The sequence below is a fragment of the Carya illinoinensis genome, chromosome 3, assembly GCF_018687715.1.
Source record: "Carya illinoinensis cultivar Pawnee chromosome 3, C.illinoinensisPawnee_v1, whole genome shotgun sequence".
Classification (NCBI taxonomy): Eukaryota; Viridiplantae; Streptophyta; class Magnoliopsida; order Fagales; family Juglandaceae; genus Carya; species Carya illinoinensis.
Genome location: NC_056754.1, coordinates 20,694,976 through 20,839,154, shown reverse-complemented (window position 1 = coordinate 20,839,154; position 144,179 = coordinate 20,694,976). Strand labels below are relative to the sequence as shown.

The 144,179-nt window shown below is 36.1% G+C and overlaps 9 protein-coding genes and 1 pseudogene across 15 annotated transcripts; 7 read left to right on the top strand and 3 right to left on the bottom strand.

Moving 5' to 3' along the window:
* Nucleotides 1–2,510: 2,510 nt before the first annotated feature.
* Nucleotides 2,511–5,179, top strand: LOC122303742 (triacylglycerol lipase 2-like). The gene is made up of 9 exons (XM_043115673.1): nucleotides 2,511–2,705; nucleotides 2,808–2,918; nucleotides 3,191–3,331; nucleotides 3,421–3,531; nucleotides 3,630–3,773; nucleotides 3,858–3,898; nucleotides 4,501–4,580; nucleotides 4,679–4,774; nucleotides 4,860–5,179. Exons 1-9 carry the CDS (start codon nucleotides 2,511–2,513, stop codon nucleotides 5,177–5,179), a joined length of 1,239 nt encoding a protein of 412 aa, XP_042971607.1.
* Nucleotides 5,180–39,871: 34,692 nt separating this feature from the next.
* Nucleotides 39,872–41,028, top strand: LOC122304602 (protein FAR1-RELATED SEQUENCE 5-like). The gene is made up of 2 exons (XM_043116861.1): nucleotides 39,872–40,107; nucleotides 40,212–41,028. Exons 1-2 carry the CDS (start codon nucleotides 39,872–39,874, stop codon nucleotides 41,026–41,028), a joined length of 1,053 nt encoding a protein of 350 aa, XP_042972795.1.
* Nucleotides 41,029–52,975: 11,947 nt separating this feature from the next.
* LOC122304601 lies at nucleotides 52,976–53,831 on the bottom strand. Its single transcript, XM_043116859.1, has 3 exons — nucleotides 53,400–53,831; nucleotides 53,187–53,276; nucleotides 52,976–53,071 (listed from the first exon to the last, which is right to left on the bottom strand). The coding sequence occupies exons 1-3, from the start codon at nucleotides 53,829–53,831 to the stop codon at nucleotides 52,976–52,978; spliced, it is 618 nt and encodes a 205-aa protein (XP_042972793.1).
* Nucleotides 53,832–68,991: 15,160 nt separating this feature from the next.
* On the top strand, nucleotides 68,992–76,160 carry LOC122303738 (protein disulfide isomerase-like 2-3). The gene is made up of 9 exons (XM_043115668.1): nucleotides 68,992–69,219; nucleotides 70,553–70,711; nucleotides 71,131–71,244; nucleotides 73,031–73,188; nucleotides 73,358–73,457; nucleotides 74,359–74,535; nucleotides 74,621–74,766; nucleotides 75,531–75,677; nucleotides 75,762–76,160. Exons 1-9 carry the CDS (start codon nucleotides 69,076–69,078, stop codon nucleotides 75,934–75,936), a joined length of 1,320 nt encoding a protein of 439 aa, XP_042971602.1. The 5' UTR covers nucleotides 68,992–69,075; the 3' UTR covers nucleotides 75,937–76,160.
* Nucleotides 76,161–79,315: 3,155 nt separating this feature from the next.
* LOC122304600 (protein FAR1-RELATED SEQUENCE 9-like) lies at nucleotides 79,316–80,260 on the bottom strand. The gene is made up of 3 exons (XM_043116858.1): nucleotides 79,622–80,260; nucleotides 79,431–79,541; nucleotides 79,316–79,351 (listed from the first exon to the last, which is right to left on the bottom strand). The coding sequence occupies exons 1-3, from the start codon at nucleotides 80,258–80,260 to the stop codon at nucleotides 79,316–79,318; spliced, it is 786 nt and encodes a 261-aa protein (XP_042972792.1).
* A 3-nt stretch (nucleotides 80,261–80,263) lies between these two features.
* LOC122304599 (protein FAR1-RELATED SEQUENCE 5-like) lies at nucleotides 80,264–81,583 on the bottom strand. The gene has a single exon (XM_043116857.1). It carries the CDS (start codon nucleotides 81,581–81,583, stop codon nucleotides 80,264–80,266), a length of 1,320 nt encoding a protein of 439 aa, XP_042972791.1.
* A 12,073-nt stretch (nucleotides 81,584–93,656) lies between these two features.
* On the top strand, nucleotides 93,657–108,106 carry LOC122303736 (CLIP-associated protein-like). 5 transcript variants are annotated; one of them, XM_043115664.1, is made up of 21 exons: nucleotides 93,657–94,250; nucleotides 94,659–94,814; nucleotides 94,904–94,966; nucleotides 96,640–96,708; nucleotides 96,929–97,094; nucleotides 98,226–98,384; nucleotides 98,561–98,658; nucleotides 99,987–100,061; nucleotides 100,143–100,211; nucleotides 100,281–100,366; nucleotides 100,454–100,571; nucleotides 102,150–102,248; nucleotides 102,375–102,732; nucleotides 102,934–104,687; nucleotides 104,787–104,909; nucleotides 105,660–105,764; nucleotides 105,942–106,016; nucleotides 106,095–106,163; nucleotides 106,318–106,386; nucleotides 106,640–106,741; nucleotides 107,677–108,106. In XM_043115664.1, the coding sequence occupies exons 1-21, from the start codon at nucleotides 93,918–93,920 to the stop codon at nucleotides 107,836–107,838; spliced, it is 4,308 nt and encodes a 1,435-aa protein (XP_042971598.1). In that variant the 5' UTR covers nucleotides 93,657–93,917; the 3' UTR covers nucleotides 107,839–108,106. The 5 variants fall into 5 exon arrangements, with proteins under 5 accessions (XP_042971598.1, XP_042971600.1, XP_042971601.1 ...); XM_043115666.1 differs by having other exon boundaries at nucleotides 98,223–98,384; nucleotides 103,018–104,687; XM_043115667.1 differs by having other exon boundaries at nucleotides 98,223–98,384; nucleotides 107,131–107,757.
* Nucleotides 108,107–110,649: 2,543 nt separating this feature from the next.
* On the top strand, nucleotides 110,650–110,805 carry LOC122305938 (annotated as a pseudogene).
* A 1,477-nt stretch (nucleotides 110,806–112,282) lies between these two features.
* Nucleotides 112,283–116,727, top strand: LOC122303735 (two-component response regulator 24-like). Of its 3 annotated transcripts, XM_043115661.1 has the most exons (4): nucleotides 112,283–112,488; nucleotides 112,932–113,200; nucleotides 115,629–115,939; nucleotides 116,278–116,727. In XM_043115661.1, exons 3-4 carry the CDS (start codon nucleotides 115,652–115,654, stop codon nucleotides 116,452–116,454), a joined length of 465 nt encoding a protein of 154 aa, XP_042971595.1. In that variant the 5' UTR covers nucleotides 112,283–112,488; nucleotides 112,932–113,200; nucleotides 115,629–115,651; the 3' UTR covers nucleotides 116,455–116,727. The 3 variants fall into 3 exon arrangements, with proteins under 3 accessions (XP_042971595.1, XP_042971594.1, XP_042971596.1); XM_043115660.1 differs by lacking the exons at nucleotides 112,283–112,488; nucleotides 112,932–113,200 and adding an exon at nucleotides 114,948–114,995; XM_043115662.1 differs by lacking the exons at nucleotides 112,283–112,488; nucleotides 112,932–113,200 and adding an exon at nucleotides 115,273–115,289.
* Nucleotides 116,728–127,368: 10,641 nt separating this feature from the next.
* On the top strand, nucleotides 127,369–133,033 carry LOC122303734 (chaperonin CPN60-2, mitochondrial-like). Its single transcript, XM_043115659.1, has 18 exons — nucleotides 127,369–127,550; nucleotides 127,688–127,712; nucleotides 127,872–128,003; nucleotides 128,167–128,326; nucleotides 128,559–128,734; nucleotides 128,875–128,970; nucleotides 129,890–129,994; nucleotides 130,176–130,262; nucleotides 130,333–130,422; nucleotides 130,533–130,613; nucleotides 130,721–130,789; nucleotides 130,905–130,982; nucleotides 131,150–131,245; nucleotides 131,450–131,549; nucleotides 131,628–131,731; nucleotides 132,246–132,351; nucleotides 132,504–132,582; nucleotides 132,672–133,033. Exons 1-18 carry the CDS (start codon nucleotides 127,513–127,515, stop codon nucleotides 132,790–132,792), a joined length of 1,743 nt encoding a protein of 580 aa, XP_042971593.1. The 5' UTR covers nucleotides 127,369–127,512; the 3' UTR covers nucleotides 132,793–133,033.
* The last annotated feature ends 11,146 nt before the right edge of the window (nucleotides 133,034–144,179 follow it).

Here is a 144,179-nt window from a genome sequence, read left to right as displayed (position 1 = left end):
CATTTAGGCCTTTGCTATTCCAACTACACTCGTTGACTTCATCCCTAGAGTAATTTTCCACACCCTTGGGGGTTTCGACTCCCTCAATGAATACAACCGGTTGTTTCCATCCCTTTGTTACAGAGGTCCACACTCGTTCATCCACAGACTTAAGGAAAGCTCTCATTCGAACCTTCCAATACGCATAGTTACTTCCATCAAAAAATGGTGGAGATGTGAGTGATTGAGACCTATCCATATAAACCACTACAGCAGGATCACACTCAGGAACTAAATCCTAGCGGAGTGAACCCGCTCTGATACCAATTGAAAAAGCAGTGGTTCTACACAACACTACACCTAGAGGGGGGGTGAATAGGTGTAATCTAATTTTTATGGCCTTTTGAAAATTAATCAAACAAGCAGATAATAAATGAAACAAATAACACAAATAATCAACACATGATTTTGTTCACGGAGTGGAAACTCATTTGAAGAACCTCTTCAAAATCTAAAACCACTCCGGGTGTAAGACACCACCTCAAATCCACTATAGAAACTTTAGTTTGTTACAACCAATTTAGAACACTCACAAAACCTTTGTAGTAGCTAAACTTGGCTTGCAACACCACGAGTGACCCACTCGATCTCTACACGCATGTAGTGTCGGAACTCCGACCTTCCTATAGCTTCCCACGAGAACCTCTCGATCTCTGCATCAACGGCAGCTCCGGACTCTTCCGGCCAACAGCAATGTCCACTTCAATGGACTCAAATAAGAGTTGATTTTGAATGTGTTATGATGGAGTAATATTTTTCCAAGAGAGAATCAACCAAATGGGGGAGAGGTTGCTCTAAGAAGTTCTTGGAGGCCCTTAGGGTTTTTGCTCTGATTCTCCACACATAGAACAGAAGCTAACATGTTCTATTTATAGTTCCCATCAAATGAGGCGTTCAAAACCCTACATTGTAAGTGATCTGGAACATTGGCTCGAGCGAAGTGTTGAGCGAAGGTCGAGCGCCGAAATCTGCCTGAGTTCGCTCGAGCGCCATGTCGAGCGAGTATCGAGCGGTCGACTCTGCCTGAGTTCGCTCGAGCTCAGTGTCGAGCGAGGGTCGAGCGACACACTCTGCCTGGGTTCGCTTGAGCTCAGTGTCGAGCGAGGGTCGAGCGGTTGAATCTGCCTGAGTTCGCTCGAGCTGTATGTCGAGCGATGGTCGAGCGGTTGAATCTGCCTGAGTTCGCTCGAGCCGTATGTCGAGCGATGGTCGAGCGGTTGAATCTGCCTGAGTTCGCTCGAGCGCTCTGTCGAGCGAGGGTCGAGCGAAGTCGCTTCTTCTGACCAATAATGAGCACACTTCAAGCCCACTTCAATCCTTCCGCAACAACACTTGTTACAACACTATTTTACACAGGTTTTCACAAGAATATGCCAACACGCTCATTTTTCCCTCAACAATTCTTTTGCAGTATTTTTCTCCAAAAATGATAGGTATTCTAAAGGTGCTAAACACATGAAGCTCAAATACCTAAGTGTCAATAAGGAGGTACAGAAACAAGCAGTGTCTATAGAACATATTAGTACTACGCTTATGATAGCAGACCCATTAACAAAGGGCCTAGTAGCGAAGTAGTTTAGAGAGCATGTTGACAGAATGAGTCTTATGATGTAAACATGTTATTGAGATCGTAGATGTTTTATTTTATTTTGGACACTCAATGATATTTATTATGGTTGATTTGTTTCTGGTTTCTTGTCTTTCCACTTATTTGTACATTGAATGGTTTGAAAAAATGATGACAAGATAATGTCTACAACAGACATAAATTGGAACCTAAGGCATCACAATATTAGCCTTAATTATCCCAATTAAATATCATGTAAAATTGGTTGCTGGTGTTGTGGTACATTGAAGGGAATTTGTTGATTATATAACAGAGGACTGCCATGACTCACATCAATAGTTGATTTGACATTGATATTACAGAACTCATGTAATGTATTTTGAGCTATGAAAGTTTCAGGAAATAAATTTGCGCAATATGATTAATTTCTTGTAGTAAGCCCATGAACGGAAAATATTATTTTATGTGTGTATGGGCCAAGTGGGAAAATGTAAGATTTTTTATTTAAACTCTATATCCCACGCGCCCATCTTAATAGAATTTGAAATAGCTCAAATTTATCAGATAAAAGATGAGTGATAACGGGATAAGAAAACTCCTAAGAGATAAGATTAAAAGTCTGTATCTCTAATTATAGTAAGATATAAACTCTGAGATTTCTTAATGGTCAGAAATCTATAAATAGCAATGAGGGGTTAAAGGGTTCTCACCTACAATATTAGAGTACCTTTTGCCATTGTGAGACACTTGTGAGGCAAAGTTACTAGGGTGATCCTTCCCTCATAGCCAAATCTAATTTTTCATCGAACTGATAGAGAAATATACGTATTTATTATTGTAGATCAAATAAAATTGAAGATCCGTTTATTAACATTCATGTTAAAATATTTAACAATAAAAGCTTATGAAATTGGCCAACACGCTGAATTCAATATTATTTGTAGTTTTGTTTTGTGGGACAGCAGTTGCTAATAGAACAAAATTACTTTCAGCCAAAGGTCTGGATGGTAATGGTATGTCTGCAGTGGCGCCAGCTCCCAGTGATGGTATTTGTGCAACGATGGTGGAGACAAAAGGTTATGTTTGTGAAGAACACAAGGTAGAATGCCAACATTGTTTAGTTTTCAGTTTATCTGCAGGTATCAAAATGTAATGTAACCACTGATTGATATGGTGTAATGGGGATGTTCATCGGTATTAGGTAACAACACAAGATGGTTACATTCTCAGTATGCAGAGAATTCCAGAGGGGCAGTCAGGAAAGACTTCAGGAAACAGGCCGCCAGTTTTGTTACAACATGGCCTTTTGATGGTTTGTAACTGTCCCTTGACTGGTCGGTTTTCCCACAAGATTGATTTGTATGAGAGAAATATCGTTCTTTATCCCGAATTTTGTCGTCTCCAGTCATACTAGATGACTGCCCTATTTTAAATGATTTTTTAATCTAAATAGTTAACCTATGAAACCATTTAAAATACACATCAGACGTTTGACTAAGTATGATAAAATCAAGAACGAAGAGTAGCATTGCTCTTCATACAATATATCCGTGTATATATAACAAAGTTATTGGGTGGTGGCAGGATGGGATAACATGGCTGCTAGTACCACCAGACCAATCTTTGGCTTTCGTCTTGGCTGGTAATGGGTTCGATGTTTGGCTTGCTAGCACCCGAGGAACCAAATATAGCAGTGGGCATACTTCACTCAGTCCCAATGACCCGGTTATTTTTCTTCTCTCTACTAGATTTTGTTATCTTTATAGCCAAGTCATTTCAAATTCTCCATAAAATGACTTTGATATGTTATTCAGGCTTACTGGAATTGGTCATGGGATGAATTGGTAGCTTATGATCTTCCAGCTACATTCCAGTATGTGCATGATCAATCAGGACAGAAACTGCACTATATTGGGCATTCACTTGTGAGTTTCATGCATTCTACTACTTTATTTTCTGATATTCCCTTAGTTAACCTGGTGCCAAAGTATTAAGTCTGAGAGTCTGAGATTATATTTTGCAGGGAACTTTGATTGCTCTGGCTGCCTTTACAAAAGACCAGCTGCTGAACAGGTTGAGATCAGCTGCCTTACTTATCCCTATTGCTATTGTGGGTCAGATGGCCTCGCCGCTTGCGAGATTTGCTGCTGACAACTTCATTGGGGAGGTAAATGCATGCAAATTGTATATTATGTAGATAACCAATTGAATTGATCTAGTCTTTGACAATCTCTTTGTTCTCTTATAACAGGACTTGTACTGGTTGGGTGTTAAAGAATTTAATCCAAGAGGGTAAGTTAATTTTTCTTTTTCCCACTGACGCATTAACCATAGGGACTTTATTTATATTTCAGTTCTTTCATTTATGTTTAAGAAACAATCTAATTTTTAAATATATTACAGACAAATCTTCATTAAATAAATAAGTAGGGATGGGGAGTCCCAACAAAATTTTATTATAATACCACATGAACAGCATATATACTAGCAAAATTAATGGGAAATTGAGCCAAATTAATGGTTAGATTCCAAATTTTCGTGGCTGGTCATGTATCAAAATGAGTCATTGTGAACCCGATTGATGCAAAGTTTTAGAATGTTATGGAACACTTTATTTTTATTAAAAAGAGTTAAACTACGACTTTGTTGTAGAATATTATTGAAAATCATGTGAGATGCTGTTGTGCGTGAAACTCATGTGAGACTTGAGTGACGCATAATGAGAGTCATGCATTACTTGAAAATGAACACAACTGATGGTCAGAGATGGTAGAACGGTGCATATATGGTCGAAGAACATTCCATCTTCATATATGGTTCCATGCATATCTAATATTCGTGAATGAAAAAGAGGAATTGATGCCATATTCTTATTTCTTTCCCTAACTGAACAGGGAAGCTGTAATAAAACTTCTCCAGGATATCTGCAGCAAGCCAGGTGTTGACTGCACCAACTTGTTAACCTCTTTCACTGGTACGTACGTACTATCATACCCATGCATCTTCTTCTTCTTTTTTAGTTCCACTTATGCCTCGAAAACCAGAAAGTATGATGTTATTATATTTGAACAGGCAAGAACTGCTGCTTGAACTCTTCCATAGTAGATGTTTTCCTAGATCACGAGCCTCAGCCTACAGCTACAAAGAACATGATCCATCGGGCTCAGAGTAAGTAGTGCTCAATATAGTTTATAGCCTGATTTTCTTGATAATTGGCTAGGTTATACTGTGCTGAAAGTGGGGTTTTGGACAGTGATTAGGGAAGGAAATATAGCCATGTACGATTACAATAACTCGGATGAGAACAGGAAATATTATGGGCAGCCCACTTCTCCAGTGTACAACATGACAAGCATTCCGAATGACATTCCTCTCTTCCTCGGCTGTGGTGGGAAAGATGCTCTTTCCGATGTCAAAGATGTGAAGCTCTTGCTCAACAGCCTCAAAGATCACGATTTAGATAAACTTGTAGTTCTGTACAGAGATGATTATGCTCATGCAGACTTTGTTATGGGAGAAAATGCTAAGCAAGATGTGTATGAGCCTCTCATGGCTTTCTTCAGGCTTCAATGAGGCTGGTGATTAAAATAATGGAGTAAATATGGTTGTTGTTTCCAGTAACTTTTGCCAAGCAGTTGTACATTCTCGTACTAAAGGTGGTCGCTCAGATGTTATTGAGTAATCAATGGTTTGATAAGATTATGGAAAAATCTAGTTGCAAGCACAATTACGTACTAATATGTGCATTAATCTAATGTGATTGGTCAAAAAGTAAATTTTATTGAAAACAGTACTAATTTAAATTTTAAATATGAAATAATCAGTATTGGTACGCAGATTAGTACGCGGCTTTGCTTGTATGTGGCATAACTCTAAGATAATATTCGAATTTAAATTAAACTATTGGTATTAGTAATTTAGTTGCCTAAATTGATTATTTCAAATCAAACACATGATTAATCATTAAAAGATTATACAAAGGTAAAATACAAATCAATGTGACTTAATGTGACACGTTAGATTATAAAATTACTTTTATTGTAAAGTAGATCTGACAGACACTACAAGGATTTAGCCTTTTTGCAGCGCCTAAAATCCTTGCAAATACTCTCTGAAAATGCTACAATTCCTCCATTGCAGCGTTATCAACTTCCTTGCACATTCGACAGTATAAACCCTTTATTTTTGATCTATTCCAACGAAACAGTAAAAACGCTACAACAGATATCTATTCCAGTGTTTTCATATCGCTGTATTATATTCACTTTCACGCTGCAAAAGTCATCTACAAATTCGATAGTTAGCGCTACAAAACACTACTTACAGCGATAATTATCGTTGCAATTTGTATAAATTTTGCTACAATAGGTTACTCATACAAGCAGCGTGTATATGTTTTTGTTGTTTTTATCATTAATTGCAACACTTTAATTCGCTTCAATTACTCTCTAATCGCTGCAAATGGAATTTGTCAATAGCAACAATTATGTATAGCGCTGCTGTTGAGTATATTTGCAGCGACAATTTACCGCTGTAATAGAGACATTAGCACTGCAAAAGCATGATGTCCAAAACAACAATTTCAAGTTTGATTGCTTTAGACTTTTTTTGCAACAGCATAAAATCGCTACAATAGATAAATAAACGCTGCAATTAGGGTGAATCAAACGCATCAAATATTTTGCTCGTTACTTTTAAAGGTATTTGCAGTGCACAGTTGTCGTTGCTTTAGAGATTTTGCAATGTTAAAAAACGTTGCAATTAACGTGAAACTAAGGCAAAAAATTTTATAAACGTTGCTTTTAAGTGTATTTGCAGCGCGCTATGTCCATTGCTTTAGGAGTTTTGCAATGTTAAAAAAACGTTGCAATTAAGGCTTTGCAGCAATTTGTGTGTTGTTTGTAATGCTTTAGGAATACATTTGGTGGTCATTTGTAGTGAGCAAAAATCGCTGCAAAAAGCCATTGGCCATTTTTTTTTCCCGCTTCGGCTAAAGAGCTGGGCTATCTGAAATATCCCTTTTTCACACTCAACTAAATTATTAGTATTTAAATCACTAAATTATTTATATGTTTAATTTAGTGACTAAATTGAAATACTTATATATTTATATGCCCAAAGACCCTATTGAAATAATATATTAATTTTGTCAAAATACCTCAAAACCAATTTTTAAATATTACCAATACTTTTTCACCTACATGAAACGACCACACCTAGCCCAACTATCCAATATTAAGTACTCCCATAAATTACTAGTATAACATAATACCAAAACCTGGAACTTCCCTTATTTGCACTAATGAATATGATGGATCAAATTAAAAAAGAACGATTTCCTTCTGATATAATAAATCAAACATATTCATTCATCTAATCCCAGTTTAACATGAGACCTTAATGTAGTTATGGGCTATACATTGGGATGGACCACATGGAACCAAGAACCTACAAGTTACAAACTACTAAATATATAGTGCACAATGTCCAGCTCTTTTATATTTAACAATGTTATCTAGACCAAGTGCACCTCGGCATTAGTGGTGCAGGCTAGAACAACTTCATCGTGAACTGCGTCATGTGAGAGAAACTACTTTTGCATTCTTGATAACGTCTCTCTCTCCAACTCAAACCTGGCAAGCGGGATAAAATGACTAGTAAGCCGATTGCAATATACTAATTTGCATGCATGCTTGCTGGAAAACAGAGTATGAAACAAAAATAATTCCACCAAGAGAAGCAAGATACCCAAAAATATAAATATGGTCACACATCTCACATCTTAGATAGAAACCATAAATTCAAGGGAGTGTCTAACTACACAATGACTAGCAGATGATGATGCATATTGATGATGATCTAGACCCTCATGCATCATGGTATGCATACACTGTCATTGGAAGATGTGAAATATTAATATCCTTATGCCCACTTTTCAGAAATTTTGCATTAATGCTATTGTCATTTCTTTTAGGATAAATTACTAACTGCAGCAGAATATATAATAAACATTTATGTACACCACGACATGTGAGAGAGAACATCATTCTGTCTTGCCAACGAGTGAAGTTCTAAAATCAATTTTATGGTTCAACTTCCATTCAAGTAAGATTGATTATAGAATCCCATCAAATTAATATATTGTCTAACTAAACAAGTTCAGATGAGATATAACATACTTTACAGTAAAGATAATAAATTTGATTTTCCAGGTTTGAAGCATGGCCCAACATTGTGAGTTAGATGTATTAAAATTGGAAATTTCAGTTTTAAGTATGGGATATGGTTAATGATATTTACATGGTTTTGCTCTTAAGATGTTAAAGAATCCTATTTGTTATTAGGAGGAAAAACCATGCCTGCACCATAAGTATCGCTGGGATATATGCACATTGATAGTTTGATTGGTTCATGTAACCCAAAACATCTATAAAGACATAGAGAAATACATTCAGAATTGCAGTATCTCTGCCATCTATTTTTTCCTGTCATTTAATGTAACAACCTTACATGCTTTATGGAATTCTTGTGTCTTCAATGTGTAAAAGCCCTTATGGCAGAAAAAAGCATGTAGTGAAGACTCCATAAATCAACAGTTACCCAACATATCAATATTTTACCCGGTATCTTCTTTGCCAAAGTTAGTGATGTGTACCTATTTATTGATCTTCACAATTCCCTCCATGGATTCAACAAGTTTTGTTCAGACCTTCAGCTAGAGTAATGGCTTCTTGGAACTTCACATTTTCTGGCATGTACAAGGAGATGTTAGTGAGATTTAAGCATGTACAAGTAAATTATCAATCCTTCCGCTAATTTATATTGCCTTACAATCTCTCATGACTAGCAAAATGAAATACAAATAACATATTATACCCAAATCATCTAAAATAGAAAATTGGTGTTTGTTTGCAGCATGATGCCTTTATTTATAGTTGTTCTCTGCATCACCGCTTAACAGACCATAACATCTAACTCTTTCTACCTAAATACCATTTAGTAGTTAGAAATATTTCAGTTATCATGAAACAGGTATAAGTCCCAAAATTCACTCTTAGAGATCCTTCTAAAAATACTTTGATAGATATGGTCTTTTTCGTGTAGTGAGAACTACAAAAGAAATTACAGCAGCAAACACTTGTAAATCTGTCCACGTCCTGAATAACATGCACTGGTAATTACCTCATGTGGTTTAGCTAATATCCTTTTAGTTACACAAGTTTTAAGATCAAATCTGTGAACTGGAAAGTTTTGAAGTAGGATTTTCTTATGTTTGGCTAGGGTAGTTGCTGATTATTACTCACTAATTCCTTGTCCAGAAATCCTACCTGTGCTGTTGATGGCTTGCAAAATTTCATATTGCAGATTTTACAAGTTCGCTCGAGCGGAGGCTTTTGGCCGCTCGAGCGAATTCAGGCAGATTCAAACGCTCGACTGCCGCTCGACAGGGAGCTCGAGCGGGTTGCTGAAAAACGAAGATCGCTCGAGCGGAGACATTGGCCGCTCGAGCGAAATCAGGCAGAGTCGAACGCTCGATGTGCGCTCGATAGGACGCTCGAGCGAAATCAGGCAGAGTCGAACGCTCGACGCGCGCTCGACACCCCGCTCGAGCGAACATCGTATTTTGACAGATTTTAGGTTTTCCGCCGTGGGACCATATAAAATGCCATTCTTCACTCTAGAGCCGCGGTTTTTGACTGGAGAACACTCTTTGGGAGAGAAAAACATAGCTAGAGGGATTCAAATCATTTGTTTTGGAGACGGAATTCCAATTTATTGCACGTACGTTGGATTCATACACGAGCACGGACGGGAGAAAGGCGTTGAATCGTTCCCTTGAGCTTTTGACGACCAGTTGAGGCTGCAAGGAGGATTTTTCAGTGTTTATTTTCTTCTTCCCATCTTCTCAGAACAATTATGGTGAATTCGTTTATGTTGAATTCCAATTCTAGTATGAGCTAAATTTTCTTCTTTCTAGGAAAACGATGTAACCTAATTCCGAACTATGCTTGTTTGTCCATGCTAATTTAATGCAATTCTCTCTTTGTTTATCTGATTTATTCTGAGTTTAATGCTTCTAATTAACTGGCCATTGATTAGATGATTATTAATCTTGTGATTTGCTATCGAAAGAGGGAATCATAGGGTAGATCTTGGATATTTCAGCATAGGTAAGTATAGAGATCGAAAGACTTGTATGAACCTGTGTAGTAATTAAATCATTGGTCTTATTGCGTTCTTGATTATTTAATTTGCATACTCTTGTGTGAATTGATAAACTATAATCACTTCCAATTGACTATCGAAAGAGGCTTTTGGATGAATTAGAGATTTGCTAATAGACAAAAGAGGTTTAAGTTAAATTAGCTGGATGAGAAAAGCATAGTGAAGAATTATGGTGAAATCGATTTCCTAGAAGGTTTCTTCCCCATTGAATTTGATCTTTGAAAGTCAGTTTTATTTTCTTTGCTTATTTCTCTTTGAGTTGATCTAAGTTTATTTGCAACTACAAAAACCTTAGCGATTCCTCTAGATAAAATTGAGATTAGTAAAATTTTGGTATTTGGCAAGAGTAAGGTACCAATCCCTGAGGACGATACTCTACTTATTACTTTACTATAAAACTACGATACTGTGCACTTGCAGTTTTGCACCGGTCAGCTGTGATTGCTGGATGGGTCAGTTTGGTGTGGACATCAGTCCAACAGATACATGTTGGGCTGAAATTCTAGTATTGCTTGGAAGGTGTTGGTTCCAGAAGTTTGCACATCAATACAGCAGCAGTAATGGTAAAGGGTGGTTCACCTAGAAACAAAAGAAGACAAATACTAGCAAGATTAGAAATTTCTCTACAATTCATGTACTGGTGAGAGTAAAAATCACAGTTAAGAAATCAGTTCTTGCAACCCTAACCAAGTATTTTCATTTCTTTTCAGTCTTTGCTTTTATTCCTCACAGTTTTGTTTTTACATATTTTTCCCTTTTCTGAATATATATCCCTGCTATGTCATATATGTTGTAAATTTTAGCTTCTTTTCATATTCGAGAAATCATCTTTTCACACGGATCAACTTCATCAACTTATCTTGTACAAAACTTGATCAACTTTATTCTGAAGGTTTACATCATACCTCAGTATATTTAAAACCATCTCCTATACTTGGCTACACATTATTCTGCTATGAGTATCTTTTGCCAAATTTAACAAAATTTGGCAACATGTGTATCTTGAATACATAACTGGTATATAACCAGTCAAAATACATACATAAATCAGAATTTGTGGGTCATAGGTTTTATCAAGTAATGGAATATCCCAAACAAGTGTTTTTAACTATGCAAGTGTATTAAGTGCACGGTGAATACAGTCAAGAATGCTATTGTCTGGTTTTTCCTTTAACAACCAAACATTACCTTATTTGCTTGTATAGATGTCCTGGCTTAGAAGTAATGTGACTGACAAAAACCAAATGTGTAGTTCTGATCCAAATATATCACACCGTAAAGTTTGGACAAAACCAACATAATAAAAGCATCATAAACAAAACCCAATTTACCTTTAAAACATGGCATAATGAAAGTAAGTGCTACCCCAATGTTACATTGTTATCATTTTAGTAATAGTACGCCTTGATGTGTAAGTAGCTTGAGAATCTTTGAGATGGACAGTGCCTTCATATTTACATATAAATAACAGAAACTAGAAAACACAACAAGGCAAAAGATAACTGGGTGTCATGATAATGTGCAGTGTACTTGAGAAGAATACCTTTTCTCCTAAATACTACTTTCATGAACCTCTAGGATAATTTTCACTTGAAATTATCTCCTAACTAATATGTGTGTACATCAGTTATTGCCAGGTTTTTTCATTTACTTGTCATCATGATTGTTTCTCATTAAGTGTATAAACCTCCCCATCAACTGCTCAGATTGCCTCTCAATAAAACAAAGCTCCCTCACCCCATAACTTATTCACACGGTCTATGAAATCAATGCCAGATCCTCAATCTCCCCAACCTTCTCCCAAACTATTTTATACTCCACCTCCAATCCCCTCATTCTCTCTTCCAAACAAATTTCATTACTGAAGAAGCAGCTTCTGGCCAATGGCCAGATTCCAGACCTGTTTGATGATTGTTCAACCAGGATAAAATACCAATATTCATATATGCACTTATAATTGCTGTTTTATTTATCATCCTATTGAACACAACGTATAAACACAATGTCATCGTATATAGCACATGTGAACTCCAAGAATGTAAACACAGGAAATTAAGATATAAATTTTTGCAGTAGATATACAACATTGCAATTTTGTTCAGATTGATAGAGCACATGCCAACTCTAATAACAAACATAGATACAATTAGCATTTGTGTTACACCCAACACAAACATAATCAGAATACAACATTTTTTCTGCATATAGCTTGTTTTCAGGCCACTTATATCAGCATGATCTGATATCTCCAATCTCAAAGCAAACCAGTTCAAACTAATGAGTGGTTTTACCCATACCCATAGAATTAAAAAAATAGAAACTGATTGATTAGGTACCAATCTGTCCAGTATTTATATAAATAAACACTATACATTGTGCATCATTATACTATGCAGAGTATAATGCAAAATCAGCTTCCACTTCCAATTTCTAAAGTTAATCAAAGCTAAACAATAAGTTTCACATTGGCTATAACTAACCAAGGAATAGCCAATGTGTTTTGACAGATTTGCCCTGATACTTTGTTACTTCCAGGGCAAATAATTTCCTCAACTCTAAGACCTATTCTGAAAGTGAAGACATTTTCAGAATCTCTTTGAACAATACTAAAAAAAACCATACTTACAGCTAATTCATTGGTCGTTTTCATGGCTCTAAAGTTTAGTGATACATTAATCATCTTCAAAATGATTTGAAGATGTGGTTCACCTTGAACCAAGAAACCAAATGTTCTTGGTTCTACTAAAATGCCAAATGATGACCACACTGAAATAAAGAAATTGAAAAAAGATTTTGTAAAGATTTGGAGAACATCTTTACCATGTCATGTTCATAGAACATCAACATGACAGTAATTTTCATTAAATTAGCTTCAGGTATACCCCATTTCAGTGATTAAAGTGTTGTTGGAGGCTTTGATTGTGGACAAGCTCCAAAATTTCGAACTACACCACCTGGTCCTAAAGTGGTAAATTTAGAGTAAAACACTTCAACCTCAAATTTTCATGTTACATACCAAAACCAGAGAAATATAAGCAATACCATGGCATGGAATCTATACGTACACACAACATTGGGAGACCATACCATTTCAGAGAAAATATTAGCTTCACCACAAATGAATACCATATCAGCATGCATAAGAAAAAAAAACTGCATAAGGAAAAAAATAATGTATATTTCACATTTACCCAAAAGCTGAATGTATTAAAATACTTTAACAGGAAAAAAAACTGGGTATAATAACTAATATGGCAGTGCATTTACCATACCTCAAGATATATGAAACCCCGGTCACTCCATGTGATATGGATGCAAGATAATATTGAAGTGTTGCCAACCAATTGCCTCATCTTTCCTATAGAGTCAAAATACATTAAAAGATCAGCCACAACCTCTCTACCATAAATATACTGAAAAAATATACACAATGCAGCGTAGTGTTATACATAGTATGGTTTCGAACACAGTATATGGCAGAAATTGAAAACCATAGATCACTTGCAGTACTTATCCATCTAAGGTAGACTTAATGAAATTGTTGTGGTCAAAAGTTAAGGATGGTTTAAGCTAGAATCCTATCACTAAGATTGGATAAACCAGAACAATTAAGGCTGCATATAAGTCCATCACTATAAGTGATATTATAAGGCCTTACTTATCATGAAAAACCATACAGTGTAGTATCAAATGAAAAAGAAAGAATCTTGGGCTTACTTAACTTCCATATAAATTTACATCTACTGCACTGACAATCATCCTTCACATAATACCCAGTGATGTGTGCTGAACATTCTTTTGAGCCCACACCAGTCACATCCTTATCCAACAGCATTGCTTGACTATATGTGAAGCCCAAAAAATCCCAAAAAATCCTTATCCAACAGCATTGCTTGACTATATCTAAAGTTTCATACAGTCAAGCCCAACAAATCCCACCAGTTGCCCTTTGCCTCCGACACATTACAAAAGTAGACAACCTTCCTCTTTGGGTGTATATATATATATGTGTAGAATAATTTATATATATATAGTTTATATCTTGGCCACCCACTATCTCCCAATACCAAAAAGTGCACAAACTACTCAAAAAATATATATATAAAATTCAAGTTGACGCTCACGGAGTCTCGTGGAGACTGGAGAGACTCCGTGTTTCCTTAAAAATTGAGGAAAAATTCTTTCATCAACTTATTAGTTTCATTTTGCCTCTCACAAAGTCTCATTACTTCATCCTGAATTGCATCAAGCTGTGTCTTGTACTTGTCGGCATCTTTCCTGTAATTCTCAACATCTTTCTTGTAATTGTCTGCATCTTGCTTGTGTTTTTCAATCATTGCAAGGTACTCTTTTTCTCTCTCTCTCTGTCCCGTTGTCTTATCGAATCCGGGATGACCATCTCTCCTAGCCCCCTTGAATATCCAGGTCTAGAGCCAAGGACCTCCCTAAATACATTTGATGCTGCCTCATTGGTGCGTTGCTCAGGCTCAAGACCATCCAGCTTCTCAACCATCTCCTTCTACACGTGAAAATTTTATAAATTTATGTATTGTTAAGTCGCGTAGTGACATATGAAAAAATCACATTCAAAAGCAAAAGCTGGTAACTATCCTATATGTATCACAATATATAACCTAAGTTACTGATCATACTCACATAAGTGGCTTCAGTTGCTGAGGTACAAATTTCCCGGTCTTCTTTGACCAATGAGTCTCTTTATAGAACTCCACCAAATCTGCATTTGTAGCCCGCTACAAGTGTGTAAGGATGTCAGATATATGTTCATGTGAGATCAAAACATTTTATTCGGGAAAGATATGCACATATGCTAGCCATCAACCACACAAACACATCAATCCAATACACAATGCACAAAATTCAAGGACACCCTACATTTCTTAACCTTATAGTCACAAATGCAATTATAGGCAATAAAACCCTTACCAACAATATATTATTAGGACTATGCCATTCCCATGCCCTCACCCCATAAACTAATTCGATCATTCTATATAAACCTTATTATTCTAACCAATTTCAATATCGTATGTTAAATAACCAATTGCCTTGCATGATGGAATTCGTAGACTAGTGGGAATGCATCAATAGGTTTGTGATAGAAATGATCAGCAAGACAATGGATTGTGACATCATACTAGGCTAAAATCAGTTGAAATTACATACCTTCTCCTCCAAGATCCTTACAAAGAATTTCCGGCCAGCTGTGTGGTTGATGGTTAACGCCTTTCTATTCTCCCGAATTTGTTGAGCCATTTTCTGCCATTGTATACCCAATGTTAGCTTACCCAAACCACATAATAAACAGACATGAAAAACTTTCCCTTGTTAAATTCCTCCAGTTTTATATTTTCAATAACCAATACATACTTTGAATTCGTCACTTCCCCACCTTCGACACAAGGTAACCCAAACGTTCAAGTCAACCATTGAACATCTAGTGGCCAATGCTTCTTCGTGGCTTTCATAAGATTCATATTTTTTGTGTAATTGGTGATGAAATGCATTGAACCTCTTATGCATCTGCTTCAAGATGGTCAACCTATGATTCTCCCCGATCCCAATCCAACACAAAATCAGCCTACATTGATGAACATCATGTTAACATGTTATTCTCTTTTGTACGCCCACCCCAATCAGTCAATATGAAAAGCACATATCTTACCCTCACACGATCGATGAACTCATCTTTTTATGCCTGTGGCACATCGGTCCATCTTAAATAGCTCATATCGCAGTGTTGTTTTATAATTTGCGTTAGCCGTGCTGTGAACATGGATTAGTTCGTACAACATAGTGCTGTTTCCCCATCATTAATCTTCAAAAAAACTTTTCCTTGCCGTCTCAACATCTCGAACGCAATACACTTAGCTGGCCCACGTTTCTGTTTGGGCTGCTTCTGGTTTGTTTCAGTCATTATGGGGGCAATCGTGTCTGTATTACAAAGATAACAAAAAGAAACTATCAGTCTTAAGAAATCATCTTTCTTGTCTATACCAATAGGGTAAAGAAATGACAACCGTACCGATATTATCTCTGTTTGGTGGGGTGACAACCGTACCCATATTGTCTCCGTTAGGTGCCCATATTGTCTCCGTTAGGTGGGGGGACAACAGTAACAATGTTGTCCCCGGTAGGTAGAGGTTCTCTTACGGGTGAGGGTTCTCTATCCGGCTCGGGTGTGGGCATCGGAATGGGACATGGAGGCTCCCATGGATGACTGTGAGGCTGAGTGAGTCATCCGAGCCGGACCCATTATCTTCATTTGCAGGGCTGTGGTATGAACTAATACGAACTACTCATGGTCGGTGTGCTCTACATGAGTAGGGTACAAATCGACGGCCTCGGGAACGTTGTCCAGCCCCTCTTCCTTGGGAACTTTCTCCAATCGTGTCATCTGCATATATATACAAAACCCCATTCACAAGTTAGAAGCAATTCCAACCAATTTCATAAAGCATGGGATCCACATTAAATGAAAAAGCACTCTAATACCCATTTTTAATGCGAGTAATATCTACTGCAAATAATGTATTACTATATTTTACCGCACAGGTACACGTATATAGCAATCCTTTGGGGTATTTACCTCCGGAGTTGATCCTCATTTCTTGCAGACTGAAGTTGGCAATAGACAAACTTTTTATAGTTTCCCCCATGTGTATTTGTTAAGACCTTGTTACTGGCCATAGAACAACAATAAGCCCACAGTGTCAATTAAAAACATGTTATATATATACAGGATGTCTTAAAATAAAAGTTTATAATTAATTTAGCAATAGGAGTTAGAGTTGGCCCACGTTAGGAGTCAATTAAACATTGGACAACCCCAAATAACCATATGTCATATATATGGTTGTATTCACTAGAGATCAAGGAAATGACAAAGTTGGGAAGTAATCAATGCTACATAGATTTTTCACTACAAAGTTTACATGCATTAATCATGCTAAATAGATTGCGAGTTGCATCAACTTTTTATACCAAAAAGCCAAGCGTGTAAGAAACATCATTACACCTATGATCATAATCTTGCCATTCTGAAGTAAATGATTTTTCAAACTACTGATTATGAAATGTAACATTACTTGACCCAAATGAACGACTCATAACAATGTCGGATCATTCTAGTTGGAGTTGAAAGAAGCATACATATATATCTAGAAACCTTATATTGTCCATATACACATTACATAAAAGGTAAACTCAAATAGCAGAAGTGCAGCAACAATTCTACCCAGTTGCCTAGGCTGATAGAGACTCGTCGTGTGTGGAAAAGTCCTCCTCATCTGAATATTCCCCATCACCAGAAGCATCTCCAGAACCAGAATCGATCATGCCATCGTCAATAAAGTCTGCCGAACCTATGTTCTGACCAACCGAACTTGTCACTTCTTGTGCCTCAATCAAGATAGGTTCCATATCATCCCTATTCAGTGGAGTTGTCACTGGACATGCATCGCATTGCAGGGGTGCATAATCATATGACTCCTCAGTTTCTTGATATGCATCATCATCACTTGTTGAGCCATCAATATCTTCTAACACTCTTGGCACCGATGGAATGTCATATACATTCATGTTCGTGTACTTCTGCACCACAAACCATCTCCCTTTAACCCTTATATCTTTGATGTAAAAACACTGGGAAGCCTGGCATGCCAACACAAATGGTTCATCCTTATACCAAGTCCTATCCATGTTGATACTGGTCATATGGTTATCAACTTGTACCCCTCGTCTTGGATCACCAATGTCAAACCAATCACACATGAATAAGTACACCCGACGCCAACCCATGTAGTGTAACTCCACAATCTCATTAATAACATTGTAGAAGTCTACATTATTAGTATTTTTATCCCCAGTTACCAACACCCCGCTGTTCTGTGCACGGCACCAAAGTTCACGTTGTTTAGTATGGAACCTTTTGCCATTTATTATGCATGCAGTATAGGATGCAACCCATCATTCAGGACTATAAACTAATGCAAATAGATCATCGGCCACATCAAGTGGGTTGGTGATACGCTGGTCTTGAACCTACATCAATATTTTGTTGGAAGCTCATCAGTTATAGATTTTTCAAGGCCAATCCTAAAGGGTCTGGTTCATCTAAATAGATAGGGAGGAAGCTAACTTATACGTTTCTTCAACCAAGTTGGAAATTCAGTATGATGTGTTCGATCGATAAAATTTGGGTTGTGCACCCTACATTTCTCGTAATGCTCCCTGCATTTGGAAAACACAAATGATTATCATCATTTTCAAAAAGATATGTAGGATTGTTTCCAAAAAGCTGAAAAAATTATTTAGTAAACTTGAGGGATTATTAATGCTTACTCTAGGTAAGGTCCAATCTCAGCGCAGTTGTTGAGGACGTACCAGGTTGCTTCCGTTAGGAGTTTATCTAATAATTGCTTGTTGGAAGCGGTACCAATTGGACGAACTTTCTGGTTGAAAATTTTGAATCCATCTATACTCTCGGCTTCACCATCAATGTTGAGGTCAATTCAAATAAACTTCGTCTCAACATCTTGGAGATACAATGAGCAAAATGTTAGGCATTCAATGTGAATGTAGGCTTCGGTTATTGAGCCTTCTGATCGGGCTTTATTCTTAACATACCGCTTGAACTTGTCGAGATATATCTCAAATGGATACATCCACCAATATTGTACTGGACCACCAAGTATAGCCTCACGGGGTAAATGCACAACTAGGTGGACCATGACATCAAAAAAAGATGGGAGAAATATCATCTCCAATTTGCATAGAATTGTGGCAATATCAGTTTGAAACTGTGATATTTGGTTAACATCCAAGGTTCGGGGCACACAACCCCTTGAAGAAAGTGCATAGTTCAGTCAAGGCCAATCCAATATCAGGTCGTAAAAACCCCCCAACAACAAAAGGAAGTAGTCTTTGCATGAAAATATGACAGTCATGGCTTTTCAACCCTGAGATTTAGGCAATCTCGTACAGAAACACAATGCGAGATGTTCGAAGCGAATCCATTTGAAAATTTCACATCGGCCAGCCATTCACAAAACTTCTTCCTTTTGTCACCGTGTAATGTATACATTGAGTGTGGCATTGTAACACGTTCACTGTCATACTTCAAATGTAATTCTTTTCTGAATCCAAAAATCTCCATGTCACATCGAGAATTGATATTATCTTTAGTTTTACTAGGAATGTTTATTAAAGTGCTCAATATGCTATCGAATATATTCTTTTCAATATGCATGACATCTAGATTATGTCGAAAATGCAGGGTTACCCAATACGGTAGCCTGAAGAAAATGCTATATTTTTTCCAGTTCAACTCTTCAACAGTGTGTTTTCTCTTTCGATGAGATTTACCAAATTGCACATCCCCAAGCATCAACAGTTGAGCTTCAATATCTGATCCTTCTAAAACCCTTGGTGGCATGTGATGATCTTCTTTACCATTGAATAAAATTTTCTCTTTCACCACATGTGATCGGGCGGCAAGAAACGACGATGTTCCATATAACAATGTTTTTTGCCATACTTCAACCAATTGGCGTCTGTGCCCTCATTACAAGCAGGACAAGCCAATCTTCCTTTTGTTGACCACCCAGAAAGAATTCCATAGGCTGGAAAGTCATTGATTGTCCACATTAAAGCAGCGTGCAACATGAAGGTTTCCTTTGTGGAGGCATCATATGTAGGAACCCCTTGTTCCCAAAATTCAAGCAGTTCGTAGACTAACGGTTGCAAGTAAACATCAATGTCATTATCAGCATATTTTGGCCCAGGAATAATGAGGGATGTCATGAAGAATTGGTCCTTCATGCATAACCACGGCGGCAAGTTATACGGTACCAGGATAACCGGCCAAATGCTATACGGTTTAGCCATATTGTTGAAAGGATTGAAACTGTCACTTGCTAGACCAAGCCGAACGTTGCGAGCATCCTGTGCGAACCAACTATAGTCATCATCAAATCTCTTCTAGGACTTTGTGTCTGCAGGATGTCTCATACTGTCCCCATCATCGGTTGGCCGTTGCTCTTTATGCCATCTCATATCACATGCTATATTTGCAGTCATGAAAAGACGTTGCAATCTTGACTTCAAAGGAAAATGCGTCAACACTTTTTGAGGGATAGGACGAGCCTTGTGTGTATTAGGCACCCACCTTGAAGCCTTACAGGTAGGACATTCATTAAGATCAGCATTTTCTTTATAGAATAAGATGCAGCCATTGGGACATGCATGAATTTTGTGATAATTCATACCCAAACGCCACTCCAATGACCTTGACTCCTCATATGAATGTGGCAATTCAGCATCAGGAAAAGCAGTCCGCAACAAGTTAAGTAGCATATCAAATGACTTTATTGACCACCCGCCGAGTGTCTTAATGTGTAAAAACTTCACAATGAATGACAGTTTTGAGAATTTTATACAGCCAGGAAAAAGTGGACGTCGGGCATTCTCTAGTAGCTGCTCAAAAGATGAACTTGGGAAAGGATCTGGTATTGACGTAGCAGTTGGCAATGGATTACTATGATCTTGGGCTTGGTCAACAAATGTGCCTACCCGAATGTCATCTAACATATGATCCATGTCATCAATGTAGTCATTGGAATAATCGGCAACACTATCGTTGTCATCGTCATTGAAACTTCGTGTTTCCTCCTCCCCATGAAAGATCCACTGGGTATAATTTGGATTGATCCCTTTCATGAACAAGTGAGTCTCCACATCAAATATAGGCAAGAAGAGAGTATTACAGCATGCACGGCATGGACATCGAATGCAATCACTTCCTCGAGAATGGTTTCGTTCTAGGTTGAGGAAAGTGTTAACCTCCTCGGCGTATGCAGGCGATCGAAGTCTATTGGGCAAGTTCATCCAGCTCTTGTCCATCTAAAATGGTTGAAATCAGCATATTAGTTACTTGGATAGTATTTAGGGTTCAATTTAGCTATACAAAAGATCTCAATGATTTTGAGAAAGTGCAATGGTGTGCAAAAATAAGCATCCAACTCGAAGCAACATGTAGTGGATGACAAGAGAAGATGGATGTGATGATGCTAACCGGGGTTGTCATACTAATCATTGTGGAATGATACAAGTTGTGTTGAACAGTTTGGTTTTAACATGCCAGGAGTATGGAAGTGCTGTAGGATAGGTCATCATGTTAAATATGGTACTATCTGGGTAGTTGTTGGTATAGGGCGTCAAAATGCATATAAAGATGCTAACAAGAATTAGAACTAGTTTGGAGGGAAGCATGTAGTTGGTATACTTAAGTAATTTTATTCTTTATTTGCAACATAATGATTTCATGAATCATTTGCAAAATGAAAATATGAACTACAATTGTAAACGAAGGTACTTGGATTAAAGTATGGAGGTTGTGAAAAAGGAAGGATGTGTGATAGTGAAAGGATTCATGTTTAATGAATCCATTCACAAATGACTTGTAGATCAGTGTATGATGAACGTGTATATCATGGACGCCTTTTCTCCAAATTGATCCTCCAATAGGTAGAAGGCTCCCTCACCCCATAAAGTGAAACAAGGTTTTAATTTTGGAGTAGACGAAGCGTGTTGTGATAGTAGGGAAAACGGTTTTATCTAAATATCATATGTATTCAGAATTTATATTACACTAGCAGGACACAATACTGTGCAAGGAATGATCATCAGGTTATGTCATGATATTTTTATGTCATGATATTTTTATGTACGAAATCATCCTCAATGAATCCAAAAGGGATAAACTAAAAAAATGACATGCACGTTTAGATATCAATGGTAACACAAACTTTATAAAAGGGTGTATTATATTTAGACATTTATAATACACCTCATTCCTGATACATCAGCCACCATCCAACTTCAATAATTTAGCGAAATGGTAAAAATGGTGCAATTTCCAAATGTAAAAATAGGAGTAACAAACAGGCTCGAGAAGGATAATATTGACCCTCCTGAAATTGCCTTGACGCACAACCTTACATGTACATATACTCATAATAAGGCTGGACTTAAAATATTAGTGTCACAAAACCAATTTCAGGAAAACCAGCTGGAAGGTAGCTGTTTTAAATTTCACATCTAAAGAATTATGCTGAAAAGCATGAGGGAAAACCATAAAAACTGAAACTACCATATTGCTACCTATAAAACATATCTAAATAGCATGGTTTGTTCCTCAAGTATAAGTTAATACAGTCAAGGCATATAATAGTGGTTACTTAAAAACATATATAGTAATTACCTCGAAAAGGGCCCCTGTGAGCAAGATAATAAGAAGATTCGATCAAATAAAGCTCCAAAAGTTGCAGTTCACCTCATCCTTGGAATTTTCCTAGGGTACAAAACAATGATGGCATTTGTTTAGGAAACAACTATGCGGCATAAATAACAGGCAAGACTGCAGGTCATAAAATCATATATGTATACAATTTCCAGAGAACCTAATATCAATACCAGAAACATATATATAGAGACCAAAATTACAGATAGGAAAGACTGCATTAATAAGTTAGAAATGCTTATCCAACACGAATATGGTAAGAGGAGTCTTAAAACTAGTATATACATGTCAGTGTATCTTGTAGGATTTTATAACACTATCTAAACTTATGTATCTAAACTAGTATGAACATTGAAGGTTCCAAAACAACCTAATGAGTAGTTCTCTACAAGGTTGGTTACCCAACAATAACTTGTAACCTAACATAACTTTCTTATTGTTAGATAAGAAAAAGATAATGAGTCGAGCTAAATAGTAATAGGTTTGGGAAGGATAATATCCTGGTCTAGAATCAAGATGAGATCAACTAAGGGAGGAGCTGGGAGTAGAAAATACCCAGAACAGCCACAACTTCAAGTGCATTTATATATCCCTTTTTTAAGTTTTTTTTAGATAAGTTTAGATAAGATAGAAGATACATTTTTTTTTGTAAAAAAAGAGAAACATTTCCCAGACAATTATTTTAAAAACTTTGGATAAAAGGAGAAATATTGTAAAATAAATAATATAAGACTAACATTGCATAAGTAAGTCAGATGTAATAAATTAGAGAGGATAATTAAGTTTGGTGTACATAATCTACCAAAATGTGCTATTCACATTCAATATGTCGTTTTCTATCCTCCCTAAGTCATGATATTGTGGTTCAAACCTTCTCCCATTTTTCCTTTGTATACCATTATGGCCAATGGTATATTGGTCTGTGATCTCATTCACACAGATGTTACCAAGTATCTACACTTCAAGGCTGTAGGTGGTACCATATTAATCAACAAAGGAAAGGTATGGAAACTCGTGAACAACTTATATATTCAAGCAATTCTCTCTCTCTCTCTCTCTCTCTCTCTCTCTCTCTCTCTCTGATAGTTGGTGATTTTCAGTTGAACCTTAAGTCCTATATTTCCATAACATAATACAACAAATCACTATTCTAATTATCAATCACTTTCTGAATATTATTTGATCTAGATTGACAAAGTTCTAGCAACTGACATCGAAGCGCTGAAATCACAACTGATGGGACTATATGAGAAGCGTGGGGGTGGAAAATACAGAACAATTGTGGTCCAATACTATGAAGAGAATGATCCAAAATTTATGAGGGGTTGTGTGGTTGGAAATCAATTACAACACATATCTTATCATGTTGTTGGAATTTCCTTTTGCGTACGAAATTATTTTATGTAAGAAAGCAGTAGAATTTAGCCCATAATTAAGAAACTTGCAGTGGCAAAATGATTAAGAAACTTAGTGATGACTGTCCTAGTGACAAGAATGAAGATGCAATTATTTTAGTAAATTATATTTACTAAAACATGTGGTATTTATGAAGTTAATTATTTTATATCTTAGAGTAATAAACTTCCATTCCATATAATCATCCATGTCTTAGACCTGATTAAGTAAAATGAGTAGGTAGCTAAAAACAATGTGGTGTATGCCCAAGCATAAAGAGGTATGTCAGTGATATAACATCCTAATTTGCATAGTAATATCAAGTAGCTTTACTCAAAATGTACACTATAACCCCATAGAGAATTAACAAATCAATATAAACTACACTACATATGATGATAATGTGTAACTGTTTCTATTGTCCTTTACCTGCTGATATAAACACAGAAAATACTACCTTGAAGGTATTACAGCTTTTCATGAACTACAAATTGAGAAATAGAGAAATAAATATAAGCTATTAGTCTGATGCCAGCTCAACTAATTTTAGGATTAGTATGGGTCAAAATTAAAGACATCAACCAATGTCTTTACGAGTGAATACAAGCTCACTCTTTCTGAATGCCATATTTAAGGACTTAGTATGGATGATCAACCTTTAGGATAATTCGCTAGTAAGATTGTCTTGTCAGCTAGAGTAATGCCATCATCTTTCAGTGGTATTATAAGGGTTCACTTAACGAGTGCTAGTTTTAATAACCACTAGACAACAGCCTAGTAGGATTTTCAAACCACAGGGAAATAATCGAGATAGAGCACTATGTCTAGATGACAGCTAAATATAGCATTTTTCGTGTAAAGGGTTAGTTATATTTTACATAACTGATATTATCTTAGAGTAGCTAGAGTATATGTGCTACTCACTAGTATAAACCTTGCTAAAAGCATGACATGAAGAAGGAAGATATATCTTTAGCTAACATAAAGCTGCTTGAGAATGATTATTTATGGACATGACCATATACGTTCTATCGCTCTCTCTTTATGCTCTCTGTGTAAAGCTTTATGCAGAGTATTTGGCACGAAACCAAGGAGGATCTCCTTATATCTATGAAACTAGTATGGACTGGGTGAATGTTACAGATTTGGTTTTAGTATGGACTGGGTGAATGTTACATGTTGAACCTAAGGTTTCAAGTTTCATGTGATTATAAATCTACACATGGATTTTGATGATAACAAATGAATTCAAAGAATAAAGGAGTTTCAAGCTCAAGTTGTTCACACAATGGAATCAAGCACATCAAAGAACCAAGCATGAGCAAGAAAGAAACAAGTTCACATTAAAGTCATAGAGTAATATTGTAAATCTCTTAAAATTCGAAATTAGGATTAATGCTCAAAATTAATATTTTATCATAAAGCATTAAAATACATTTTCCACATGTGCATGAATATTTTTGAAAATTAAATTTGAAAATTTTGAAAGATGATTGATTGTCATCTTTTACATGTGTATGCCTTGATTAAAGGGTTGAATTTTGAAAATATTAAAGATGATTGATTGTCATCTTTCACATGTGCATGTTTTATTTGAATATTTTCAAAAGTGATTGATGCTTTTTTAGACTTATACAAAAGGTAGATGATTTTGTTTGAAAATTTTGAAAAGTAAAAGTGTGCTCATTTTGTCATATGCAAAAAGTAAAAAATTAGGTTTGAATTTTTTAAAAAGGAAAGTGTGCTCATTTTGTCATATGCCAAAAGTAAAAGATTAGGTTTGATTTTTTTGAAAAAGTAAATGATGTTGTCTTTGACAATTGAAAAAGAAGAACCTTTTATTTGAATTTTTTGAAAAAGTGAATGATGTTGTCTTTGACATGTGAATTTTTTTAAATTTGAATATGAAGTCTCATATGCCTATAAATAGATCATTTGAGAGCTTCACATTCACAACACCAAGAGCATACAACATTCATTCAAAGCTTTCATTCTCTCTTCTCTAAGCATTGAGCCTTAATCCTTGTTCATTTTGAGAGATATAGTTTGCGCTGTATTGTTCTTATTTTACTCATTGAGGAGTGTTTTCTGATAACCTATCCACTATCAGCTCTTGTATCAGAAAAAGGGTGTGTATAACCCTTGTGTGTGTAGAAAGTATTCTACCGGGAATAGTTGAATCACCACGTGTAAGGTGATTGCAAGTGTAGAGGGTGTTCTACACGGATCCTTTGTAGCGGTATTGTTCAAAGGTGTAATAGGTTTCTATCTCCACCTGAAGGAGATTGAATAGTGAATTTGGGAATCCTCAAGGGGTAGCTTGAGGCGAGGACGTAAGCAGTGGGGCCGAACCTCGTTAACATACTGAGTTTGCTTCTCTCTTACCCTTACTCTTTATATTTATTGTTATTTCATATTTTGTTTATATTTTATATTATATATTTGATTTATAATTATTATTTTTTTAACACAACTCAATTCACCCCCCTCTTGTGTTAGTCATCTGGGCAACAATTGGTATCAGAGCTAAGAGCTCTATTATAAGACTAACTATCTTTTGAGTTAAGATCTTATGGCTAACATTTCAGCTTCGTTTGGTGAAGGTCAATCTAGCAGCCGGCCTCCACTCTTTTGTGGAGATAATTACTCATTCTAGAAAGTTAGAATGAGAATATTCCTTCAGGCTCAAGGTCGAGAAATCTGGAAATGTATTGTAAATGGACCTTATATTCCAACAAAAGTGGTTGATGGAGTAAAGGTCAAAAAGGAAGAAGAAGAGTTTGATCGTGAAGACGATAGACTTTCTACTTTGAATTTAACTGCTATGAATTTATTATTTAATGCTCTCAATGGAAATGAGTTTAATAGAATAATGACTTGTGCTACGGCAAAAGAAATTTGGGATAATTTAGAAGTTACTTATGAAGGAACTTCGCAAGTCAAGAAATCAAAAATTTATATTCTTACTCATGAATATGAAATGTTTAAGATGAATGATGATGAATCTATTTCTAGTATGTACACTTGTTTTACTAACATCATAAACAGCTTGACAGCTCTTGGTAAAGTTTATTCCAAGGTGGAGATAGTAAGAAAAATTCTCAACTCTCTACCAAAACGCTGGGAATCAAAAGTGACAGCGATTCTTGAAGCTAGAGACCTCAAGAAGCTCGAAGTCAATGAACTCATCGGGTCACTTATCACCCATGAGTACACATTGAAAAGAGGAGAATAAGAAGGAAAGCCAAAGAAGAGCTTAGCACTTAAAGCTGTTCCTCATAAAAGTGAAAGTGATGAAGATGAGGAAAATGAAGATAAAGATGAAGAAGTTGCGATGATAACAAGAAGAATTCAGAGATTCTTGAAGAAAAATAGAATTCCTCCAAGGAAATCTTTCAAAAAGTTTTCCAAGAAAGATTCAGGTAAAAATGACACTTTAATTTGTTATAAATGCAATAAACCTGGTTATATCAAACCAGATTGTCCTCTGCTAAAGAAAGATCGAAACAAGGGCAAGAAAGCAATGAAAGCTACATGGGATGATGATTCAAGTAGTTCAGATAGTGAAGCAAACAATGGAGAATCAGCAAATCTTTGTCTTATGTTCTTATTTTACTCATTGAGGAGTGTTTTCTGATAACCTATCCACTATCAGCTCTTGTATTAGAAAAAGGGTGTGTATAACCCTTGTGTGTGTAGAAAGTATTCTACACGGGGAATAGTTGAATCACCACGTGTAAGGTGATTGCAAGTGTAGAGGGTGTTCTACACGGATCCTTTGTAGCGGTGTTGTTCAAAGGTGTAATAGGTTTCTATCTCCACCTAAAGGAGATTGAATAGTGAATTTGGGAATCCTCAAGGGGTAGCTTGAGGCGAGGACGTAGGCAGTGGGGCCGAACCTCGTTAACATACTGAGTTTGCTTCTCTCTTACCCTTACTCTTTATATTTATTGTTATTTCATATTTTGTTTATATTTTATATTATATATTTGATTTATAATTGTTATTTTTTTAATACAACTCAATTCACCCACCCTCTTGTGTTAGTCATCTGGGCAACATTACAGATTTGGTTTTCATCTGTAACATTGTGCAAATGTGCATTCGCTAATATAAGAGGTTGCAAGTTTGATTCCTTGCTTTTCTGTTGGAAGGAATCTGCACGATAAAGTGTAGTTTTTCCTCGAGAACTTACATGCATAACAAGCCAGAATTTAAGTATTTCAAGAAACACCCAAGCCCTATATAATAACAGTCCAATAAAAGCATCATTGGAGTGCATGCAAAATCATTTAGTAGCTGATTTTGCAGGACTCAGGGACAGTCATCACTAAGGACGACCCAATTCATCTCCATGGCTTTAGCTTCTATGTTGTGGGGTATGGCAGTGGGAACTATGATCCTCAAATAGCATGTCTAAACTTGGTCCATCCACCTTACATGAATACCATTGGAGTTCCTGTAGGTGGATTCACTGCAATTATCTTTTGTTACTGACAATCCAGGTGAAGATGATCAGTTTTTATTATTTAAGATTAAAATGTATTTAATCTTAATTAAATACAGACATAAATATCATTGTATGTAATTTTTTGTAGGGGTTTCAGAGAATTTGTCACTCCGAAGTACATAGATCTGGGGAATAGGCACAGCGTTCATCATGAAGAATGGGAAAGGAAAGCTGGAGACACTTCCTCACCCTCCAACAGACTGGCCTCGGTGCTGTCACTGCATTAGGCAGTGACAGAAATTACACTAATGATTCAACTGTTGTCTAATACTCACTAAGGTTGATCCATTTCTTTCAAAAGATGTAATTGTGGAACTGATCAAAGAGCAAATAGATTTGATGATCAATAAATATAGCCAATTGCTTCTTTTCCTTTTGCTCAATGAGTCAGAAAACAAAGTATCAAGCATATCAATTCTGTGGATGGTCATGTGGGAGATCATCATGTCATTTCATAATTTTAAATGCAAATAGCTCCCAAACAAAAAACTGCACTAGTTTTTTCTGCTCTGTTTCAGTACGAGGATAGTGGGAAAATTATGTTGACATCATGGAGGTTTGGGAATCACATTATTGGGTGATACTAAGCAGTTACTGAAAGTAACTTACCAATAGCCCAAATAATATTTTAAGAAATGATCTTGCAGTTATATATAAATAAAAATATAATTGCAGAGTATGACTTAGCATGGCATACATTGTAATTATTGTAATAATAATTACAATAAATCTAGAGGGGGAAGAAAGGAACTTATTCCTTATGGGCTCATGTATGCCCTTGCATCTTAAAACAACCTCTTTTAATTGCTTAAACATTAAAACAAATAGTGAGGAAGAAAGAAGGAATTCATAACCCCAAAAGCCAGGATTGAGAGTAGGGGTGTAAAAAAAAACCGGCAAACTGGAAAACCGGCCCGGACCAAACCGGACCGGACTGGTTGTGCCAGTTTTGGACCGGTTCGGTCCAGAACCGGTTTTCATAAATGAAAAACCGGCTGGAACCGGTCCGGTTTCGGTTTCGATTAATTTTGGACTGGACCGAATCGTACCGGACCGATACTATTTATATATTAATATTATATATAATATATTTATATTATATATAATTTTTAATCACATAAAAAATAATCACATATATACTAATACTAATATTCTAATATAGGTTATAGTTATACTCATACTAATATAGTTATACTGAATCATCAAAACTAATACTAACATATAGCTATACTAATAGTCTAATATTAATACTATTATATTGTCTAATATATTATATAGCTATAACTAATACTCATATATATATATATATATATACTAATACTAATCGTCTAATATAGGATTATAGCAGATTATTTTTTTACACTAGATTTCGTATTTTAGTTTTTGTTTTATAGCAGTTTTTTATATAGCGAATTTTGTTTATATAATAGATTTTTTTTATAAAGCAGATTTTTTATATCAGAATTTTTTTACATAGCATATTTTTTTTTATAAACCAAATTTTTTATAGCAGAATTTTTTTACATAGCAGATTTTTTTTGTAAAGTAGTTTTTTGTAAATGGTAAACAAAATTTTTTAAATCAGTTTTTTCTTTTAAAAAGAATTTTTATAAAAAATTTATATTCTATTAAAACCGGAAACCGGTAAAACCGGAATACCGGTTTAGGAGGAAAATCGGTGCGTAATCGATTTTGAAAAATGCAAAACCGGTGCCTACCGGTTCGGTCCTAGATTTTGTACAAAACCGGACCGAACCGGACCGGTTACACCCCTAATTAAGAGTTTGATAGGTAGAATTCCATCTAATCTCAGTCTCAATGAGCTCACAGTAGCATGTCAAGAGACAACAGTGGTATACTTTGCAATAAAAGAAGATGATTGACAGCCTAAAACTACTGATGAAGCTTTCTTATAACCATATTTCAATTAATAGAAAGCCGCTTTGTTTGACAGAAAAATTAGCCAGATTACAAGTAAATTTTTTTTGAACCATTATAAAAGGGTAACTATCAAAATGAAGTCATCTACAAAGGAGGAAACAGTTAGAACTATAGTGGTTAGAAACATACAGAACCACTAATTAAATACATTGTAATGAATATGTATATATATAGATATACATTGTAGGGACCTTTTTATCTTTTACTATTAATTCTGTTAGGATCATGCAGATAAGGTGGGAAAGGAAATGAGGGAAATCATCATCTGAAATCTGAACTGTTTGTCATTTTCTTTGGGAGGTTTTGGATTCCTAAAAAATCCAAGTTATCATCAATGGAAACACTGTAGCTTCCATTGTCATCTTCTACCTGTGTTTACGTATCCATTTCTTATTCTGCTATTACTTTTACATTGTCACTATAGTAAGTTCATAACAAGTGGTATCGTAGGAGCCTTCATAACAAGTGATATCATAGGAGCCTACGGTCCTTACCATTCATACACTTGAAACCAACCTAGAAATACAAATCCAATACACACCATTTCATTACATTTCCCAAACCACAATTACCAACCCAGAAGTTTACACAACCAGTCATTCCATGGCCAAAAGCACTAGATCCAAGCAAGATACCAAGGAGTCCAAGCAATGCAAGGTGGAAGACTAGGAGAATGCCATTCAACATTTGACAGAGGTTGGACTAGATATATTAGATGCTTCGCACTGTATGGGAGCACCAACCATAGCACCTTCCTGAAAACAGACAAGACAGAGACCATGATGGCAACGATACTAGAAGAGCACTCACAAGGGGAATCAAATTAGATTTCCCTCAGTTTGATGGTGGTGACCCAACAAGTTGAGTGTTTAAGGCAAACCACAATTTCAAATTTCATCAAACACATCCATCACAAAAATTACTAATGGCAACATATCACATGCATGATGAGGCACTTATCTGGTACAAAGGTGCTTGGGATAGTGGGCATTTCACCAATTGGGAGACTTTCACTCGCATTCTTCAACTCAGGTTTGGTCCCACCACTTATGATGATCTAATGGAAGCCTTGACAAGGCTCAAATAGACCTCCACTATATCAACATACTAGACTTAGTTTGAAGCACCATCTAACAGGATCAATGGCCTTTCAGATGCACACAAGTTAAGTTGTTTCATCAGCGGCTTGAAAGATGAGGTCCGGCTGATCTTAAAAAACCCACAAGTATAATTGGAGTGTTTGGGCTAGCAAAAATTCAAGAGGAGTACCTTAATAGCATTCGAAAAGGGATTAAAACAAGACAGGACAAAAGCATATTTCCTATGGCTGACAAATCATCATATCGGGATCAATCCGCTGAAGGTAGTAGTAAGTGGACCAAACCCTTCCAACCTACAAGGAGGGTATGAGAACATAAAGGAAGAGCAGCTTGAGAGTGGCGAAGAAGAGGAGAAGTTGAAGAAGGATAGTGTGCTAGCTACTAAGGTGGAGGACAGTCCTGAAATTTCCTTGAATGCCATCGTGGGCACTCCTAGCTCAAGTATGATGAGAGTAAAGGGGACAATTAGTGAGGAACCAGTGGAAATCCTAGTGGACTCGAGAAGCTCCCACAGCTTCTTAGACCCAACAGTAGTAAGAATAGCAAAATTGAACATCAACCAATACACCAAGTTGGCTGTAAGGGTAGCAAATGGAGCCATTATTCAGCAAGAAGGTCATTATGACTTGGTGCCCCTAAAAATTATCTATGCAATTTGAAAATGGTGATCATAAGGTGGAGCTTAGAGAATTGGAACCCTAACCAATCTCTATTGAGGGAAGTAGTAAGGCCATTTTGGGCTTGATGACTAAGGGAAGAGGGTTTTTGCTTCAAATCCAAGTGGAGTCAAAGGTAGAAAATGTGGATGTGCCGAATCCTGAAGTTAGTGAGCTATTGAAGCAGTTTAAAGGGGGTGTTTGAGGAGCCCAAAGGGCTGCCTCCTATGAGGAACCATGACCATAAAATTATGTTGAAGGAAGGTACCCCACCTATCTCAAATAAACCCTATCGTCGCTCATATTACCAAAAAACCAAGATAGAGAAGATAGTGGCAGACTTGCTAAAAATAGGGGTAATTAGACCCAGTTACAGTCCTTTTTCCTTATCCATAATGCTGGTACATAAGGCTGATGGTAGTTGGTGCATGTGCGTTGATTACTGGGCACTAAATTAGCACACAATAAAAGATAAATTTCTCATTTCGGTGATAGATGAATTATTGGACGAGTTGTGTGGGGCGAGGGTGTTTTCAAAACTAGACCTACGATCAGGATATCATCAGAATTGGGTGGTACCCGTGGACATTGAGAAAACTGCTTTTAGAACTCACGAAGGTCACTATGAGTTCTTGGTAATACCATTCGAGCTTACCAATGCCCCGTCTACTTTTCAAGGGCTCATGAACCAAGTATTCAAGCATTACTTAAGGAGGTTCGTGCTAGTGTTCTTCAATGATATTTTGGTGTATAGTCAGAACTGGAATGAGCACTTGTAGCACCAGAAACAGGTACTAGAAGTGTTGCAGCAACACTAGCTCTATGCTAAGTTGTTTAAGTGTTGATTTGGAGTGGATGAGGTAGATTACTTAGGTCACATCATATCTTATTAGGGGGTACAGGCAGATCCAAATAAAATTAAGTCTATGCTTGATTGGCTATCACCACAGAATACTAAGGCCTTGAGGGGGTTCTTGGGCCTAATAGGCTATTATAGAAAATTCATTAAGAGATACGGATTGCTTGCAGCCCCATTGACCAGTTTGCTTAAAAAGAATAATTTTGGGTGGAATTCAAAGGCTGAACAGGGCTTTCAGAGGCTGAAAGAAGTGGTTACTCAACCCCCAGTATTGAAACTTCTTGATTTTGCTCATCCATTTACTATTGAGTGTGATGCTAGTAGTACAAGAAATAGGAATTGAGGTTGTCCTAATGTAATCTAGGCAACCTATCGCTTTTCTAAGCAAGGTATTGAAGGGTAGAGTTCTTCTCATATCCACCTATGAGAGGGAACTATTGGCTTTGGTGACGGCTATCCAAAAGTGGAGGCCCTACTTGTTGGAGCAGTCATTTGTAGTTAAAATTAATCGGCAAGCGTTGAAATTTTACTAGAACAAAGAATGGACACAAAAGCACAGCAAAAATGGCTTACTAAGTTGATGGGGTATGAATTTAAAATTGAGTACAAAAAGGGACAAGAGAATAGAGTGGCTAATGCTCTTTCTTGAAATGAGGGGAATGCTTATTTTGTAGAAGCAGTATTTACTCAGATTTCACTTCCAAAACTAGATTGGGTAGAGGAATTGAAACTGAGTTACCAATTGTCCCAAGAACTCACAAACATTTTTGCCAAGGCAGAGGCACATCAGGAGATTTCTAAGAGAATTTCTATCATACAAGGCCCTCTTTTAAAGAAGGAAAGGTTGATGTTGGTACCTGGAACACTTTTTATTACAAAAGTGCTCCATTATATTCACACTAAACCAATGACGGGCCACACAGGGTACTTAAAAACTTATCAACAGGCTAAAAGGGATTTTTACTATTCTAGTATGAAAATTGATATAAAGAAATGGGTGAAGGAATGTGAAATGTGCCAAACAGTTAAGTACGAAAATATTCTTCCGCAGAACTGCTCCAACCATTACCCATTCCAGAGCATACTTGGATAGACATCTCTATGGACTTCATAGAGGTTTGCCCAAATCAAAGGGGGCCTCAGTGATTCTAGTTGTTGTTGATAGATTCAATCGAAGGGGGCCTCATTGATTCACTATGTATGGTCACTTTATGACCCTTTCACACCCCTACACAGCCTAAGACGTGGCCCATTTTTATGGATGTAGTTTTCAAACTAAATGGATTTTCAAAAGTAATTGTTTTTAACTGTGACCCTGCCTTCCTAAGCTTCTTTTGGAAAAGTTTGTTTGAACTGCAGGGGACTACATTAAACTTCAGCTCTACCTATCACCCTCAAACTGATGGCAAAACAAAAGCTTTGAACAAAAATCTAGAAGGTTATCTGAGGTGTTACATGGGATAGAAACCAAAGGATTGGGCGTAGTGGCTAACCTTAGCTGAATGGTGTTACAATTTGAGCTACCACAGTTCAACAAAGTTGTTACCTTGTGAGGCTTTGCTTTGTATGGGTACCCTCTCCCAAGACTCATCTCTTACCTACCCGCGACCTAAAGCAATGATGCAGTGGACAAGGTTTTACGAAATAGATAAAAAAAAAAAAAAGTGGGAACTTTTAAGACAAAACCTCAAAGCAACTCAAGATTGGATGAAAGTGTTTGCAGACAATAAAAGAATTGACAAAGAATTCAAGGTAGGTGACTGGGTTTACCTCCGTCTTTACATAATATTGTTGCCGTGCACCACAACTTGAAGTTGGCCCCACAGTTTTACGAGCCCTTTCAAGTGATCCAGAGGATGGGATCCATTGCGTACCGATTGGAGGTGCCACCATCGTGCAAGATCCACCTTGTGTTCCACTTGTCATGCTTGAAGAAAAAGATCGATGAGAAGATCCAGATCTTGCTTACTCTTCCACCCACAAATGAAAAGGGGGAAGTTTTACCTGAGCCAGAGCGAATCGTGGAACGTCGTATGAAACAACAAGGTAGCTGCGCTGTCATCGAGGTCTTGGTGAAGTAGAGGGGAGCTTTCATAGAAGACAGCACTTGAGAGAAACTCTAAGATCTCAGAGCCTTGTACCCACACCTTGTGGGCAAGATCTTGTAAGCGTGGGGAATTATTAGGGTGCTGAAGGGAGTTAGGTGATAAGAGAAGGAAGAAAGTGGAAAGCTTTATTCGGGAAGAGGCATATCGTGGAGGACTAGGGCAAATATAAAGTAGAAATGAATTGGGGCATTTTATATGGGGCGTCAAAACTATGTGCAGGAAGGGAAGAGGCATGCAGTGTCATTTTCAAGCCTTGGGCTTAGTTATTACTTTTTATTAGAAATAATTTAGAAATGGTGTAGTTTTTATTAATACTTTAAATGTTGTGTTTTAATAGTTGGATTGTAGGTTCCTTTATGTCTGTTACTAGTAATTATGTTAGGATCATATAGATAAGGTGGGAAAGGGAATGAGGGAAATCATTCTCTGAAATCTAAACTGTTTGTCATTTTCTTTGGGAGGTTTTGGATTCCTCGAAAATCCAGGTTATCATCAATGGAAACACTGTAGCTTCCATTGTCATCTTCCACCTATGCTTATGTATTCATTTTTTATCCTGCTATTGCTTTTACATTGTCACTATAGTAAGTCCATAAAATAATGATGTTATAATTCAATTTCATTTACTTTTGCAATATTATTCTGATTTCAATTTGGGGGAAAGGAGATGGATGTGAGATGAAGCGGAGATGAAAATGGCAGTTGAGACCGATGGTTCTTTCTTTCTTCTGTTTGTATTTTTCATTTCTTTTCCCAATCCTTAAGTAAATCGAAGAGAAAGTCTTGAAGAAGTGACTGTCGGTGGAAGGCAGTGCCGTAGTAGGCTTGAAAATAGTTTGACAAAATTCAAGAGTAAAGAACTCAGCTATTCTATATCCTTTTTTTTTTTTTTTTGTGCTTATTTTTACATGATTTTTTAAATATTTTTTCAAAAATACAATATTACTAAAAAATACTTACTTAATTACAAAGTAAAAATAAAACTAAAAGAAAAATTTCCAGCGAGAACTATAATTTTTCTTTTAAGAATTTTGCTACGTACAAGCAAAATCGCATAATAATCTACGTACTAATACTGATTCTTTCATATTCAAAATTTAAATTAATACTATTTTTAATAAAATCTACCTTTTAACTAATCACATTAGATTGGTACACGTATTAGTGCAACTAAATTTTTCCTTCTTTTAAACAGCTCTTCTATATGCAAGCACATGGCGAACGAAATTGCACATCATTGCTGACGTGGCCGGTCAATTTATTAAATAAAAAAAATAGAAAAAGGGAGGGAAAACACTACACAGCATGAAACGTGCTTCGGAAGATTAGTTTCAGCTCACCCATCTGTGGCTTCTCTGCGACCGGCTCCTCTATGACAGCCTCTTCCAAGGTCACTTCCACTGATCTCCTCCACCATTTTCACTCTAGCGAACAACTCTTCTCTCATTCTGTATTTTCATCTCTCACTTTCTCTATTTTCATCTCATGAGTCTATATTCTGCTCTATTTTCTGCCATTACAGTACATAGTAGTCTCAGCAGGAGAATCTCACCCAGCATTCCGCTTTCAAATGTAAAAATCATCTTCCTGAAAAGTAAAAGGCTTCCTCATTTTTAGTTTTCGTGATGTTTTTTAGAACAAGCATGTAACTTTTTAGTATTTATTTTTTGCTATTGCATAACGAGATGGTGTTTTCCTTTACCTAAAAAAGTGTTATTCATTTTCATTTACAACAAAAAATAGTCTACATACTTGTGGATCGAGGAAACGAGTCGAAGAACGGCGTTTGAGCCTGCGTTCGTTGGTTTCCTGAAAGCAGGGGAGATTGAGGCCAGAGTTAGGCTTGTTGGAATAGAAGGTAATTTTTCTCATGATTTATGAAGTAGTTCAAATTTTATTTGTAAGTAGTTCAGAGATTATATCATGATTTCCCATAAATTTTACTTGTAAATAGTTCAAATATATGATATTTGAGTCATGGCTACCAAAAAAAATGAAGAACAAATAGGCTTAGTTAGAAGGTACATACAGTTCTAATATATGAAATTGTAGTTAAATCCTAATATAATGTGGATCAGAGAACGTGCTGAAAAGCAGCTGCCTTAGTGAGAGGGTACACATTGTAGTGGACATATCGCCCAGTTTGTTTGTTATAACTAGTAAGCACTCTTGCCAAGATGATTTGAGATATCTTGCATGCATATTGTGTGAGTGGGTTAGCATGCCACTCAATCTCACTCCATGCAAAATTTCTTTATTCTTGTCCTATTCATCATACTACCTATCTTGATAGACCCATGCAATTATTTATGCACTATTAGTGAAATGGTATCTTAAACAAAGTAGTGGAATGATGTAGGAATTTTAGTCTGAGATCTAACCATATGGTTAGTATATTTCATTAATTATCTAACAACTGTGTGTAATTCTAACTAGTTATATTTTCTAGTGATTTTATTTTGGGTACAAATATCTTGTGGTTCCAATGTCATGAAGCATACATGGACTGTTAACATTCAATTCGAAAGAAGTGATTGGTAAACCTTGTGTTATGTCAATGATTTAGATTTGTTGGACCTTTCCAATGATTCTTGAATTTTAGATCTTGACCCTTGATGAGATGTGATTAATGAGCTCTAAAATGGATGGCTGGCTTTAATATATGAAGAGATTTTGTACTTGAATTTTCTTATGTTCAGTCACTGTTGATCCTATTGTGGTGGCTTTTCTTTTGCAACTTAGAATTCTATATCTTGGATTGCGAGCCAACGGGTTCTGTGCAAGTATCTTGTATGTATTTTGGGTACAAAACATCCTGGATTGGTATTTTGCTAGTTTCTTGTTTTGTTTACACAAAACTTGCTATCCATTTCCTCCTCTCCATGCAAGCTGAATAAACTTTGAATTAATTTTTTCGCAAGCGGCAATCTAGTTGTGGTACGAGTAAAATGAAGAATCTAGATTGGGGATTGAATATTGGATTAAATTTTATTCATACATTGTCTATTGTTTAATTTATTGGATTTTGAGTTTGGAGAATTTGATGCCCCGATTTCTAGTGTTTGAAGAAATTGAAAACTATAAATGGATTTGTATAAGATTTTGGCAAAAATATTGGTAGTTTTGGCCTATTGTAATAGTAGTTTTTTTTTTTTTTTTTCCTTTTCTTGATTGGTTAATTGGCTGTCAAAATTTTGCTTTATTTCTCCACTGAATCACAAGCCTAATTGTTTTAATCTCTATTTTATTTCATTGAGTTTCTGGTTTCTCATTCCTTGCATGAATATTTTAGATTCTTAGTCTTTTGATCTTTTGACAAACAGACAAAGGGGTTCTCATGGATTTTGGTAATGAAAAAGTTGTTATGCCTAATTGGGGTAATCAATAGTTGTGGTACGAGTAAAATGAAGAATCTGGATTGGGGATTGAATATTGAATTGAATTTTATTTATAAATTGTCTATTGATTTAATTTATTGGATTTCAAGTTTGGAGAATTTGATGCTATGATAACTAGTGTTTGAAGAAATTGAAAACTAGATGAGGATTTGTATAAGGTTTTGGCAAAAATATTGGTAGTTTTGGCCTATTGTGATAGTAGTTTTTTTTCCCCCCTTTTCTTGATTGGTTAATTGGTTGTCAAAATTTTGCTTTATTCTCCATTGAATCACAAGCCTATTGGTTTTATTTTCCACTAGAAATGGATTTGTATAAGGTTTTGGCAAAAATTATGAAGTTCCTCTTCTCTTGGTGCTCTTCTTGGTTTGGTTCCTCTTCTCATAAACATTTGTTTAGAGGTTATATGTAGTCAAATATATTTTGTTGGAGGTTATTGAAAATTATGAAAATAAAAATAAATAAGTATTTAAAAAAATACTTAAATTAGAATAAATAATTAATACTAATCCTATATTATTATTATAGAGAGTGTGACAGCTAATCCCCTTGCAAACTTCAAGTTTTAAGTGATTAGCTAAAAGTAAAAAGGTTACATATTAGTCAAATTCACACAATGAGATATCTAATCCAATACCAAATGCTCTAAAACCCGAAAAAGGAGAAGTTACATACCAATCCCAATTAGTTTTCTATTTTTAGAAGGAGAACCCTACTTATCCACTATGAGTTGGGTTTTTTTTTCAACATTTTTCATGCCAATATTGACAATAATAAATTGAGACTAGAATCACACAGGGTTCCTATATATGTGAAATAATATGATTTCAATTTTTTACATCTTTTCTTTTTTATAATTTTTTTAATAATAATTTGAGACTAGCATTTTTCTTTCGGGAATACACAATTTGAATTTTGATATATATTTTTTAGAATATATCTTAAGAGAGGATTGGGTGCAATTTGATAAACATTTTTCCAACTAATTTGATGTTATAACATTACTTTATTTCATTTGAATAAATTTATATAAGATGAATTTTAATGTTCATCAATATTCTCTAGATGAAGAAAGGGAATGAGCATGCATCTTCTACTACACCTCCTGCCGAAGAACATGCAACAAATCCATCAACCCAGGTATTCATTGATCAACATTAAAATTCAGTACTTTCTTTATTATCATGACTGGTCTTGTTCCGTAGTTGCCACAAGACCATTCCATCCACTTCGATCAATGCCTCCTACTGCAAATACTTTGGGCAATATGTTCTAGATCTTTGTTTCATAATCATTTCTGTTTTAAATGTTTAGGCGATACCAATACAATTTTATCCGGATTTGTCAAACTATATGGCATGGTTACCATCCACCAATTCCGCATGTATGGTTACCGCCATTTGTGGCGCGTCCTAATGCCAACCCAATGACATGGACAAGTTGTGATAAATTCATTTGTTAGACAGTGAGCTTATTTTTATATGAGAGTGTAATCAATTTATTTCATTTTGTGGGTGTAAACTGCAGGGAAATCTGCTACTCCCATTTCACTCATCAGTTAACCCTCTGATTGGGGAACATTTTGCAAGTTCAAGCCATGCCATTGAAATCCAAAATATATCACCTGACTCTATGAAAAAAAAAGTATGTCTATGCCCTCATATCTTGATACTGATGAATCCAAAGATGCTGATCAATCTGAGGGCCACAAAATACTGTGCATACTGAGGGGGCCAAAATCGTTGAGGAGCCGGGTATGGTGTTTAAATCTGAAGAAGAGTTACTTTCTTACTATAAAAGATATGAGCAACAATGCGGTTTTGGGATAATGACACAAATGAGTCATAGATTTGAGGATGAGAGTGTTACATATGTCACATTGGGTTGTGCCCGTGGTGGGAAGGCACGGAACTGTATTTCAAATGTTGCGAGACCACGTCCGACATCAAAGATAGATGTCGGACGTATCTTTGATGTCGAACGTGGTCGAGTGTAAATGCTATATTCGAAAAAGGGGTGTTGAAGTTGTCGAGTGTAAACAATTCCCATAATCACTGCCTAAGTCCACAAAAGTCGAGATTCTTTGGCTGCAATAGAGAAGTGAGCGAGTCTATTAAGAGGGCGTTAGATATAAATGATCAGGCTGGGATTAGAATGAACAAGAGTTTCGCCTCTCTTGTTCAAGAAGCGGGTGGGTTTGAAAACCTGTCTTTCAATAAAAAAGATTATCGTAATTATATTAACAAGGCACACCACTTTCGACTTGGGAAATGTGGCGCTGGAGCCTTCCGTGAGTACTTTGCTCGGATGCAATACAAGAATGACAGATTCTTTTCACTAATAGATATGGATGATGACGGGCAGTTAAGGAATGTATTCTGGGCAGATGCACAAAGTAGGGCAGCCTACAAATATTTTGGTGATGTCGTCACATTTGACACGACATATTTGACAAACAGATATGGGATGTCGTTTGCACCATTTGTTGGTGTAAACCACCATGACCAGTCAATTTTGTTGGGGCCAGGATTAATTTCTAGTGAGGATACAGAAATGTTTACATGGTTGTTTCATACTTGGTTGAACTATATGGATGTTGAAGCTCCCAAGGATATTATCATAGATCAAGATAGAGTCATGAAAAATGAAATAAGTTTCGTCTTTCCAAATAGCCAACACAGATTTTGCTTATGGCACATATTGAAAAATTTGCCTGAGAAGCTAGGTTCACATGGTGCATACAAAACCAAGTTGAAAAGTCATTTGCTAAATTATGTATATGACTCTAACACAATAGAGAAGTTTGAGATGTCTTGGGAAGTGTTAATTACAAAGTACAACTTGCAAGAGAATGCTTGGTTGAAGAGTTTATACGATGAACGTACATATTGGGCAACAGTGTTCATGAAATAAGTTTTCTGGGCTAGAATGAGTACAACCCACTGAAGCGAGAGCATGAATGCTTTTTTCGATGGGTATGTTCATGCTAAGACAAACTTAAAAGAGTTTGTCGATCAGTTCGATAATGCATTGAGGAAGAAGATTAAGAATGAAAGTGTTGCAGACTTCCACTCATTCAAAGTCACAATTCCCATTGTCTCTCCCTCTCCAGTTGAGAAGATTTTTCAAGACATATACACTTGTAATAAATTTAGAGAAGTTCAAAAAGAAGTAATAAGGATGCTTGCAACTCTTCCAACTCTTCACCGGAAGGATGATGTAATTGCAATGTACCATGTAGAAGATGAAATAAATGTTGGTGATTTCATCAAGGAGGTGACCCATACAGTCTACTTTAATGAGGCCGAATACGAAATGAAGTGTTCATATGCCTTGTTTGAGATGAAAGGAATTTTGTGTAGACATGTCTTGGGCATTATGAGAGTTAACAAAGTACGTTCGGTTCCAGAAAAGTACATACTAGATCAATAGAGGAAAGACATAAAAAGAACATACACTCTTATACAAAGTAGTTATGACATAGTTGATCAGAGGCCTGAAGTTAGGAAATATTCACATATCATCAATAAATGCTACGAAGTAGTCACAAATGCATCTTCATGTGATGAGCACACTGAGGATATGCTAGCTAAGTTAGATGCAATGAACTTAAGCTACCGCACCAACAAGCCACCCTCGAAGGGTGTAATTTATATTGCCGATACAACGACAATTGCGAGTTCGAAAAAAGTACTGAGTCCCCATGTAGTGAGAGGAAAAGGTAGAACGCCATCTCTCAGAAAAAAAAAATCAATGATTGAGAGAGTGAAACCCACAACGAAGAAGGCTAGTCAGAAAGGAAAACGTAAACAGGTACATTGAGTGCACCATTCTGAATATTTCAGCTTTTATTTGTTCATTTTACTGTTAAGAGTAAAATACATATATAAATCTAACTTTTCATATTGGGCTTTTTTTTTTTTTTTTTGGAATAGAAGGCAAAGTTGTTAGAACATGTAAGAATTTATTTGGCCAAACAGATATTGGGACACAACAAAATGTCCCAGTTCAGGTAATGTAAAAAAATTTGGTATTTTTTTTTTATAGGAGATGGTGTAATTGTGTTCTTAATACATATTGAAAAATTATTTATTATTCGGGAAAGACTTTGATCTAACATTTTGATATTTCTTGTTAGCCGCCTCAAAACAATACCGAAGTGTTGGACTTTAGTGCCACCGAGTTAGGATATGCCGTGAATGAGACTCAAGAAAGTGTAAATAGTCTTCTTTAACTTGTTCATATTGTGTACATGAGGGATATTGTAATTATATTTTGGTTTAATTTATAACTAATATATTATAAATCACAAATGCAATTTGGGTTGGATGGAACCTAGCCGGATAGCTTACCTGAGACACAACCGTGGGAATAAGTCACTTGATGAGGTTTGTATCTCGAATGCCCCTGGACTAATATTCATCATCATAAAATTTGCTTGCTTATAGGCTACGTCCATAAATCTGAAAAATATGATTTTCCGTATAGATATGCTTGTCTATTTTTCAAGTTTTATTTAAAATGATGATGTAGAAATATCTAGTTACCTTATGGGTACTAATAGTTGTGAACGTATAGCACACTGGGGTTTTTTTTTTAGACTCAAGTTTTATCTTAATTAATACTATCAATTGAGCATATATACTTGTCACTTGATTTGGTGTGTTCTGATTTCAGTTCATATTGAAATAGTAGATTCATGGCAGTTTTGTACAAAAGTAGCCGAGTAAGTGGAAGAACAGATTTGGGTTGGATGAACTCATTTTAAACCACCATCGGTGATGATGTATTGCAAGATGAGTGGAGATAGACTTACAAAATCTATCCATGAGCTGTACATTTTTTTTTTATGGGTGGACAGTTGCAATGTTGCTCTTATTTTTTGATGGGTGGACATAGATGTAATGTAATTATTTTTTTATGGGTGAATAGGAGATGGTGTAATTATTTTTTGATGGGTGGATAGGAGATGGTGTAATTATTTTAGTTTGGGTAACTGTCCACAGTTTGGTAATTACTCATTGATTATATGAGAGCATGAGATGTTGTATGTTCTCAGATTACTACAGATTTGAACATTTTGTAAAGGACAGACATGAAATATTTAGCTATGAATTTTCTACTCCCAACATTTTGCACAGATTTTACATTGGGCAATTTCTATGCTCTTTTGGGCAAATTCGTGATGTGTGGTATAGGTAGAAGCAGATCATAACTTGCAAGGTGTAAATATTTTGGGTGTGTCAAAGTTCCCCAAAGTCAGTTGCTAACCCTGGTATAATATGCACATTTCATGGGAAATATTTGATTACAAATATATAAATGATATTGCACCTGATATGTACTGTTTCAGTCTATTATTTAAGACCCGAATATTTGGGTCTTAACTAGTACTAGATAATTTAGTTAATAAATTGAAAAGTCAGCTACACTACTATATTCACAAGACTAACAGTCATACAATCCAAATACACAATCTGGTCTTTTTGCAATATATTCACTCATCAGAAAGTAGATAATCAGTAAGTTATATTCAGCATGGATCAGTTGCCTAGCTTTTCAAAAGTGTTGTCCCAAGTGTTCCAAAATACAGTACATATATTTCTGTACACCACAGATTTGGTGTTTCCATAAGCACTGTTCTAAAACACAAAAGTCCCCTTGTGTTCAAATGTATACACTAAGTTTTACGATCAGTGGGTATTCACTGTGATCGTATAAAGTATAAATAAAATATTATACAAATTATACAATAGAGCCTTATATGTGTGCATTGACGCCAGACTCCTAACTCCTTCTTGACAATTTCACCCTCTATTTTTCGAATCTCTTCCAAGGCACTTCGAACATCTTCCAATGCACTTCGAACCTTTTCCATGGCATTTCGAACCTCTTCCTCTCTTTTTCGAAACTCTTCCTCTCTTCTTCGAACCTCTTCCTCTATTTGATGAACCTCTGCCTGTGTTTCATGAAGCTCTTCCTCCATCCTAGACATCTCAATTTTTATGTTGAAAAGTTCTTTTTCTCTTTCATGACCACTATCTGCCCATTTGAAATAATTGCAGTATGGTAACCCCTGTATGAACAAACAAACCACAGCTCTAATTTTAAAATATCAAAATTTTGACTCAAACCCAAATGCAATGGGAAGTAATTAAAGTTATTTGTACCTTCGTATTGTACTTTGAACACCCAAAGAATGACCGGCCCAGATTTCTCGGTGTATTCAATGTTCTAAGTTTTGCGGGTGACCCACAAGTGCACATTAGCATGTTTCTCAAAGTATGATTAACAAGTGAAGAATCTTCACTTGATACCTTTTCTTCAGACAACATGAAGAATCAGGTTGACACAATGGTGATAATAGTAATTAATCAACCAAGTTGGTCCTGCCCCACTACTTCTATTACAAGAGGAAGCTCATACATGGACTTTCTGCATATGTGTAAGGGTAATAAGAGCCTTAATATCATGAACAAAAACAGAGCCTTAATGTCTTGAACAAAAATAGAAACAGAAATTTATTCTTATCCATAAATAATAGACCCTAATCCAAACACGTAAGAAAATACCTCAAGTGTGTGCATGAACGCAACCTCTAATTATGGGCCATCTCTACATGTTTTAAACCCATATAAACACTCAAATAAATACCCCAAACCAACAAACAGTAGCTGGGGCAGCCGCCCTTTTCTGTTCCTCTTCAACTCTAACCCTCTAACCACCAACAAGAGAACAGATATTCACACATGCTCATACACCACCTCAAAAGGCAACACAACCAACTTATAAGCAACCAAAGTAGCAGCACAAATTCTCTTTCCATGTCATTCCAAAACAATGTAAAAAAAAAAAAGGAACAAAATCTGCAGTAACTAAACCATGATGGGTATTCACTATCCTCTAATTTGCCTTAAGTTTGTTGGGCTATATTACTAGGTATAAGATGTTCACATCCTTAAAACATTGAAGTGATGGAGCACAAAATCATAGGTAACAAAAAACAAATCACCACATCAAAAGCTAAAATAAATGTGTAGATAGTTGAGAGAGTGAAAAAACACATATCAAATTCACACAACTCGCAAGATTTAAAAACTTATTACTAGGTAAATTATTTACTTTTAAAAACAAACTTAGACCATCGAAAAAGTCAAATACAGGTTAAAAACTTGACATTATTATGAGTAAACAATTTCTAAAATTCTAACCGACCAAACAAATGTAATACCAACAACTGGTCCTCACTGACATATTGAAATGAACAACCCAATAAGGAAAAAAAAAAAGCAAGACAAAATGAACAAAAAAAATTAAGGCAAAAGTGTCAAACACAAATTACTATTCATTCTTGCTCATCCATCTATAGCCTCTTTTAAGTATAAGGAGATATGTTTCTGTAGTGTAAAACAAATTATAAAAGCAAAACAAAATAAATAAATATATATATATATATTTGGGGCACATCAGCTAACTGTGCATATATGAATGCATGCATACCTTTTCTACAATGCAACATATGCTAAGTTCAGAAGAATCAGAACCTAGCTAGTGAATATGACTTGCCAAATAATGGTGAAGGTATACTTCCAAACAATGATGCATCATATACATGAGGGAAGCACGTGCAATACCACACCAGGCTGTACAGGAATATACATATATATACATATATGTGTATATATATAAGGTATGTATGTATGTATGTATAATCACAATAAAGTAGAGCAGATTGTAATTACATGTTAGATTGCTTTACAGGCATCCTATTGCTAAAAGCTTCCCCATATAACATTTATAGAAAGCACTTTCTTATTAGAAAGGGAGAGATCGAGGCAGGAAAGTAAGAAGAACAATTCATACTATGTGGGCTGGCCAATATGATTCTCTACAGAGCATCTAAGCAGGAAAAGAGTTGTTCAACAATTTTAGGCAGTACTAAAGCTTTCGTATTATGTTATAAATTCTAGAGAGTCAATCAATGTTATTCTCGATTTACTTTTTAAAAACGACCCTCTCAACTGTTAGGAAGACTCTGAATGCAGGGAACTGCAAGTGTTAAGACGATATACCAGTACGATATAAGTACATATTTTTCCAAGACCTCAAAAATTGTTTAAGGTCTTTTCATATAGAAGTGCATCGATAAAAATAGATTATACAATATAAATTAAATTGTTTGTGATGGCTGAATAGATGAGTTAACTGTATATGTTTTGTGTTCAAAACAATTTATACATCGAGATGATGAAGTAGATAACCTAACCAATAGCTACAACAGAGTTAAATTCTATTAATTATTTTATGTGTGTATTTATCCCTCAATATTATAAGGCTTGGAGAAACATGCATTGCCAGTTTCTGCACTTTAATGCATGCTAAAATTCACTTTAAATGATTTCGTATCAACCTAGAAGAAAAACTCTATTTTGTTCTTTTAAAAAAAGTTCAAATTTTCTTTACCTTTAGATTCTCTTCCACTTTCTCGACAACCAAACAGGACGTCAAAACCAAAACATTCTTGCATCTCAAGATTAAAAGACTTGACATAACTCAATGAAATAATTTTCTCACACTAAGAAACCCTAAAAAATTCTTCGTACAAATTGGGGCTTCTAATTATTCATCAAATAAAAACAAAAACCGTAATTAGATTGCAGCAACACTTATAGATCTAATAACCAAAACCGCAATATATATAATAGATACAAAATCGAATAACCAAAAGCACCATATAGAGAGAGAGAGAGAGAGAGAGAGAGAGAGAGAGAGAGAGAGACCTGTTAAGCTTGATTTAGGGTTTCCAAACTCCTCGGATCTACGCTGCGGAGTCCAAGAACAACAGCGATCAAGATGAAAACCAAAGGAAACCATCATAGATAATAGATTTTTCCTACATCAAATAACCAAGAGTAGGAGAAAGTGGGAGAGAGAGAGAGGGGGTAGAGAGAGAGAGAGAGAGAGAGAGAGAGAGAGAGAGAGAGAGAGAGAGAGAGAGAGAGAGAGAGAGAGAGAGAGAGAGACCTGTTAATCAAGGCTAGGGTTTCAAACTCCTTGGATCTACGCCACGGAGTCCACGATCAGACAACAATCCTGAAGAAGAAACCACCAGATGGGGAGGAGTATTACAGCCGGTCAGTCTTCAGCGAAAGTGAGTTTGAGGGGAGATTGATGGGAGAGGAGATCTTGGTGAGGAGTTTCAGAAGGGAGAAGGGGACACACGATACAACTGAGATCGAAAAAGAGTGAAAGGGGCAAAACCCATAAATTTCATCTATTTTCATCTCTTCCTGCTTAAGTGAAATACATCGTTTCATTTAATCACCAAAAAGTAAAAGGCAAAACGCTTTGGAAAAGAAAACTCATAACGCTTGCACTCATAACGCTTACGTGAAACGCCCCATTTCATTTAATCCACGTCAATATTGGTGTGCGAACCGGTCCACTACACGCCTACATTCAGCATTTTCCTCTTTTAAATAAGAGTTTTGCTACATACAAGGAAAGTCGCGTACTAATCTACGTACCAATACTGATTCCTTCATACTTAAAATTTAAATTAACACTATTTTTAATAAAATCTACTTTTTGACCGATCACAATAAATTAATGTACATATTAGAGCATAATTGTGTTTACAACTAAATTTTTTCTTTAAATAATGGAAAACTCTTATTGTAGGCATGATGCAGACGAATTTACGCACCGACAGCTGACGTGGATTAATGAAACGGGGCATTTTGGTTTCCAATTTACACTGGTATGTTTCATCTTTCATTGTAAATGAAAACGCCGCATTTTACAGAGCGGGAATTATTTGTCTCTTCGTTTTCTGTTGGGTTTCAATTCTTCCCCCTTTCTTCATTTCACACTTTTCTAAAAGTCACCCCCCACCCTCAGTATCGTCTAAGTTGCCTGACGAAGAGGATCAAGAAGTTTGCAGGTAGTTTTTTTCATAAATTTCAATCGCATTCTTCACCTCATATATATTCGATCTATTATATATGATATATATTTCTGTTTTATGTCTTCATTTTGATTTTTGTTGGTCCTGAAATCTTATTGCAGGCGTAGAGATTGTTTGTTGGGGAAACCCTAAATCGGGCTTTTCACATATTAACAGGTCTCTCTCTCTCTCTCTCTCTCTCTCTCTCTCTCTCTCTCTCTCTCTCTCTCTCTCTCTCTCTCTCTCTCTCTCTCTCTCTCTCTCTCTCTCTCTCTCTCTCTCTCTCTCTCTCCTGCTTTATGTTATGTTGTTCGATCAATCGTTTCTATCGGCTTTCCAATTCCATCTAACGTTATTTGTGATTCTATGGATAAGTTTTTAGTAAGTCAGAAACATCTAAAATTTTGTAAGTCATGATAAATATTAGTTCTTATGTTGTAGATGATTCCATACAACTGGTCATTTTACATAATAAAAAAAGCAAGCATTGATTCCATAAAATCCAACATTGAAAGAATATATAACATGGATACAAAGGTCAGTTTTCCACATGCTTGGAAGACTTGCTTTATTTATCTCTGTCACTCTAACCTTTAGAGTTCATACAGTAATTCTAGAAGATCTAAACCCTTTTCATCTTACCACAACAATTCCACTAGGTCCCTCTTGGAAGCTGTAAATTAAACTATTTTCCTTAGCCTTTGGTGTTTTGTACGTTTTCAGGCAGGCCGGCATGATTGTGATCATATCCATGATGGCTTATTCAGAAATTGTTTAAGCAGAAGATAAATTATTTGTATGTTTGTTTGTTTTCAATCACCGACTCCTTGCTATATTATCTCTACGAATTGAGGAGCATTTTGGTTTACTCCTACCGGGGCAAATATTGTAGCTAGCATATTGTTGTGCTTGGATTTGCTCGGTTTTGTGTTTCCTGGAGTTGGATATATATACAAGATCAGCTTTACATGATTTGTTGTAAGTTTAATTGATTGAAATTTGCTAATAAGATATATCATAAAATTCTTTTCATAAGATCACCTTCTGATCTATTGTATTCTCGGCCCTGGAAGCTACACTAATTCTCAATGTAAAGTATAATTTTGCATTCATTCAACTGTTGAATTGAGACAACTTTTCAACATCTAGATACATGCTAGGATTTTACCAAAAACAATTTGTCCATTATCCAACAAACCGACTAGATCTTTTAACTGGTATGAAAAAACACATACCGATTGATTTGGAGCATTCCAGGGAAACTACAACTCCCATGGCACCAAACCAAGCTACTCAATCTCAGCCCTAGGAATTTCAGAGGCGCGCAGCCCCATTTTCCTCTAAGAATGGCCCCGGACACTTCTCATTTCTCTTTAAATTCGACCCAAGAAATTCAATATTTCTGAGCTCCACCGGTGCAGTCTTAAGCCTCTCTCTTATAGCCATCAAGTCACTATTATCGTGAGTGCCAGCAAATCTATTAAAATACAGACTCTTTCAAAGATAATGATATTTTAGCTAATGGAAGGCAAGGAAGCACGAAGGTGCATAAGCCTATGCACTTTCCTCTTGAATTGGTGTTGGGTCTTGACCTACTTGTTTCTCCATCTAATGAGGTGATGCACCAAGTGTCATTATTTCAAACATATTTTCCTCTACCATTGTTTGTTTTTGGAGGATGAAATTATTGCCTTTTGCATAATGTTGTTCTTTTTCATGAAGCAAGTTCTTGGTATTATCTAGCTCCTCTGCCTGCTGAATAATGTGGTCTGTCATTGTGGATAAATCTTTGTACAATTCATTTATAAAGGTTATTGGTGGTTAGTATGTTAGGATTAGTACTGCACAGTTAGAACAATAATGGCTGTTATTGACTAAGTCACTGCTGTGGTTCTCATCCAGTTACCTTGGCTGTTAGTAATCTGCCATTGGACAATTTTACTTTTATTATGAATTAGATATATAGAGTTTTATAAGTTTGTAATGTAATTATTTCAAATGTGACAAAAGATAAACTTTGTTACAATGCAACCACTCTTGCCCCTAAGGAAACAAATCTTAACTGTTCGATTGTTACTGTTATAAAACCTCTCTGTTTTATAGTTATACAAACGCCAAGATTTTTGGTTAATAAAGAAATCCTCTATTTGAACAAATATAAATGTTTTGTTTCTTAAAACAACAAAAATAACCTTTCTGTTTCTTGACTGACAAACAGAATGCTCAAGATTCACAATAGTCTCATATTAATATCAACTATGATCACAAAATCAACAGTATACCAACTCAGATTTTCCAGTTTTGTGTATTTTTACAGAATTAAAGTTAAGATTTATTTTTTCATGAGGATTGATTGTATTCCACTAGAAATGATATTCCACTTGATTGTATTCCACTTGTTAAGACTTGGTGGTAATATTGGAAATGATTCGTCGGTAGATTTTGTTGGATCTAATGCATTCTTAGGGTTGATCAGCTGGAAAACTTTTGCCTAATACATCTTGATGAGCTAGTTTTCTGATAAACCAACTAGTTAAATCATAAATTCACCTCAACATAAATCATTAGATGGAATCATCAATTTTTTTGCTGGATCTGTATACTCCATATTTACTTGGGAACATGTTGAGTAAAGAGAAGGTATCATTGTCGATTTCGTCATCTTCTTTTGTTAATTGCACATTGGAAAACAACCCAATGTGCACCTGTGGATCACCTGCTTCACTTAGAACATCAAATACCCGGCGAAATCCGGGGCGAGCATTCTTTGGATGTTCAAACTACAATATGAAGGTACAAAAATTGTTAACATTCACTCTAACTTGCATTTGGGTTTGAGTAAAATTTTTTATATTTATATTGACAAAATATGCTTCTCATTTGGTTGATTATACAGGGGTTACCACATTGCAACTTTTTTAAATGGGCAGATAGCGATCAGGAAAGAGAACAAGAACTTGTGAAAATAGAAATTGAGCTGTTAAGGAAGAAGGATGAGCTTCAGAAAACACAAGAGTTTCAAAAAACACGAGAAGAGCTTCGAAAATTAGAAGAAGAGGTTCGAAAAACTATGGAAGAAGTTCGACATTAGATGAAAGAGGTTCGCAAAAGAGAGGGCAAAATTGTCAAGATGGAGTTGGAACTTCGGCATCAACACACACATATTCGTATATGTTGGCCAATTTTAATATTACTCTATTTGTTTTATGTACGATCATATTGAATACCCACTAAACGGGAATTTAGTGTACTTTTATGAACACTTGCGAATCATTTAGAGCAGTAGTTATGGAAATGCCTACAATTTTGTGGGAAATATATGTACAATATTTTGGAACTTGTGGGATGACACTCTAAAGAGTAGGCAATTTGTATATCTGCTACGTATCTATGCAAAGTGGATGTATATCTTTTGCAAATTGTCCAGGTATTTGACATTGCCACTGTAGGCTATAGTTCATAAAAAGGGACCTATCATGTCTGGTTGTTAATCAAAATTGGGAAATATAATTACATTGTACGCTTAAATCTTAGTTTCATTCAAAACTGCATATACAGGGGACCTATCAAATGAATGCAACATTTTGACAAATCACCAGAACTTTAATTGCATTCAACTGCCCTTTTTTGCATTTCCTTTTAATCTTGCCAAGCACTCAATTCAGGAATTCAAGCATCATCAAGATGTCCAACGTAAAAACTATGCAAATTTTGGCAGGTTCCATTTATAACTTGAGTTTTCATGCCTGGTGCCAAGAAAGATGACATCCTGTAAAATGACAAAGTCAATGAATCATGTAAAAATGGAACCTGAGCCCAGTCATGGACAGATTAATGTATCAAATCTGTTGGTACATATCCATAAATTTGTGATCTAACGTGAAAAGCACCATCATTGAAGTAAAAGAATACATATTAGAAATTAACTGATGAAAAACAGGGAGTAGAAAAATCATGATAAATATTTCTACTCCCTGTTTGTGTATCCATTACAACTTTGTGTTCAAGCCTGTGGTAATAGAGAACATACAACAGCACTTTATCTCATTTAAATCTAAAACTAATTACAACTGCTCAAACTACCCATCAAAAAATAATTACATGCGAACTTCCACCCAACAAAAACTTATTACAACGGCTCAAGTCCACCCAAATATATAAAAATGTACATCATGGATAGAATTTTTGCAAGTCTTGCTCCACTAAAACTGTACAAATACACCACCCATCAAGCACCAAAACTGTACACCAGAAGAAAATCTATTTTTTTCATCTCCTGCTCCACTAATTCCAGCAATACATCATCACCTGAGTGCTTTAGGAGCTACTCAACTTCCACCCATCGTTTGGTAGTTCGCACTAAAAGTCAATTTTGGTACATCACTGCCATGAAGAGCACCAAATCAAGTATAAAAGCTCAATGTGACATAGCATAAATTAATTACAACTGATTTAATTTAAACCACAAAAAATAACAAGCACATGGCGGAGTGCCTAATCCCTAGTGAAAAGAATTAAATATTTAATAGCCTCTTCATTCTCCAACAACTTTGGGTTATTCATACTACACCACATCAGCAGGCCAAAGAAGATATACTCCTAATTACATTTCTTAGAATGAATGATTAATATTGCATTTGAAATATACAAACTCGGTTACACAAAACCATAAGAGTGTAGTTTTCCTAAGCTCCATAAGCAAGCAAAATTGGAAAGAATAACCATGTAATAAGCAATCTCCATACAAACCCCATAAAAGTCTCTCATTGTGACGGTTGTGTCTCACGCAAGCTATCCGGCTGGGTTCCATCCATCCCAAGCCAAATTTGTCCACATTACAAACTCAGTTATTGATTCATTAAAAATACAAAGTTTAAAACACTCATCAAGACAAATTTACACAGTATCACCAAGTTAAAGAACACGATTTACACTTTTTTGAGTCTGATTCACTGCAAACCCAAACTCGGTGGCACTAAAGTCTAACACTTCGGTAGTGTTTTGTATCGGCTAACAATACATAAACGGAATATTAAATCAAATTAAAGCTATAGACTCAAAATAATCAATATGTATTAAAAGCTAAAAAAAATATAAGGACTCATAAAAAAGCCTGTAAATGTACCTCAACTGGGACATTTTGTTGTGTTCCAACAACTGTTTGGCCAAATAAATTCCTGCACGTTCCAACAACTTCGCCTTCTATTCCATATGGCTACAAAGCAAAAAAACCAGGTATATATATATGAATAAATTGCAATATATATATGTCAGTTATATCAAAACCTAAGTACAAAGTTTAAAAGCTAAAATATTCAGAACAGTGCACTTAGTTAACCTGTTTACGCTTTCCTTTTTGACTAGCCTTCTTCGTCCTGGGTTTCACTTTCTCAATCATTGATTTCTTTTTAAGAGATGGAGGTCTACCTTTTCCTCTAACTACATGAGGACTTAGCACTTTCTTAGAACTCGCATCTGTGGTTGTGTCGGCATGAATCACTACAACCTTTGAGGGCGGCAAGTTGGTGCGATAGCCTAAGTTCATCGCATCTAGTTTAGCTAGCATATCCTCAGTGTGCTCATCACATGACGATGCATTTGTGGCTACTTGGTAACATTTCTTGATGATACGTGAAGATCTGCTAACTTCAGGCCTCTGATCAACTAAATCATAAGAAGAAGGTATAAGAGTGTATGTCCTTTTTATGTCTTTCCTCCATCGATCTAGTATGTACTTTTCAGGAACCGAATGGACTTTGTTAACTCTCATAATGCCTAATACATGTCTGTGATGACCCGCTTTTAAGTGTATTTTCGCTGAAATAATTGTTTTTATTTTATTTAATATATCAGTTATTTTATTTTAATTTATTTGCGTTTTTAAAATTGGGTTTTAATTTAATTTAATTTATTTGAGGTTGTGTTTTATTTCTTTAAGTTGTTTTGTAGTTTTAATCTTTTTTGGCGGTTTGTTTCGTTTTCCCGGAGTGAGGATTGGACCTCATCTCTTTTCACATCTTTTTCCTTTTTCCTCTTTTTCCTTTTTTCTTTTTCCTTTCTTTTTCTTTTCTTCTTTTTTCTTTTTTTTCTTTCTTTCTTTCCTTCTTCTCCCGCTCGACCGAACCCCCCCCGGTGCTCTCTCTCTCTCCTCCCTCTCCCTCACGCCGGCGTCACCTTCTCTCTACCCTACCGCCGCCGTCCGGCCACCGTTCGGCCCCCCACCGGTCCCATTCTCTTCCTCTCCCTCCGGTGCACCACCCCTCCTAAACCCACCCCCAACCGGCCGTTTGGCCGGAAAAGCACCAAGAAGGGCGCACGTATTTTGCTCCGATCCGCCGCCGTCGCTCCACCTCCGGCCACCATTTCTTCACCACTTCATCACCGACTCCTTTCCGTCCTAACCCACCCATTTCCGGCCTCCAACGACCACCGGAACAGCTCCTACGAGCTTAGTTTCCGTTTTGGGTAATACGGCCATTTCCGGCCATTCCGCCGCCACCCACGGCCGTTCACCACTTCCAATAGCTTCACAACCATCCCTAGACCATTCCCTATCAATCTCGTGTCCTAGTTTGTCCCCGTTCAAAAGTGGGTTTTTTGAACCCACGGCCACAGTGAATTTTCACTGTGACGTTGCTGTTTTTCCGCCGTTTGCAACGCCGCTTGTTTTCTAAAATTGCCGTATAGCGCTGTAAGTATTTTCCAAACCCTATTTTCAGATTTTAATATATATTGCTCATTCAATTATTTACTGTTGTTGGTTGTTGATTCCGGACTGAGTCCGAGGAGTTTCGGGGGTCGGATGGATGGAGGACGGAGTTGTCTGTTTTATTGTTTTATGTTGTTGGTTTATTTTATTATGCATTGTTGTGGCATTACATGGTGCATACACGTGTGTTGTGGAGTTATGTGAAAAGCCTGTGTATTGGCGTGAGTGGTTTTACGGGTGCGTGTGTATCACGAGCCCAAGCCGGGATGGGTTATTATCTCGGTGGAGCTCCTCTGGTCACTCGGGAGCGGAATAAACTGAGTGATGTCCCCTGAGTTGTCGAGAGAGACGACGGGAGCGGGGCTAGGGGATGCTTGGCTACGAACGCGCCGGGCGCGGAACCGGGCATCGCCCTACTCACCGACTCCGTGGCCCTTCGCTGGCGAGGGCTAGAGGATGCTTGGCTACGCACGCGCGGGGCGCGGAACTGGGCATCGCTCGTTAGGTGTCACATGCGTGGTGGTACTCTACGGTGTGACACTGGAGCTAGGGTGTGCGGATGATCCCTAGGGGAGGTCATGGTGCATACGGTTAAAAATTGGATAATGGTTTATGAGATCAAATAGGACTTTTGGCGTGGGCCAGATGGACTTCTGGCGAGATATTGGGCCGGATGGACTTCCGGCGAGATATTGGGCCAAATGGACTTTTGGCGGCCAAATGTGACTTTTGGCGTGTTTTTCGGAAAGGATATGTTTTGGGCCAAACGGGTTTTTGGCGTGTGTGGAAAACTGGCGTTTTTGGGCTTTGGGCATTGGGCATGGTTCATGCATCTTGTTTGAGTTTTATGTGTTTTTATCTGGTAGTGTTTGGGTTTTACTTACCTGCGGTATCATTCGTGGTTCCGTAGCTTTTGGTGTAGAGTTAGAGGACGAAGAGGAGGAGGCTGAGCCCGAGGATGCGGCTCCGCCGGGTTGCTGATGCTATCTTTTTATTTATTAAAACTGTATTTGTGTTTTGTAATATTTATCTATGTACGTTTTAAACAGCTTGTATTACGTTAAGAAAAATTCTGGTACTTAGTTATGACTTTCATTATCCGCTGCGTGTTTCTCTGTACACATCTGTTGCCTTGCACACACTCGGCACCCGTCGATGGGATGGTGACCCGGGTTGTCACCATCCGGACGTCTCATTTTCCCCGTGTTCGGGCGTGGGGATTTTGGGGGCGTCACAGGTGGTATCAGAGCAGTTTGGCTCTGGGTAAAACCACATGTCTTGTAGGTAGTACCAGAATGTTTTTAAAGTTGTGTTTTGAAAATTATGTTAAGTATAGTTGTTTTATTTGTTTTTTTGTGTGAGCTTGTTTGTTTGTTTTTATTTATTTAGTTATGTTTTGGCATGCTGGTTTCTTTTGTTTCTTGCTGAGTAGTGCTGTTTTGTTTTGATGGTTTTATTTGTTTTCTTAAAGGAGGGTCAAGATTAGTGTTGTGACCGGAATATGGGGAGACCAGGGAGACCAAGGAAAAATACTCAGGAACCACAGGAAAATACCTCCAGGGATGACTCCATAGCCGAAGCAATTCGGCAGATGACGGAGTTTATGCAACAGAGTGCGAGGTCCCAACAGGCAGGGCCTTGGCCACCACAAGGACCTTGGCCACCACAAGGGGGTCCTTGGCCACCATCAGGAGGGCCTTGTCCACCATCAGGAGGGCCTTATCCACCGTCAGGAGAGCCTTGTCTGCAACAAGGAGGGTATTGGCCACAACCAGGAGGTCCTTGGCCATATCAGGGAGGGCCTTGGATGTATCCAGGAGGGTCCAGCAGCATGGTGCAAGCCGGATGCACCTATGAGCGCTTCCTAGCGCATCGGACTCCACACTTCACGGGAAATGAGGATCCAATTCAGGCTGGAAAATGGATCAAGGATCTGGAGAAGACTTTTGAGGTGTGTGGGTGCACTGAGGCACAACAAGTACTTTACGCCAGCTACCTCTTGCAAGGTACCGCTTCCGATTGGTGGGATACCAAAAGGGTGCTATTGGAATCTGAACTGGGATCTTTCGCTGCAGTGACCTGGCAGCGTTTCAAGAAAGAGTTCAATGACCGCTTCTTTCCCGCATCGGTAAGGAAGCAAAAGGCAAGAGAGTTCTCCAATCTGGTCCAAGGGGGCGCGACAGTGGAGCTGTACGCCCGGAGATTCATAGAACTTGAGCGGTTTGCTCCTCACCTTGTCGCCACTGAGGAGATGCGAGCAGATCGTTTCCAAGAGGGGCTGCGTCATGACATACGCCGTATGGTGGTCAGCCATCGGATATCCACTTTTCAGGAGTTAGTGGATGTGGCCACCCTTATAGAGAGGGAAAATAATCTGAGTTTGGGCTCCCCTTCAGGGCAAAAGAGTCGGAGTTTTTCTGGTGAAGGGAGCAGCTCGGGTTCGCCTCAGAAGTTTGTTCAGCGGACCGGAACCCGATCTCAAGCATCCTCCAGTGTTCGCATGGGAGGACGGATGCCTGTTTGTGGAGCTTGTAATAGAGCTCATGAGGGCGAGTGTCGGACGAGTAGCGGACCCCAGTGTTATCGGTGCGGCCAAGTGGGGCACATTGCTCGGGATTGCCCCGTTAGAGCTCAAGGAAGCCGTGGAGGTAGACACGGTGGAAGAACCAACCCGAGACAAGCAGTGCAAGCCCGGGTTTATGCTGTCACACCCGGAGAGGTGGATGATGAGGCACCAGCGACCCATGATGCTGGAGTAATCACAGGTATGGATTAATTTAATTTTTAAGTTGGATTTAATTTTTGGTGCATTTGGTTTCTTCGTTGTTTTTTTTGGATTTCATGGGTTGTGTGTTTGGTTTAGGAAGAGTCCGTTTGTATGAGTTTTATGCTTGTACTTTGTTTGATTCCGGTGCTTCACGATTGTTTGTGTCTTCCACGTTTGCTCGGGTGTGTAACTTGGTCACGGAACCGTTGCCGAAGGCTATGGTAGTGGCTCTACCCGATGGCGAGATGGTGTGGTGTTCCAAGGTTGCTTTGGGATGCCCGTTAAATTTTGAGGGAAGATTCTTGGATGCTGATTTGGTGGTGTTCAAGCTGTTGGGTTTTGATATTATCCTCGGAATGGATTGGCTATACCGATATTCTGCGAGTATTAATTGCAGAAGTCGGATAATTAGCTTTCAGCTTCCAGATGGTGATTGTCTGGAATTTGTGGGGAGTAGGTTAAAAGAGAAACCGATAATTATATCGGCGATTCAGGCAAGGCGAGAGATTGCATGGGGAGCGGATGCATTCTTGGTGCAGATGGTGTCCACGCCGTCTGAGAAGAAGTCTTTGGCAGACATTCCAGTTGTGAAAGAGTTCCCCGATGTATTTATGGATGACTTGCCCGGACTACCCCCTGTTCGGGAGATGGAGTTTGTCATAGATTTGGAACCTGGAGCGGCTCCTGTGCATAAAGCTCCTTATCGCATGGCACCGGCTGAATTGAAAGAGTTGAAGACTCAGTTGCAAGAACTGGTAGAGAAGGGATTTATTCAGCCTAGTACGTCGCCGTGGGGTGCACTAGTTTTATTTGTTAAGAAGAAAGATGGAACCCTCCGTATGTGCATTGACTATCGGGAATTGAACAAGGTGACCATCAAAAATAAATACCCTCTCCCGCGGATTGATGATTTGTTTGACCAACTTCAAGGAGCAGCCGTGTTCTCTAAGATTGATCTGAGGTCGGGATATTACCAGCTGAGAATCAGAGACCAAAATGTGCCTAAAACTGCTTTCAGGTCGAGGTATGGGCATTATGAATTTAAGGTGATGCCGTTTGGGTTAGCTAATGCCCCTGCAGCGTTCATGGATTTGATGAATAGGGTGTTTCAACCTTACCTGGATTCCTTTGTGGTAGTATTTATTGATGATATACTGATTTATTCCCGAGATGTTGAAGAGCATGTGTATCATCTTAGTCTGGTACTTGAGAGATTGAGAGAACACCAGCTATACGCCAAGCTCAGCAAGTGTGAGTTCTGGTTGGAAGAAGTTAAATTTCTTGGGCATGTAATTTCCCGGGGCGGAGTGGCAGTTGATCCTAGTAAGGTAGAAGCCATTTTGTCATGGCCACGCCCAACTACAGTACGCGAGATCAGGAGTTTCTTGGGACTCGCCGGTTACTACCGAAGGTTTGTAGAGGGTTTTGCTCGCCTATTCGGACCTCTCACAGCTTTGACTCGGAAGAATACAGAATTTGTTTGGTCAGAGAAATGTGAGAGAAGCTTCCAGGAATTGAAGAACAGGTTGACAACGGCACCAGTGTTAGCACTCCTAGAACCGCATAAGCCATTCGTAGTCTTCAGTGATGCGTCTAAGTTCGGTTTGGGTTGTGTCCTTATGCAGGAAGGACGGGTTGTAGCCTATGCATCTCGTCAGCTTAAGGACCATGAGAAGAATTATCCGACGCATGATCTAGAATTGGCTGCGATTGTTTTTGCACTCAAGATCTGGCGGCATTTCTTGTATGGGGAAGCTTGTGAGGTATTTACTGATCATAAGAGCTTGAAGCATTTGTTTTCCCAGAAAAATCTGAATATGAGGCAAAGGCGTTGGCTGGAGCTAATCAGTGACTATCAGTGTGAGATCAAGTACCACCCGGGGAAGGCTAATATAGTTGCTGATGCTTTGAGCCGGAAGTCTCATTTGGAGGATGAAGCCGAACCGTCAGAAATGGATTCGTTACTTTATGGGATGAGAAGGCTCCTTATAGAGAGTTCGCAGCAAGTAGAGATTTTGTCTTCAGTTCTTGACATTCGGGTAACAGATTTTGATGAATTGAAAGCTCTCCAAAGAAAAGATCAGAAGCTGCTGAACATCAGGAAAAGAGTCCGAAAATCTCGAGGGCCGTTGCACTATAGCATGGATAGTGATGGGATACTTCGGTTCCGAGATCGCAGAGTGGTCCCAAAGGACTCAGATTTCAAAGAACGGATCTTGGCGGAAGCTCATGCGGCCCCGTATTCAGTTCATCCTGGCAGTACAAAGATGTATCGAGACTTGAAGAAAACTTACTGGTGGGATGGAATGAAGAAGGACGTTGCCTTATATGTGGAGAAATGCCACACGTGTCGTCAGGTAAAGGCCGAGCATCAGAGACTTGCAGGCATGCTCCAACCCCTCCCAATTCCTGAGTGGAAGTGGGATGACATCACGATGGATTTCGTAGTGGGTTTGCCGAGAACACCTAGTGGGAAGAATTCTGTTTGGGTGATCGTGGACCGGTTAATGAAGAGCGCCCATTTTCTGCCTGTTAACAACACCGACTCTTTGGGTAAGTTGACCCGTTTGTATGTCAAAGAGATAGTGCGACTACATGGCATACCAAAGAGTATAGTGTCGGATCGAGACCCGAGGTTTACGTCGCAATTCTGGAAGAGTTTGCAGGCAGCTTTGGGTACTAAGTTGAAGTTCAGTACTGCTTATCACCCGCAGACAGACGGCCAGTCAGAGCGCACCATACAGACCCTGGAAGACATGCTGCGAGCATGTGTCCTGGAATTCCAAGGGAGTTGGGAAAATCACTTGCCGCTCATTGAGTTTGCCTACAATAACAGCTACCATGCGACCATTCAGATGGCTCCATATGAAGCTCTTTATGGGAGAAAGTGTAGGTCGCCCTTATGTTGGGATGAAGTTGGGGAGAGTAGGGTAATTGGACCCGAAATAATTCAAGAAATGCAAAACCAAGTCCGGATCATTAGAGATAAAATGGCGGCAGCTCAGAGTCGCCAGAAAAGCTACGCTGATACCAAGAGGAGAGAATTGTCATTTGAAGTTGGTGATTGGGTTTACCTTAAAGTCTCTCCCATGAGAGGTGTTAAGCGTTTTGGTAAGAAAAGGAAGCTAGATCCGAGGTATGTCGGCCCTTTTTAGATTCTGGAGAGAGTAGGGTCCGTCGCCTATAGAGTCGCTTTGCCAGATTATTTTGGGGATGTTCATGATGTCTTCCACGTATCATCCCTGAAGAAGAGCTTTGGACAGCAAGAGCCACATTTCGTCGACCCAGCAGGTATTCAGTTGCAATCGGATCTCACTTACGAAGTTGTTCCGTCGCAGATTTTGGATTGGAAGGAGCAACAGTTGAGGTCCAAGACGATACCTTTAGTTAAAGTGGCTTGGGGAGATCCGTTAGCTCAAGACTTCTCTTGGGAGCGAGCAGCGGACATGAGGGAGCAGTACCCGTATCTGTTCGAATGATGAAGGTATGTATTTTAATCTTGATCTCAGTTGGATTATGAGCGTTTATGTGGCTTGCTTTAAGTTGGTGGTTGATTTGCAATTTCGAGGACGAAATTGCTTTTAAGGAGGGGAGGATGTGATGACCCGCTTTTAAGTGTATTTTCGCTGAAATAATTGTTTTTATTTTATTTAATATATCAGTTATTTTATTTTAATTTATTTGCGTTTTTAAAATTGGGTTTTAATTTAATTTAATTTATTTGAGGTTGTGTTTTATTTCTTTAAGTTGTTTTGTAGTTTTAATCTTTTTTGGCGGTTTGTTTCGTTTTCCCGGAGTGAGGATTGGACCTCATCTCTTTTCACATCTTTTTCCTTTTTCCTCTTTTTCCTTTTTTCTTTTTCCTTTCTTTTTCTTTTCTTCTTTTTTCTTTTTTTTCTTTCTTTCTTTCCTTCTTCTCCCGCTCGACCGAACCCCCCCCGTGCTCTCTCTCTCTCCTCCCTCTCCCTCACGCCGGCGTCACCTTCTCTCTACCCTACCGCCGCCGTCCGGCCACCGTTCGGCCCCCCACCGGTCCCATTCTCTTCCTCTCCCTCCGGTGCACCACCCCTCCTAAACTCACCCCCAACCGGTCGGCCGTTTGGCCGGAAAAGCACCAAGAAGGGCGCACGGATTTTGCTCCGATCCGCCGCCATCGCTCCACCTCCGGCCACCATTTCTTCACCACTTCATCACCGACTCCTTGCCGTCCTAACCCACCCATTTCCGGCCTCCAACGACCACCGGAACAGCTCCTACGAGCTTAGTTTCCGTTTTGGGTAATCCGGCCATTTCCGGCCATTCCGCTGCCACCCACGGCCGTTCACCACTTCCAATAGCTTCACAACCATCCCTAGACCATTCCCTATCAATCTCGTGTCCTAGTTTGTCCCCGTTCAAAAGTGGATTTTTTGAACCCACGGCCACAGTGAATTTTCACTGTGACGTTGCTGTTTTTCCGCCGTTTGCAACGCCGCTTGTTTTCTAAAATTGCCGTATAGCGCTGTAAGTATTTTCCAAACCCTATTTTAAGATTTTAATATATATTGCTCATTCAATTATTTACTGTTGTTGGTTGTTGATTCCGGACTGAGTCCGAGGAGTTTCGGGGGTCGGATGGATGGAGGACGGAGTTGTCTGTTTTATTGTTTTATGTTGTTGGTTTATTTTATTATGCATTGTTGTGGCATTACATGGTGCATGCACGTGTGTTTTGGAGTTATGTGAAAAGCCTGTGTATTGGCGTGAGTGGTTTTACGGGTGCGTGTGTATCACGAGCCCAAGCCGGGATGGGTTATTATCTCGGTGGAGCTCCTCTGGTCACTCGGGAGCGGAATAAACTGAGTGATGTCCCCTGAGTTGTCGAGAGAGACGACGGGAGCGGGGCTAGGGGATGCTTGGCTACGAACGCGCCGGGCGCGGAACCGGGCATCGCCCTACTCACCGACTCCGTGGCCCTTCGCTGGCGAGGGCTAGAGGATGCTTGGCTACGCACGCGCGGGGCGCGGAACTGGGCATCGCTCGTTAGGTGTCACATGCGTGGTGGTACTCTACGGTGTGACACTGGAGCCAGGGTGTGCGGATGATCCCTAGGGGAGGTCATGGTGCATACGGTTAAAAATTGGATAATGGTTTATGAGGCCAAATGGGACTTTTGGCGTGGGCCAGATGGACTTCTGGCGAGATATTGGGCCGGATGGACTTCCGGCGAGATATTGGGCCAAATGGACTTTTGGCGGCCAAATGTGACTTTTGGCGTGTTTTTCGGAAAGGATATGTTTTAGGCCAAACGGGTTTTTGGCGTGTGTGGAAAACTGGCGTTTTTGGGCTTTGGGCATTGGGCATGGTTCATGCATCTTGTTTGAGTTTTTTGTGTTTTTATCTGGTAGTGTTTGGGTTTTACTTACCTGCGGTACCATTCGTGGTTCCGTAGCTTTTGGTGCAGAGTTAGAGGACGAAGAGGAGGAGGCTGAGCCCGAGGATGCAGCTCCGCCGGGTTGCTGATGCTATCTTTTTATTTATTAAAACTGTATTTGTGTTTTGTAATATTTATCTATGTACGTTTTAAACAGCTTGTATTACGTTAAGAAAAATTCTGGTACTTAGTTATGACTTTCATTATCCGCTGCGTGTTTCTCTGTACACATCTGTTGCCTTGCACACACTCGGCACCCGTCGATGGGATGGTGACCCGGGTTGTCACCATCCGGACGTCTCATTTTCCCCGTGTTCGGGCGTGGGGATTTTGGGGGCGTCACAATGTCTACACAATATCCCTCTCATCTCAAACAAGGCACATGAACACTTCACTTCGCATTCGGCCTCATTAAAGTACACTGTGTGAGTCACCTCCTTCATGAATTCATCAGCATTCACTTCACATTCTACATGGTACGTTGCAATTACACCATCCTTCCGGTGTAGAGCTGGAAGAGTAGCAAGCATCCCTATAACTTCTTTCTGAATTTCTCTAAATTTATTGCAAATGTATTTCTCTTGAAAAATCTTCTCAAGTGGAAAGGAAGAGACAACGGGAATTGTGACGTTGAATGACTGGAAGTCCGCCTCACTTTCACTCTCAATCTTCTTCCTCAATGCATTATTAAACTGATCGACAAACTCTTTTAAGTTTGTCTTAGCATGAACATACCCGTCAAAAAATGCATTCATGCTCTCGCTTCGTTGGGTTGTACTCATTCCAGCCTAAAAAACTTCTTTCATGAACACCGATGCCCAATACGTTCGCTTAGCGTATAAACTCTTCAACCACGCATTCTCCTGCAAGTTGTACTTCGTAATCAACACTTGCCAAGAGCCCTCAAACTCTTCTATCGTGTGAGAGTCATACACACAATTTAGCAACTGGCTTTTCAAACCAGTTTTGTATGCACCATGTGAACCTAGCTTCTCTGGCAATTTCTTCAATATGTGCCATAAGCAAAATCTGTGTCGGGAGTTTGGAAAGACGAGACTAATAACATTTTTCATGGCTCGATCTTGATATGTGATAATAGCCTTGGGAGCTTCACCATCCATATAAGTCAACCAAGTCTGAAATAACCATATGAACGTTTCTGTATCCTCATTAGAAATTAATCCTGCCCCCAAAAGAATTGACTGACCATGGTGGTTTACACCAACAAACGATGCAAACGACATTCTATATTTATTTGTCAAATATGTCGTGTCGAATGTGACGACATCTCCAAAATATTTATAGGCTACCCTACTTTGTGCATCTGCCTAGAAAACATTTCTCAACTACCCGTCATCATCCATATCCATTACTGAAAAGAACCCGTCATTCTTATATTGCATCCGAGTAAAGTACTCATGGAGGGCTCCAGCGCCACCTTTTCCTAGTCGAAGGTGGCGTGCCTTGTCAATATAATTATGGCAGTCTTTTTCAGTGAATGGCAAGTTCTCAAACCCACCCGCTTTTTTAACAAGAGAGGCAAAACTCTTGTTCATTCTGATCCCAGTCTGATTATTTATATCTAGCACTCTCTTAACAGACTCGCTCACTTCTCTATTGCAGCGAAAGAACCTCGATTTTTGTGGACTTAGGCCGTGATTATGGGAATTGTTAACACTGGACACCTTCAACACCCCTTTTTCAAACATCACATTTATCCTTGCCTTACATTCTGTCTTTGATGTCGGACGCGGTCTCGCGAAATTTGTCGTACAATTCCGTGCCTTCCCACCACGAGCACAACCCAATGTGACATATCTAATGCTCCCATCCTCAAACCTATGACTCCTTTGTTTGTTAATCTCAAAACCGGATTGTTGCCCATATCGTTTATAGTAAGAAAGTAACTCCTCTTCAGATTTAAACACCATTCCCAACTTCGGCTCCTCAACGATATCGGCCCCTTCAATATGCATAGTATTTGTACCCCCAGACTGATTGGCATCTTTGACTTCAACAGTATCCCCGGACTGATCAGCATCATTGGGTTCAATAGTATCATGAATGGAGGGCGTAGACAAACTTTTTCCACTAGACTCGGATGATATATGTTGGATTTCATCCACACGGCTTGAACTTGTCAACTGAGCACCAATCGGAGAGAAAACTAATGAGTGAAATGGGGGAAGTGGATTTCCCTGCAATTACACCCACAAAATTGATTACAAACATTGATATTGTTAACCACTATACTTAACAAATGAAGTTATCACCTGACTAGTCCATGTAGATGGGTTTGTATCAGGATGAACTACAAATGGTGGTAACCACACATGTGGCATTGGTAGATGGAAACCATGCATGTAGTTTGACAAATCCGGATAAAATGTTATTGGTATCGCCTAACATATAAAATAAAAATGATTATGCAACAAAGATGTACTCGTGGCAACTACGAAACAACTACGAAACAAAACCAGTAATGATAATGGTATAAAAGCTGAATATTACAAAAGCGACAAATTCCTACCTGGGACAAAGGATTTATTGCTGGATCTGCGGTAGGAGGTGTAGAGGAAGATGCAGGCTCCTTCCCTTTCTCCTTCTAGAGAATATTTTTATACATTAAAAATTAGCTTATGTAAATTATATAAAATGCAATAAATAATTTGGAGCTTAGCTTTATATTACCTATTTCCATTGGTAGCAGTATACAGTAATAGATATTATATATGCTTAGAATAATATATCATTTTGAAACTAAATTGATATGGCTAGGACTGTTCGCCCAATCCGACCCGACCTGAAAAGCATAAGTTTCGAACCGATCCGATCTAAGGAATTTCCGTTTACCCGTTTGGCCGATTAAACGGTTAACCGGACCGATTGTGTTTCCAGAAAAAATTGGAATTCCGACCCGATTTTTATTTTTATTTTTAATGCATCATTCTTTAATTACGGTCAATGGGGTCAATGACTCAATACTCTCTTTCTTACATATGAGGTTGAATACGTGGCCACAAGAGCACCAAACTCTAGAACTTGAATTTGCTTTAAGTCACATCGTCAATTAATGCCATTCTTTAATCTACTTTTTTGTTCATCTGCTTTCTCTTTCAAGTGGTTTATTGCAGAAGCTTCAAGAACGTCTTTTGGAGATCAGAGTCCAGAGACCAAGATCTAAAATCCAAATTAAGCAAACTCAAATGATATTGTTTCTTCTCTTTTCTTCATCGTATTGATAATTGCTTTGTTATCTTTGGGTTGGCAGAGAACAAGATCTTAGAATAGCTTGTGTCTTGGAAGACAATGTAACCAACAATAAAACTGAAGCAGAGGATTGAAGGAGGCGTGCACCCACTCTGCTTGAGTTTGGCCCTTTCAAATTTCTGTATTACCACAATCAAACCCAAAGCATCTTCTCTAAGACCACAACACATATGGAGTCATCATTGACGACCAACACACGTAACCTCGCCGGGATCTGGTCTGGAACTACATCACTAACTATCCATGCTCCGCTTGGCTAGAAATGAATCTGGATCTATTTCTTTCTTTTTCTCCGCCCTTTCCAAGTACAAAACCGATAAATTCCAGAAAACAAATGCTCAAAAGAAGACGGGTGTAAAAACGGAAATCGGTTAATAACCCAATTCTGAATCTTTTTACCGGAACGGTTACGGAATATTCTGAATCCTGAACCAATTCTTTTCGGATCAGTTAATTTGTGTCTGGTCGGGTCGAAATGCTCGGTGAAGATCGGTTGCCGGCTATTTTGTTCAGCCCTAGATATGGCCGCAACTTTTTATCAAGAGGACTTAATACATACAACCATGCATGATTGCATATGTAGAGTTTATGTGCATGCTAATTCTAGCTAAAATAAATATTAGTACAGAACTAAATAATAAGAAATTATGTCTTCAATGTTACTATTCAGCACGTTCATTTTTTCATAGTTTGATTAAAGTTCTCCTTCTATTTCAATGCTTGTATGTATGAATAGATGCATACTATATTTTTTTTCTAAGAATAAAAAAATTTATTAAATAAAAATAAAAAGGGGTTACTATATAGATGCATACTATATTTTGAAACAAACTGTTCCTTGTTACTAAACTAAGCAACCCAAACACTGTAAGACATAGATTAATAGATTAATTTGCACGTCCAAACAGAAGTTAAAGAAAATCAAAAGCCTCAATCTTGTAATTCTGAAACTGAAAAATAAACACCCTCCATCAGATGGTGAGGATCAAAGAAACAATTGAAGGGATGATCTTACAATAAATCTAAGAGTCATTATGTCCAGCAAAATGTTTATTAAAAGAGGAGAAATATTTCAAAAAAATAAAAAAGAAAAATTAGTAATAATTAAAAGCATGAAAGAAACAACAACCACGAGCATAGCAGTCAATATAATCTCAGAGACTTCCAAGGACCGTAGCACGGATAAGAGACACGTGAACTCTGATTCAAACCAAATATTTACCTATTTTTAGCTAGGAATTTCAAAGCATGCAAACACCAAAACTAGAAACTACTCCTGAAGACTATCTTCCTCCACGTGATCACACACTCAAACATACCACATGGATTCGGACGGAGACAGAGATCAAGCACAAATAAAACATAGATAAAAAAAACAGTACAAAAGAAATGAGAGGAAAAATTTATGTTTACGACCAACGTGAATTTATTCACTACTTTATGCATAAACTCAACGTGAATTCCTCTTTTCATGTTCTGAAGCACCAAAACAAGTTTTGCCTGCACATGAGAATAAATTCTAACAACATTATCCGAAATGCAGCATGTTGGTTGCTAATAATGCCCCTAAGACCATGTATACCACTTCTGTAATGTTTCTTTAATCTATGAGGGCCGATTATTTCACTACTTTCTACTTGACTAATCAACTATTATACACTGTATAATCCCTATGAAATCTGAACGTGCAGGAAAAATTACCTTATATTCCAACAAGCCTCCGACCCTCACTCTCGCCTCAATCTCCCCTGTTTTCAGAAAACCAACCAACGCAGCCTTCAACCCTCCCTTCTTCTACTGGTTTCCTCGATCAGCTACTATTTACAAATCAGTTTGGTTGTAAACCAAAATAAATAACACTTTGTAAGGTAAAGGAAAACACCACAAGAACAACCAGAGTAAAAAAATGGTGAAAAGTTACATGCTTATTTTCAAATAAACAAGAAAACAAAAAATACCTTTTCGGGAAGCACATTTTTACATGTGAAAGTTGAATGCTAGGTGAGATTCTCCTTCTGAGACTACCATGTACTCTAATAGTATAAAATGGACCGGAACAGAGACCACTTGAGGAACCTATCAAAAAAACAGAGACGACTTGAGGATCAAAATAGAGAAAATGAGAGATAGATGAAAATAAATGTTAACTGATGAGAGGGTTGGTGGTTACACTGAAAATGTTGGAGAAGATTCACAGGAAAACGTACGTGGATGGTCGGGGAAGAACATCTCGCACGGCCTGGACGGGACGAAATGAGAAAGCTTCTGAAGGAAGCCCCGTTTCCCTCTTTTTCTTGTTTTCCATCCTTCTTCTTCTTCTTCTTCTTCTTCTTCTTCTTCTTTTACCTTTTTTTAACATGCCACGTGAGCATTCGTCCGCATATTGGTGCGCCGTGTGCTTACATATAGAACTACTCTTAAATAAGGAAAAATATAGTTGCAAGTATAATTATGCACTAATTTGTATATCAATGTGATGTGATTAGTTAAAAAGTAGATTTTATTAAAAACAGTGTTAATTTTAGTTTTAAATATGAATAAATCAGTATTAGTATATAGATTAGTGTGCGACTGTACTTGTATTTAACAAAACTCCTTAAATAATTGACAGTTGTTTATTCGTGCGCTGATGGGTACGCCAAGCCGCCTGTGCCCAGGAGGGCTGTTTTAGGAATTACAATGATGGGGCTACGTGTAACCCTTTGATTGGTGAATACACGTAGTTCGTACCCAACTCGAGCCGGAGAGAGGGTTTTTCTTGTGCTCTTCCCCAAGTCAGCCTACAGCCCCGAATTCAATTCACAGAAACACAAAGACACGAGACAGGCACACAGACAGAGAAGGAAAGATAGAGAATGACAACGAAGAGAGCATTGGCCATATCTCGACCAATCTTCTTCTTCTTATGCTTTTTCGCATTCAATTTCAATCTCTGTCACGCGCTCTACGGACCATCTTCACCAGTGGTTCAGCTAAACCCTTCCAACTTCAAGGCCAAGGTAATCTTTTTCTTTTTCTCGTTTAAATATATATTTTTTATTTAGTAAATTTTCTAGTTTTAGCGTTTTTCTTGTGCTGGATCATCTCTTATTCTCGCAATTCTGGAATACGATTGGTTGCGTACGATACTATTTCTGGCAATAATAATATTTATACTACTTCTGAGATCTTATCGCGAAACGATTTAATCCGATTGCTAATGGACGTGCTTTGGTTTTAAAATGTGTTGGAGTTATTCTTCCTTCGTACTCGCTTGATTCATGCATTTTAGATCTGTTTTTCCAGTGTCATAGATCTACTACCAGAATTATTAGTAGTAGTGCAAGTATTTTTCTTATTTTGGTTTTGGTTCTGGTTCGAGATTGTATAATGTTCCATCAGTGAATATAACTCTACATAAACTTAATAGACGAAGAATATGATTTGGTAGTTTTGGATTCTATATAAGGAACCCTTTGTACTCATAATTGTATTTTTTTTTTCATATATATGTGTGTGTGTGTGTGTATTTACACAGGTTTTATCTATTTTTTGATAAGTTATTTGTATATAATTGTATTTGTTTTACATATATTCTATTAGCATAGAAACATATTGGGATGTTATTCATTTTGCTCCCATTTAAAAAGCACCTCTATTAGTTAGCTTTTTCGTATTAAGCAAACATCAGGAGGCTGAAAGGAGTTTGTATTACATTGCGTCATGCAATTGTGAGTGATGTTTTCAGTTTGTCTCCAAACAATTTGAATTGTACTGCAAACACGCTTTATCCCATAGCAGTTGTTTGGCAAATGTTTTGCAATATTAACGAGATTCTAGTACAGCCCTATACATACTAGAATTTTCCTACTTACTCAACCATATTGTCTATCATTCAGTTATCTTGTGTTGCACGTGGTTGGAATATGTAATTGGGAAATGCTTGGTCTACAAAGAAATCCTACAAAACTAAACTTACAAACTGATGTGGCTTAATATGGTACGTCACATTGTGAAGCTCATTTTATTATAAAGTAGATCTAATGTCTCATATATAGCCACATCAGTTTGTAAGTTTGCATTTGTAAAATCCCTTTATAGAGTTAGCACTTCTCTATGTAATACTAATCACATAATTGTGTTTGTTATTTCTTCTCTCTGCAGGTAATGTAGCTGGTAGCATTGCAATTGTTTAGTTATTTTGTCAAATTCCTGATAATTTTAATTAAGTTGTGTTTACCTATTAAAAAAAAGTTAAGTTGTGTATTATAATCATAATTTATTATTTTAAAATAGGTATACATTCTAGCATTCCTGATACTTAGTAGGATAAATCCATGTTGCTGATGGCAGGTTCTGAACTCAAATGGAATTGTTCTGGTTGAGTTTTTTGCGCCATGGTGTGGACACTGTCAGGCTCTAACGCCTATATGGGAAAAGGCCGCCACTGTATTGAAAGGCGTTGCCACTGTGGCAGCACTTGATGCTGATGCACACCAGTCCCTTGCTCAGGTTTGGAAGTGTTTCCTCAATGATAATGTGTGCTGAGAACTGCAGTTTTGGAGTAAATAACAGGTTTTAATATACTGATAAAAATAAATAAATAAATAACACATTTTTAATAGTTTTGCAAACGGTAGTTGCTAATTTGGAACTCTTTGTGCCAATTGATGGCAAGTTACTATACTTGAAAAATAGATTTTTGTACTTATAGTATAATAATCATTTAGAGAGATGAAATATATTTTGGTGTTGAAACTCTTTTTGATAATCATGAGCATTTCCTCAATATTGACAAAGACAAGGTGGGTATGTTTTTGTACGATATTCATACTTGGTCTGAAAGAATTGTGGCTTATCACATTCAATTGCTGACTCGAGATTAAACAGAATCATTGTTTGGGTGGTTGGTGTGCTGGATTGCCCTGTAGGAATATGGGATTAAAGGATTTCCTACCATAAAGGTGTTTGCACCTGGAAAGCCTCCAGTAGATTACCAAGGAGCTAGAGATGTCAAACCCATTGCAGAATTTGTACTTCAACAGGTTCGATATGATTTTTTAGCTTGCACTGAATTTTTTTTTTTCCTTTTTTTTTTTTTTTTTTTTGTCTTGGTTGTGTAACTTTTTTCGATATGATGTTATCACTGATGCCAATGATTGTGCAAATTAACTAAGCTACAGAAAGTGGCTAAAACTTATGCGCTGCATCACAATGTTCTGATGCATTGATGCTACCTTCAGTGAAAAGCTTCGTTTGTTTTAAGGATTTAGATCCCCCTAGAATTCGGACAAGAACTCTAGGACCTAGAATTGGAAAAAGATACACACATAAAGTGGGTCCCATTCTAGTTCGGCATGAACTCTAGGGGATCTAAATCCTTGTTTTAATTGCTGCAAAAATGTTACCTATCATAACAGACATGTCCTGTATATAATTGTGATGATGGGATTACCTGATGCCTTTCTTCAACAAGTCAAAACAATTGCTTCACAAAATATACTTACCGATCGTCCTCCTTGAATCAACTACCATTCACTGTTCCTTTACTTCTAATTTTTCCTATTCAATATATCTGCTGATGAGATAGTCATATTGCTTTTGATGTGCTACTAGTTTCAATATTTTTGAAATATCACTACTCAGAGACCTGCTTGATACACAAAAATAACTAACTTATTAAATAAAAATACTATATATATAATTAAGTTAGCATACTATATACAACTCAGAAAAGTGTTGATGTTAGTACCCTGATCTCTAAAAATTGATTAAGCACTTTGATCTTCTCTCCTTATTCTCCTTGGTTCCTGTGTTAGCAATAGGATACCTTACAAAATTTGCTTGTGTGGAGAGAAGAACCAATAGTTCATTATATGGCGTGCCAAAGTAACCATGGTCATCAAGAGTCATAACTTATAGGCTTTTTTAATTTCCCTAAAATTCAATAACCTTTATGAATCCATTGATTACAAAACTAAAAAGAAATGAATTGAGCCAAAAAAAAAAAAGTATTAGGAAAATTAAAAGCCCTACCAAATTTAATTGAAGATTAATAATTTGATTAGATATATAATTTTCATTTAATGACTTTAACTTAATAACATATATTATTTAATTTTTATTTAGGGGAAAATATACTGTTTCACCCAAAACTACCAAAAGTGCCAATTGCATCCTAAGACAACAATAGGTGTCACTTTGCACCCTTCATTCAGATAAGACTGCTAAGATTGTCTCACATGATCAATTTTTTAATGTTTACATTAACTGATGGTACATAATGAAAATAAAAAAGGTATTTTCCAGTCCATAATGGAAATTTTGGTAGTTTAGGAGCAAAGCAAAAAAATCAAGTGGTTGTTGGTGGGTGAAAGTGTAGTTTCCCTTTCTGGTTGCTATGCACTAATTCTGGATAATAGTTTGTGTTTAATTGGACATTCGTAGATTAAAGATATCAGTTTACAAGGTGAGAGGTTGTTTGCCAAACATGCAGGTGGTGATGACTTGCTGGTTTTCATCTTCTCTGTCATTCAAAGTTTGTCATAGGTTGGTTTTGAGTATAAAACAAACATGAATGTGGCTGATGGCTTGATTAAAAAGGATCTAGAAATAAAAATGTAGGAATCCCTATCTGTTGGTGATCGTCTAGACAAGTTGGATGGTTGTATGACAAGAAAATGTATTGTTAACTTCAGTTTTGTGGTTAATCGTTATGGGCAATTTCTCACTGCTTGGTGGATGATCTGTCTCACTTGACTGTACAATGCTTGAACCAAGAACTTGTGGCTTGCGTTACATGTTGTGACTCTTAACGGCATGGTTTTACAGGTAAAGGCACTTCTAAAGGAGCGATTAAGTGGAAAAGCAACCGGAGGATCAAATGGAAAATCTGAACCAAGTGCTTCAGTGGAATTGAATTCCCACAATTTTGATGAAATGGTGCTTAAAAGTAAGGAACTTTGGATTGTAGAGTTTTTTGCACCCTGGTAAGTGGTTTTTTTTGTCTACCTTTGCGAGCTAATTTGGATTTATGGTTCCTGTCATAACACATTTTGAGTGTGAGTTGAATCTAAAATATCAGTTTTGGCAGTATGTATCTAAATTACATCAACATTCCTAGTTTTGATGATAATTCTCTAATTTTCTTCTTAAAAGGTGTGGACATTGTAAAAAATTGGCCCCTGAGTGGAAGAAGGCTTCTAATAACTTGATGGGGAAGGTGAAGCTAGGTCATGTTGACTGTGACTTAGAAAAGGTGAGATTGAACTTTTAGAAAGTGAAATGTTATAAGAAATATGCAATTTTTATTTCATTCATTTATTAACATTTTGTAACCCCTAGGGGTTGTCTCAAGTGGTAAAGGCCTTGGTCTTGGTGGCATGCTTCCTCTAGGTCTAAGGTTTGAAACCTCTTGGCTGCAAACAATTTCTAAGGGCACTGGATTGGGGGAACTTCCTATTGAATTACCCAATGTGCACTTGTGGAAAACTCCTTGTTGAGGGCCTATGCACCCCAGGATTAGTTAAGACTTTGTTCTTTGACACTCGGTGCCAAGAAAAAGAAAAAACAAATTAACATTATTGTTTAGATGCAGAGATTTGATTTGCTTGTCTAATTTTTTTGTTGGCATACTCGTCAGTGTGGGTTGAAAGTTAGAGGTTTCTAAGAGTTGTGTAAATGTTATTATTTTTTGATAGGTAATCAAGAATTTACAACTGAAATAAATCAAGGACATTTAGCCGTTTAAAATCAGTGGGCTAAAGGTCAACTCTTACATGGACATTTAGCCCATTAAATGAATGGAAATTTTGTGCAGATGTTATGCCACAAAGGTTAACTCTTCCATCTTTGAATTAATATGCCTTTCAAAGTAATATCATGTCTACATCGATTATACTTGTAGTTCTCATTCATAGATTGTGATTAACTCCATCAATACCACATCATGGTTTCTCCACCTTCCTTTGTTTAAAGATAGTGTTCTTTACATGCATGCACATTGTTTATGCACATGCATTTTATTTCTTAAAGTTACTGATTGTTTTCACATGACACACTGATGTTGCCAAACCCTTGGATGGATGATTTAAGAAGGTTTCTTGGATTCATGATTTGCTTTCTTAAATCATATGGTTCTGATGCATTGGCTTTCCCAGTCTCTGATGAGCAGGTTCAATGTTCAAGGGTTTCCCACCATCTTGGTATTTGGTGCTGACAAAGATAGCCCAATCCCCTATGAGGGTGCAAGAACTGCGTCAGCAATTGAATCATTTGCTCTCATGCAGCTGGAAACAAATGTTGCACCTCCTGAAGTGACTGAGCTAACTGGCACTGTAAGCTCTTACTTCACTACCAAAACTTGTATTATAGAATTCTTATTAGGGAAGTGCACTAGCTTTATGTAAATCTTCTTTATAGGATGTCATGGAGGAGAAATGCGGTTCGGCTGCCATCTGTTTTGTTGCTTTCCTTCCTGACATTCTGGATTCCAAGGCTGAAGGGAGGAACAAGTACATTCAGCAGTTATTAACTGTTGCAGAGAAATTCAGGAGGAGTCCATACAGGTTATTACCTCGAAGTCCTTAACCATTCTTTTAACTCTCTTTGTTTTTCTGATTTTATGTCTACTCTGTGATACCTCATTTTGATAATTGATAAGAATAAGTGATATATGAGATTCCTATTGCTTGAGAATGAGAAGTTTTTGCTTTTTATAATATTCCAATGAGGCTCTAATTGTGATATCTCATTCTGATAAGTGATAACAATAGGTGATATATGGGATTCTACATTATTTGGGAATGATTCTTGCTCTTTATAATGTTCCAATTGTATCATTGACTAGTTCTTTTGGAGTATAGGTCATGTGGCTTGGGCCTTCTATTGAAGCGTTACAAATGGTATCAGAGCCTATCTTAATCATAAATGTAGGATGTAAGTCGTGCCACCTAAGACGAATTGGCCTGACAAGAACGTCGGGAATACGAGGGGGGAGATTGTGATATCTCATTCTGATGAATGATAAAGCTAGATTGTGTATGAGATCTCGCATTGTTTAGAAATGAGAAGTTTTTATTATTTACAATATTCTAATAGGATTCCAATTATATTATTGACTAGTCCTTTTGAAGTATATGTTATGTGGCTTGAACTTTCCATCGGGGTGTAACACTCTTTATGAGAGAGAGGCTCTTTAGATTTTTCCATCGAAACCGAATATTATGCTTTCAACAAAAACTTTATGTAAACGCCTCAAATGTGTTGAGAAACTTCTTTGGGTCAATGGTTACAGAAGTAATAACTGATTTTATATTTTCATGTGTTACAGTTATGTCTGGGCGGCAGCTGGTAGGCAGCCAGATCTAGAGAAGCGAGTAGGCGTTGGTGGGTATGGTTATCCTGCATTGGTAGCCTTGAACGTGAAGAAAGGTGCATATGCCCCACTTAAGAGCGCATTTGAACTTGACCAGATTGTGTAAGTTCTGTTTCTGCTTTTTATATCAAACACCAATATAGGTATGGACAGAAAGATGAATATATATTTTATTTGGTTTCTCAGAGAGTTTGTGAAGGAAGCTGGACGTGGAGGAAAGGGCAATTTGCCTCTGGATGGCGCTCCCGTGATTGTGAAAACGGAACCTTGGGATGGTAAAGATGGAGAGATCATCGAAGAGGATGAATTCTCCCTTGAAGAACTAATGGGGGAAGACGCTACCAAGAAGGATGAGTTATGATCAACTTAAAGCAGAATAGCAGAGAGAGAGAGAGAGAGAGAGAGAGAGAGAGAGAGAGAGAGTTCAGGGCCCAGGCTAGACGATTTTGTATTCGATGGATTTGGCTCATGTGGCATTCAATAGCTACTGTATTTAAATGATTCGAGTGGCATATTTTCGGTGGTGAACGTGATCCTTACGAGAAATGTTATGGGTTGTTTGAATAATGACTTGATTTCAGCTCATCTTATTTCATCTAATCATTACAGTTCTTTTAAATTTTTAAATAAAATATAATAAATAAATAATTTTTTCAAATCTTAAAATAAAAATTATATTAAAAAATTATATTTTAATAGTAATTTATTTATCTTTTAATTCTTATTTCATCTCATATCTTTTCTAACACTTTTAGCCCCGAAGTTAAAATTCCATCAGCATCATCATCGTCATGATGCGAAGGTTTATGTTGAGGATTGTCATGTCAATTTCTAAAAAAGATGCGGAACATATTACACACATTCTCATTTCTCGCATTAATGGCTCAGGACTCGGGTCTTTGCCAAAGCACGAAGCCAAAATGGCAGGAGTTTGGGTGCATATCCTGGCTGAATGAACACAATGGCGAAAGGCTTTTTATCCGATCCTCCCCTCTCAACCCTACCTTTTTTTTTGTTTTGCCATGCGCTTAGTAATAATTTTCTTTCTCTTTCTCGAAATCTTATAGAAGATCTTAATTTAAATTATTTTATTATTATTTATAAATATTTCATTTCATTTCATTTTAATATCAAAATAAAGCAATGTAGATGAAAATTTGATCCCCCTAGCCAAAACATGGATTCCTTTAAAGAATAGAATAATTCTTCTTGCAAGCCGATTAAGTGGACTGCAATACAGACATAATGAAACGAGTCGTTTCATTTTAATGAAACACTGCGTTTCATTTCATTTACATGGAGAGCAAGTGCAAAAGACATCCGAAGCTCTTTGAAAGCAAAAGTTGCGAAACGAGTCCGAAGCAACATACCAAGGAAGGAGTATACCCAAGTCTTTCACCCCCAGATACCCAAGTCACCCCATACCCAAATCATCGGCAGAAGCTATTGACCCAAAACCTAGCAGACCCAGTCCGATACCCAGCAGCTTCGGCACCGTCGCCGTCACCGTCACGACCCCCCATCTCCATCGTAGCTTCCAATCGGTGCTGTAACGTATTCCGAAACTATAGTCCATCTTATTTTTCTTTTCCCTTTGTGTTTTGTGCTGGAAAATTGGTGGGGGGTTCTGGTAATTGGTGTTTGATAATGGAAAATCGTAGATGTGTGTTTAATATTGTCACATTGTAAATTTGTGTTAAGATATCTACTTGTAATTATAAATTTTCTGGTTTATATTGTGTGCACCCTAAATGTTTGTTAAAATGTCTCTTTGGTCATTAACAAAGAAATTTTAGCAAATTGTAAGTAATATAAACTGCAAAACTCTTACTCTTTGTTATTATCTAAAACTCTTACTCTTACTCTATGTTGTAATTAATATGAGCGGCATATAATTTCTCTGTTTTTACCATTGGTTCATTCATAATCACTTGGCGTTGAGTCAGGAAAGGTGCATGCACCCACGTGCCTAGAAAACCTGGCACCAGGACACGAGATTCCGATTGCTATAAATTATAAGCTTTTTTCTTTTTTAAATATAATTTTAAACTGTATGCTGCTAGAGGAATCGGCTAGGCTAATTACCTTTAAACTAAGAAAACAAATGAGGAAAACAAATCATGAAGAAAACTCATATTGGATCTGCCTACTCAACCAAGTTCGCTGTAAATTTCACTTTGCTTTGGAAATGCCATAAAAGAAAGATGGAGAATATACACTTTTTCCACCTTCTAACTAACATGTATTTTACAGTACTTTGTATCCTAAACTATCAAAATTCATATACTGAACCTTCTAACTACCGTTAAGATTTGTTGGTCACGATTGTACCATGTAGTTTGTGTCAGTTTTGTTAGGTTGCGATGCTGAACGCTGGAGGGAGTAAGTAATTTTTTCCAATAAATATTTATGTCAATGAAGTGAATGCTTGTTTCTTCTTTTATTGGCATACACTCTTAGATTAACTACATATTATTACTAAACACATCCATGCATAGACACCATATATATAAGGGATTGAACTACATCTTATTGCTACCAATTCATCTCATGTGGTCAGATTATGCTTTCACTACACTCTCACCAACTTTCACTTTTTTTTACATAATAATATTTTACATAATTAACTGCTTTAGGCATATAGTAGGGCAGCACTACACAGTTTCAATCGAGAGTTTTTTGTTCTTGATACGCAATGTCTTCTTTATCGAATTCTTCGAATTATGCTCCAAAATTTTTATGCGGAGAGATGGCACGCCTAAAGTTATCGAAAACACCAAAAAATCCGATGCGACCTTTTTATTCCTGTCCAAATTATAATAGAGAGGTAAACACTAATTAGTCTTGTTTGTGCAAACATTCTTATATTAATTATAATTTGTCACACTAATTAGATGTTTGCTGCAGGGAAGGCCCTACTGCAAGTACTTTTTATGGGCAGATATTGAAGTAGAAAATGAAAACAAAGTTATCTGCGAAAGAGAACATCCCTTCCAAAAGAGAGATGAAGAACTCCAAAAAAAAGATGAAGAACTCCAAAAGAAAGAGAAAAAACTCCAAAAGAAAGAGGAAGAACTCAAACAATGGGAGGAATATCTCCAAAAGTGGGAGGACAATTTGAATGATTGAGACATAAATTGTACACGCATACGATCCTGCATGTATTGGGGACTTGCAATTCTAATATTTTGTTGTTGGATAGGATCAAGAACAGTTACAAATTAAGTATCTTTGTATCAAACTATGTAATGTTGTTACGTAGGTTGTAATAGATAGTTTTACAACCTTTATGAATATTGTAATATTCAAACCCATCAGTTGTGTATGGAACTTTGTGAACTTGTGATATCCTATCAGTTATTATAAGTGTTATGCTTTTAGACAATTTGGATTGCCATCTTTTCAATACTAAAAGTGAGGAAATTATCTCATGTTAAAACTTTTCTATTTGTTATCTCATGAACATTACGATCCTATAATAATTTGAGAATATGGAAACATATCTCAATTCACAGAGTTTAAAATGGTTGCAATATCCATGATTGTGCAATACATATCAATTTAAAATGGTTGCAATATCCAAGCTTCCATAATATATATCGATTTAAAATGTCAATAAATATCCAAGCTTCTTCAATACACCAACGTCGCAACACTACACCAAGTTTACAAGAATACAAAATAGAGAGGGCTCAGATCTTATTAATAGCTTTTGGCGCAGCAGTCTTACATGTCTTTCATCAATTATCGAGAGAGCCATGAGATACGATGTTCACCTGCAAGTAGGGTAAAATATGGCAAAGTAAAAAATCATGCAAAACTCGGACTCGCATGGATGAGGGATTTAATATTTACCTGAGAAATAACACTTTGTTGTGTAGCAGGTATTTGCGAAACACCTTGTGGTGTGCCATGCAGTATTACCTCATCTATGGGGTTTAAGACATCTTCCGTATGTGATGTTGCCTACATTGAAATACATAAACAAATTATATAAGTAAAAGATAAATGCGTTAAAACAAAATGACATTATTTAAATTGCCTACACTTTTTCTTTGTCGCTTGCTACCAGCCTTTTTGTTTTTGGTTTGTAGCTTCTCTATTGTAGGTTGTCTCCTCTTTGATGGGGGCCTCCCTTTGCCTCTGATAACACGAGGACTCAACACCTTTTTCGAACTACCAGTTTTAGCATAAATGGAAGTATGAGTGCTTGCAACTGTGGCCTGGGGCTTTGATTTGGTGTAAATTGAATTCATTGCCTTTAGCTTCTCTGTCATGTCCAGGGAATTATCTTCGCTTTCACATGCATTTGTAGCTACTTCGTAACATAATTTTATCAAACCAGAGTACCGACTAGCAGCTGATTTACCACTCAAGTCATCGTAACTGCTGCGAATGAGAGCATATCTACGTTTAATGTCCTTCCTCCACCTCTCCATAATGTATTTTTCTGGCAACTCTTGGACATCTCTTGTGGCAAAAATAGAAAGAATGTGCCTACATATAATTCCTCTCATCTCAAATAGTCCACACATGTACTTTGCCTCACACTCTTCTTCATTGAAGTACGCCTGCAAAGTTGACTTCTTGATGCCATCTTCGACTTTTCTTTGGTCATTAACTTGATACGTAGTAATTGCCCCTTCTGTTTTTATGATAACACAGTGAGAGTAGATAATCCCCATTACTTATGACTGCACTTCCTTAAATTTGGAATTTGTGTACACTGCTTGAAATTTTTTCTCCATGGGCAAATGAGATATACAAGGGACTGTACAATTAAATGAATGGAAATCCGCTGCCATCTCATTCTCTACTTTCTTCCTCAGTGCATTGTCGAATTGATCTACAAATTCTTTCAATGTAGTTCCTAAATGCACATATCCATCAAAAAAGGCATTCATGCTCTCACTCCTCTGAGTTGTGCTCATCCCAGCCCAAAATGTATTTTTCAGGTATACCGGAACCCAATACGTGCGCTCACTATAGAGACTCTGAAGCCAGACATTTTCATACAATTTGTAAGTGTCAATAAACACCTCCCAAGACTTCTCAAACTCGTCAGAAGTCAGAGAATCATACACACATCGCTGCAGTGTACTTTTCAAACCACACTTAAATTCAGCATGTGAGCCCAACTTCTCTGGTAGTTTTCTCATTATGTGCCACAAACAGTATATATATCGGGTATTTGGAAAATCTATTGCAATAATATTTTTCATGGCTCTGTCTTGATCAGTGATGATAGCTTTTGGTGCTCTCCCATCCATACACTTCAACCAAGTGTCAAATAACCAGACAAATGTTTCAGTATTTTCACTTGATATTAAGCCTGCTCCTAAAAGTATTGACTGTCCATGGTGGTTCACACCCACAAACGGGGCAAATGGCATGCCATATCTATTTGTTAGATATGTTGTATCAAATGTTACAACATCCCCAAAATACTCATATGCCGCTCTGCTGCGTGCATCGGCCCAAAAGACGTTTTTTAATCGACCATTGTCATCCAAATCCATCGATGAGTAAGACTCATCATTCTTATACTGCATCCTCTCAAAATAACCACGAAGTGCATCAGCACCTCCTTTGCCAAGTCTAAGGTGTCGAGCCTTATCAATATAATTCCTTGCATCTTTTTCAATAAATGGAAGTTTTTCAAAGCCACCAGCCTCAACAACCAATGCGTTAAAACTTTTGGACATACCAATGTCTGCTTTGTCGTTAATATCTAACTGCCTCTTCACGGAATTATCAATTGCATGATTACATCTAAAAAATCTTGCCTTTTGTGGACTTAACCCATGATTGTGCACATTATAAACAGTAGTTATGCGTAAGACACCATTAACCAAACTTGCATTAATTCTCGCCTTACAATCAGTTTTCGTTGTCGGGCGTGGTTTAGAAAGGTTGGTAATACGTTTCCTTGCCTTACCACCACGAGCACAACCAACTGTTACATATCGAACAGTCCCATCTTCTTCTCTTTTACTTCTTTGGATCATTATGCCGAATCCAGCCTGTCTCCCATATTGCTTGTAGTAATAAATGAGTTCTTTCTCAGTTTTAAAAAACATCCCCGGTGTTGGTTCTAAAACTCCATCATCATCATTTCTTGGCGTTGGCTCTGAAACCCCATCATCATCATTTCCCGACGTTGGTTCTGAAACCCCACATCATTATATGCCGGTGTTGGCTCTAATACCACATCAACATCATCATTCTCCAGCACTACTTCCTCATCATTTCTAACATTTGGGGTATCCATATCATTATTGTTTTCATCAAAAAACAGCGGTCGCCTAGTAGATGTGCATTCTTCCCCTTTTTCCATCAACAATAATCTTGATATATTTAAGCACAACACAACATAAAAGTAAAAAACAAATTAAATAGGCAATATGAAAACAACATAAATAAAAGATATATAAAAGCATGATGGAGTAGATATATTGATATATTTCTTCAAGTTTGTTGGGATAAAACATGTATGTAATATTTTCTGACAACTTTGAAACTAGACTTCTGATCTTGTATCACATGCATATTACTGACATTACCAATACACTATCCAAAGCAAAGATTATATGTGCACGCATGGTAATTAAATGAACTCCTTTATATATAACAAATTATATATATTTATATAATGGTGCTTAAATTATATATTTGATCAAAGCGTTTAATGAATTAATTAAATTTACATATTGTACTCCAAGAGTTTAATTAATGAAGAAGCTAGGTAACTTTTCAAAGTTAGCGGCTGGTATGCAATATATATTAAATGGCCATTATACGGCCCAATAGATTTTAACTTTTATTTTTTCTTGATCCCTTGAGGTGGATTAATGCTTGATCTTTGGGGGGACGGGAAAAAGTTGGAAAGGAGGGAGAGTTCAGGGAGGTAGATGAAAGGGGGGGTGGGTAGTCTGTTGTTTCTTGGATAGGCTTGAAATGAACAAAAACAGGTACACAAAGCACACGCATACTGGACTGAAATCAAATGAATTTAGAGCAGTAAAAATCAGCACACCAGCACACGCATACTAAACTGTCATCAAATGAATTTAGAGCAGTAAAAATCAGCACACTAGCACACGCATACTGGACTGAAATCAAATGAATTTAGAGCAGTAAAAATCAGCACACCAGCACACGCATACTGGACTGAAATCAAATGAATTTAGAGCAGTAAAAATCAGCACACCAGCACACGTATATTAGACTGAAATCAAATGAATTTAGAGCAGTAAAAATCAGCACACGCATACTAAAAATCAGTTCAGTATGCATCAAATAAATGCCTTCAAAACAAGAAGAAATTTGATAAATTCCAACCAAGACCAGGTACACTCACTGAACTAAAAGGCACAAGCAGTAACTCATATTTAGAGCAGCAAAAATCAAATGAATGCCTTCAAAACAAGATTTTAGTTTATACTCGAAAATTCCAACCAAGACCCAGTAAAATTTACCTTGAACAAAGTTTTCGGCAGCTTCGTTGTGGCGTCTCTCGATGGTGGAGGGGACGTCGATGGTAGAGGGAATTTGGGGGGAACACACGGCAGGGAGAGGAATATATTTGCTGTATTTGAAATATGTGAAAAGATTTAGGTTGTAGAAGGAGGGTAATTTAGTCCATTCATATTTGAAAGTATGGATAATTTCGTCATTTTTGTCATGGGACTGCAATACAGTCCATTTAAAAGGCCTGCATATAGCACGACTCTAAAGAATAATACAAAAGACTTTACGTGTAGTAATTCTTGCAGCCACTGTAGACCAAATGTAACTAAGATATGTTCTAACGTCCTTACAAAACTAGAAGGTTTTTTTGTTGTTTCTGATGTAGAAAGCAATCACATCCATCCATCAAAGCTAACCCAAAAAATTTAGAAAATCAAATTGTTGACCATTAAGATGAGGTGGTAGGTGTAGAGTTCTTACATACTAGTAGGAGGGCACGTGCAAGGAACTTTGCTAGAAGTATTATTTGAGATTTGAAGAAAAATAAAATAAGAAATGATATTTTCAAGATATCACGAGAGGCAAGTGTTTGGACATAGGGGCAAGCAAAACTGCTTGACACCCCAAGCGCGAGCAAGGAGTGCTTGTACGGGAGTGTTTGCATCGTGGGCGAGGAGAGAGTGCACCGACCTAGAGGGCGACCAAGGAGTGTTCAAACTTTGGGGCCAGTAGAAGCAACTCCGACAAAAAGCAAGTGAAAGTGCTTACACCTCAAACGAGCAAGGAGCACTCATACCCTTGTGAGCAAAGAGTGCATGCACCTTGGAAGAGCAAAGAGAACTTGAAAGATCTTGGGCTCGAGGCTAGCACCATGAGGAGTAATAAAGCTTGCATCTTGAAGAGCAATAGTGTTCACCACTTGGACAAGCACTGTGAAAGAGCACGAAGGGCTCAGCCAAGGGCTAAGAGTGCCCACCCGGTGGGATAGCGAGAAAAAAAATGTTCATTCCATTGGCCACTAAAAATGCTCACTACCAGTGAAAACTATGTTGCTTAGAAATGCTTATCGCCATCTTAGACGAGCATGATATTGGTCAAAAGCAGCAAAGCGCCATGTCAAGCCTTAATTTTTCTTAAATATTGGAGTCAAATCTATTGACGTCATAATAGCAACTTTGCTCTAATACTGTATTGTCATGTCCCAATTTTTCTTAAATATTAGAGGCAAATCTATTGACATCATGATTGTAACTTAAATAATAAAAAGAATAAATGAATTAAAAACCTCCATAATAACTTGGGTTCAAACCATTCAATCAACTCAACCATTCAATTGGCTCAAATTGTTCTTTTATAGAAAAAAACTTCAAATAAAACTCTGACTATTCTACAGAAGACACTTATTTCATAGCTCTTCTTCTAACTCTCTCACGTGTTCTGTAAGCCCTCATTCTTGGAATCTTCCTACTTAATATTTGTAAAATAGAAAATTTTATAGATGGAATGTAAGTCCACGACTTGGTAAGTAAGATTGATTAAGTTGAGTGTAACATACTAGCCTTATCTATAAATTAAAATAAACTGATAATAAAAAATGATAACTGATATAATGATACTAACGTAAAATAATGGTCTTATACCGTGTAAAGAAGCACTTCAAAAAATTTTCATCCACAAAGGGAACTACCTTTCCAAAGGTAGTGAGAAGTTAGTTGTATTAATGTCGTAGTGATGAAGTCAGTACTGAAAAATAACCCTTTAGTTCCTCGTAACAGTTATGAGAGAGAGAGAGAGAGAGAGAGAGAGAGAGAGAGAGAGAGAGAGAGAGAGAGAGATGTTGTTGACATTGGCGTTGGCTGGAGAAAAGGAAAAGAAGTTGTAGGAGAGGAAGGGTTGGGAAAAAGGGGGCGTGGAGGTAAGGGCCTATGAAATAGTCTGTTTCACTTTTTTTGGTTTTTAAACCAAATGAAATGGGTTAGGTACATAAGCTAAGGGGTTGGGGCTTGAGTATTACACAATTGCCTCTGAAGGGGGAGCAATGCTCTCGTCCCACGAGGTGATCTAAGAGTGCTCACAATTCGAGACAAGCAAAAAGCATCCCACTAGGGCAAGCAACAACTACTTGCCCTTGGCCAAAAAGGTGTTTGATCAGACAAGCATTAAAAAAAACTAAATGAAATGATGTTTGCCATTGTGTGTTGTCCTAGGATGAGCAAAAGGCGAGGTGCTACTTACGAAGGGCTGGCATTCAAACAAATAAGGGAATTGATCTTGCAATTGGGGTTCAAGCATGTCGAACCTAAAGTTTTAAATTTTGTGTAATTATATATCTACACATAGATTTTAATGATAATAAATGAATTCAAAAAATAAAGGAATCTCAAACTCAAGTTATCTACACAATGGAGTCAAGCACATCAAAGAATCAAGCATGAGCAAGAAGGGAACAAGTTCATATTAAAGTCATAAAGTAATATTGTAAATCTCTTAAAAATTCAAAATTAGGATTAAGGTTCAAAATTAATATTTTATCATAAATCATTAAATACATTTTTCACATGTACATGAATATTTTGAAAATTAAATTTGAAAATTTTGAAAGATGATTGATTGTCATCCTTCACATATGCAGTACATGATTAAATGTTTGAATTTTGAAAATATTAAAGATGATTGATTGTCATCTTTTACATATGCATGTTTTATTTGAATATTTTCAAAAGTGATTAATATTTTTTTTACTTATGTAAAAGGTAGATGTTTTTGTTTGAAATATTTGAAAAGTAAAGTGTGCTCCTTTTATCATATGCAAAAAGTAAAAAGATTAGATTTAAATTTTTTGAAAAGTAAAGTTTGCTCCTTTTGTCATATGCCAAAAGTAAAAGATTAAATTTGAAATTTTTGAAAAATAAATGATGTTGTCTTTGACAATTGAAAAAGAAGAACTTTCTATTTGAATTTTTTGAAAAAATGAATAATATTGTCTTTGACATGTGAATCTTTTTAAATTTGAATATGAAGTTTCATATGCATATAAATAGATCATTTGAGAGTTTCACATTAACAACACCAAGAGCATACAATATTCATTCAAAAATTTTATTCTCTCTTCTCTAAACATTGAGTTTTAATCATTGTTCATTTTGAGAGAAATATAGTTTGCGCTGTATTGTTCTTATTTCACTCATTGAGGAATGTTTTCTGATAACCTACCTACTATCAGCTCCTGTATCAATAAAAGAGTATGTATAACCCTTGTGTATGTAGAAAGTGTTATACACAGGGAATAGTTGAATCACCACGTGTAATGTGATTGCAAGTGTAGAGGGTGTTCTACACAGATCCTTTGTAGCGGTATTGTTTAAAGGTATAATAGGTTTCTATCTCCACCTGAAGGAGGTTGAATAGTGAATTTGGGGATCCTCAAGGGGTAGCTTGAGGCGAGGACGTAGGCAGTGGGACCAAACCTCGTTAACATACTGAGTTTGCTTCTCTCTTACGCTTACTCTTTATATTTATTATTGTTTCGTATTTTGTTTATATTTTATATTATATATTTGATTTATAATTGTTATTTTTTTAAATAAAATTCAATTCACCCTCCTCTTATGTTAGTCATCTGGGCATCAAAGCACTTTATTTGATGCGAGCAAAAGTCCTCTCAATTCAGGAGGGTGAGTGAAGCACTTGCTAAGTGCGAGCAAAGACTGCTCAAACCTAATCGATCAAAATTACTTGCACCTATGGATGAGCAACAATAGCTCGCACTTGTAATGCAAACACTTTGGTTGCATTACATGCTTGGGAATAATGCTTGATGGCCATGGGAGTTCATGCAAATCATATAAGCTCCACAAGATCTAATGCATACATGGAAGGTCAGATTACATGTGATGAAAAAATACATATAGAATGAAGAAAATAAAGATATGACAAAAAAATGAAGATATGATGGAAAAATGTCCCCAAGGCTGAAAATGAAGACAGGATGGAAAAATAAAAGATAAGACGAAAAGTGAAGATAAGACAAAAGCTTCGTAAGCGTTTCTTTCCGAGTAATGACATATCTTATATCTGAGCTTCAATGCATCCCCTCATTAATTGATCACTTCCATATGATTTGATCCTAAGTGCCCATCGCCCAAGACATAAGTGCCCGTCGCTCTCTTGGGCGAGCACTATGTTCATCAAAAGAGCCTGCCTCTTGGGGGCTAACAAAGTGTGCCCAAACCCAAGAACTCTAGCAAAAGTTATTGGCCAGGAAGGATGAGCAACAATGCTTGCCATCCGGGCTACACAATGGGAAGCAAAGTGCTTGATTGGTGCATAAGTGGTTGCCACCCTCGTGGCAAGCACCACGGTTGAGGCAAAGTGGTCGCATCACACATGGATGCACCGTGGTCCATCCTTGGGAGGCAAAGTGCTCACAATTTCTACACATAGCTCGCAAGGGTGCTCTAGTTAGATCAATAGTTATTGTAAGAATATTTCAGTTCAATATGAGATTTGTAAGACGGAAAAATTTAAAAAGAAATGTCCTAAGACTGAAAATGAAGATAGGACATACATACGAAGATGGGGCGGAAAAACACATTAGGCCAGAAAATGAGGATAAGAACAAAAATCTCCTTTTTTCTTTTCGAGCAAACTTCCACTTCCGAGTTCTGAGTAGAGACATAGCTTGTATCCGAGCTTCACATGCATTACAAATAGAGCATCTAGTCGGTTCATACAACTTGGCCATAACACTCCCAACATGAAACTAAGAAAACCAGCCAACCCGACTTTCTCGATCAAGTCCTCAGCATAATCATGAGTTTTCAGGTTGCAAACCATGGATTTGGATTTAGGCAACTGAACAACTTTAAAGCTGTTGCTCCATATTTATGCTCAAAATTTCCGAGCACTTGTTGCTTGATTACATTGTTAAAGCCTCAATACCAGATTTCCAGAGGTAACAACACATCACGTCACCTTTTCCTGATGAAGGGTGTAGTCGTAGATATTACCAACATGGAAGCCTGTATCTAGCAAATACGTTACATCATACCTAGGCCTAGAGCCTCTCCTCTACCCCCATCGCATGCACTTGTTTCAAATCACTTCAAAAAAATCACATACATCTTCATATTCATTTTTCAAGCATTCTAGCAAACACGATTATGCATATTGGTGGATTATGTATATTGGTGTGCTATAAACAGATTGTAACTTTTAGGAATTTCTGAATTTTTTTATATTTTGAAATTGTGAACAATTAATAAGATATTATGTTAACTTAATGTTTGGTTTCGTTTAATGCCATAAAACATGAACAAAAAAATATTGTTAAGAGATCATGTGAGATCTTTAGACTCATGGAGTTTTTAAAAAGATTAATATTATGGACAAATCTTAAATAGACAAGTTTTGTACAAATCAATAGTAAAAAAGTGTGTTTCACGGAAAAAGAAGAGGTTTCTTATATATATATATATATATATTTGAGGTGGGACTCACTTTTTTACAAAGAGATTGTCCGGAATATGTTTATTTGAGACTTGTGCAAATCATTTCACTTTCTAAATATCCTCCCTTGATTTAAATTTTCCCAAAGGCCGATTGAAAAATGCCAAAAACTTTAGATTTCTAGAAATTATGCTTCTTGTTTCCAGGAATGGGTTACAAGTAGTCCCCATTTATAATATCACCTTGAATCACTTTTGTGGTTAGTGTTTGCCTTCTTGGAGGGCTCATGGCCTTGGCCCTTGGGGTATACAATTGTGACCATCTTGAAACGGAGTAGCCATATCTTCTCTAATAACACCGAGTGTATTGAAACGTATTCAAAAATCTCATCTCATCATTACAACTTTCTTAAATTTTCACACAAAATATAATAAACAATTCAACTTTTTCAAATCCCAATACAACTTTTTCAAATCCCAACACAATAATAACACTAAAAACTAATATTTTAAACTTTCATCTCAACTCAAAATTCTCATCTCTACCCCCAAACCTTCCCTAATCAGAATTATGTTTGGGTTCAGGAGTTCGTAAAGTACTGCTCGAAAATGCTGACCTTACCTGCTTAGAAAGTGATTATGAAGTTTCATTTCTCGCTAACACACATGAATTTACACAAGCTTGAGTTTAGAAGTTAGATTTGCTGTGGAGGAGGAGGCAACATTGCAACCAAATGCTAAGGGAAGGAAGCACACTAATTAAAGAGGCCCTGGAGTGGTTAGGAGAAATAATCTATGCGAAAAGAAGAAAAGTAATATAACTATAAAAAAATTTCATAAAAATAAACTTACAAACTAACATGATTTCATAAGATACGTTATATCTATTTTATTATAAAAATATATTTAAAATCTAATATATGACATCAAGTCACGCCAATTTATAAATTCACTTTTATAAGATTTCTTTATGGTTAAAATATTTCTCTACCAAGATTATGGCTTTCTTTAGTTGTTATTTCTTTGTTGGTCATATTAGTTTTATTGTCCATACAATAATCCTTGAAAATAATCAGCCGTATTGTAGGTATTATATTAGGTAGTGCAGTTTCTTTAAAAAAAAAACCGCTTCCAATTTATCATAGAATATTAAATTACTAAACATTTATTATTGTATAAATAAACTTAATAATATTGGGAGTATCACTATCACCCCAGCTGTCCCTTCAAAATACCTTGTTTTAAGTTTCATCATAATGATTTAAAAGAATAAGCTTTTACATTTGGGTTGCAAAACTAATTTTTATAATTTTTTTCTTGTAGAAAAGCCATCAGAAAATATTTTTTCTTATAATTTTTAAAAGTTTTGGTGGGGGCTTCAAAGGCTATTTCCACCCTGATGGAACATGTTTTTAGAGAGGGAGTGGATAAGAATGATAGAATCATAGAAGACATCCATCTAACCAGAAGTTGGACAGCTTGAGATTGAGATGGAATGCAAAGCTGGCTTTAATATTATCTTATATTATTAGCATTAACCTAACATGATTAAACAAAAGTGAAAGCGTGACAGCTTTGTTCTCTTTTTATTTCTTGAGCTATGTCCAAAGGGAGTTGTTGGGTTGGCTTTGTCATGAAGTTAGCATTCTATCTGGTTTGTGCTCTGCCAATCAACCCTTTGGGAGCAACCTATCCTTTCTTAAACTCAATTAACTGACATTTTTATGATTTTGGCGTTGAATGACACCTGAACTAACATTTTTGTTACTCATTTCTGGTAGAACATGGTGTCTATGTTAATTTTGGAGGCTATGCCATCATTTTATAAACCAAAATCTCAAAATTTTTTTTTTTTTTCAAATAATAGGAGTCTATATGGATCATCATGACAACAATAACATATATATGAGACAATACAATCTACTTTATCATCAGTAGCTTAGATTTTCAACTTGCCCATTAATTGCATCATAAAAAAATTAAGGTGCAGTTTAGATAGTGAAATGAGATAAGATAATTTTAAATGAAAATTGAATAAAATATTATTAAAATATTACTTTTTAATATTATTATTATTTTGAGATTTGAAATAATTGAATTGTTTATTATATTTTATGTAGGAATTTGAAAAAATTGTAATAATGAGATAAGAAATGATGAAATAAAACACTCTTACTATACAAACAAGCTGGAGTTTTAGAACTATCATTTTTTAAGACCCTATTTGCATACTTTTTTTGTGACATTCCTACTTTATGGTTTAGAGCATAGCATTACAAGCATTAAATTCCAACTTTCCCAACCACTATGGGGTACACAATACAGAGCACATGATATGAGGTCAAATCCTTATAAAAAAAATGAAAATGATAGTTTTTGCCTTAAAATTGGTGTGGAATGGGCTTTTCTTGGACAGCTATGTATATTAGTCCTACCTCTATCACATAATGTATTGAGTTCCTCTGGGTAAGAAATTGAATCAATTAATGACGCCAAAGACCATGTTCAGGATTTGATATTGGGATGAGCTCATCGCTGTTTCCTTGACATTACTCAACCTAAATTTGTGTAGTGATTTGCATCCATTTAAAATATGAGAAATGATATTTACAGTCGTGGTTGTGCAATCGGCGTATAGTTACTTTGAAAAAAATAAATTAATATGAGACCCATATGAAAAAAAAAACTAACTTTTTAATCGTGGACCTCACTTTTTTTCAAAGCGATTGTACAGTGTTTGCAATTTCACGACTGTATGTAACATTACTCTTAAAATATATTGCCTTTCCCTGGCAACAAAAGTTGCTTGGAGTATCTGCAACATTCTAATACGTATCTTCAAGAAGCAAAACGTGCCTTCACTTGCAAAACCTAATAGTATTAAAGTATGCGATTTTTTTTTTAAATAAATAAATATGAGATTCACATATTTAAATTATTTTTTTAATAATAAATTTTATTTTTTTAAAAAAGTGCATAATATTTATACAAATATAACCGTATGTAATACTACTCTACAGATAAAATCTATCCGCATAGATGGATTCTGCGGAAGTGCCGAGGCCTCATCAAATATGCCCTCCCAGCCATTTATTTTACTAATCTTTTTATAATAATTAAAAACTCAATTATTTATTATTCCGATTGACCTATCATATTCGGAAGAGACATAGAGACATATTTTTACAATAATTTAATATAATTTTGATTATACTTTCTTATCATTTATTTAAAGGTGTTAAAATTAATTATTGTACATATTATATTGCTTAGAGTGCGATTATAATAAATTTAATAATTCAGCTTTAAAATATATATTACACTGCACTATTATTTTATTTTATATTAGTAGAATATTAATGTGAATTATCATCACGCTTCATTATTTTATTGTTTTTAATTTTAGAAAACAGCATAACTTTGAAATTCCCAACAATGCCTCGTCAATTTTCCTCTTCCTTATATTCCTCAAATTTTTTTGCTCACATTGACGAAAAAGACCCCACCAGGCTCCAGGCTCCAGCTCAGAATTCGGAGGCACGGACCATCTGGATTCTGAGCCACCACATAATTAACTCGATTCTCATTATTAAAAAAAATAAAAAATAAAAAATTTATTAAGGATTAGTTTAGATGGGATGGTTTTAAATAAAAAATAAATTATTATTAAAATATTATTTTATAATATTATTATTATTTTGAAATTTAAAAAAACTGAATTGAAATTTAAAAAATTTGAATTGTTTATTATATTTTGTGTAAGAATTTAAAAAAATTATAATGATTAAGATAAGATGAAACGCTTTTTAAATTCAAAAGTAGCCTCATTCTCTATAAAAATAAATTTAAAAATAATATAATTTGATCAAATATGTTATTAAAATAAAAAAAAAAATTATAATTTGGCAGTGTTGTGTTAAGACAAGTAAATCTATAACAACTCGAGGGTATCTGTCCCGTTCTTTCCAAAGAACACTTTGCTAAAAATCCATCGCTAGAGTCCTGCTTTGTTCGCTAAAGGGAGGGGGGTTGGAGCTTCAGCTCCATCAACCTCCCTCCTACGCCAGCCTCAGCCTTCACTTAGGGCTATTTTTTTCCGTTTATTTTGAATTTTCAGTTAGCTTCGAAATTAGGAGATTTGTTGCTTTTCGGTGATCTTGGTCTGACACGCGCCCAGCCATCAGCCTCCTTGGGCACCGATCTTCAAGTTAATAAAAGAAGTATGTCATTTCAAGCGATGTGTTCACCTCACGCGAGGCTTATGTCGTGTGCGAGTTTCACCCACTGTCGTGTTTGGAGACATTACTTGCCACCACGCACAGCACGGTTGGGATCAACGGTGTTGGATCTTCTTATTCTGACCATCCACTCCTCTCTAATTGCAGTGTGTGTGCTGCACGCGCCGTCACCAATAATGGTGGTCTCCCGCTGGCAATTCGTCTCAATTTTCTGTTACTTTATTTTGTTCTAACTTTCCCTAACCAAAGATTAAGTGAAGAGTGATTATAACAATTCCTTCCAGCTGGTCTAAACCAACACGTTGTAGCATACCAATCCTTACTACAGCTTTTTGCAACAATAATATAGTCTGTTCATCAGACTATTTTAAAACCATCACCAAACGGTCTTTCTTTTATGAGAATGGAGTGGGAGCCAATCTTTTGGCTCCGATTGCCTTTTTTTTTTTTTTCTTTTGTTTTGTAATGTGTATTAGTTTTGAGAAGACTGTAGGAGACTATTACCTCATTAAACTTGTATTTTGTATACGTTAATTTATCTATAAAATATTTTACCTGTTGAGGAAAAAAAAGATAGGTAAATTTATATATTGGATTTTAAACTATTTGAATAAGAAAAATCTAGTTGTAAGTATAATTATATACTAATATGTGCATTAATCTATTGTGATTGATTAAAAAATAAATTTTATTAAAAATAATATTAATTTAAATTTTATTTTTATAAATAAATTATTATTAATATATAAATTAATACGCGATATTAGTTGTACGTATCAAAACTTATTTGAATAACGAAGAATTTCAAAAAAAAGTAAAAGATCCAAAACAAAATACAGGTGAAAGTAAAACCCGTCCGACAAAGGCACAGTGGTACAAACTGTAAATTGAAATGAAACAAGTGGTGAATTCCATAACTGCCACGCCCCCAACCATAGCTTCATCAATCTTCCCTCCGTCAATAAGCGAAGCAACCTTCACCGTCTCTCTTCTCTCTCTTCCCATTTCTCTTTCACTCGCTTCGCTTACTACACTCACTGCCTCACCAACATTTCCTTCTACTACATCTAGGCTTTAGCCGTGTTCTCTCTCCCTTCCACATTCCCTCCCTAGTCACTCTCTATATGCCGTAGATTTTGGCTAATCGCGTTCAGATCTGAAGCGAACCGCACTAGATCCGAGCGACGATGGAGGCGGCCTTAGAGCTTGCGCGTGCCAAGGACACGAAGGAGCGCATGGCCGGGGTGGAGCGGCTCCAAGAGGTACTGGAATCTTCGAGGAAGAGCCTGACCGCTTCGGAGATCACGGCCCTGGTCGATTGCTGCATGGATCTCCTCAAGGACAACAACTTTAAGGTTTCTCAGGGCGCCCTCCAGGCCTTGGACTCCGCCGCCGTCCTTTCCGGCGAACATCTCAAGCTTCATTTCAACGCTCTCGTCCCCGCTGTCGTCGACCGCCTTGGCGACGCCAAACAGCCCGTCCGCGATGCCGCCCGACGCCTCTTGCTCACTCTCATGCAGGTACTAATCCTAGCTCCATTTGTTTTGTTTTCTGTGTGTTCTTGTTTTGGTGGAATCTGAGATGCTGTTGGGCTCGAAAGCTGCTTGATATGGTTGGTTTTTTCCGATACATTTGTTTGTTAATGATGAAGTTCAAGTTTGTTTTAAGCCAGTTTAAGCAGAATGTCTAGGGCACTAGGCAAGGTTAGGCATGCTATAATGACATGATTTTCGCTGTATGCTTTGCAATATTATTGCAAGTTGGGCCAAGGCACAATTTTCTTAATAGCGTTAATTAATGTGTTCAGTTTCTAAAAAAATGCATAATTATTGGGGTTTCGTAATGTCTTCGAATAAGGTAAGAATGCTTAAGGTAGGCGGGTAGGATGTTTATATCTAAAATAAAGGGGGTTGAAAATTGTTCTGTAGGTTTCTTCTCCAACGATCATTGTTGAAAGGGCAGGGTCTTATGCCTGGACACACAAAAGCTGGAGGGTTCGAGAAGAGTTCGCTCGTACTGTCACATCAGCAATTGGTCTTTTTGCAGCTACCGAGCTTCCTCTTCAGCGGGCTATTCTTCCTCCGGTATAATCATCAATAACAACGTTTTTTTTATGTTCAGGACGATTTTTCAAGGAAAAGTAGACTAAGTTTATGAATTGTTTACTTATCAGATTTTGCAGATGTTGAATGATTCAAATCCTGGTGTTAGAGAAGCAGCTATATTGTGTATCGAGGTTGGTATTGTTCTTTGCTGCAGTTCTTTTATTTCCCTTTATGCTTTTTGATAAGTCATGTTAATTTATATTGAGGATCAGCTATGGTCACTACTGGATTTGATTATTAGTTTGGCCTTGTTTTGCTATTTTTTAATACATAGTTAGAATTTCAATACATTGTTTTTTTTTTTTTTGGATAAAAATTTCAATACATTGTTAGAATTGCTGTAACTTTTTTCTGATCATTGAAGTTATTGTCCTATAGTTTTAAGGACATGATTTTTTCTGTTGTTAGATTAAAATAGATAGAATGGATGGGGTCGTGTATTTGGACTTCACTCCCCAGGAGTGGGTTTGAAGGGCTCTGAGTTAGTAAGGTTCCATGTCATAAAATATATATATATATATATATAATGTTGGGGCCAACTATTAGGAAATATCGTAATAAGTTCGAGTTTCTTGCTCTTAGGACAACTGATTTTTGGGGTCTTTTCCCACACATCTTCGTTTCTAGATTCCTTGCGGGAAATTTAATGAAAAAATTTCCTAAAAGGGCCTTAAATGAGATATCAGATTGGTGTGTGCGCACCTATTTCGATTTGAGTGAGTCATATGCTATTTACTAGTTGCATGGCTTAAACCATTAAAATCTCAGATCTCGTGGTCTGCACCCCTTTTCAGTGTGTGGGCTGAGTGGGCAGTTAGGGTGTAATGGTATGCACACTATCATCAAAGATGATATGGGAGAGTTGGGAATTAGAGATGATATTATGAAACTTTTGTCGCTTTAAATTTTGAAGAATAAAAAATGAAGTTTTCACTTCCTAGAAATTTTATAAGCCTCTTTTGACACTGAGGTTTTACATCACTTGGATAAATTAGTAAGTTTTGCAGCAGAGCAACTAGGGGCTTGGTCTTGGTCCATCTCCAGCCCTTTCCACAATCTGTATGCTCTTCAGATTTTAGGGTGTCTTGCCTTCTTCAGTTACCAGGATTATCATTCTTTGAAAGAAGGAAAAAAAAAAAAGTTTCTGTAACATACAGGTTTTATTCTTGTCATTTGAATTTCATTGTAATTTTGGAAATTGCCTTTTTGGCCTGGATTGTGCCAGAAAACTTTTCAATGCTCCAGTCTGTTCAAAGATCTGTAATCTGTTGTCTTCAATGCTTCATTGGTATAAACTTACCATTTGTGAATGTTCTGATGTGATTTCTGATCTTTGGAACTTTCCTCATGATTGACTTATGCTAGAATGCAATTACCTTCTCAGTTTATGCATTTTGCATGGAATTCATCTATTGATTTACTGAATTGAATGGTTAGAATTGATGTTGTGTGATGTATGATGCAGTTTTACGTGGTAGCTATGTTGGCTTGATATGTTGCTTTGAATATAAGCAAAATCAATGTTTTGGAAAGTCAATGCTATATTAGTTGAAGGGACGATTCATATGTAATTGGAAGGTCCAGATATATGTCCCATGTACTCGGGTTATTGCCTATCCTTATCATCAATAAAATCTTATTTATTGATAAAAAAAAATGTAACTGGAAGGTCCAGATATTCTATACTTCAATCTTACTTAACTGCTCTTGCAGATGTTGCTGTAGTCTCGTCTGAGTTTTTTTAAATGTATGGAGGTTGTGTACCCATATGCAAGCTAATCTGATGTTTTCTGTTTGTTTGTAGGAGATGTATACACAGGCTGGGCCTCAATTCCGTGATGAACTTCAGCGCCACCATCTTCCTTCATCCATGGTCAATATCTAACTGAGAACATCCCCATCTTAATTTGTTGTATCCTCTCCTTCATATTTTATTATCTTGCCCGTATAGGTTACTCTGTCTGCCTAACTATCAGATAGTGTCATATACAGCGAATAGGCAGATTGGTTGTTGCTATTACATTTTCAATCACTTATTATTATTTTTTTTTACTTATTTAGTTGTTGACTTATGCCACAATAATTAATTTCAGGTGAAAGATATATATGCCAGGCTAGAGAGGATAGAACCACAAATTCGCTCTTCAGATGGACTTGCAGGTAATTTTGCTGCTGTGGAGGTTAAACCTGCAAGCCTTAACCCCAAGAGAAGTAGTCCAAAGGCTAAGAGTTCATCAAGAGAGATGTCTCTTTTTGGAGGTTAGGATGCTTTCACCTCAAATATTGCGAATATTCTGTCATTTGTTAACTTTTGTTTTTATTCGGTGACAAATGCATATGTCACCATTTAGGTTAACCGTTTGGTCATATATTATGTTTTCTATGCAACAGTTAAAAAGTCATTAGTAAACATACTTGTGACCTTAGGACTGGATGTTAACTATTTGGAATTGTCATTTTCACATTCACAACAGAATTTGCTTTGGTTTACTCCATTTATGAATGTATGTATGTATCAATGCATCGTTGATGACTGCCATTTCCTGTCTGGTTTACTATTAATAAGAGATTTCAACTGAAACTATTTATTGCTTGGTTCTTTTTCTTGTTATATATGAGATATTAAATAGTTTTCTAAATGCATTTTTGTTTCATCTCTAGAAGTGTTGACATCCAAGTACGTAGGAAGAATATAAGAAATACATCTAAGCATTCAAAGAAAAACGAAGAAAATCCCAAAAGCTAAGAAAGAACATTATCGCAGTAGTGAGTAGCCACCCACAGTAAGGAAGAAAACTTTAAGCTCTCCCATTGATATCGGAACTTCAGAACTCTGATAATCTCTATTCAAATACACTGCATCAGTGAAGAAGTCAAGTTTCCCAGCAATCCAAAATGATGGAGACGTAATTGTCCTCTTCAACACTACTAGGCATTACCCAATCCACTCCAAATAGACTGAAAGTATGAATCCACAAAGCATTGACAACATCACAGTGAAGCAAAAGATGGTCAACAGGTTCTCCACTACATCTGCACATGTAACATCGATCAATCACCAAAACTCACCTCATCCACAAATTATCGACCATGAGAATCTTCCTTAGCTCAGCTGTTCAAACAAATAAAGCTATGTGAGATGTTAAATTATATGTGAGGGACATGGGAAATTCAGGAAAAATTGGTGATGTCGTCGGCAATTCACTTGCAAAGTCTAATTGTCATGATGTAGGAGCATTTCTTTAAATTTTGGTATATTCTACCTTTGTCTTCTCTGTAGTGTGTTGGTGGTGTTATTATATTGGATGCTATTTCTGTCCACTCAATAAAATTCTTCTTTACCGACCAAATAAAATTAAAAAAAAAAAAAAAAAAAATTCTGTGCAGCAGAAGGAGATGTTACAGAAAAACCCATAGAACCTATCAAAGTGTACTCAGAGAAGGAGCTAATACGGGAAATTGAGAAAATTGCTTCTACCCTTGTACCAGAAAAAGATTGGTCTATCCGGATAGCTGCAATGCAGAAAGCTGAAGGCCTTATTTCTGGAGGTTGGTTTACCGTTCTCTCCTTGTCTGTTTGCTTGCACATTTGTCTGTGCGTGTGCTTGAACTTTTCTATGCTTCTAAAGTGATATGTTCTGTCAAACATTTTGTTGGCCGGAATGGTGATGAATTATATGACGATTTTGATTAATAATGTTTATTATGTGTTTACTTTCCATCAGGTGCCACTGACTATCCATGCTTCCGGGGACTCTTGAAGCAACTTGTTGGCCCTCTAACTACACAATTATCTGATCGAAGGTCTAGCATAGTGAAGCAGGTGCGCTAGCATTTTCTTGTTTCAGGTGCAGTTAGTAGGTTCCTCCCCCCCTCCCCCTTTCTTCTTTTCCTTTTTCAGTTATATAATGTTGTTCAGATTTTTTTTAAAATTAAATGCAATGCCTTTTGATATTTGCTGTTTTCTGAAGTGTGCTTTGAATTTATTTTTGCAATTGTCTCAATCTTTTACTTCTCATTCATACTTTGTCACCCTTTATGCCTAATGTTGGAAATGTTTTTTTAATTATCAAAATAAAAAAGTTGAGAAATAAATGTCTTGGCACAAGCAACTGCTAATCAATTCCAGGAGGGGGAGACTAAGATACACACTTCTTTTTAAGTAAAAACTGTAATATGTACACTAACATGTGCATTATCAAGAAGGAAACACCTACACTATTTTATGGTCATAGTTGTCAACTTGTTTTGAATATTCAACCTTTTAGATGGGAGTGTATTTTGTATGCAACCCCTAGGGGTTGGCTCAAGTGGTAAGAGCCTTGGTCTTGGTAGTATGCTCCATCGAGATCTAAGGTTTGGACCCTTGGGTGCAAAAATTTCTAATGGCTATCAGACTAGAGGAATTTTCCCTTGATTTACCTGAGGTGCACCCCTAGGATTGGTCAGGACTTTGTTCTTGGACGCCCGGTGCTTAGAAAAAAAGTATTTCTTGTATGTATTTTGTGCTTAGGCCTTGTTTGGATATTGAGATGAGATGAAAAATCTATAAATAGTAGTGAAATGGTTTGTAAATAATAGTGAAATAGTTTGAGTTAAGATATTTCATGGGGTATTGGGAATGAGGAGAGAAAAAAAATTGAATAAAAATATTATAAAGTTAAAATCTTGTTAGAATATAACTTTTTAATATTATTTTTGTTTTGGGATTTGAAAAAGTTAAATTTTTGGAAAGTTGTAATGATTAGATGAAAAGTTTTTTTTTTTTTTTTAATTTTTTATAAGTATGATTAGATGAAAAGGTTGAAGATTTGAAATTGAAAAGTGTTTGCTTGAGTAATATTTGGATGTTGAGATGAGATGTGATATCTCAACATCAAAACGGGGCCTTAGATTGCGTTTTTTGCCCCTCTTAATGAAGTTTTGTTACTTAAAAAGAAAGACAGGTGAAATTTCTTAATAATCTAGGTTTTGGTCGTATAACAGTACATGAAAAAAGATAGTAAAAATTGCACAGGATTCAAGCGGTATCTCTACTACAAATTCTTATCTATTTAGTCCATCCCTCTTAAAATCTTTTGGTTATATGTAGAACTCACACACAAACAGTCTTTTGTATACATATATTTTCTTATACTTCATTCTTTCTAGGCATGCCATCTACTATGCTTTTTGTCAAAGGAGCTGTTGGGAGATTTTGATGCGTGTGCTGAGATGTTCATTCCTGTAAGCTCAACTTTTTTTGTCCTGACTATAGCAATCTTGATATGCTGAAAGATTTTAATAATTTTATGATATGATAATCAGGTCCTTTTCAAGCTGGTTGTGATCACTGTACTTGTAATTGCAGATTCTGCAGATAACTGCATAAAAACGGTAATGCTAACTTTTAGTTTCTTTGTTATTTTGTAGTTGCCTCTTTTGTCTTATCTTTTTGCTTTACAGATGTTGCGGAACTGCAAAGTTGCCCGTGTGCTCCCTCGCATAGCTGATTCTGCAAAAAATGACCGTAGTGCAATTCTCCGTGCAAGGTATGGCTATACGACCTTTTTCTTTAATCTTAGAGGAAGGAGTTTTGTCATTTTTTCAATCACCATTTATATTCTTTTGTACTGTAGGTGTTGTGAATATGCACTGTTGATATTGGAATATTGGGCTGATGCTCCTGAAATACAGCGTTCAGCGGATCTTTATGAAGATCTTATAAGGTGTTGTGTTGCAGATGCAATGAGTGAGGTAGTTATATTTGGAGTTGGTCTAGTTTGTTTTGATCGCTGGATTTAGACATGTGCCTTGCATGGTTTTTGGCTTGGTATGAATGATAGGTGATACTTGCCCCAGCCGCATCCATGTCGGTCATGGTTATGGTTGTCCTTGTAGCCTACACAATGAGAGTTACAATACAACTTCCCATCCATAAGCTGAAGGATATGTTTTGTTTTTTTATTGGTAAACAAAGTTTTATTGATAATAAGGATAGACAATAGCTTTATTGATAATAAGGATAGACAATAGCTCAAGTACATGGGACATATACAAGAGCATCATCTATGCATGATGAAGGATATGCTTTTATGCATATTGTTTTCTAGTTCTTTGAGCTTTTGATTGTATTTCTCCTTTTCAGATTGAGCAATGGTACTATTCATCGTAAATTTTATATCTCCAGTCACACTTTTTGATGCGGCATATTTTAAGTGATTTCTTGTCTATCACCTAAATGGACATCCGCTTCAAACATGTTACATTAAAGTGTGGTTGAAAATGAAAAATCTAGGCTAAAGAAAATTTCTCTTTTAGGTTCTCTGGATGCTTCAATTTCAGGGTTTATTAGCTTTTTTTAGTTGTGCTTTTCTTTTCTTTAGCTTTATATACTTATGTATTTATATGTAACAACCCTTGGGCCTATATTCCAGGAGGACTAGCCAATGCTACAATTGAAGCCCCTTGGAAGCATTATAAAGAGCTTGAACTTTTCTATCCGAGTAATGTGGAATCTCATTCACCACCTTCCTATACACAATTTAGGGTATTACAATCCCTTAGTGTAACGCCCTAAGGGAAGCCCAAGCCACATTTGGTCTTAAACTTCAAAAGAACTAGTTATTGATACAATTGGAGGCCTATTAGAAACACTATAAGGAGCAAGAACTTCTCATTGCCAAGAAATGTGGGATCCCATACACCATTTATCCTTATCATTCAGTATAGAGTACCACAATCTCCCCCTTTAAATTTCTGACGTCCTCTTCGAGCTTGTCCGTCGTAGGTGGCAGCGCTCAAGTCCCACATTTTTGGTTGAGATAGTCTCTGATACCATTTGTAACATCCCAAGGGAGGCCCAAGCCATATCTAGGCCTATACTCTAAAAAGACTAGTCAATGATACAATTGGAGCCCCATTGAAACCATTATAAAATGTAAGAACTTCTCATTCCCTAGCAATGTGAGATCCTATACATCACCTACTCTTATAATTCATTATAGGGTATCACACTTAGAATCGTTGTAAAGAGCTTAAACTTCTCTCTCCCAAGCAATGTGAAATCCCATTAACCATCTTATACAATCCTAGATATTACATCTATATATATATAAAAGTTTTTTGGAGAGAGAGAGAAGGGGGGGGGGTTGGAATGAGTATGACCTAATGGGTTTATGGGTTAATCTTGTTTGGTTGATTTATTTGGGTGCCTTTCCCAATACATTATTGAATGCCAATCCTCACATTTTAGTAAAGCACTTATCATCATTTTTATTGTAACTAATTATTAGTGCATGTAATTATAAATGCTCAAGGTATTCAACTTGGCAGGTACGATCAACTGCAAGAATGTGCTACAGAATGTTTGCAAAAACTTGGCCAGAGCGTTCCAGGCGGTTATTTTCATCCTTTGATCCTGTTATTCAAAGGGTACACGTTTCTTCTAACATCGTGGATGTTTCTTTTTTTCTTTTTCTTTTTTTGTTTTGTTTTGTTTTTTTTTTGTTTTTTTGCTTTGGCAAAAGTCATTTCTTGATGTGAACATTTTTTCTACAGATAATAAATGAGGAGGATGGAGGCATACATAGGCGACATGCTTCTCCTTCCATCCGTGATAGAGGTGCACTGACATCTTTTGCATCTCAATCGTCTGCTCCCTCAAATCTAGCTGGGTATGGAACTTCTGCTATTGTTGCGATGGATAGAAGTTCAAGTTTACAGTCAGGGACATCTCTGTCTTCCGGACTACTTCTGTCACAACCTAAGTCACTTAGTAAAGGCAGTGAACGGAGTCTTGAAAGTGTTCTGAATGCAAGCAAACAGAAGGTCACTGCCATTGAGAGCATGCTTAGAGGTTTGGATTTGTCAGAGAAACATAATTCTTCAACACTCCAATCATCTAGTTTGGATCTAGGTACCAAATTACATGGCTTATTAATTTTTTTCTTTCATTAAAGAATTGTTGTCGAGTCTCATGTATGAAATCATTTAGTGATGCAGTGATTATTCTCCTTATTAAGGTTAATGTTTATTTATTTTTTGTTAAAAAAATATAATTTAAGTAATTTGGCCAACTTGTGAGTGGTAAATTTTTCTATTATTGCCCCTAGTGCAGGAGTTGACCCTCCATCATCTCGTGATCCACCATTCCCTCCTGCTGTCCCAGCTTCTAATCATCTTACAAACTCTTTACTGGCAGAGTCAACTACGTCTAGTATCAGCAGAGGTAGTAACCGAAATGGCAGCTTAGGTTTGTCTGACATCATCACCCAGATTCAAGCTTCCAAAGATTCTGGTAAATTTTCATCTCGAGGTAATGTGTCAAATGACCCTCTGCCAGCATTTTCATCATACTCAACCAAGAGGTCTTTGGAAGATAACAATGACACAAGGGAAGCTAGGCGATTTATGAATCCCAATATTGATAGGCAGTATATGGATATGCCTTACAAAGATGGAAACTTCAGGGAGACGCAAAACAATCATGTTCCCAATTTCCAGAGGCCACTTCTAAGAAAGCATGTTGCTGGAAGGATGTCTGCAGGCCGGAGAAAGAGTTTCGATGATAGCCAGCTGTCACCTGGGGAGATGTCAAATTATGTAGATGGTCCAGCATCGCTTACCGATGCTCTGAGTGAAGGACTCAGTGCAAGTTCTGACTGGTCTGCCAGGGTTGCTGCTTTCAATTATCTTCGTTCTTTGCTACAGCAAGGCCCCAAAGGTATTCAAGAAGTAGTCCAGAATTTTGAGAAGGTAATGAAGTTGTTTTTTCAGCACTTGGATGATCCCCACCATAAAGTTGCACAGGCTGCTCTCTCGACGCTTGCAGATATTATTCCATCTTGCCGAAAGCCGTTTGAGAGTTACATTGAAAGGATATTACCTCATGTTTTCTCACGGTTGATTGACCCAAAGGAGTTAGTTAGGCAAGCATGTTCTACAACTTTGGAAGTTGTTAGCAAAACTTACAGTACAGATTCTCTTCTACCGGCTTTGCTTCGCTCACTGGATGAACAGCGATCACCAAAGGCCAAATTAGCTGTTATTGATTTTTCTATCAGTTCCTTTAACAAGCATGCAATGAATTCTGAAGGTTATGGCAATATCGGGATTCTTAAATTATGGCTTGCTAAATTGGCTCCTTTGGTCCACGATAAGAACACTAAACTTAAGGAAGCAGCTATTACGTGCATTATATCTGTTTACTCCCACTTTGATTCAACATCAGTCCTGAATTTTATTCTTAGTTTATCAGTCGAAGAGCAGAATTCCTTGAGACGAGCCCTTAAACAGCACACTCCTCGCATTGAAGTTGACCTAATGAACTTTTTGCAGAACAAGAAAGAGCGACAGCGACTCAAGTCTTATGACCCATCTGATGTTGTTGGAACATCCTCTGAAGAAGGATTTATCGGTGCATCAAAGAAGAGTAATTTCTATGGAAGATATTCTGCTGCTTCCATTGATGGTGATGGTGGGAGGAAGTGGGGTTCTACTGGAAATATTGGCCAAGCAGTTTCTGATGAAACTCATGAGAACCTGTATCAGAGTTTTGATGCAAGTTCTAATGCTGACATTGTTGGTTCCAAAACCAAGGAGCTATCTTACACTGTCAACCCTACTGGTCAGCATTTGGGCTCGTGGTCTAGCCAACTAGAAAATTTTGACAATAGTGAAAGCATAGAAGGTTTGTTCACTCGTCTGGATGTTAATGGTCTGATGAAGTCAGACCTGTTGGGGTTTTCAGGAGCCTTGGGCCATTCTAATGAAGCTCCAACAGAGTTGGACCTTAACCAATACAAACCAAAAGCTGTTGATATTATCCCTATGCCAGATGCAGGACCGAGCATTCCTCAAATTCTTCATCTGGTGAGTTGTGTGACATCGGAAGTTTAAAACTTATCATTAGTTTTTTTTTTTCTCAAAATTGTGCCGAAAAGATTTACTGCAATTTTACAAGAGGTGAAGGTTTACCTTCTTCTACTTCAGATAAGTAATGGGAATAATGAGAACCCTACTGCAAGTAAGCGTGGTGCCCTTCAGCAGTTAATTGAGGCTTCCATGACCAATGATCAGTCTATTTGGACTAAGGTATGATTAGTTTCCACATTTGCAAGCTATCATGGTGCACTTAATGTGTTAATGTATGCTTGTGTGTGTATGTATTTACTAACATAATGAAGGTTAGATTGGATGATAATATTCTTGTGATCAGGCAGAAAAGCAATATTCTTAAATGACATTCATCTGTATGGAGTTAGCCCATTGTCTTGTTCTATTAAGTGTTTGGAACCTTTAGTGGGACACGAAATAATTTGCAGTAGAATCTTGCCTGTTAAACTCAATTCACTTTTTAACTATCTTGCAGTTTCCATAGACTGCCAATGGATATTAATGAAGTTTATATTTCTAAATCTTTTGTTAGAGAAATAGCATTGTACATGTCAAGCTTTTTGTGCTTAACCGAGCACACGTGGGGTGTTGTTACTTGATTTTGTTCTGTTCTTTTACTTTTTAAGAAGTTTTTATATGTTTGCTTTTTATTATGGATTGGTACTTATAAAAAAATGTTTTTATATGTTTGCTTTACATAAATTGTTAATATATTTTTTTTATTCTTCGCTGTGTGCACGTTTCTTTGTGAGCAATAAATTTTGAATGGTAGCAATGACGTAGAGTTTAGTAAAACTTAGTGACTTTTCTCTGCTAGTGAGAAAAGAATTTTGATATTATGTCAGCTTTTTAACTTACCAAAAAAAAAATTATGTCGGCTTTTACTTGGCAACGTTTCCGGATATATATGTAAGTTTATGCTAATGATGTTTTGTTGTAATTTTGCAGTACTTCAATCAGATTCTGACAGTTGTACTTGAGGTGTCAGATGATTCTGATTCCTTAATTCGGGAACTTGCTCTTTCATTGATTATTGAAATGCTAAAAAACCAGGTTTGTTATGTATATAGACATACACATATAGTGAGTATATGCTGGATGGTGGCATTCATATTGTTTTAATTATCATTATATTTTCGTTTCCTGCTTATTGGTATATCATGCTTAACAAATGTCTTTTTTGTTTCCCCCCTTTCCTCACCTTTTTTCCCTGTGGTTTCTTGTTTCTAGAAAGATGCAATGGAAGATTCTGTTGAGATAGTGATTGAGAAGCTGCTTCATGTTACAAAGGATACGGTTCCCAAAGTAACTTATCTCTGATGATATATTTAATTCACTCTGCACTTTCCTTCCCATGTCTTATTCTTTCTATTTCATACTCAGGTTTCAAATGAAGCAGAGCACTGCTTGACTGCTGTTTTGTCACAGTATGATCCTTTTAGATGTTTAAGTGTATGTGGATGAGAAACTCTCTCTCTGTCTCTCTCTCATTTCCGATCTGTTCCATCCCCTCCCCCCTGTAAAAGACATGAAGAAAGACGTTTGGCTTTGTTAACCCTTCTTTTATGAAAACATAATAGAGATACTCTCATTAATGATGGTGCAGGTTATTGTCCCTTTATTGGTTACTGAGGATGAGAAAACTCTTGTTACTTGCATAAACTGTTTGACCAAGGTATTTCCCAGAACATCCACTGATTTGACTCGTAACTCCTTTTTTTTTTTTTTTTTTTTCTAAAGCATATCTAACTCTTTTATGTACAAATGATGAATCAAGTGAACTATTTATTGCAACGTATTTACTTATCAAAAAAAAAAATTATTGCAACGTATTTGTTACCCAATCCAAATTGCAATGTGTTTTTCTTGCAGTTCTTGTGCTATTTTTATTCACACCATTTTGTTATGACCCTTTGTTTCCTTTTCAGCTTGTGGGTCGTCTCTCTCAGGAGGAACTGATGGCTCAACTACCCTCATTTTTGCCTGCTCTTTTTGAAGCATTTGGAAATCAGAGTGCAGATGTTCGTAAGGTACTAGTATTTTTATCTGCACTTGATCATATTAATATCTGCACCATTATTACTTTGAAAAAATAAAATAAAATTCTGCACCATAACAGTATGCTTGGATCGTGGATGGCGTGTAATGTTGGGAAAATTTTAGGCTTATTTTATAGTTATCCTCAGAACTGGAAATATGGTGAGAATTGGAAGTGGTTATGTACAATATTTAAGTAACACTGACACTGTACAAACTAATCACAACGCAATCTCAGTTGACCCTATTTCTTTTTTTATGCTTCTCTACTCTCTTTTCCTTCCATTATGTAAGAAGTGTAAAAGCCTTAAGCTTTATCTTCTCATCACTCGTCGTTACTAATTAATATGGCCAAACCCCTTTGTGCATGTCTTGTTAATAGGGTTGAGAAATGCCTGTTTACAAATCGGGTGTAGCATAGTGGTCAAATGCCGGGCTTGGGATGAGCTGTAAACTTCGTCATCCTGGGTTTGATTCTGAATTAAGATTTAATTGGGTTTTTTTTCTAACATTTACTTCAAGATTAAAATAATGCCTGCAATATTAGCTGTCCTTTTTTGGCCACCTCAGATTATTTATTTGTTTTTTTAGAAGTGAAATGAATGTCGGAGATGAAAAAATAGCTTTGGGACCTAATAGAGTGCTGATGAGCGAGTCAGAATAAGGATGAGAGATGAGAAGCTTACTTATAGTTTCCCCCTCTCCCACCCTTATTCTTTACAGAACAATACTACCAATCGGAACAATATGACGCTGGCACGGAGATAGCATAGAACACTGAAGTTTTCCAATTAACCCTAGATATTAATGCTTTTAATGCGTTCATTATCATGGGGAATATGAACTTTAATTATTTTCCCCTCTCATTTTCTGGTCTAATTCTAATTTTGTTTTGGTTGTCTTCTTTTGTCAATTTTGGGTCGTACAGACTGTTGTTTTCTGTCTAGTGGATATTTATATCATGCTTGGAAAAGCATTCTTGCCATACTTGGAGGGGCTTAACAGCACACAACTGCGGTTGGTTACAATATATGCTAATCGAATCTCACAGGCTAGGACAGGCACTGCAGTAGATGCAAATCATGATTAGTGGAGTTTGATCCCAGTGATGTTGGTTTTGACTTTTGAGTGTTAGCTCATTCATTGTTGTGTATTTTGTATATTGTGTGAATGCATTGGGTTTTCTTTGTTTTTTCTTCTTTCCTATTTTTTTAATACGTAATTTCTTTTTTCAATTTCCTTTATTTTTTTTATATGTTTGGATTGTACTATTGTGCCAATATTGTAATATACATTCTTAAGAGCATAATCTATGGAAGAAGGTTTTTGGGGAAAAAGAAAATCCTACTCAATGCTTACATTTTGTATTCTTGATGGTGCGCTTGTACATGCTCGCTCAACCCAGACGCTAGGTAATCAAAGAAAATGCCACTATTGTATTATTTATTTTTTGTTTTTGGTTGGATTAACTGAAAATTACAGTATTCATGTTGTAAAGAGGCGAAAAAAATCACTGATTAGCAAATTTTGCGTTGTAAAATCATTAAATAGTTGTGAGATTGGTACGTTAGTGGATTTGCTGGAATTTTGGATTTCAGCACATGACAGATGTGGTAATATTTTCCTTGGCCTTTTCTATTTCTGGTTAGAGCATCACACATATATGGGGAAAGCAAGATTCTCGAGTTGGAGTGTTCCATTTTCGACCCAATTCAATAATTCATCACTCGAGTCTTGGAGTTGGGAATCACTCCAGTTTTCACCGCCCCAAATTAATTTGCCCACCGCTTCCAAATTGGTCTCATTTCAGTTAGTTATGGCCGCTAAACAACTACCCAGATGAGAGGCAAACATTATTTTACGCCATGGCAATAAATAGTCGAGTGTGAGAGGTCGGCGGTGGAAGTGTACTTTGATGACATGAAACAATGTAGAAGGACATGCCATTGCCAGGCAGCAATTGATGATAAATAGATTTTTTTTTTTTTTTTGGAAGTTGAGGACGCTACTCTGTAATTTTATTAATAAATAAATACTCGATTATTAAGGAAAACCGTGGTAAGTTACATTGGGGAATACAAAAAAATCACTAAATCCCCAAACCAGGGTGTGAAAATAGTCTAGCAAGCTCGCGTTCCTATACAATGTCGAAATTATTTGCAATCCATACGGGGAATTTTAAGTTTTAACTCCATCTACTTCCAAGAGGACACAGTAATTCAGCCCATTGGAACTTATACCCAATAAAGCGTTCTAAATGAAAGAATGTATGACTAGGCAAAATAACTTGGTCCCATAAATCTTACTTCCTTTGAATGGGATTCAACCTCAAATGTCTACCAAAATGTTGTTGTGTGCACAACTTCATTCCATCCAAAAGGGCTGTAGCCTGTGTCCTTGAGTCAGCTCCCTTTCCATAAGGGAAATACTTTTAACTATAAAAAAAATTACATAAAAACAACCCCACAAACTGATGTGGTTTATTGTAATTCGTTAGATTGTAATGTTAATTTTATTATAAAGTATATCTAATAGATCAGATGAAGTCATGCCAATTTATGAGATACTTTTGTGTAATTCTTTTGTGGATGTAGCGCTCCTATTTCATAATAGTGTGAGAAAGCTAGACAAAAAAGGTTAAAAACTACACATTAACATTCCCAAGTCCCACCACCCAGGGCATTCAACACAACACTTATTTTAATACTCGGCGTCCACACGTTAACATACAAGTCCACATGAGTTAACAAAATTGATTTTATCCATCTTATAAATAATATAAATGCTTTAACCATAAAGAAATTTAACAAAAGTAAATTTACAAACTGACATGACTTGATGTTGTACGTTATACTGCAAATTTACTTTTATTGTAAAGTAGATTTAGTGTATCATATGAAATTATGTCACTTTATGGATTTATTCTTGTAAAATCTTATTATAATTATAGCACTTCTTGCCGAAAACATCCTTACCTTGAAGCAAATTGTTCCCTTTGTCCTCTTTTAAACCCTCCATTCTTGATTTGCATCTTCTCAACCAAAGGCACCTACTTATAATAGAAGGAGGATCCCAAGCACAATACCTCTTTGATGTTAATGTTATAAATTTTCAAGATCATAATTCAAATCAAAGCATATCTCCATACTGACCCAATTCATGCCATATTCAATCTTCAAGATCCTCACAACTTGTTGTCAAGGATTCCACCATTATATAGCAAGATTGTATTTAATTCTTTATTTCCTTTTATAGTCTGATTGATTACTTGTACAGAATATATGACATACTCAATTGTTGTAATTACTTAAGAATCTATGTATCTAGAGGTGTGCTTTTCTTATCATTCTTTGCTTTCTAATTACATGGTATCTAGAGCCACACGGTCTACACCATTTTCGATCCAAATGTCTGAAATTTCTTCCCTAATCTCTTCATTTATTATCCCCAACATCATATAGTTGATCTCCATTAAACTTGATACCTCAAACTACCTCCTTTGGTTTTTCCAATTTTTGCTTGTCTTGTGCACCTACAACCTCCTTGGCATCGTAGAAGGCATAAAATCCTGCCCGCCACAATATCTCCCTACTTCCGTAGATAATCCCACCCTCCAACTCAATCCAACCTTTGTCCTATGGACCCAAAAGGATCAATTTATACTAAGTTGGATCAATGCCACCCTCACTAAAGGTTTCCTTTCTAAGTTTTTACTGTCTATGGTCTCAACATTTTCAAACAAGTGTGGACCTCACTTGCTACTAGATTTGCCTCACATTAAAGGTCTTGCATAGCCTAGATCAAAAGGGAACTCCAAACTCTCCGCCAAGAGTCAAAATCATGTACTGCATATCTTCAGTTGGCTAAGCAATATTTTGACCAACTTGCTGTAGTGGGTAAATCCCTTGAAGATGATGATCTCATCTCCTATATTGTTAGTGGTCTCCATCCAGCTTATACTCCCTTTGTAACGAGTTTTTCCTTTACCACCTGAGAGACCCCATGACCTTTGCAGCAGTTCTATCTGAGTTATTGAACTTTGAAGCACTGCTTGAGTCTCATCGCAGCACCAAACACATAGTCCATTTCACTCGAGGAAAAGTAATCAATTGAGATATTCAGATTAAACACATTCCCACTTCAGCTCAAGTTTGGATGTTTTCACCAAAGATTTAACTACTGCCAGATTTATCTTCCTAGGTAGCAAGCTAATGGTTCAAACCTCACCCCATTACCTTGAGGGGGCTGTTAATGTTATAAATTCTCAAGATCTTGATTCAAGTTAGAGCATATCTTCAGATTGGCCTTATTCATGCCATATTTAATCTTCAAGATCCTCACAGCTTGCTGTCAAGGATTATACCATTACATGGCATGATTGTATTTAATTCTTTGTTTCCTTTTATAGTTTGATTGATTAACTGTGCAGAATATATAGCATACTCAATTGTTGTAATTACTTAAGAATCTGTGTATATAAACACCTTCAAAATATCAATAAGAAGTGTACTTTTCTTGTCATTCGTTGCTTTCTTACATCTGAGAGCTAACCTTTTACTTTGTGGAACTGCATTCTAACCCCGATCCCTATGGAGGGACAAATATCACCCTAACAAATATGGGCCAAACCCCCATGCTTTAATGACCCAAGGGCCTAGAATCACCGGCCCATATAGCGAGAAGCCCTGGTTGTAACTAGCAAACGCGGGATGACAGAACCTTGAACTGACCGTTGCAATAACCAGACAATAAAGTTTATAAACCATTATCAACGATTCAACAAGACGAAGGTCCTAATTACTCACTAAAGATAATAACCTCGCCTAACACTCTGCAAGCTTGTAAGGATTGGAATGACAATCCGTTGATAATAGATAAGCCCTATCACTTTAATACTCACTAAGACTGTTAAAAAAAAAAAAAAAAAATCAAGAAATCGGTGAACCGGACCTTGGTCCCTATTTAGCAATACCGGTTCAATTTTGGTCCTGTTTTTATTTTTAGAATGCCGGTTCAAACTGAACAAACTGGTACATATATATTATTTTTCAATTTTTATATTATATATAAAATATTTTTATATGATTTTATATAAATTATATGCTAATTACTAATTAATATAATATGGAAATTTAAAATTTTATTATTCATGTCTATTAATATTTTAACATAAAACTAATATAACATTTGATACAACATAAATTTAATCACATAATTTTTAATATAATATTTGATTATGATATAACATAAATTAATCTTATAATTTTTAAATTAACATTTGGATTTTGATATAACATTTAAATTTAAATTTTATAACATAATATTAATATAATATAAAATGATGATATTAGTACATCAACCGAAAAAATCGAAAGTTTCTTCAAAAAAAAAAATCTAAAAAATATCTAAAACCAAATCAAAATTGACCGGTTACACACCTGTAAATTTGTATACTCGCTCTATATACATGGAAGGGATGCACGCTTCCGAGGCAACTTCAAAATCATCCTCCTTCTTGAGATAAGCGGCATACGTAGTACGTACATTCTCCTGACCTGGGCATCGGAGGTACCCCATAATACCTCGAGCCTTCACTTGGTTTCTCTGGTACAAGTCCGTGAATGTCGTGAGCAGGAGTGCGGATCACGTCATTAACACCCTCTTATCTCTGCCTGTTTGCTGCCCTTATACAGAGCAAGTCTCCAAAAAACTTGCAAACGTATATCCTCTATCTATATCGGTAATCCTCTGTCTGGACAAGTTTTGGGGTGTATAGATATCGACTTAGTTTGCAGAGCCAATATTGAAAGGGGGGCTTAATTGTGTTTTTAGTTGAAGAGAATTATCCTGAAAATGGTTTGTGGATCAATTATGCGACACGGGCTGCTAGCATGTTAAAAAAGAGTGGCTTTGGAGCTTGGAAAGTGTTTATTTTAAAGATACTTTCAAATTAGGATACCGGTTGAGCAAATTTAAGTTCAAATTATCCATGAAGCGGCAATTTGATTTGATAATGTGTAGACTGCAGTTATCTCAATAATGAAGGAACAACAAATTTCATATCATGTGAAGTGAAACTAAATTCACGCCATTGATTTCTACAGTTTTAAGTTTATTTTTTAGGAATCTTTATAGGGCAGTAAATTCTATGCATTTTAATCACAAGTTCAACTCAATATTCAGGGCCTATATGTGGAATTGGATTCAATGATGGTCGTAAACCGGATTACCAACAAATCTCCGCCACCTTGGAGATATTATACTTTGTGGGATGATATTTTACAACTTTGCTTTCATATCTCTTTTTCCCATTCATCATCATGTTTATAGGGAGGGAAATGGCTTAGCTGATGCAGTGGCGAATCTTGGAGCAAATGGCCTCAAAGCTTCTTATTCCCCTATCTCTCAACTGCCAAGACCCCTATTGGGACTCTTCAACTTGGACAGATAAGGTATGCCTACTTTCCCAAAGTAATTGTAGTTTCCTTTTATGCTTTTTGTTGATAATTATTTACACAAGTTTTCTTGCAAAGCTTTAGTTTTTGGATTTCAATGTAACGGCCAAAGCTTTCCCCGCAACAAGAGATGGTATTGAAAAAATTTAAGTGATGTCAGCACAACATATTGAGTTGTGTGCATTAATTTTGATACTACGTAGATGGGGATATTTGACAATGAAACTGGCAGTTTCATAATTTCAGTCTTTTAGATAATAATTTGAGAAACTGTTAGTTGAAAGTAATTTTTTTTTTCTTGTGAAGTTTTTGGGAGAAAAAAAATTAACTTGTTACTCCTCCGATTGGTTTACAAAGGAAAAAGAATGTTACTAATCTAATTATAATTTTGGTATGTAATTTTACTAAATGGCATACTTTATCTTTTTCTATAAGTTGCATTTTCGTTATCCTCTTTTTTCGGAGGGTATCGTGGGGGTGAAAACTGGTTGGAGGGTGTTTTTAATGAAAGCAACCTTAATTAACCCAAATTTGAATCTCATATTGCATTTTCTTTTGCTTGTTTGCTAACTAGATTTTGTGATACACATCTCTGTTTCCACTTGAATGCCATCTTCTTCATTCTTTTTCTTTAATTTCTTATTTCAAAATTTAATTTGTAAAAATTAGATTTGCTTTTCAGTTCCTGTATAATAAGAGTCTCATCACTTTGTCTCCTTTTTATGATCAACATTTCTTGCTATATCTTCTCATAACTAAAAGTTCTAAAAATGAGGCAGGATAATTTTATACAGTTGCCTTAAGCTTACCATATTAAGCAGTCTAGCTAGATATTCCTTTTAATCAGTTTTCAAAGTCATGATATACTGACTTGTGTTCATTGTGAAATTGGAGAATAGCTTAGGACTAGAGACTGTATTAAATATGTAAGCACCCGAAAACCTAAACTGTAAAGTTTTGCTAGTTTTCTGAAATGTTCTCAAATAGGTTAGATTTATGGCATGAAACTTACATGATAGTTTGAAGATAATTTGGTGGGAAGGGAATTTCATTGAAATTTGTTTTGACCTTAAGCAATAAACCAGATGCGTGCTTTGTATCACCAATGAATGTAAGGTAGCTTGGAAATTCTTAATCTTTCATCAATCAAGTTGCTAGCTATGTGAATATGTAAACACTAGACCTTTATGTACTGGAGATGTGAATACATTATGTCATTCTAAAATAGGATATACATCTTACCTTTCAGTTGATCCCTCAAATATATGGAATGAGATCCAAGAGACATGAGTTTCATTTTCAATTTCTTAACTACTAATTAGGTTAAAATAAGTAGTATTACATACCTACTTTTGATTATGTGTATTATGATGATTATTGTTGCTAGTTGATCAACAAATTGATCCGGAATAGAAAATATTTACAAACTGAAATTTTCAAAGGAGGTGCTGTGTGGGGTACACATAAAAAATGGTAACTGCAAAAAATTAGCATGCTCGTCACGTGCCGATCATAATTATTTTTGTTGTCATGTAATTAAAATGGACAGATGCGATAAAATCTCAAATGCTACCTTGTAAGAGAAGAAATCTGGCTATTGGATTACATCAAATCCTTTTTTATGGCTACTTTACCGCGTATCTCGGGTTTCTGCTCTTTGCTTTCAATGTCTGCACATATTTTGCCCCCCAGATAAGGTAGGCCACAGAAAAAGTTAGCCCTGATTTATCTATATAAGCTGATTAACAGGCACTTGCATTGTCATCAGCATCGAGTTTTAAGAAGTTTGGTGGTAAGTCCTCGTAGTACCTAGCATTTCCCTTCTAAAGCCTTAATAGTGTAGCTCTTGGTTACTTATTTTGTTCTCTCTTTTTAGTTACGAATGCTTAGTGTTGTATCCTCACAGCATTGAAATGCAGGCATAAAGTTGTTTTCATACCTTTATTTCAAGAAGTTCTTGACGATATTTTTTCTCTCCAGTTAGGACAACTTGAATAGTTTCTATGAAGTTAAGTGTTAGGATATGGGCTAGGCACGACTTGCAGATGGAAAGAATATTGGTAGATTTGAAATCCAATACACAGGGGTGAGTTTTGGGGGTTGGCATATTCCCATAAAATCAATAGAAGAAAGACATGCCCCAAAAGGCTTCGGCATAATCTACTAATTAGCTGCAAGTTTTATAACTATAATTGTATTTGCCTATGAATGTTTTGCAAGCACTTTTCTGTAAAATGAATATTTTCAGTTTGTTGAGGAAGAAATAAAGGTGTAGGAGCAGATTGTGATATTTTCAATTTTGCAAGTACTTTCTTAAGTTTCTTGGATAATATATCTTTTGAATTTACTTAATTATATAAGTAATTGCTTGGAGTCCCCTTTGTCTAATTTAGAGCTCACCCATTTTCCCCACCTCATTGTGCAGAAGTTGTTCATTGCATCTAAGGAATGGCACCAACAATTGAGTCAGTTTATCTGGGGAATGGAGGTTTATCTGAGGGAAATAATAAGCGCAGCAACAGGTTTGTCAAGGCAACCTGGAAGAACAATCTGACAGCACTTGTGGTGGACAATGTAGAATTATGCCGAGTACTGGAGAGGGAAAACCTACGTGCCTATGGTGTGGAAACGGTAGCTGTGGAGACAGGGGAGGCTGCAGTAGAGCTCGTTGCTTCTGGATCAACCTTCAATCTTATTTTCATTGACATATATCTGCCTACTATGAGTGGGCCAGAGGTATAAATAACCTTCTTCAATTTCATCACAGTAATACAAAGACCAAACTGCATCTGCTGATTTTTTATTACAAGTATTCCAGTGTGGAGGATCCAACTTCCACATTGCTAACATGACAAGATTTGATTTGCAAGACGTTTAGAACGAAATTATCTTGCAAATTAAATCCTGTCATGTCAGCGATATAAAGGGTGTAGATTAGTCGGCAAATATAATTTTTCTTTCATTATTAACTTGTTAGAAGTAATTCCTTACACTTTTCATGTTACTTCATGCACATTTAAACTTTCTATTTATTGGACTTTAGCCTAACTTACTCTTCCATATTATATGTCAAGGCCGTGAGGCAGATTCGTGCCATGGGTGTCCGCAGCAAGATTATAGGTCTTACTGCAATAATTACTGAAAAAGATGAGCAAGATTTTTTTGCAGCTGGAATTGACGAGTTCTATGAAAAGCCACTTGATCCAGATTGGTTCGTCCCAATCATAAGGGAGGTCGACAACCAGATATGAAGCAAATAAATATATACCAAAGTAGAGGACTCAATTCTCATGCAGGTCCCAGTGTCGTACCTTCAGTTTCCTTGTTGTAATCGTTTTCTATGTTGTTCTGGGATGTATTCTGTTGCCATAGGCAATTGAAGTACATCTGCAGAATTAGTAATAACAGCATTAAAAATGCTAGTCTGTTTCTGTTTCTGTTTGTGTGTCTGTGTCTTTGTCCTTGTCTTTGTTTGTTGAAAGCATATAAACGGAATTGGGTCCTCTTTAAGTTTAATGCAAAAACCTGCATAATAATTTCTTTTCTGTTCTTTACTTTTCTGTTCACTCTTATTGCTACTACCTAAGAAAGATAACTGTCTTTTAGTAGATGAAAACAATATAATCAGTAATTTTCTCAATCTCAATGAATTTGTGCCATGTGTGTTCTGAATCTCTTGATCCCAAAGTATTATGGCTAGAAATCATCCATATTATGATAAACGGATCTCTAAATATACATACAGGGTATCCTTATGCAAATCTTCATCAATCCTTTCAGAAATATTAGCATATAAGCAATAATATTGATGACGAGGATCTCCCCATTCCTTTAAACAAAGGATAATGCTAGTCCCACATACAAAAGCTACCGATAGTGGCCACCGATTCTTTATTTTTTTTTCTTTTTATTATTTTACTTAGTAATTAAGGAATTATTTTTAAATGATATTGTGAATTTTTTTTAAAAAATGTTTAAAGATATAAAATAAACATATGAACAAAAGCAAAAGAAAAAATAAATAAATAACATATTCGGTGGCCACATCTATGGCTTTAGTCCGTGGCTATAGTAGGATCGTTAAACAAAAGGCTTTGGAGTGTCTTGTGCAAGGGTGTTATTTTGCAGGCCAAATTAATAACAACAATTGTAAGGGAGGGTCGAGGCTCATATTCACATAAAAAATCGATTTCAATTTCTAGAAAATTATGCTTTACATCTCCAAATTACCACCTTTTTTTTTTTTTAATTTTGTTTATTTATTTATTTATTTTTCTTGATATATGTGGTTTATCAACCTTATGAGTGTGCACTCCTACCCATGTTTAAAAATCATTGGAATGACTAGAATTTTCCGTAATTGTACAATGATAGGTGCATTTTACCACTTAATACTATATACCACACTCTCTTTTCATTACATAGAATGTGAGACTTTTATTATTATTATATAATCCTTTATTTTTTTTAAAGTATAAATATAAAGATTAATGGACAATAATACCTCGTATTATAATGCGATGAAAGTGAGATGTGAGTATGGTATATAAAATTTTTCGCTACCACTAGTTCCATTTCACTCTAATTTCAGGATGTTTCAGATTGCCTAGGTATTTTGGCAAATTTCGACCATTCATGGCCGCATTTGCATTTCAACCTAAAATGTGTTGTGTTGCTAATTTATTTTGAAAGGTTGACAATTTGGTAAGGAGATTGTACGAAGACTTGGATTGTATAGCTGAAGACATGCATTTGTTATTTATTTTAATTTAATTATGCTGGAAAATAAAATTGCATGAAGTATGAATTTCTTATATTTATTTATAGATGAACTTTAACATGAAGAATTATGTTCATAAATATTCAAATCATGTTAGTAACACGATTTTCTCCGATCATATTAAAATTCAAAACATTTTAATTATAAAGATAAAAAACAATACTATAAAAATAATAAATCCAAAATTCTATTCGAGCCCATTTATTAAAAGAATCAACTCTAATTATATTTGGTGGATTTTGAATAAATACACCTATGCTATGATTTATTTTGATCTAGGTACCTCAAAGTTTTTTTTAGCAATATTTCTCTTATTAAGGGCTGTTATAACTACAAAAAGATTACATAAAAGGAATCACACAAACTAGTATAATTTAATGTGATTCATTAAATCTACTTTAAAATAAAAGTAACTATTGGATGGAGGGGACCCACATGGATTGACCCTTTCGTTCTTGTGCATTACAAGCAAAGTAATACTTGTAACGCCATTTAAATGGCAAAGTGATGGTAGCCTTAAAGGCCAGCCGTGTGGGTGGGCTATATATAGCCCCCCCTCATTTGGTTCTTGGTAATCATCTGAAACACAAAACTCTCTCTTTTTGTTCTCTCTGGAAACAATATTTAGGCTGTGAATTTGTTGAGTATTACTCTAATTTACACTACGTAGTACACTTCACCACTAAGAAGAGATGCTTGAGATTTGCTAGACTGGATAAACTTGTGAAGTAACTTAGTAAGTTGTGCTTCAAGTATTTTCCATTGTGGTTTCTTACATTGGTATTAGAGTCAGGTTTTAATTGTTCCCAATTTACAAATTTTTATTAGCATATGCATGTAAATTGTATGGGTGCCATTTTTTTGTCCTTTTTTTTTTCATGAACATTGTTCACGCACAAGTGGTGCTCTCTTATTGAGGAATGTTATAACCATAAAGAGAATACATAAAAGGAATCACACAAACTGACGTAATTTAATATGATTCATTAAATCTACTTTAAAATAAAAGTAAATGTCGAATGTAGACCCCTCCCCTCTTGTGCATTACAAGCAAAGTAACACTTGTAACACACTACTGCCATTTAAATAGCAGAGCTGGCCTTAAAGGCCAGCCGTGTGGGTGGGCTATATATAGTCCCCCAATTTAGTTCTTGGTAATCATTTGAAACACAAAACTCTCTCTTTTTTTTTTTCTATCTGGAAATAGTATTTAGGCTGTGAATTTGTTGAATATTACTCTAGTTTACACTATGTAGTATACTTTGACACTAAGAAAAGACGTTTGAGATTTGTCAGACTGGATAAACTTGTAGAGCAACTTAATAAGCTGTGCTTTAGGTATTTTCCATTGTGGTTTCTTACATTGGTATTAGAGCTAAGTTTTAGTTGTTCTTAGTTTACAAATTTTTATTAGCATATGCATGTAAACTGTATGGGTGCCATTTTTTGTCCTTTTTTTTTTTGTTATGAACATTGTTCACGCACAAGTAGTGCTATCTTATTGAGGACTGTTATAACCGCAAAGAGTTTACATAAAAAGAATCACACAAACTAACGTAATTTAATGTGAGTCATTAAATCTACTTTAAAATAAAAGTAACTGTTGGATGTAGGGGACCCACATGGGCAGGCCCCTCCCCTCTTGTGCGTTACAAGCAAAGTAACACTTGTAACGCATTACTGCCATTTAAATGGCACAGAGTGATGGCCGGCCTTGAAGGCTAGCCGTGTGGGTGGACTTTATATAGCCCCCCCTCATTTGGTTCTTGGTAATCATCTAAAACACAAAAATCTCTCTTTTTTTCTCTCTCTGGAAACAGTATTTAGGCTGTGAATTTGTTGAGTATTACTCTAATTTACACTACGTATTACACTTCGCCACTAAGAACAGATGCTTGAGATTTGCTAGATTGGATAAACTTGTGGAGCAAATTAGTAAGTTGTGTTTTAGGTATTTTCCGTTGTGGTTTCTTACATTGGTATTAGAGCCAGGTTTTAGTTGTTACCAGTTTACAAGTTTTTATTAGCATATGCATATAAATTGTATGGGTGCCATTTTTTTGCCCTTTCTTTTTTCATGAACATTGTTCGCACACAAGTGGTGCTGCAAAGTTTTGTTTTTTTTTGAAAACTCCATCGCACTAGTTCTACGTCTTAAGTTTTTTTTTTTAAAAAAAATCATCTGGGTTGAGCCGCCATAAGCAGCAAAAGAGTTGTATTAGATGGACTTAGCCCATCTATGACAGCTGCTGGAGGTGGTGTAGTGTGCACCATTGTGGCGCTGCAAGTACCACATAGATTTTATGATATTGGATTTAGATTATTCAAATATGAATGAATCTGTTACTTTTCTTTCTGCATCTGATAATTTAAATTCATATAAATGACATGCTAGGCTTGGTCATATAGGGCAAGATAGAATGACCCGATTAGTTAGAGAAGATCTGATAGGCAATCTCGCTAAGGTTATCTTGCCCACATCTGAATATTGTCTAATGGAAAAAGTCAAGAGAAAACCGTTTTGAAAAGCCACTAGGGCATCTTTTTTATTGTAATTAGTCAATTTAGACATCTGTGGTCCAATGAGTGTGAGGGCAAGACATGGAGGGGTCTATTTCATCACATTTTAGATGACTTTTTACGTTATGGTTATGTTTATTTAATCTCCCATAAGTTTGAAGCATTTGAGTGCTTTAAGTGATATCTCAGAATGTTTGAGAATTAGTAAGACAAGAGCTTAAGAGCTCTAAGAACTGACCGAGAATGAGAATATCTCTTTGAATAATTTAAAAGGCTCTGTGATGAAAAAATAATTAAAAGACAGTTGACGATGCCAAGCGCTACAGCAAAATGGTGTGGCATAAAGAAGAAATCGAACGCTGCTTGAGATGGTTAGATCAATGATGGCGCAAACAAACCTACCAATTTTTTTTTTTAGAATTTACTTTTGACTGCTGCCTACATTCTTAATGGAGTGCCCTCCAAATCAATATCTTCCACACCATATGAATTATAGACCGACGAGAAACCCAATTTGAGTAACTTGCGGTCATGGGGTTCAACAGGTTTTGTTCATGATGTTTCTCATAAATGTGGGAAGTTAGGCCCTAGAGAAATTAAGTGTATCTTTATAAGATACTCAAAACATCCTAAAGGGTGTGTGTTAATAGGTGAACAATTTGATGAAAGTGTGACTGAGATTGAGTCACGGGATGTGGATTTCATTTAAGATGAGTTTCTAAGTAAATGTGAGGTTGATAGGAATTTAGAGCTCCATGAGATTGGCTCAAGAGGAAAGTGCTCCAAGGAATTTAGTTGAGAATGAGGAAGAAATTCCTCAATCTCCTACAAATTGTGAGAATGATTGGTCTCCAAATGGGAGCACAACACTTGTACATCAACCACAACCATCTCAACTGCGTAAAAGTACATGTGAAAGTGTTCCCTATCGTCGTTTTGAGATTGAATGAGAAGCTTTTATGATAGCTCTGCAAGATGATGATGAGGCTAGGATAATTAATTAGGCTCTCTCATCTTCTACTAAAGATGAGTGGATGAAAGCATTAAATGATGAGATAAAGTCTATGAGGACTAACCAAATCTGGGATTTGGTAGATCTATCATCAAGGCACAAGGCTATTGGGAAAAAATGGGTCCTAAAGGTTAAGCACAAGTCAGATAGATCAATAGAAACGTACAAAACTCGCTTAGTGGCGAAAGAATATACCCAACAGAAGGGTATAGACTATGAGAAACATTTTCACCAGTGGTGAGGTTGGCCTCCATTCACTTGATTCCTGCTGTAGTAGCATCCATGAATTTGGAACTCTACCAGATGGACGTTAAGATAGTATTTCTTAATAGAGAACCAGATGAGAAGATCTATATGGATCAACCCAATGGCTTTGTGGTCAAAGGTCAAGAGCGCAAGGTGTGCAAGCTCAAATGATCTATATATGGCTTAAAGCAATAATTTAGACAATGGTATCTCAGATTTCATGGAACTATTCTCTCAAATGGGTTTACGATGATAACGGAGGACCATTGTGTCTATGTCAAAAGGTTTAAAAAGAGTTTCATTATGTTATCATTGTATATTGACGACATACTACTAGCTGGAAATGACAAAGGGTTGATAGTTGGCACAAAAAAGTGTTTATCCTTCAATTTTGAGATAAATGATATGGGTGAGGCAAAATACATTCTGGGAGTTAAGATCTATAGAGATCGCTCCAAGAAAATTTTGTGTTTGTCCCAAAAAACTTACATAAAGAAAGTTTTCAAGCATTTCCAAATGAGTGAATGTAAACCCATTGACACCCCCATTATAAGAAGCAAGAGTTTGTCCAAAGAGCTGTGTCCTGAGACTCAAGAAATGGAAAAGATGTCCCCTATCCTTTTTGCTAGTGCTGTGGGTAGCCTGATGTATGCAATGATGTGTACCCGACCAAACATATGTTATGCAGTTGGCTTGGTAAGTAGATTCTAATCTAACCCCGAATTGGCTCACTAGAAATTAGCCAAGAAGATTTTGAGATATTTCAAGGGAACTGTGGATTATGTGTTGTGATATCAGGATTCAGATTTGGAGCTAAGAGGTTACAGTGATGCTAATTGGGGCAGTGACCTAGATGAGCACAAATCAACTACTGGGTATATCTTTCTGCTAATATCTTTATAACTAGGTAGAATACATAACTTGTTCTACAGCAGTTCAAGAAGCTGTTTGGTTACGGAGGTTCCTCAAGCATTTAGACATTGGCACAAATACTTCAGATCAGTGACGATATTTTGCGATAGCGTGACAGCTCTCGCATATGCTAAGGGCTTAAAGTATCATGGAAGATCCAAACACATAGATATCATATTTCACTACATCAGAGACATGGTAATGCAAAAAGAAGTAGTCTTGAAACACCTTTCTACGAGTCACATAATTGCTGATCCTTTAACAAAGCTTATAGCAAGAGATGTTTTTAAGGTTTATGTTAGGAATTTAGGATTATGTAGATTGTAAATGTAATTTATGTTTCAAGTGACATTGAGATGTAAACTTTCCTTTGGGATATTAATGTAATATGATTCAGTTCTTCCCTTTATCGTATTTTTTTTAATACACACACAAGATATGTCAACAAGCTTAAATCGATTCACTCATACGAGCGATCGCATCTTGTGCTTGAGTAGCGAGTAGAGATGAGACACATTGTGTCCCTAGGTACTTGTCCAAAGGGATAAGTTGGTTGACACAAAAATATTTCGTCTTAGTGGAAGCTAAGAGGTCTATTAAGAGGACTATGCATGGGTTACCCTACCATCCATTTAGCCTGTGATTAACCAGATGCAAGATTCTCTTTGATGCCTTGGAGGCGAGCAAATGGAAGAACTCCTATTAGATGATTAATGAGTGGCTAGACTAAGATTTGTACAATGTTGATATAGACATATGCTCTTTGAGGAAGATAAATCCAATGTAGTATGTCTTTATACTACATGTGCTTATTCGACCAAATGAGTATATGGTTCCCTTCTTTCTCATTGTGTTAGTCTCAGATTTTTAAGTGTCATTTATATACTTTTGACTATGTCATAAGATGGAGGTTATGATTTTTGCTACTTTGGCATGTTGTCTATGGCCATTAATGATACGATCTAAAGAGGCATTGCTGGGAAAATGGTTCGACTAAAGTTGAATGACATGAGGGCATAAGAAAGACCATTCAATATTGTATCTTCGATGGCGTTTGCTGACGTCGAACTATGACGCTATACATTGGTAGCGACTAAGGTTATAAACACATTGAATAGATTTGGAGGGAATCAAGCATTGTTGTGAGTTCTTTTAACTCGAGAGGATTTGAAAATGCTTGATCTAATGCGATTGAATGAGTCTAGGACATGACAAGACGTTTAGGGATGTTATTATGCTGGTCTTCTTAGGGAGAGATTTGGTGTAGTACTCTCACCTTTCTTTTATAGATGCGCTTGGTGGTCGCACGACTTATTTACTTGTATGAACAAGATTGAGAAAATTAGAGAGATGTAGATTTGGGATCATACCCACTGTATGCAAGCGAGAGATGTTGGATGGAGGGGCACCCACGTGGGTAGACTCCTCCCCTCTTATGCGTTACAAGCAAAGTTACATGGCTTTAACATGTAATGCATAGGTTTTAGGTCATGTGTTACTGCCATTTAAATGGAAAAGTGATGACTGACCTTAAGCTATATATAACTCCCCTCATTTGGTTTCTTTCTTATTTTGTTCTATCTTGAAATAGTATTGAGGCTGTAGATTTATTGAGTGTTACTCTAATTTACACTGCATAGTACACTTCGCCATTAAAGGGAGACACTTGAGATTTGCTAGACTAGATAAACTTGTGGAGCAACTTAGTAAGCTGTGCTTAAAGTATTTTCCGTTGTGCTTTCTTATAGTAACTTTACAATTTAAGGAACCACATAAAGTTACATTAGTTTATGAAATTACTTTTATGTAATCTATTTATGGTTAAAGTATTTTTCTTATTTTATTATTAATTTTTAAATCAATACTTTCTTCATTAATTAGAAAAAGATCAATCATTACAATGCTTTCATCTCTTAATAAAATCCGGACCCTCTTCTAACCAAACTGACTCATCTTCACATAATAATGCTAGTTTAGCCACTTGATGAGTAGCATTATTCTATTCTCTTGGTGTATTCTGATCCTACAATCTACACTGTATTTGAGAATTGTTTTGATGTCCTTAATTAAGTTGGTCATTCCATGACCAGTTCTTCTCAGGCCATTGAAAATCATTTATCACATATAAAGTATCCCCTTCAAATATGACTTGATTTAAACCAATCTCCATGCAAAAATTTGTAGCTCTCCATAGAGCATTAATTTATGCTATTACTGGATGCGAAACAAAAAATTGAGGCTTGCATAAAGTTGCAATTTGATCTCCTTCCCAGTTTCTGATAACCACTCCAGCTCCCATCTTTGAATTTCTCTCATCTAGAGTTGCATCCCAATTTACTTTAAAAAAATTATTACCTGATTTTTGCATATGTGGAGATTGTTTGCTTGTATCACAGCTTTGGTAAAGATCTCTTTATCTACGTGAGAAAGAAAGTGGTTCTTCCAATTATTGATTCTATCCCAAACTCTTTCTTTAATCCCCGTAAAAGAATTATATTTTGATCTTTCAACCACTATAGGAAATTCTAGATATTTCTTAAAACCCCCACAAACTCTTGCACTTGTTTCTTTAGCAATCTAGTCTCTTACTACTAGCCTAGTGTTTGAGTTAAAATAGATAGAAGTTTTATGCAAATTTAACCTTTGTCTTGATGCAAATTCATATTCATCCAACATTTGCTCTACATATCTCTACTCCTTCATATTGGATTTACAGAAAAGTAAGCAATCATCTACAAAAACAATAGATGAATGATACTGGTTCCTCCTCTTGCTACAGATACTCCATTTATATTACCATTTCTTTCAGCATTATTGACCATGGAACTAAGCCCTTTTGCGTATAAAAGGAACAGATAAAGAGATAGAGGATATCCTTGCCTAAGATTCCTTACAAGGATAATTTTATCACTTGGCAATCCATTCACTAAAATTGAATATTGCACTAAAACAGACACTGTGTGATTAAATCCATCCACTTCTCTCAAAGCCAAACTTTTTCATCACTATTTTTAGATACTCTCACTCTACTCTATCATAGGCCTTAGACATGTCTAACTTTAAGGTCATATTTCCTTCTTGGCCTTTGTGTCTAGTTTTCATCATATATAAGGCTTCATAAGCTAAAATGATATTGTCTGTGATGAGTCTTTCTAGAATGAAAGTACTTTGATTATGGGAAATAACTTTTGGCAATACTTTTTTCAACCTATTAGCAAAAGTTTTTGCAATGGTTTGGTACAAAACATTGTATAAATTTATGGGTCGATAATCCCCAAAACACATTGGACTCTTAAGGTTTGGAATTAAGGCAATATAAGTTGAATTAATAGCACTGCCTAATTGCCCACCATTTAAGAAGTTAAGAATTGTTGAAGACCTTATAGATCTTAATGTGACAGATAAAAATAGACCTAAATCCATCTAGTGAAGGCCTTCTGGTTCAATGCTTCCTCCACCTCCAATCTGGTGAAGACCTTTTGCAAGCTCTCATTCATCTTATCTGATACACACATTTGTACATGAAGTAAACACTATTCTCTTACCTCTAATGTAGGGTTGATTGGTTGGTACATCCATCTATAGTGTTCTTGGAAAGCATTTTGTATTTCCACTTGATCTGTTCTAAGATTAGACTGAGAATCTCTCACCTACAGAATCTAATTTTTCTTCTTTCTTGAGTGGCATATGCATGGAAATATTTTGTGTTTCTATCCACATGTTAGTACTAGTTTCTTTTAGCACTTAGTCTCCATTTAATATCTTTTTGTTCTAGTAAACGTCCAACTTCATCCTGTAGTCTCTAAGTTAGGTCAACATCTTGTACTCCTACAATCTCTTGCAAACTTTTGATAACTTTTGACTTCTCTTATAACCTTTTCACTTGCTTGAATCCTTCTCTTACTCCGATAGCCCGACTAGATAGAGCCTTACTGCACTTGTTAATGGTAGATTGAAATTTTTCCATGGAAAATATTGATGTGAAACCTGAGCTCCATTCCTTATCAACAATCTTCCCACACTCATCATCTTTTATCCATCTAGCTTCAAACTTGAACAAACTCATTCTTTTATTTTGCCTTAGAACCTCATTACTCATTGACATTATTGTTGATTTGTGATATGAGCATCTAGCTGCCATACATACAAGTTTAACATTTGTGTACAATTATTTCCAAGAAAGGTTGCCCACTTGTCTATCCAATATTTTCTTGATAAAACTATCATATGCTTGCTTGTTACTCCACGTAAACATACCACATTTCCACCCTAGATGATGCAATTGATTTTCTTCTAGAGCACACCTAAAAGCCTCCAACTGACTCTTGTCTATCCTTGCCTCCTCTTTTTTCATTATGAACTAAAAATTCATGGTGGATAATTGGGAATTTTAATAAAATTTTAATTCGGTATGAGAAATAAAACATTTTGTCATTAAAATCATACTATAGTATTTAATGCATAGCGCCTACATTTTGTTTCTCTCTTTAAATTTTAAAAGATATTTAAGAAAAAGAATTATAAAAAATCCTTATTTAGTACACGAGTGCCTGTCAAAATTTCAGTATTCATCAACATCTTGAGTCGTTATGGACCTTTTAAAAACCCAATAAGAAAAACAAAGCCCAAGCCTAAACTGAAAGTAGGCCCAGCTATGCTGCCTAAAGGTTGGAAACGCATTATACGTAATCCTTGCATTGGCCAGCCCCCAGCCCCCACTCCAGTCCCCCAGCGTCAAAACCCTAAACCCCAACGCAAACACTCCAAGACTTTTCTCTGCTCACTGAGTAGTAACCTCCCCGCTCTCTCGGGACCATTCCTCTTTTCGAACACATAACAATGCACCGCTTTGCCAGTGGCCTTGCCTCCAAAGCCAGGTTTTCAGCCTCTCTGTCTCTCTCTGTCTATAGAATCCATTGGCTGACAAATTTCGTATTCTATGGTTCTTTTCTCGTCTGGGTCGATCTTAGTATATCTATTTTGACTTTTTTTTTTTTTTTTTATTGTTTTGCAGGTTGGCCAATAACATTAACCATAGGGTGAGCTTTTTTTTTTTTTTTTTTTTATTCGTTTTTTGTGATTTTCTTCTTATCGATCACATGTAGAATTTCCTTGGACCGTTTCATTTTGTTTTTATGTGAATTTTTTGAAATGAAACTGAATGTGACTTGCTTTTTTTTTGGGGGGGGGGGATCTAGATTGGTAGTGGATTGAGTTGGAGCCGAAACTATGCTGCGAAAGACATTAAATTCGGGGTCGAAGCTCGTGCTTTGATGCTTAGGGGTGTAGAAGAGCTCGCTGATGCAGTTAAAGTGACTATGGGGCCGAAAGTGCGTTCTTTATCTTTCTTGTTCCGCTAATTTTATTTTTGCTAAGTTTTTGTTTTTTGTTTTGGTTATGATCGTTGTATTTTATCTGGAAGTGTAATCTGTGATGTGTTACGATATTATAGTGTTCGGACAGTGATCTTATTTGGTGCTTGATGTTTCATAGGGTCGCAATGTTGTTCTGGAACAAAGTTTTGGGGCCCCTAAAGTAACAAAAGATGGTGTTACTGTAGCAAAGAGTGTGGAATTCCAAGACAGAGTCATGAATATTGGTGCTAGTCTTGTAAAACAAGTTGCAAACGCTACAAATGATATTGCAGGCGATGGTGAGGTTCTCATACAGTAAATACTTAAAAAATTTATTTTATCAGCTAACAAGGCCATATATGGGCATCATTTTGAGTAATTTTATCTGGTACTGTTATGTTTTCTTTATTTGAAAAAGCATGGCATAGTTTGGGAAGAGGAAATTAGTTCATTTGCACTTAAATAGAATGGTGGAAACTTTTGGAGGTTTGACATGGTTACTAATATGAAGCTTCTTCTGCATCCTTACAGGCACCACTTGTGCGACAGTACTCACTCGTGCAATATTTACTGAAGGATGCAAGTCAGTGGCTGCTGGAATGAATGCCATGGACTTAAGACGTGGAATCTCAATGGCAGTTGATGCTGTTGTGACAGACTTGAAAAGCAGAGCCCGGATGATTAAGACATCTGAAGAAATTGCACAGGTTTGCTTCACTGAGTTCTATTTTGTCTCAAAATGAGGAGCTTAGTAGAATAAGTTGATATGCATTGCAAAACGGTTAATTTTGGCAAATTAATAATGAAACAAATATGTCTACTGATATGACATTTTTTTCCTATAAAGGTTGGGACTATATCAGCTAATGGGGAAAGAGAGATAGGGCGGCTAATAGCCAATGCCATGGAGAAAGTCGGCAAAGAGGGTGTTATTACTATTTCTGTAAGTTTCTGACTGGATTTTTCATCTGAAAATCTTATATTGCTTTAAATTCTTAATCCCTAGAGGTTGGCTTGAGTGGTAAAGGCCTTGGGCGTGGGGTATGCTCTCCCCAAGTCTAAGGTTCAAATGCCCTTGGCAAACAATCTCTAGGGGCCATTGGACTGAGGGATTTTCCCATTGAATTACTTGAGGTGCACTTGTAGGAAACTCTTTGCCAAGGGCCTGTGCACCCCCGGGATTAGTTGGGACGCTATTCCTGGACACTCGGTGCCAATAAAAAAAAAAAAATATTGCTTTAAATTCTTATCTTGTTGAAGATCTTAAGTGGCTCAAAAGCTTGACATCTGTATTTGTTACTTATTATATCCTTTCTCCCCTCTTAAATTGTGTATGTTGTTCTCTGGATTCCCAGTAGGCCATTTCTTTGTGGTTATGAAGTTGGAATGGGGCAGTTTGTTTCTTTTGCTCTTTCTTATGAAGTTGGTGCTGTACTCTGTAATTATGCAAGTCAATTCAAACTTTAAAGAAAAACTGAATTGTGAAATTACAAAACCTTTTTTTTTTTTTATTTAAATTGGATCGGCACTTCAATTTTTTGACTTTGGCATTGAAGCTTTAGGCATTTTAACTCAGGCCCCGTTTGGTTACACGAACCATCCCATCTCATCTCATCTCATCTCATCCCATTTAATCATTAAAACTTTTCCAAACTCCCACACAATATATAATAAACAATTCAACCTTTTTAAATCTCAAAATAAAAATAATAATAAAAAAATTATATTCTAGCAATATTTTATTCAACTTTCATCTCATCTCATATGTGTAACCAACCGAGGCCTTAGTTTCTTATGTATGCTCTGCAATTACCTTCTTCTTGCCATTGGTATCTATTTTTGTTTCAACTTTATTGTTGCAGGACGGGAAGACCCTTTTTAATGAACTGGAGGTTGTTGAGGGAATGAAACTGGATAGAGGTTTTATTTCACCTTATTTCATCACCAATCAGAAGAACCAGAAATGTGTAAGCATTAACCATTCATTGATAACTAGCTATTTCTTATTATGTTATATACTTGATCTCTGTTTGATGGCCCCTCAGATCGATCACTGTCTTTTTTTAAATCGTCTTTGGGTATTGGATATTGTTTTTTGCAAGCTGCTTTATCCCAAGTGGTAACAAGGTTACTTTTTTATTTTGGCAGGAGCTAGAAGATCCACTCATATTGATCCATGAAAAGAAAATCTCAAATATAAATGCTATAGTTAAAGTATTGGAGATGGCCTTGAAGGTTAGTGGTTTATTGAGGAGATAATGAAAGTCAGAGTCTAGGCTTAGTTGATTGACATGTGGTTTTTCAGACACAGAGACCTTTATTGATTGTTGCTGAAGATGTGGAAAGTGAAGCACTGGCTACTCTTATTTTGAACAAGCTTCGTGCTGGAATCAAGGTGTCCTCTTATTTTTTCTTATACAAGATTTTTTGTCCTGGAACTGTACATTTAAATGTTGTCAAGTAGCAGATTATGTTAGTTTATCGATGGCTCATGGATTTTTGAAGGTTTGTGCCATTAAAGCCCCTGGGTTTGGAGAAAACAGGAAGTCTGGTCTGCAGGACCTTGCTGTTCTCACAGGAGGCGAGGTAGGTTTAATTGGCAATTTGGTTTTCCATTTATAATTCATACTAATTTGTGATTGCACGAAATACTAACATTTTTTTATACTTTTTTTCTTTGCATTGAATTATAGGTAATAACTGAGGAGCTTGGCCTCAACCTTGAAAAGGTGGGACCAGAAGTGTTTGGTTCATGCAAAAAGGTATATATACAATTCTGTATGCATGGTTTTACATTTTTTTTTTCTGTTTTGAAATATAAATATATGTTCGCATGGTGCTTGCTATATGATCAGTTCATGTGGGCTCCGATTGTAGGTTACGGTGTCAAAGGATGATACTATCATTCTTGATGGAGCTGGGGACAAAAAAGGCATTGAAGAAAGAAGTGAACAGGTTTATGTAGCTCCCTTTTTTGATATGTTATGGGACTCCTTTTTGTAATACTATATTTTTTCTTTTTTATATTTTTTACTGGAAACGAAAAGGGAGGGGGGGCTGCATTTGTGTTTTTTTTTTTTTTTTTAAATAACTTGATTTTTGGCATATTATTTTTGTGACAGCTGAGATCTTCGATTCAACTGAGCACTTCTGATTATGACAAGGAAAAGTTAGAGGAGCGCCTTGCGAAGCTTTCTGGTGGTGTTGCTGTTTTAAAGGTGAGCTTCCTGTTTGAAGATGCATATTGTGGTTTTTGTTCTAGTTACACAAAATTATATTGCAATTTTTGTTCTTTCCTTCCAGTTGTACTAAATGGTATCTTAACTTCTGGGACACTTTGCAAGCTTTTTGATATTGCCATGTGCAGTATATTGAGGCACAGCCTCTTGAAACTTTGTACTAATGAGATTGGTTTTTTGTAGATTGGAGGAGCGAGCGAAGCAGAAGTTAGTGAGAAGAAGGATAGAGTAACTGATGCTCTAAATGCCACCAAGGCTGCTGTAGAGGAAGGGATTGTACCTGGTAAGCTAGTTTTCTCAGAATGCATTTGGAGTGGGACCAGAGGAAGGTAAATTAAAGACTTTTTTTTTTTTTTTGCAGGTGGTGGTGTTGCACTTCTATATGCTTCAAAAGAGCTGGACAAGTTGGAAACTGCAAACTTTGACCAAAAGATTGGCGTGCAGATTATTAAGAATGCTCTCAAGGTATCAAACTTATGTTTTTTATGTAATAATTACCTTCTTTTTGGGGTCAGGCTATGACACAAAAACTTGAAATATTTTCTCAGACCTCAGGGGCATGTGCTGCAAGCTTTACGAGACTTCATCTTTTGGGATAAATTTATTTTTGAAAGTGAATTTTTACAAATAAATTGTGATGAGTGATGTTGCAATAAGCTTTTCTCAGAAGTCCATTTGTTTTTTGGCAAGAAATTAAGTTATGTTGGGCCATAGTTGTCAATGGCTAGAATAATTTAGGGATTCACACTGCAGTCAGATACCAATAAAAGAGGAATCTTATATTGAAACCTGAGTTTAGGTTCTTGCTTTTGGTAATCATAGGAATACTTTAGGTGATATACGATCAGAGGACTGTTCCTCATGTTTTCTTTTCAGAATGACTCGTGCAGTTGTATTTTAGTTCCTAGGATTTGCATGGAAGCTTGTGATACTGCTTTGAATGGTGATTTTAATATTTAAGCCTGCATTTTGGCTGTAGATGCCTGCCTACACAATTGCTTCTAATGCTGGAGTTGAGGGGGCAGTTGTCGTTGGTAAGCTGTTAGAGCAAAATGATCCCGACCATGGATATGATGCAGCTGCAGGTTTGTCTTCTTTCCCAACAAACAAACAAAAGCAATTAGGTTGTTTGAGTCATGGTTCTTGTGCTGTGCTGATTTGCACGCGAGCCTTTTTTTCCCGTAATATTAATCCCTGCGATGTATATGAACATTTATGCAATCTTGGCTTGTTCCAGATAAATACGTGAACATGATAGAAGCAGGAATTATTGATCCACTGAAAGTCATCAGAACAGCCTTGGTTGATGCTGCTAGGTAATGAACGATTGGTAGATTCTCATTAGGTAATTTTTGTTTCATTCTCTTCAATAACTTATCAAGATTCTTCAATTACATGTGAATAGTGTATCATCGTTATTGACAACAACGGAGGCAGTTGTCACCGAGCTTCCCAAGGATGAGAAGGAAGTCCCAGTTGCGGGAGGTGGTGGTATGGGAGGTGGCATGGGCGGCTTCGGTTACTGAAACTTTGAGCATCTTAGTGCAGATGCCATGACATGAAATTTATGACACAAAGCATAATCTATTTCCCCTTGTCCGACTCCCACCTGCTCTGCATGGAGGAGGGATCATGATTTTTGATGCAGTTAGTGGCAAAGACAGTCCTTTTTGTTTTCCATTCTTTGGTTTCGAGATTTTAAATGTAGCAATAATAGATTGACAACTAAATGCCCAATTCATAAAGTCGATTTAAAATTTTCCTTAATTTGGCGACTTTCAAAGCGCTAAAAACTTGCGCCCTGACTAAGATTGTCTACAAACATAAGTTTTGCAATTAAGATAAGATACAATATATGAGCTTTAAAATATTTAATGTTGTGAACTATAAGAATTTTGACATTAAATATTGTATAAAAATATGATGTGCTCTTACTGTGGAGGGAAGTTCCTGTCGATAAAATGTAAATGCAATATAATTGGAAGGTGACGTTGAGGCTCGAAATGGCACGTCAAAATTCGGCTAGATGGCTCGTTACAAAAATAGAAGGAAAAAGAAAAAGAAGTCATGGTAAATGATGCCTTTGGCACCAATTTTTTGGGGACACGAAACTGCGAAAGTCGCACAAACTCCGATGCTGGAATTGATGCACGTAACCATCACAAATGAATGATGCAGATGCTTGTACCAGGGACGGTGCTACTCTGCCGCCCAGAGTGCACCGCTCCTTTTGACCGCACAGCGGTTTTTTTTTTTTTTGTTTTTTCATTTTTCTTTTCAGATTTTTTTAATATATTTAAATATTTTTAAAAAATATAAAAAAAATACCAATACACTTAAAATCACTTCTTTAATCATTAAGTAAAAAAAAATTATAAAAAAAAAATATTTGTGACCAGCGGTCACTTTGAGGGGCATAGGAAACGGGCAACTTAGCATTTTCGTTGTACCAGATGTTGATTGCTGTGTTTTCTGCACAAACGTCTATGTTTTCCATCCTTGTTTCTTGTAAAAGGCTCTCCAGGCTCGAGGATGGAGTGGGCTTGTGTATAAGTAAAGGAAGTTGCTAGCGCCACAGATGAATTCGACCGAAGGTGGTCACCGAATAGAGTAAGTTTATTTATTTATTTTATTTTTATTTTTGTTTTTGTTTTCATACATTTTCTTTTTATATCTTTAAATGGTTGTTTTTAATAAAAAAAAATTCACAATATCCCTTAAAAATAATTCTTTAGTCAATAAATAAAAAAATAAAATAAAAAAAGGAAATTGGTGGCAGATTTCAATAACTTTCATCTATGACTTAAGGATTATCCATAAATAAATAAATAGAGTTTTTATTTTATCAAATTTAGTAATGATATACGGTTATTTTTTTAATAATTTTTTATACCATTATATTTTAAAATATTTTATTTAAAACATAATTATATAAAAGATTATAAAAAGAATTTTGTATCCATCATTTTCATTTCTTTTTCTTTTTTTTTTTTGAAGCTATCATTTTTATTTCTTAATTTGTCTTTAAAGGCTGCTTCAAAGGCAGCGTTAGGTCACCACCTTGGTTGCCCACTCAAGTAATCAAATGTCAATCACCAACTTGTACGTAAATGGCCAAAAATCATTTGGGGCATGTAATGTTCAACTTTCCATCTATTTACAGATGTTAGCCTCATCGCTCAACTTGGTGGTTGACATTTGATTACCTGAGTAAAATTACCACCAAAATGTCTCTCTGAAAAGTTGTTTATTTTAATTAGACTTCTTTTTGTAGAAATTGCGAATGCTTTATGTTCTGATATTAACATGTTACATGATATGCTTATGATTAGGGTTTGATATACTCAAACTAAGTAGGATCTATGATTTTAGAGGCTTCTTTATCAAGAAATGCTTCTTTCATCAATAGAGAGAACTATAAAAACCTAATTTACAAATTGGCGTGGCTTAAACGCCGTACATTAAATTGTAATTTTTTTTTTTGTGTAAAATAAATATAATATCTTGCATCCATCCCCGTTAATTTATAAGATAATTTTTTTATAACTCTATATAGACATAATCCTAATTTCTTTGCCTAAAATTTTTCTTTTTCTTTTTCTTTTTCCCTCACATATTTTACTAAAAGCATGATTTAAAAGTGATTCACCATAAGAATTTCCTCCATCTAATTCCCCCCCTTTTCAAGCTTTCTACTTTTGATATATATATATATATGTTGAACTCAAGATTTCAAGTTTCATGTGATTATAAATCTACACATGGATTTTGATGATAACAAATGAATTCAAAGAATAAAGAAGTCTCAAGCTCAAGTTGTCTACACAATGGAGTCAAGCACATCAAGGAAACAAGCATGAGCAAGAAGGGAACAAGTTCACATTAAAATTATAGAGTAATGTTGTAAATCTCTTCAAAATTCGAAATTAGGATTAATGCTCAAAATTAATATTTTATCATAAAGCATTAAACTACATTTTCCACATGTGCATGAATATTTTTGAAAATTAAATTTGAAAATTTTGAAAGATGATTGATTGTCATCTTTTGCATGTGCATGCCTTGATTAAAGGGTTGAACTTTGAAAATATTAAAGATGATTGATTGTCATCTTTCACATGTGCATGTTTTATTTGAATATTTTCAAAAGTGATTGATGCTTTTTTAGACTTATACAAAAAGTAAAAGATTAGGTTTGAATTTTTTGAAAATGAAAGTGTGCTCATTTTGTCATATGCCAAAAGTAAAAGATTAGGTTTGATTTTTTTGAAAAAGTGAATGATGTTGTCTTTGACAATTGAGAAAGAAGAACCTTTTATTTGAATTCTTTGAAAAAGTGAATGATGTTGTCTTTGACAATTGAAAAAGAAGAACCTTTTATTTGAATTTTTTGAAAAAGTGAATGATGTTGTCTTTGACATGTGAATCTTTTTAAATTTGAATATGAAGTCTCATATGCCTATAAATAGATCATTTGAGAGCTTCACATTCACAACACCAAGAGCATACAACATTCATTCAAAGCTTTCATTCTCTCTTTTCTAAACATTGAGCCTTAATCCTTGTTCATTTTGAGAGATATAGCTTGCGCTGTATTGTTCTTATTTCACTCGTTAAGGAGTGTTTTCTGATAACCTACCCACTATCAGCTTTTGTATCAGAAAAATGGTGTGTATAACCCTTGTGTGTGTAGAAAGTATTCTACACAGGGAATAGTTGAATCACCACGTGTAAGGTGATTGCAAGTGTAGAGAGTGTTCTACACGGATCCTTTGCAGCGGTGTTGTTCAAAGGTGTAACAGGTTTCTATCTCCACCTGAAGGAGGTTGAATAGTGAATTTGGGAATCCTCAAGGGGTAGCTTGAGGCGAGGACGTAGGCAGTGGGGCCGAACCTCGTTAACATACTGAGTTTGCTTCTCTCTTACCCTTACTCTTTATATTTATTGTTATTTCATATTTTGTTTATATTTTATATTATATATTTGATTTATAATTGTTATTTTTTTTAATACAACTCAATTCACCCCCCCTCTTGTGTTAGTCATCTGGGCAACAATATATATATATACACACACAAACTCTGTAAGTTGCACTGAGAGGCTCAAAAGAGTATATACGATAGGATATATAGCTTCTTTTTAACATTTGGGTACACTTCATTTGTTTCGATAATTTTTTTAATCAAAGAGAAATTGACAAGAAAAAGTGATTTGAATATAGGGAAGTGTCTTTACAAAAAGAGAGGGAGTTGAGGTGGTGAGTGTGATGTGAAGTTGTCTGAAGAGGTATTTGCTTATAGCTTTTGTGGCAGCTTTAATAATGAAATAATGAAGTACATAAGATGAGCAAGCGAATGAGGCATTAATGATTGGATGGATGAGTAAGCAATTTCGATGGCGTGTTCCAATAAAATTTATTTATTTATTTTCAAAAGTATTTTTTTTTAATAATATTGTGAATTTTTTATTTTTTTAAAAAATATTAAAGATAATTAAAAAAATATATGAAAAAAAAGATTGCACTCATGGAAAAAATCTCTCGGTAGCTGTGGAATCACTCGTAGCATAAAAGTAGGTAGATAGGCAGTGATCAAGGGAGAGGGAATCAATTAAGAAAAATATAGTTACAAGCATAATTAAGAAAAATATAGTTACAAGTATAATTATGTATTAATCTGTGTATTAATGTGATGTGATTGGTCAAAAAGTAAATTTTATTGAAAATAGTGTTAATTTAAATTTTAAGTATAAATAAATCAGTATTGATACATAAATTAGTGCGCGATTATACTTATATATAGTAAAACTCAATCAATTAACTTGTTTAGTGTATATAGTTTTTATCTGTTTATTATGAAAAAGAAGCTAAAGAATTTTATTAAAGAAAAAAAATTTAAAAATCAGAGTAGTTTTTCTGTCTCTATGAGTTTGTAAATGGTTTGTTATAATTATATGCTTTTTGTTAGTATTTTTTTTTTCTTTTGAAAAATTACATTTAACCCTCTCAAAATATTAATACTTTTATAACTTGACTGCCAAATTCCAAGTTATTTTTCAATTTGAAATATAAGTTACATTCTATCCATTGTTAAGATGGATAAAAAAAAATAAGGGGTGCAATATAGTTTAATTTAAGAGATCACGTGACAAGTTTGATTATTCATTGATCACGTTATTAAAAGTTATATTTTAAGGGAAAAAAGTGTAATTTTTCCTTTTTTTTTTCTTTTTCTTTTTCAACATTAATATTATATACATATATATCAATACACCATACATATGGAGGAGAGTACAAGGGTTAATATTCCCTGGCGCCCGCATGGGGAGCATTTTAATTGAATAAAATATTATTAAAAAATATATTTTTAATATTATTTTTATTTTAAAATTTTAAAAATTTAAATTATTTATTTTATTTTATATAAGAATTTGAAAAAGTTGTAATAATTAGATGAGATGAAATGAAATGACTTGAAAATTATTGTAAAAACAAACGAAAATCTCACTTTCACATCAACTAATTAACAAATTATGACTGTCACCATATAAATAATATGGATGTAATTGAAGCGACAAGGAACAGGATGCATGAAAGGTGTCTTGACCTCTAATTGAGCATATCCCATGAATGAACTAGCTGAATTAGCCAAGTACACGAGCTTGGAGTTTTTCGATCATTTGTCTAAAAAAGTTTAGAAATGGTAAGGAGAGAGCAACCCAAAACAAGAATATTAATTAGTGCATATTAATGGCTAATAAAGAAAAGAGTTATTCTATTTTTAAATATGTGTGAAGACTACACCATCTATATTATTTAAATGATAAGATTCAAATTTTAAAATTTATTTTATAAATCAAATTCTAAGTAGTGTATAGTGTATATGTTTTACAACAGCGGTACTTTTTTTTTTTGTTCCTTTCAATTATTGATTAGAAATTTTATATCCTTAATTTAAGGTACGTAGGCATTATATCTTACGTACATGACTCTTTAGATTTAGGGGCGGTTCAATATAAATTGAGACTTAAGGTTAAATTTAAATTAGTTATTCGTAATTATAATACAATAAAATATAAAACAGTATAAGGAATATTTTGAAAATTTTTAATGAAATGAGATTTTATTTAAAATATTTAAAGAATTTTTTTTTGAATTTATATTTAATATAACAACTTAAAATGAGACTTCAATAAAAATTTAATTTGTACCTCAATTCAGCAAGATCTTAAAAATTATTTAAAATATATAATTCATTGTATTAAATATTAAATTTATTATTATAGGGCCTTACACACATTGAAAAATATAAAAGTTATTTAAAATTTTATTTAATGAAATAGTTTTTATTTTTAAAAAGAATTAAAAAAAACACTTCATATATAAATTTGAGGGCCTTACATAATGTGGAGGCCTTAGATAACGGGTTAAATGGCCTTACCATTAAGACGGTCGTGTTTAGATCTCACACACACACACACACATATATATATATATAATATATATATAATTAAACATTGGTCCAAAGATTTAAACTAGTGTACGTTAGGATTTTGATGACACCTATTAATTATTATTTTTAAAGTTGAATTAATGATGAATGTGATAATATTTTTTTCAAAGCAAAGTATTATATTTTTTTGATAAAAGCTTACAGCAGCTATGTAGGGTACATTATCAGTAGATCGAGATATTGAGAGATCAACAAACAACTTATTATATTAATAATAAAGTAGCTGTACGTGATCTCCGTCTCCATCGATCGACAAACTAAATAATTTTGATTATATAGTTTGACTTGCAAACTTTGGTCATGTCACGATTGAAAACGATATATTTTGTTGTACGTTGTGGATTAATTGATCGAGAGATATTCACCGGCCAATGATCTTCTTCTTCCTCAATCTCCAATATCCTTAATCAGAGATGTCAACTTCAACTCGCCGGATTTTAAAGATCGATCACTTTGACATGCATTAATTGATATAATTTTTAGTAAATATTTTAAATAATATTTTAAAGACTTATTATTTTTAGTAAAGTTAAGAATTATATTTGACTAAGAGAGAACGATCACAGTAATAACTTTACCTCTTAAATGTCTCTTGATGGTTAAAAGTACTCTAATATTATAGGTAAAAACCCTTGAACCCCTCATTCCTATTTATAGATTTCTGATCATCAAGAAACCTTAAACTTTGTGTTTGACTATAATTAGAGATATAGAGTTTTAATCTTATATCTTAATTTTTTTTTGTTCCATTATAACTCATTTATTACCTGATAAGTTTTGAGTTATTCCAAACTTTATTAAAATGAGTGTGTGAGACATAAAATTTAAATAAAACTCTTACACAAGTACGTATCTATGTAGAGATTCAGTAATACTACTTGTTCGTTAAAAATCCTGGTCGAGAAGATGCATGGCCGGGGGTGGGACGTTAATTTGTCTTGGGGTTCTTGGTTTTCAAAGTTGTGCATGCATGCATGGGCTAATTTAAGAAGTCGGTTCTCTCTCCCTCTCCCTTATAAGTTTAGAGATAGAGAGGCAAACTATACTTGTTAGAAAAACTAGATCAGAGTCTAGTAGAAATATTTACTTCGAGCAGCAAATCTCTCATTTGGACGTGGTTAATAATTTGTAGATTTTTCTACTGGGTGTTGTTCGTCCTATCCTCGTCAGTAGTGAAGTATGCTATGTGATAAGACTAGAATAACACTCACGTGCTCTATAACCTAAATACTGGGACTATAAAGAGCCAATACTTGAGAAAGAGACCAGTTCTAACTTGTGCCAAGGATCTATACACCCAATGAGAGGAAGGGCTATATAGTCTTTATAAGTATAACCCCCTTGCCAGCCCTAATAGCCACTAGCCAGTCGTCAAAGCCCTTGAAGAGGCTTGAATAGCCACTTAATTCACATGTAGGCATATAAAGAGGAGTGGGCACCCTTTTATTACATCTCTCACTTGCATGTAATGAGCAAAACTCTAGGTCTACATCTCTTAATATATTTTCAATCCCATTTATACTGACAGATAGATTGTGCGACCACCAATAATACTTGTAAAAGAAAAATGTGAGTATGATACCAAATTTTTTTGGGAGTAAACCAACACAGTAACATCTTAAAAAAGGGTCTCGTTATTCCCTAACTCATTTGGTCACATTAAACCAAGCATCCTGGCCAATCTTTTTCAAGCCTAAACGATTTAGAGCAATGATCAATCTCCATAAAAATATGATGTATCCATGACTATGTTGCAACTTTCAAGAAGCAACACAACTTGCCGGTTGTGATATCTAGCCCATAAAGTTTTGGTAAAAGCCAAGCCCTTGAACCTAGCCCCTAAAAATTAAAAAAAAAAAAGAAGTGAAATGGTATGTTTCACTAAAAGCCCTTACCCCCACCCACACGTCTCTCTCTCTCTCTCTCTCTCTCTCTCTCTCTCTCTCTCTCTCTCTCTCTCTCTCTCTCTCTCTCTCTCTCTCTCTCTCTCTCTCTCTCTCACACACACACACACACACACACACACAATGAGAAGCTCAAGGGTTAATTTTTTAGCATTGACTCTATCACGACAATGTTAATATTGTCAACCATAACGCACAAGATTACTTTGAAGATGCCGAATCATCAATCTAAACGATGTGATTTCTCTCCTATAAATAAGCATGGATCAAAGCACACAACTCACACTAGTTTCTCTCTTTTCATTTCGTGCTCTCGGTTTGGATCTCTCTCTCTCTCTCTCTCTCACATAGTGAGGAGCTCAAGCATTTATTTTTCCGTGCCGACTTCATCACGATGGTGTTAATGTTGCGAACCATAACACACAAGATAACTTTGAAGATGCCTAATCATCGATCAAAACGATGCGATTTCCCTCATATAAATAAGCACGGATCAAAGCACACAACTCACACAAGTTTCTCTCTTCTCATTTCGTGCTCTTGGTTTGGATCTCTCTTTCTCTTGTTTCTCACATTTTGGTAAGCTCCCTTCTTGTTAGGTCTGCTAATAGAACTGATGAAACTGTTGTATTTTTGTTTAGAATATAAATCTCTTATATGTTGGGTATGTATTTTGGCATGTACAAATAGAAAATTGAAATTTGTTTTATGTATGTTTAAGAAAACACCTTATATATATAATGTTAGAGAAGTCACACTTCCTTTGATTCCTAAATGATATGTAATAGATTCTTCTTTCAATTTCAACAAGGACTTAGTTCCGCATTTGGTTTCCCATTTAGACATATATTTGACATCTATTATTTTGCATTGGTGGAATTACAACTAAGTTGTATTAAGTCTTCATTGGGAAAAGATGCTAATGGGTGTTAGAGTAAACATGCATGTTGAATTGTTAGAATTTATAATTGTGAACAGGTGCTCGATATTTTGTGAATTTGAGTTTCTATGATTAATTGATCAAGATCTTGTGATTTATAGTGGAAGAGGATATAGTTTCACATGAGAAGTTAGACTTACTTGAGGATGTGAGCAGAATGTTTGGGCATACGTGAATACATTTAAAATCTCATACTGCTAGTCAATAGGGGTGTGCAAAACCTCTGTCAAAAAATCAAAATTCGGAGTCGGAGTTACTCAAAGAAAAAAATGTTGGAGTTGGAATCAGAGTCAAAACTGATATAGGCTTCGACTTCGGAACTCTGACTTTGACGAATAATTTTAAAAATTATCGCATATTTAATAATCTAACAACTGTACTTGTTTTGGATTATTTTTTCCTTGGGCAGTTAAACCTATCAATCTTTCTCTTTACACTTCTAATGTATTATTTCTTTGGGCAATTAAAAAATTAATTTCATCTTCTTTGTACACTACTTTTCACTATACTTCTAAAAAGACTTGGTCGTTTTTCCTTTTCTCTTAGTTTTATAAGTAAAGCTATCAGGCTTACTTTTGTCTTCTTGTTGCTTTTTTTCTTTTTTTATAAGCAAGTTGCGGAAATTGAGATTTTTGACAAAGGCTTTTCACAAGTTGCGGAAGAGCAAAGGAGGATGAGAGAGGAGGCTAGGGCTGAGAAAAGGGACGCTCTTATTACAGCTTTGCTAAATAAGCTCAGGCAAGAGGATTGTAAGTAGTCTTGCTTTCATTTGTTTGTCTTTGTATGATGAGAAAGGACAAAATAGAGCTAGACTGCATAGAGGTTTGTCTTGGAATCGTTCTCATGATGTTGGAGATGTTTTGATTCTTACATGGCTTATCTTGTTTTATCATCTCAATCTGTTTTGTGAACTCGTGAGATGCCACCTTAAGTCGACCACTGCACATCACCACAAGTGGACCACTCTAAGGAAGCCCCAATTCCACTAGTGTTCTGATCTTCGCCTTTGAATTCGAAGTCGGATTCCACTCCTGATTGGAGTGGAAGTTGAAGCTCAACTTGACTTCTGACTTTAGACGAAGTAAAAGGTCAGATTGGGCTTTCCAACTTCATTAGAGTTGGAGCCCAACCCTACTAATCAATTTAGATAATTGGTTTTTGAGAAATATGGGCACAAAATGGCTGGTCGCAAAGACTTTTATATGAAGCCTAAAGGTCCAGAAATGCAAAGAAAAGTGTTCATAAAATGGACTTTCGTGTATTACTATTGCCTATGGAATAATTTTAAAATAGGGTATTTGGATTTTACAAGTAAGTGTTGCAATACCCAGTTAGTGTTGTATAAGGGTGCTGGATTTTGAATCTGTTTTTGCAGAAAGGTAGCATGCCTAAATCTAATAATATTTTATTCAGGTTCCGAGTGATACTATTGTTGTTATCAAGTAGTAATTAGTGTATCCAGGTAAGTGGATTTAATTAATCTGGTATTTTTATTAATAGTTTCTGGTCACTTTGTTTTTATTAAGCATTTATGAAATATTATTACTTAAAAAACTTATTTACATTCAACCATAAATGTTGGAACATCTCAAGGTAAATTAGAATATCAGCAAATGTGTGACTCAAGTTTATAAGAAAATAATGGTTACATAACATGGACTCTTGTGTATGTTGTCATGGTATATTCATAGAAGATTTTTAGAAAAACTTCATGTTATTTATGTTACAGTTATATTTACATGAAAATCAAGCTCTATATTTTAGTGGAATTAATCTCATGATATGATAAATAATATTGTTTATAAGCTTTAGTATAGTATGGTACCGTTACTAAATTATATTGGAGAGGATAACCATACCAAAGGATGTTGAGAAGATATAGACCCACTCGAAAAATATATGAGGAGGATAACTACACTAAATGACAGATAGCTACTCTTGGAAGGAGTGGTTACATATGTGGAGGGATTTTTTGAAGTGCTTCTTGACATGGTATAATATTTTCAATTTATGTTCAACACTATGATTTCATTTATTGTTTTTATTTTCAGTTTATTTTTAATTTATAAAATGAGGCTTATATGTAACAACCACCCCAATCAATGAAGCCGTGGACTTTCCTTCCACCAGTAAATTTTTTTATTTTATAGATATTAAAGGGGAGCATATTAATAAAAAAGCTTCGAGGACACATGGGAGGGTTAGAAGTAGAACTATGAAATAAGTGTCATCTATAGAATAGTTAAAGTTTTATTTGAAAGAATAATCTGACTTGATTTGGTGATTTTTAGGAGATAAAAAATTTGAAAATAATCTATTATAAATCCGGAGGCTTTTACATTATTTTCCCGTTTTAATTTTAAATTTGTATTGTGACATCATTGGATCGACATCCAATATTTAGAAAAATTAGACCGTGACAGTAGTGAGTACAAACAAAATATCGATATGTTACCTAACAGTCTTCCCTTTGCCCTCATAGACAATATGCCATAGTAGCATACACTAAAACTTTAATCTCGTAACATGGTCAAAAGTCTTAAGGTCATCAATTATGA

Bases quoted from the DNA above. Each gene is read 5' to 3' on its own strand.
- LOC122304602 (XM_043116861.1), top strand. From the start codon at position 39,872: ATGGTGTTTAAATCTGAAGAAGAGTTACTTTCTTACTATAAAAGATAT. The intron at 40,108-40,211 runs GTAAATGCTATA...TGGCTGCAATAG, and splicing joins GATGTCGAACGTGGTCGAGT to AGAAGTGAGCGAGTCTATTA.
- LOC122304600 (XM_043116858.1), bottom strand. From the start codon at position 80,260: ATGGGGATTATCTACTCTCACTGTGTTATCATAAAAACAGAAGGGGCA. The intron at 79,542-79,621 runs GTAGGCAATTTA...ATTTCAATGTAG, and splicing joins GCAAGCGACAAAGAAAAAGT to GCAACATCACATACGGAAGA. The intron at 79,352-79,430 runs GTAAATATTAAA...CCCTACTTGCAG, and splicing joins AACAAAGTGTTATTTCTCAG to GTGAACATCGTATCTCATGG.
- LOC122304601 (XM_043116859.1), bottom strand. From the start codon at position 53,831: ATGAGAGTTAACAAAGTCCATTCGGTTCCTGAAAAGTACATACTAGAT. The intron at 53,277-53,399 runs GTTAACTAAGTG...TTTGCTTTGTAG, and splicing joins AAAAAGGAAAGCGTAAACAG to CCATATGGAATAGAAGGCGA. The intron at 53,072-53,186 runs GTACATTTACAG...ATGTATTGTTAG, and splicing joins AACAAAATGTCCCAGTTGAG to CCGATACAAAACACTACCGA.
- LOC122304599 (XM_043116857.1), bottom strand. From the start codon at position 81,583: ATGATCCAAAGAAGTAAAAGAGAAGAAGATGGGACTGTTCGATATGTA.
- LOC122303738 (XM_043115668.1), top strand. From the start codon at position 69,076: ATGACAACGAAGAGAGCATTGGCCATATCTCGACCAATCTTCTTCTTC. The intron at 73,458-74,358 runs GTGAGATTGAAC...TGGCTTTCCCAG, and splicing joins TTGACTGTGACTTAGAAAAG to TCTCTGATGAGCAGGTTCAA. The intron at 74,767-75,530 runs GTTATTACCTCG...CATGTGTTACAG, and splicing joins TTCAGGAGGAGTCCATACAG to TTATGTCTGGGCGGCAGCTG.
- LOC122303742 (XM_043115673.1), top strand. From the start codon at position 2,511: ATGAAATTGGCCAACACGCTGAATTCAATATTATTTGTAGTTTTGTTT. The intron at 2,919-3,190 runs GTTTGTAACTGT...GGGTGGTGGCAG, and splicing joins TACAACATGGCCTTTTGATG to GATGGGATAACATGGCTGCT. The intron at 4,775-4,859 runs GTAAGTAGTGCT...GGTTTTGGACAG, and splicing joins CATGATCCATCGGGCTCAGA to TGATTAGGGAAGGAAATATA.
- LOC122303735 (XM_043115661.1), top strand. From the start codon at position 115,652: ATGGCACCAACAATTGAGTCAGTTTATCTGGGGAATGGAGGTTTATCT. The intron at 115,940-116,277 runs GTATAAATAACC...TTATATGTCAAG, and splicing joins CTACTATGAGTGGGCCAGAG to GCCGTGAGGCAGATTCGTGC.
- LOC122303734 (XM_043115659.1), top strand. From the start codon at position 127,513: ATGCACCGCTTTGCCAGTGGCCTTGCCTCCAAAGCCAG. The intron at 129,995-130,175 runs GTAAGCATTAAC...TTATTTTGGCAG, and splicing joins ATCAGAAGAACCAGAAATGT to GAGCTAGAAGATCCACTCAT. The intron at 130,614-130,720 runs GTAGGTTTAATT...ATTGAATTATAG, and splicing joins CTGTTCTCACAGGAGGCGAG to GTAATAACTGAGGAGCTTGG.
- LOC122303736 (XM_043115663.1), top strand. From the start codon at position 93,918: ATGGAGGCGGCCTTAGAGCTTGCGCGTGCCAAGGACACGAAGGAGCGC. The intron at 100,212-100,280 runs GTAATGCTAACT...TTTGCTTTACAG, and splicing joins CAGATAACTGCATAAAAACG to ATGTTGCGGAACTGCAAAGT. The intron at 102,733-102,933 runs GTACCAAATTAC...CCCCTAGTGCAG, and splicing joins ATCATCTAGTTTGGATCTAG to GAGTTGACCCTCCATCATCT.